The 144,179-nt window shown below is 39.6% G+C and overlaps 2 protein-coding genes across 4 annotated transcripts; one reads left to right on the top strand and one right to left on the bottom strand.

Moving 5' to 3' along the window:
- Positions 1-14,983: 14,983 nt before the first annotated feature.
- On the bottom strand, positions 14,984-19,668 carry LOC134508702 (cryptic protein-like). Its single transcript, XM_063320630.1, has 6 exons — positions 19,370-19,668; positions 18,813-18,862; positions 18,526-18,702; positions 17,521-17,635; positions 17,305-17,414; positions 14,984-15,351 (listed from the first exon to the last, which is right to left on the bottom strand). The coding sequence occupies exons 1-6, from the start codon at positions 19,390-19,392 to the stop codon at positions 15,227-15,229; spliced, it is 600 nt and encodes a 199-aa protein (XP_063176700.1). The 5' UTR covers positions 19,393-19,668; the 3' UTR covers positions 14,984-15,226.
- Positions 19,669-65,746: 46,078 nt separating this feature from the next.
- Positions 65,747-134,706, top strand: LRRC2 (leucine rich repeat containing 2). Of its 3 annotated transcripts, none has more exons than XM_063321024.1 (9): positions 65,747-65,902; positions 75,187-75,332; positions 85,139-85,349; positions 92,824-92,980; positions 104,744-104,880; positions 125,181-125,326; positions 127,494-127,649; positions 129,462-129,598; positions 131,042-134,706. In XM_063321024.1, the coding sequence occupies exons 2-9, from the start codon at positions 75,208-75,210 to the stop codon at positions 131,089-131,091; spliced, it is 1,119 nt and encodes a 372-aa protein (XP_063177094.1). In that variant the 5' UTR covers positions 65,747-65,902; positions 75,187-75,207; the 3' UTR covers positions 131,092-134,706. The 3 variants fall into 3 exon arrangements, with proteins under 3 accessions (XP_063177094.1, XP_063177095.1, XP_063177093.1); XM_063321025.1 differs by having other exon boundaries at positions 65,783-65,898; XM_063321023.1 differs by having other exon boundaries at positions 65,787-65,902; positions 75,249-75,332.
- Positions 134,707-144,179: the final 9,473 nt, after the last annotated feature.

The following is a 144,179-nucleotide window of genomic DNA, read 5'->3' as shown; positions in this document are numbered from 1 at the left end:
TTTCTAGCCCTGCCTGCTGGATGTCACATTGAGTGCTGGATTAAAGTCTATGGGAAAAATTGCTATGACTGAACAACTGAATGGGTCAATTAACTTCACTGAGGTTTTCAAAACCGTTTTTCCCTCTGTTGGGCTGAGCCCTAGATTGGGCAATGAGAAAGCAGCAGGGACTTGTTTAAATATCAGAAAAAAAATCAGGGTTAAGTAGGAACTGGAATTCCACTTTACACATAAGAATACCTTTTATCTGCACTAGATTTTTCCTCTGAGTACATTCTGGGTGGTGCATCATCCATGCCTATGACACACAATTGTTTTCTTTCTAATATCTCTTATAGGACAATCTCAAGGTCAGTAGAGCAGCAGATTGAAGAGCTGACATGTTTTATTGCTGAATGAAACTTCTTATTGACACCACTTACATGATATCTGAAACATTTATAGAGGTCATTTTGTGCTTATTGCAATTGTGATATTGCTTTTGTGACGTAGGCCAGAAAAATTATATATGTAAGATCCACTAGTACCTTTTGGTAATTCTCTTGTTACTTGCCTGCCTGCAGCTTTTTTGTGATTCTATTTTTTCAGGAATGTAAAGTTTTCAAGCAAATTAAATTGCATCAGGCTGAAATTTACCCACTGGAGCTGCTAGATACACAGATGCTTTCCCATGGATGTGTAATTAGCCTGGCTCCTTGCTCTGCAGGGGGAAGCTGTGCTACAAAGGAAGGAAAAGGCTGCTGGCGTCACCTGCTCTCTCTCAGCATTTCCATGTATTTGAAACTACCTTAAATTCCACATCAAATGAACTTCTACAGGGACCTGTCCAGAAAGGCTTCTACGATGATGTGTTAAATTTGCCTGCAAATTTGGCCTTCATGTTTTTCCATCTTACTATGGATGGATGGAGTTAGGAACTCAATTGCTCTAGGCACCCTGAGGAATCAATTAATCACAGCAGGAAAGAGGTTTCTGATCCTCTGTTAAAATCAGCCAATGCAGAAGATGCTTCAGTGTACATGCTGTTTGAGCTGGGTTTGGGGCTGTTCTACCCCCATATAAACCATGGAAAGAACAGTATTTCAGTGGTTTAATGCAGTCTTCTGTGACTTTTTATAGCATCATTTGTCCTATATAGACAAATTTTAGGTGCTTCAGTTAGATAAAGTTAAATGGGATGAACTGGAGCTGTTGAAGACTTCAAACTTGCTGCTGGGAAATTAATGAAGATTCCACAGAGACTTTGCTATTGGTGTTAATTTCCATGGGACAATGTCAGATATTTTGGTGGTAGGGAAGTAGAGAGTTAAGGCAGCATATGAATTGCATGGCTTTTTCTGTTCTTTTAGTATTTACCGGAACTTAAGTGTCCCACCCTTCTGTAGCTGTGACAGAGACAAATACTACTTCACTGTTTTCTTTATGGAGGTTCAAGTCTTCCCCAAGATCATCTTTGGATGAGTTGGAACAATTTTATTTGGGAAGAAGGGTGATTAAGGTCCCTATACATCCTTATTTGCTTTTTAAAATAAAATTCATGGTCATGAATAAATCTGTGGTTGGAGTCCCTGTGTAAATAGCTCAGGGGTGGTGTAGCTGTATCCCTGCTGTACCCTAGCTGAACCCCAGTTCTAACTCAATTAAAACTCAATTTAGCATCGAAGATAGGTGTACTTAGATGTACTCACTTTCCTTCTACCAGTATATCAGAGGGAAGGGATGTGGCTATATTATATCTCAGGGCACCTCTGTGCTGCCCTTCAGTGCTTTACTACGACCAATTAACTGAACTGAGAAGCAGACTGTGTTTCTTGGCTCCTGTTAAGACTGTATCAGTTAGCATTAAAAAGGCAGCCCAGACTTTATTCTGGCTGGCCTGAGACTTAGGAGAACATGAATGTGAGATCTGAGGGCCCATTCTGCCTCTTATGTGTGCTTCCTGTAAGGAAATCTGATTTTAACTCTTACACTCAATTCAGTAACGAAAAGTAATGTCGGATGTGAAAGGTTGTCACCAACATGTTTCTTGTAAACACTGAGACCCAATCTGACCATTAGCTCTTAGAAGCTGCCATTATAAAAGTCTCTGACAAAAACAGTCCTCAGTGACCAAAGATTGCTAGCAAGATTACAAAGGTACCAGGTATGTGTTAAGTAAAATTTAAGTCATGATAGATTAAGATCACCTATTTACAAGACAGCAGGGAGTGGCCCAGGCCATTGCATAGTAGCAGACATCAGCATCCTGAGCACTGGAAAAGCTCTGCTTGTTAAGTTGCAAGACCTGCTATGTGAATAGTTTGGAGACACAGATCTATCAGCTGTGAAACGGCCAAACTTGAAGGACAGATGAAAGCAAATAGAAGTATTTTTGTGTTCCTTTTCCTTTGCACTAGTGCATATAGCAAATGCATATTAGTATAGATAACAAATAATTTTAAGGGTGGGTACTATGGCCAATAAGACCACTTAGACCACTTCCTAAGTATGAATTTAAATGCCTAATATTATGTGACAAGAGTTGACACTTCTGTCCGTAGTTGTTGAAAGAGGACACATTTGAAGATTGACTTCACATAGAATAAAAAAAGGAAATTATATGTTGGATTGGCTAAGAACATTTTTGTGAACAGGAACAGGATAAATTCTTTCCTTGCCTGTTTGTGTACACACGGATTGCTGACGAAATTTTGAAATGTTTAATGTGTCAAGTACGTCAATCAAATTCATGTAAGGAGCCATTATATCCCTAGCAAGTACCAAAAGAACATCCACAAAATGTATTACCCAATGTCTTTAACTTGAAGGCAAATGTTCTTCAGTATGTTTGACCAATGCTAAAGTAGCTCTGGAGATGAATTATCCAGAATATAATCTTAGCTGACCAGGCACTTAAAATCTCTTTTTGCAGGAAATTGTATATAAGATTGAATAGACTCAGAAGTTTCTTCACGACCATGTGGGGGGTTATCTCAAAGCACATCTGTGCACTTGTTTGAGCTTTGCTCCCTGGACTATCGTCTTGTTTCCCTTTCTGTTCATCATATTTCTGCTCAGATATGGCAGAAGGCCACCAGGAGGTGGGCCAAGAATACCTTTGACAGAAGAGACCAGTCTGCCATTTATTACTCTAGATACAAATATGGATGGATCCCACCCCTGATGAACACAAGTGGCAAACTGATAACAATGGATGAAAAGAAGGCTGAAGTACCCAACAAATAGTTTGCCTCAGTCTTCACTGGCAACCTCTCTTACCACACCTCTTGAATGCATGGACTGCAAGGCAGTGACTGGGGGAGTAAAGTCCCTCCCACCATAAGAGAAGATCAGGACCATGTAAGGAATCTGAAGATACAGAATTCTATGGGACCTGATGAGATACATCCCAGAGTCCTGAGGGAACTGGCTGATATAGTTCGCAAGCCACTCTCCGTGGTATTTCAAAAGTCACGGCAGTCAGGTGAAGTCCCTGGTGACTGGAAAAAGGGAAACATTGCACCCATTTTTAAAAAGGGTAGAAAGGAAGATCCTGGGAAATACTGACCTGTCAGCCCACCTCTGTGCCTGGGAAGATCATGTGGAGGACAGGGAGGTGTTTCGAGACAGGCAGCATGGCTTCACCAGGGGCAAGTCCTTCCTAACCAACCATGTGGCCCTCTATGATAGAGTGACTACATCAGTGGACAAAGGAAGAGCTACAGAAGTTGTCTATCTTGACTTCTGTAAGGCCTTTGACACAGTCCCGTCACAACATCCTTCTCTCTAAATTGGACAGATACCGATTTTATGGATGGACTGTTTGGTAGATAAGGAATTGGCTGGATTGTTGCATCCAGAGAGTAGTGGGCAAGGGCTTAATGTGTGGAGATCAGTAACAAGCAGTGTCACTCAGGGGACCATAATGGAACTGGTAATGTTTAATATCTTCATCAATAACAGAGACAGCAGGACTGAGTGCACCCTCAGCAATTTTGCAGATGACACCAAGCTGAGTGGTGCAGTTGACATACCTGAGGAATGGGATGCCATCCAGAGGGACCTGGACAAGCTTGAGAAGCGGGCTCACGTGAACCTCATGAGGTTCAACAAGGGTAAGTGCAAGGTGCTGCACCTGGGCCAGGGCAACCTCTGGTATCAATACAGGCTGTCAGATAAAGGGATTGAGAGCAGCCCTTGTAGAGAAGACATGGGGGTACTGGTGGATGAAAAACTGGATATGAGCCAGCAATGTGTGCTTGCAGCCCAGAAAGTGAACTGTATCCAGGGTTCCATCAAAAGAAGTGTGGCCAGCAGGTCAAGGGAGGTGATGCTTCCCCTCTACTCCACTCTGATGAGACCCCACCTGGAGTACTGCATCCAGTTCTGCAGTCCTCAGCAGAGGAAGGACATGGACCTGTTGGAACAGGTCCAGAGGAGGGCCACAAAAATTATCAGAGAGCTGGAGCACCTCTCTTACGAGGAAAGGCTGAGAGAATTGGGGTTGTTCTGCCTGGAGAAAGGAAGGCTCTAGGGAGACCTTATTGCAGACTTTCAATACTTAAATGGAGCTTGTAAGAAAGATGGGAACACACTTTTCAGTAGGGCCTGTTGCAATAGAACAAGGGGTAATGGTTTTAAACTAAAAGAGCATCGATTTAGACTACATATAAGAAGAATTTTTTTATGATGAGGGTGGTGAACACTGGCACAGGTTGCACAGAGAGTTGGATGAGGACCTGGTTGCCCCGTCCCAGGAAATATTCAAGGTCAGGTTGGACTGGGCTCTGAGCAACCTGGTCTAGCTGAAGATGTCCCTGCGCACTGCAGGGGGTTTGGACTAGATGACCTTTACAGGTTCCTTCCAACAGAAATTGTTATATGATTCCACCTGACAATGGAAGATAAAGACAACCACCTTCTAGGTTTGCAGAAGAAGTAATAACTTCATTAAATGAGCCAAAAAAATTGGAAACTTCCAAGCAGAGAAAGATTATTATGTCTGAAACAAGATATATAAGCAGCAGTAGGCAACGTACGTTTTGCTTTCCACCTGTGTTTAGAAATGTTTTTTCTTGAAGAGAAGATTATTCTTGTCAGTGTTCACGTCATTGTCACTTCCGATCAGGACAACACAGTAGCCACTGGGCTTCACCACTCAGAAAGGAAGTGGTTTCCTGCTCTGGTCTTTTTTTCCCCTCCTCTCTCCAATCCTTTTTATAGACTAACTGCTCGAGGTTTCTGGCCCTCATGTTGTATGTATACATACAAATCTACTGTATCAGTCTCTCTGGGAAGCTACCTATTGCAATGTGACAAGAGAATCTGGCCCTAACGGACTGTATTTTGTATCAGTTTCCTGTTGGCTTTGAATACAATTAATGGTATACATTTTGACTTTCAAGAAGATCTCGGGGATGAATGAGTCTCTGACTTTATTGTCAGGGATGTGCCTCACGGATAAGATCATTGGGTGACTGTGGAAGTTCCTGGTGGAATTGCATTAATTTGAGTGTTTCGGGCTAGTAGGGTGCAGACCTGAAAGTATGAAAGTCTCTGAGAAGCCCATAATTGGGTTGTCCTCCAGTTATCTTGGCCTGAGCATCTGCTCTTTTTTCAAACTGTGACAAGTCATGTAGATATTCTTGGGGCCTTGAGATCAGCAGCCAGAACACACTTTGATGAGTCACGAGTGCTTAGCACCTCTGAAAATGAAAAGCCACATGGACAAAGGAGACTGTTTATGCAGAGAGTGCAAAATCTCCCTCTTACGTGCCAGTGTTAAGGTAACTATGTAAAGCAATGGCCCTATAAAAGAAATAGGCCTGAAATATAACCTCCTTCAATATAATGTAAGCCCCATGAAATCAGTACCAATGGCTCCTCTGATCCTGGCAAGAAGGCTGGCAGCACTGAGAATGCAGCTTGAATCCCTTGTAACTCCCCCATTTGACTTCATATTCACGGCCTTGTGTAGGCAGTTGAGAGACATATGCGATCCTCACCACAAAAATAGAACTTGTTGATGTTCATCCTTTGCAGGTGTCTTGGAGTGATTCTGACACTATTTCTAAATTGACTTTTTGAAGACTTTGAGGGAGTTGACCATTTATTTTCAAGGACATTGAGCCTTTTCGGGGAATTTGGACGTACCTTCCCCTCACTGTTGAGCTCCTACTGTGTTCCTGGAAAGTGACTGCTCTTATATGATCATTTCTTTCTTTTCTGTCATGGTTTCCCCATCAGCTGATGATGAAGGTATCTGCTAACAGCTTGGTGAGTCTGGGTCCTTGAGCTGTTCCTCTAACTAGCTGCACTAGGTGACTGCATGGACCAAGGCAAAACACATAAGGTTATGTGAAATGTGCAAATCTAACACTCATGTTAATGACTGCTTCTTCAATTCAAACGTGCCCTATAACCTATGACTTAACATTTGTCCCCGTGACATATTCCTGTGTGTTTCGTACGTATCTCAGCATTCTTGAACCTCACTAACCAACAGGAAGGGATGCTCCAGGAGTTACTTCACATGTACTGTGGGAATACTGGCCTCTCCTTTCCAGACTGTGCTATTTATACCAATACATGGAAGACTCTTGTCAGAAGAAAAACGTACCTGTGGTTTTTTCCTGCCTTTTGTTTAATGGCAGCACAGGTGTGGTGTTAGTCTAGCTGTACCTGTAAGGATTTTGTATGAATCTGGAAAATGGGTATCCAGCATAGACTTTTCCTCAAGTCATTAAAAGAAGGCAGTTCACTGCCCAGAGCACCATATGATTTTTCATTGTCTTAATGTTTCTGTGATTTGGGGTGCACTGGCGTAACTAAAGTACCAGCCTCTTTTTACACTTAATTCCTGAGATCGTTATCACAGGCAGAGCTGTTTACCTGTAGCTTTTTCTAAGGTTAGAGAAACCTTTTGCCTAGCAGCAACTCCCATCAGTATTCAGGAGCAGAATGATACAGTAAAGGTGGCCAGGCAGTATATACCACAGTACCTGTTTCAATATATCTTGAATTATTAAAGAAATATTTTTATTGTAGCGAAGATAATCACATATGCAAACTATCAAGGTCATTGCATGAGAATGTTAAGTAAAAGCAATAAATGCAGCAGATAACTAATTTATCTCTTGTGAATGTTATTTCATGCACTGACACATTTTCCTCTTTAGCATCAATTTATAAGGCTGACTTCTGTTAAGTGCTTTAATTAACTTACCATCATGTACTTACTTATGGTGTCCTCAAATGATATTATCAAAATACAATAGTGTATTTTCTACCACCACTCTATAAAACGTTCCAAGATGTGAATATTTATATGAAAGTGTTTTTTGAAAACAAATATTTTCAAGCCTATTTTATATGTGTGTCTTGCCACACTGTCAAACTTTAATTGTCAGCAGCCAAGCAAAACATATACTCTTGAAAATTAACAAGTCCCTGTTACTTCTTTTCATCTGGCTATCTGATAAAACTCCTTTAAAATTAGTATTCAGCACCTCAGAATCCATGCACACAGGGCTGGTATAATTTGTCTTTCTGACACGCTTAACCCAGCAAGTGGATTCCTTGGTCTCTTTGATAGAACAGTAAGATTAAAGGTAATTATTTCACTTCCTGTAAGTCTTCACACAGTGATACAAGAATCACTCCTCATCCCTCAGTAGGTCAGATCACGCTTGTCCACTCGCTGCAAGCTTGATTTAACACAAGTGGAATGGTGGAATGAAAACCACTTGAAAAAATAATGTGTTACTGCCCATAACTTTACTTTTTTTATAACTTTTATATAATTGTATGCTCCTTTTACCAGCGTAAGATTTTCTTTGTCTTAATTGCCTAGGAAAAACAGTCTCTCATTCATTCCACAGTAAATGTAAGAACAGTCTTTGCGACGTGCTGACAGTATGCTCAGTATGCAGGGAAATATATGGTTTGTAGCTGAAGTAGCAGATAATAGCAGCTTCATCTTTTAAAAATTACATTTGAAAAACTGATACCTTGCATTCAAATACTTGCTCTGGTTGGCTTTGGGTATGTTAGGTTTTATCAGCAGTGTGAGGGCTCAGGAAGTCATCTGTTAGTGCTATATTCAGTCTCACGCTTGTATCTGACTGCAAAGTTAAGAATCAGTGTTATTAACTTCTAATGATGCCATCTCCTGGTGAGCGGTGCCTGTGCTGGTGTTGTGATCTAGAAGCAGTACAGAGAAGATGGAAAATAAACAGCAAAACCAAGACGGCTGTTAAAAATGTGACTTAAGTAGGAGTGTGTGAGTACTAAGGGTTTTGCCTTGGAGTGTGGAGCTAGACTCTGTGGTGACAGACGTTTTTTTAACTGTCAGAAAATAATTCATCTGTTTTTGTCAGTTGCTGAGGGCAGTTCATTCTTCCTATGTACCTGTACAGTGCTTAGCACAGCAAATCTCAATCTCAGTCAGGGCTTGTAGGCACTCTACTAATATAGCCATATTTTAACACAACGATGTTCTTGCAATTCATGTTCATGGCTTTTAATGTTATTATTGTGTGCAATGAATCAGTGCACAGATTGCTAATAATATGTCATCTTCTTTGCTCCATTTCTTTGGGTTTTCTTTCTTCACTTGTAGCACTTCCAGTGACTGCGGTGTCAAAGCCTGCTCCAGAATTGCCTTAATTCACTGGGCGCATAAATGCATGCAACACTGCCGGTTCATTGGACTCATAGACTTTTAATAAGCAGCCTCTCTGCAAATACTGGATGAATCTAAACTTTTAACACTGGTAATGAATGGCATATTTCCCTCCTGGTGAAATGTACACTGGCTGTACTGGGGCACATGTGTGTATAACAGTGAAAATGGCTCTGTCAGTTCAACAAGGTAATGGGACTGAGTGTCTTCCCATGTGATCCCATGTGATCCTGTTGGGGGTCAAGTTACTGGTTATTCTTGCCTTCATAATGGACTGAGCTTGCTACGCTTTTCATTGTAGTGTATATTTATGCATGTATGGTTTTCTTCCTGGAATTTCTACATTATGACAAAGTGGCATGTAACATTCCATTAATGGGGTCTCTACTACCAAATACTTAATTATATTTTTCTCTTGTTCCCATGGCATGCTGTACTGCTTATACACTGTAATGGGAATTCATGAGCAGATTTTCTGCCCATTGACATTTAGTTTTCTCCATTGTCTCTGCATTCCAGGTTTCTTTCTTCTTTTGAAATCAGGACCTACAACCTTTCTAACTAACCAAGCTATTAGCATTAAAGCAGTGATTATGTAACCAGTTTTGGCTTGTCTAACTGTGCGCTCCCCTTCACCCTTGTTGCATGTCTCTGGCACATCCTTTCGTCAGTAAAGATGGTCCAGCTGGAAACTAGGCCAATAAAATCAGAAAATAAAATTTTGTATGGGTGAGTGGACCTGTCTGACAGCATGTCTGTCCCTGATAGCAGTACAAAGGGGACAGTAGACACACGTCTTTGTGGTTTTGTTATCACCTCAAACTACTTGAGAAAGTTGCAGCATTGGGCATATACTTTGCACCTGGAATTTGCATTTACTACTTGGTTTTATCTGCATAGATGATTCCGTCTTGGAGCTGATGGTCTGGGGGTTGGCCTTCATACACTTTAGCACTGATGTCTTACTGTTGAACTTTTGCAGTTGTTTTTGGTTAGCGTCACTCATGACAGGCATATCACTAAGAGGATGTGCTCAGATAAAAGGAGAACACAGTATAGGAATGTACCAAATTGGCTCTTGTTGCATGTTATTGCAGGAGTGGAGGTCTTGTACTGCACAGCATTTCTGTACAATCTTCTGCACAAGTCTTTTTTTCCACTGAGTTGCTACTCACATCTCCACATGCACAAAGAACAGTGGAAGGGAGAGACATGGACGAGTGAGCACATTCCTGTATTTCTTGTTTCCTCTGAAGGCTGATGTTAAAAGCAGCAGAAAATTTCTAGCCGTGCCACCAATAGGCATTATAAATGTTACTGACTAAATTTAGCAAAGCAATGCCAGCATAGCAGACAAGAAAACAGAGCTCAGTTCATTTTCAGCATCACGTGGCTTTCATAATCTACCCTCAAAGCTAAAGGCAGCATTTACTGATACTTTGTTTTCCAGCTCGGATTCCCTCCTCCTACAAGAAGCAGCTTTGTTACTGGTACTGCATTATACAGGTTTAAGGTGAGGGAACATAATGTTGTGACTGAAAAAATAGGCTGACGTGTAAAGCATGGGACTTGCCAAGTCTGTTAATCTTCCTTCTTTTTAAAAAGGTTCTGGTCCAAGAAACAGTCTTCAGAAGAGTGCATGTACAAAGTCAGCTGGGAACAAAGAACAGGTAGGGACACCTATTCTTTTTGATCCTGTCTCTCTGCTTGTTCTGTTTAAAGCTGCTTTTGCAAAGATTGTAATTCCAGCATTGTACCACTTCTTCATCGTTAATTAAATTTTTCACGGTATCCCTTTCCACACTTTTTGGAAAGATGTAATCCTGGCAATATGGAAACAAGAAGTAGAACTTTCCCCACAAAACTTTCTAGAATTTGGCTAGACAGTTTCTGTCAGTACAGGAGACAGAATTGTCATTTCATTGGTCTATATATGAGATTTCCTCTTAATTAAAACCTTTTGAAATGCTTTATGAGTAGGACAAATCACATAAAGCTTTCTGTTTGGTGGGCAGATACAAGCATCATATTGAAGAGAAAGGGCAAAAACCAAGCTGCTGGTAAGACATACAGGGTATTATGTGGCATGCCTATAAAGGAGGTTAATGTTCAGCACTGTTGAGCTGTCTGATGACAGAAATCTCTGTGTGGATGGGTTGAAAATGTCTCCTATATTCCTGCCAGACCCAGTCTTGTGACCTAGGGCCTTATAGGTTGTATGTCTATTTCTGCTCGCAAGTGTCTGTGCCTAGTGAAAGGTGACCAGGTGTGCCCCAGACAACACGTGAAGCTCAGAGAAGTATCTCGGCTGGCAGAAAAAGAGATCTTCTGAGTCCATAGGGCCAGCTGCCAGGAGACTCAGACATGAAAACGTGCCTATAATTCCAATGCTTTTCTGGCTGTTAGCTTTTCAGCCTTTACCTGTGCTTCTGTCCTGGTGGTACATTCCCAACATTTCATCCAGACACTGTCATACAAATAATATCTGAACTGAAGCCTCACAGGCTGGTTTATAAATTGTGTTTTTGTAAAGATGTAGTTGGTCTGCAGCAGATGAAGACAGCTGCTAATGAAAGCTATTGCTGTACCACCATGTACCTGAAGACAAGTGCTAGACTCAACATGAATAAAGCATCTGGTTTTATTCCAGTGGCATATGGCAGCTTCATGCCCTGAACAAGAAGTCACCCTCACAGCAGCATCAGCCAAAGGCAAGGTCAATCAGCCAAATGTGGAGGGAATTACATGTTTTAATGTCTGCTCTGACAAAGAACGTGCTTTGCAATCACAAGGAGTAGTCATGATGCTTGGGTAATTTTGCAGACTGCAAGAATACAGCTGCTCAGTTGTTGTTAAGTCTCCCATGCTCATACATGACCGTGCTGTAAAAAGGTGAGACAGGCGGTGAATTACAGGCGATAATTGCAGGGTGATTAGGTAGGCCTCCACAAGACATACACCTATAACTTGCAATTCGCAGGGCTGTTTAGTACATGAGCCAGCCTGCTGTACTATATCACTCTTCCAATGAATGGAAACCAAAATATAAAGTTGCTATACACTTGCTCAGGCACATGAAACTGGTGGGTGTAATGATCCAGACACACAGCCTGCTGACACACTGCTGGAGTCAATGAAAGACCGATAATGAAATGTGTGGGAATAGACCTTAGCAATCTTAAATATGCCAATTAAAAAACTCAACTCTGGGTAAACAAGTGTGGGGAATTAATTCTGATTCTGCTTTGGCTGGCTGGAAAAAAGTCTTTTTCACAGTTACAGGTGAGGAAAGCTATTGGCACCAATGGGCACCATTACACTTCTCAGGGACAACAGAAATTCATCTCTCGTTGCTAGGAAAAAGTCACCTTGAGACACAGCCATCAGATACTCAAAGAGCAGTATGAGTGACACTTTCTCAGCATCTGGTGCCTGCATGTTAGTTTTTCATGTTTGTATGAGGAACTCTTGGTGCACTGAATGGCCTTTATACAAAACAAATCACTTTAAATGGGCAGAACATTAATGGCAGCATCCCCCTGCAGACCTGTTCCAGGCTGCAGAGCTCCAGCTCTGGGGGCTCATGGCCACAGAGGAGGCAGCTCCTGCCACCACGCTGCTCCCCTGGTCTGGGGTCCTTATCAGTGGCATGCCCTAAGGAGTGGTGGAGGCTGGAGCGGTTGCAGGGGTGAAGCCGCGGAGGCCAGTCATCGGTCGCACCATTTGTTTCAGTTTTGGAGTTAACTGTGAGGAGTGAAAGGTCTAATGGCTTTGGGGCCTGTGAAGGATTTGATAAATATTTCTCTTTGAGGGTCTTCCCCCTGCCCAAACATGGCTGCATATAGAGAGGGCGCATGCATGAACTTGTGGCGACAGATGTCTGTTTTGCTGGGACATGCCATGTTTGACAGAGTGGCCCATAAATAGTTAGCATGAGGCTGCAGAGCAAGCATCATTGTTAGCTATAAACAAACCTTACCAATGTGCCTGTAATTGCAGTGTTAGAAAGTTGGCCAGGCCTCCATGGTAGCAGGGGAAGAAAATAATGCTTTCTTTTATCTGTTCTTGCAAACAGCTGGAGACAGATAAAAGCGGAGACAGTTTTAACCTAAGCAAAGATTGTGACTGTGTGCTTTCCTTTGTTCCTTAGTGCTTTCTGTTTTCTTCCTTCTTAGTTATATTTTTACTTGAGAATGAGACTACACATGGGACAGTTTCTGAATGCATTTTCTTTTTTTTTTTTCCCTCTTCTTTTTTTCTTTAATTTAAGGAACTTTCTCCTCAAACTCCACTCCTGTAGCTGCCTCTGCTTCATAGGTATGCAAGGACAACAGATTCTGTGCTCCATTCTGCCTACTCACGGCAATTTCCAGAGCCCTGACACAAAGACCAGACAAACATCTCACACAACTAATCGTCACACAGGATATGTTTTGCCACAGCGTGGTATATGTAAAACAGTCCTGAAACAACCATTTTCAGATTTTCCAGTAACACAGAATGCAATGGCATAAGATAAGAGAGAGAAAAAGAACTGTTATCTTAAAAACAAATCTATCACTTCTTCCAGGTACACGGGGGAAAAATTTCAAATCCTAGCATTCAGAGTGAGTAGTGATTTACACTGACATTAATTAGAGTCACTTACCAAGCTATGTTCCCCATGCAATGCTTTGGAACTGTAGATACTGTACCTTGCTCCTTCTAATTAGGTGCCTTTGACTAATGTTTTGGTATAGCAGGAAAATGTTGCTTTGCTAGACTTTTCAATTGCTGTAATTCAAACTGACCCAATAATGTATAGCTCTATCAGGGTGACTCGTGCAGGCAGATAGGCTGATCTACGTAAGGAGTTATTCCAGATCAGCTTTTCCTGATTAAATCTGCTGTGGATGTTGTTGCAATCTGTTGTAAAACTTGTATTAGACCACTCTTTCCTTTTGCTAATTGCAGTCTTTTATGGCTCTTTCTTTTCTGTTGGGATAAAAAATAAGTATTACCTCAGGTATACTTTTACTGTACTTTCCACATGTATTGCTGCTTTCCTTCAAAAAGCAAAGCCTATCGGAAACACATTACAAGCTGTTTTGCCTACAGAATTCTCAAGTATGCTTTACAGCAAGACGTTTTCACATCATTCCTGTAACTTCAACATCTGATAAATGAAGGCATGAGTATTTTCCTCCAGCTATTCTCTCTGATATTTAATTGTCCTAACCTAGTACCTCCTACTCAAAGCCTGTGGAAACACAAGAGTTTGTGGCAAATGAGAAAAGGACCATTTCTAGCCTAGTGTATCTTAAGTGAAGAATGAGAAGCCTTACTCTTTCCACTGAAGTCTAGGGCATGGAAAAGAGCAGTCTGAATCCTTTGCAGTATTTAACATTAATATGTTTTAACACAACGAATCCCTTTAAGTCTGTTAATGAATAGTCATAGACTCAGCGGAAGCCACAATATTATGCCATTTGTTGGCGATGCATCCTTCTCTGCTGAATAGCTGGATTGTTGTCTTGGTTTGTGTCGAAGAAATTCATAAAGAAATTTCAAGAATTAAATATATTGAACTTTTAGAAGTCATTAAGGATTTTATACAGAAATAATGTCTTTTAAGCCAACAAAATTATAAATCTGATTGTTTCTAGGTAGTAGCTCCACATTTAAAGAGTGAAGGTACATTTTAGGATTCTCTTTACAATTATTTTTTTTTAAACAAACATGTTTCTGGTGTTTTATAAACTTGCATTACAAATGCAGTTTCACATTCCAAACATTTATTTTATAGCCCAGAAATACTCATATTTAAATGGTATATAAATCAAGACATGTTTCCTATAGAACAAGTTGTCCTTTTAAAAATAGAAGAGCTCCTATTTATAGGGTGTGACATAAAATAAACCCCCAAAAGACAAAAAAGTATCAGCTATGTGTTCTTAAGAAACGTGCTTCCTGCCTAAGAATACTCATAGATATAATAAACAGTAATAAAGACAAAAAGCCTATATCACCTATAGAGTTCTTCTGTATATTAAGGTTTGAAATATACCTACCCTTAAACCCCTCCTTATCTCTTCAAATTTCAGATTGTTCATTCTACCCTGACCTTTTCTTACTGTTTTGTTACAGGATACAATGTAATGACAAATGGTAGATAAGAATTTGCAAGTTTAAATAAAGCCAAACACAAAAGCTCTTCAGAAATGAAATCAGCTTTATTTGTTAAAGTAGTTGTACTGTGTACAAAAGAAATTACTATAATTTAGTATACTTAAGGCATAGAACATTGCGGGTTTTTTTGCTTCCACTGGAAGAACAGTACTTTAGAACTAAGAATTGTTAGAATCGGACATTGATAGCAGTAATAAAATAATATTATAATAATAAATACTTCACATTCATATAATCTGAATTTATAATAACCCAAGCATTTCAGCGTTAACTAATATATTGTAATCTGCCTCCAACATGTAGGCGGAAGCGTATTCTGTATCTCACAGAAGAAAAAAGTTGTACGACTCGCGGTGAGGGTTACATCAACCCTAAGATATTTCCCTTTGTCCAGTTTCACAACTGCCAGCAGCAGAGCTCCAGGAGTACAGAGAGCAGGCAAGCGAGTGCACACACGGTCTGCTGTAATCTTAGCCCATTGGAATGTAGTCTGGTAATTTCCTCCTTTTCTGATTTAAACTCTAAAAACATATCAAGAAAATAAAATCGTTAATGACTAAAATATGTCAGTTTTAAAGCATAAGGGTTTTCAACATGCTTTGGAAGTCCTCCAACAACTCACAGGTACTTAAGTTAAAGGTATCAGCTGTTAAAGCCAATCAAAGAGGCTATTCTCAGGGGAGAGATGTGAATAGATGTCCCATCAATGATCGTTTGAGGAGCAACTGATAGCACTTATCAGCTCTTGCAGGCATTAATCTCAGAATAATCAAAAGTAAATACCAAGCAAAAGGAAGAGCAGGATCTTCACAAGAGGTATGCACTCAAGGCTGCGTGTAGCCTTTTAACCCTTCCTTTAACAAAAAGGGGCTTCATTTATTGGCACAAGCAGAAAGCCTCATGCATGTGAAAGCCACCGAGTCTCTGCTCAGAGGATGAGCAAATGCTTCTCCATTGCCACCTTTATTGCCTTTGTTAAACTGAGCTCGAGAGTAGTAAGCGGTAGACTGCTATTCCTGAGCCTGGCGAGGCCTGTTAGGTCTTTTGCCCCTGTAATGGGAAACAAACAAGAGAGCTGATTCAAAGGCAAACACCCAAGGGAACTTGAACATTTAACTCTTCAGAAGAGTTTAACAAGCAAGTTGGGTGCCACACTAAATTAGTCAAAGCAGAAGACTTCAAGACAAAAGTGGTTTTGGTGGGGTTTTGGTTTTGTTTGTTGGGGTATTTTGGTTTGGTTTTTTTTTTTCTTCTTTTTTTCCTTGTGGTTGTAAAGATAGGAATGTAACCTTTTTTTTGCATTTCACTTCTTTGGACTTGTGGCACAGTACGACATATCCTGGGGACTAGGAGGCTCAAGGGTTGAAATTTTTATTTGCTTCCGAGTTGGTGGTATAACTCAGGAGTCACAGCTTCAACGCACTGCTACTCAGATTGGAATCTGGTCAGGAAAGGCTGGCAGTTCCTTGGGGTGCAAATGAATCTTGAAGTTATTAAGGTCTGACGTTTTCTTACCCTGCTAACAAGTTATGTTGGCACAACTGAAGGAAAGTATATTACAGCACAGGGTGGGATTGAGACATCAGGGACGGAGAAGGGCAAGAATATTTTGCGCTAACTTTACCACTGGAGATAAAATAATATTAAACTCATATTAGTCATCTCAGAGTACTGAAATACTCTGGACTTCAGTAGCCAGTTCTCCATGGAAAATAATTACCTGTAAATAAATCCTTCATGATTTATGCTTGCTGGTACACTTTTTTCAAAAATACTCAAATCATTTTTACAGGGATTTTCACAGGCTGATGTATAAGACTTGACTTAAAGTAATATAGTGCTTTTGAGGAGACTGGGTGCTACTACTTTGCACTGATCAGGACTACGGCTATGTATTTTTTTGTGGAGTGTACTCAATCTTAGAACTCTGTACAAGAATATTTTGAATATTAAGATACAGATCTTAAGATAAAGTTCAGACTAGTTTTCTTTTCCGCCGTTTATCTGCTACGAAGCTTATGCAAGAACATGCAAGTTTTCCGTATTTGTTCCTCTACTGTAATACTGGTTTTTACTACCACACCAGCTTATGGTACTGTTTTTTCTCTTTCCTCATCTAAGAAAGATTTCTGTGTGCTTGAATGTAGTTTAGTCGTGCAAACTGTCCTGGTTAGGTGACAGGTCATAGACGTGCAGGTTTTGCAGAACAGAGAAACATTTTATCCCTGTAATTTTCAATCAAAATGGGGGGAAGTTTCCTACTGCACAGGATTATAAAGATCTCAAAGTATTTTATGTGATGTGCAATACAGGCAAGAGCAGTTATTATTGACTGTCTCACTAATGCATCTTCTGAAGCAAAGCAGGCCACTGCAGAAGTATAAATAGAGCACATACAACATCCGAGTGCCCCACCTCTGCAGAAGGCAATTCTGTTACAAGATAAAAATGGTTGATTTAACGCCATTCCTTACCACAGTTACCGTGCACTATTTCTGAGAGACAGTTCAGAGTACCATAGCCGCACCGACACAGCCAACAGCCCTTCAGCACCCAGGCGCCGTGAGCAATGCTGCCGCAGTTGCTGTCAAGGACAAGGGAGACATTTGGTACGCCCCTGAGCCCGCCACAGAAGAAAACCATCCAGAGCAGCTCATCAGCACGGTCTCTGTTTTTATTCTGGTTTTTACCTTTGCCGCTCATCATGTTCACAGTATCTGCCAGTGAAATGCTTTAGGCAGGCACAGAAAGCCCCTAGGATACAGGTCCCTCCATTTTGGCAGCAGTGTCTGTTCAGTTTTTTACCTGGAGGGCAATATTAGAGAGGTTACCAAGCATCCCAGGGGCTCAGAACCTCCCCTTTTCCTCACTTGTTCTCTCAGTTCTCTCCGGTTGCCAAAGGATCTTAAGGATACCTAGTTTTATTGTCTGTAGAGACAATAAAATTATCTGCCTGTTAAGAGTGTTTGTTCAGCTAAACCCAGTTTGTTTAGTTAAGGATTAGAAGCAAACTACTAGGGATTACAGGACGGTCAAGAAGAAATGTTTGGCAAGTCCCGTAGCAGCAGCATGCATTCAAGTGAAATATTTCACTTTGACGGAAGCAGGTTTCAGTCACGCTAAGAAACGGGGCATTGCTACCGGGAAGCGGTGCTTATTTTTGAAGAAAGGAAGCTTTGTTACTGGGAAGACTTGCTTAATTTTAAGAGAGGAGGGGGTTGCTCCCTCCTCACTCCTCAAGCCTTTCTCAGAATCCTCGGATTGAGTACCAACACAATAGTTTACATAGGTGGGAAGAAACATGTCTGTCCTTGTTTGGTTCCTCCCCCCCCCCCCCCCCCTTTTTTTTTTCTGTTGGTACTGTTGCGTTCAGACAGATCAAACTTTTTTTTTTTCTTAATTAAATAATTTTTGGTCACGAAATATGGTGAATTTTAAAAAATGAGTTTTCCAAAGACTTTTGCAAATTCCTAGCATCCGTCCCTGTTTTCCGTTTCCACCTTTTGCACGTAAGAGATCGTCGTTCTACCTTAAATTTTTATCACCATTTCCTAAGTGGCCACGGGAATAATTTAAATAAACAGTCACAGAAAAACAACAGGCTGGAATTTTCCAGGACAGCAGTCAAGGCATTACTGTGATCCAATATTTTAAAAAACAGTTTTTATGACATTATTTAAATATATGTTACCTACTCTCTGTAATCCCAGTGAAAGGTACCAATGCCCTGGAATTCTGTTGCTTTCTGCTTTCGTAACTCTGATTCATGTCACTGAGAGCATTTATGATAGTCCCTTCGTTCTTGGGCTGCTGCTTTTGCGCTGTGACATTGAGACTTTTCACATCTTCTTCACGCTCTTCTTTTTCAGGGCCTTGACAAGAAGTGCAAATATGGAGAAGGATAGCTTGTAATGAAGCAATGTATACTGTAAATGTACCTGAGAAACAGGGGAAGGCGGCGTGAAACCGAAATTTTCCTTACCTTTTCTTAAATGAACGGCCTGCCAGACCAGAGTCACAGTGAAAAGAATTCTACAAAAAAAAAAAGAGCTGAAGTAAATTTGTGCCAATAAGACACAAACACCAAAATGAAGACGGGGGCGGGGAGGGGCGAGGGGAAGGGAAAACCTTTTCCCAAGCTTTATCAACCATTGATAATATAAATATTTTATGCCAGCAGTAATTCGAATTAACACATAAAAAATCTCGAATTAATCTTGAAAACGGGGGGAGTGGCGGGCAGAGAACAGGGACATACAGATTAGTCTTGCTTCCAGAAGGTTACAGATTCCATACTTTTCTGGCTGACAACCAGTCAAAAATGTCCCTTCCTGTGCATTTCTTTACCACAACTAGGTTGTTGCCAGGAGTTACGAAAGCAGCAAAGGCAAGAGGAAAACACTAGCGTTCACGTCATCCACAGTTCCAGGTAGATTTCTCCCCTTTCAGCTTCCTGGCCTTTTATCAACAAAAAAAGCACTGCTAAAAGGAAAAGCATCCTCGGCTAGAGAAGGTCCCTGACAGCTTAGGAAGCCTTACCTAATGTGGTTTCTCCAGTGCATTTTCCTGCAGCCCGAAATACCGTGAGATCCTCCAGGAAAGCCTGAGCAGAGGGAAGAGGTCCAAAGCCCGTCACTGAAGGCTGTTGCACGCAGCAGTCCGCACACCACGCACCGCAACAGGAGCAGGAGAAAGGAGGGTGGATGAAACTTTTGTCTTTCTGCCCAGCCTATAACACCGTCGAAAAGACATAGTTCCCAATTGTACCGGTTGCTGAGCCCTCACTGAGGTCCTGACAGGCAGGGACCATCTCTCCACGCTGGAACGCCCTGGCCTGCTCCCGATTTACATGGACTGCTGAAGGGTGGAGCAAAGTCAGGGCACCTACTGCTGGGGGGAGACTTAAGAGCCCATGACCAGAAAAAAACCCAAGCCAGGAAGACCTCAACTCCAGTTTATTTCTCAAGATAAAAAAAAAAACAAAACAAAACAACAGCCTTTCACCACCACATGCTGCACGGGGAAGAAAAAACTGTTCTGCAGAACAGCAATAGCTCTGTAATAAACTGCTGCAGGTATATAATGAAGATTAAAAAGCCTCAGCTCTGCGTGCATGCCTTGTCTCTGCCAGGGTTTTCCACAGGGGGCTGTACTTATGAAATTTTACCACTTTGCAGCACAGATTCGAAGAGTCTGCATTAGGGATTTCCACAAAAAGTACTACAGGAAGCAGTATAAGGTTTGTTCTCTCACAAGACCTGTTAATAAACTCTTTAAATACCTCTTGAAACTTTTTTACTATTAGTAAAATTAGACCCATTAGTGAGTATTCCTAGTCTGAGTACATGCAATATCAGCAGATACCTAGAATTAATTTACCACGTGTACTGAAATGGGCTAAGGACTCCTCACACAACTTTGGCTCAGCAGCGACAGCAAAAGGACCTGCAGCTGGACATTGGTAAAAAAGCAGCTCTGGGCAGTGTTTTCTCAAATGGCTCTACCTGTACCCAGGAGTGCACATGGCCTTTACATAAGTTGTAACAGCGAACTGCAGCAATACAGCTTTGTGTTTTTGGTTTGTTTTGGGTTTTTTGGGTTTTTTTGAAGGAAGAGTGGGGTGGGGGATGGAATGTGGGACGGGGATGCTTTCACTATGCCAGTGCAAATCAAGCTAGTACAAATTGCACCTTGGCTAGATATGTGATCACGTCAGACGCATGGGTCAGACTTTCACTGACGAAATGGCTGTTCTGCCCGAAGACGTTGTCATCTCTTGTTGTTTGTAACTCCCTGTGGCTGACACCAGTCAGCTTTGTCCCATCTAAACTAATGGTTGAACACCCCCCATCCAGTTTGGTACAAAAGATGGCTTAATTTACTAAGAGAGCTGTCTGAACTAAGCCAACCCGCTTTGTGCTGAAGCAGACAGAGAGCATTCTTAGAACATGCTCTTTCATGTCTCCTGTGGGAACACTGATCTCCAACAAGAGGATAGAAGTGCACGGCTGGAGACATGAAATGACTGTTTGTGCAGGCAATTCTTGCAGGGGGTGCTCTGCTGGGCTACATCAATCTCAGTGGATGAGGCATTCCCAGTGCTGGTACAACTATTGACTCCAATTGATCTAAGCTCAACCTTTTTCTTGTAGATGTAGGCTAACTCCTTTAACTTCATGGTAACTTGTTTCATGGTGCATTTTATATTTGTTACTAATTCAAAAAGATTCAGATGAAGTTATTCTTGTTCCAGACGTGTACCAAAGTACCGCGTCTTTTGGAATTGAGAGTCTGCAGTGTACATTTGTGTGTAATTCAGCTAAATCATTGCTGGAAGAACTTACACGGTAACGCTTGTAGGTAAGATATTTAATAGAAAGAATGCTATGATAAAAATCACAACATGTTAATCCGGGAAGGGATTTTGGTTTTCCTATCTCAAATAACAAGAATTTTGAGAGACAGATTACTCTCACCATTATGCTGTCTACCTCTACCTGCTGTGATTCACAAGAACTTCTAAACTAAACACATGCTAAGGTTTAGGTACTTGCTTAAAAGCTATCACATCTGTTCAAGTACTGTCGTGACAACAGATGCTGGTCTGAATTAGGACTGTAATATGTTTCATACAAAATGAAAGAGATATCACTTTTGCATGTATTCACAAAACTTGGTTATTTGTTTTATCAACACATGACAATCCAAACAACTCTTGCTTTCATTTGAGTTCTCTAGCTGTATAATGGAGTTTTTTTGAGTTTAAAAAGAACGCTGTAGTTATGCTTGTTCGCTGTTTTTTTCTTACTATATTAGGAACAAAATATTCATTTTAAATTTGATCTAACTGGTAGTATCACTTTAAGTTACAATATTCAGCTGCTGAAATGCCGTAATTTAACATCTAGTTTGTTGGTTTTCCCCTTCCCATAGACAGAAGGCAGAAAAAATAAACAGAGATAAGTAAACACAGGAAGATCACACTTACTGTTTTTTTTTACTAAATGTAGTGTCAATATAGTTCTCCTAGAGAGCTTTTCTGGGTGTCAGATTCTCAGCCTTATACTGGAGGTAACTTTCAAAATGGGGATACTAGTAAAGAAGTATTGATCAATTTTCACACTCTGTGCCATTTGTTTAAGATCAGAAGTCATCCCTATAACCGCAAGAGATAACCTGGGGAACTCTAAAGCAGTTGGTAAACATTTCTTACCGGGATACCTTGTTTCTTCCTTCCATCTCCCTACTGCCTCACCAGCTAAGGCACACATAGGAATGGGGACAACTTAAATTGCTCAGATGCTGCTATTGCCTGACTGCCCTATAGAGGTGAGATTGGTGTGACACTGTGGAAAACTGCTGCTGTTTGCTGTTGACAGAATCTGCCAGAAAGAGATTGCTTCTTCCCAGGGATTTGTGAGGAGCTGCAGTAAGGGTAGACACACCTCCTTTATCAGCTTCAAGTCAGGTAAGAGTGGAGCCAACTAAAGATCTAGTCCTGAGCATTTCAGTTAAGCCCTGTGTGCACAGGAGATGGTTAACCATTAGTTAGGGGTCTTCAGTGCTGTTAGTTCCAACAGCAGGTTGGATAAGGTTGGTAGGAAAACATCGTCTTACTTTATCAGTCCACATAACCCCTCTTGTGCTCATTCAGGGAATTGTATGTCTGTAGCCTACATCTTCTGGCACTGTTTGCCGATATGCAAGTGGACCACTACACTGAAAGATGAAGTGTGGATAATATGTGCTGTTTTTTGGTATATTAGTGTTTCATACTAACTGTATTCCTTTGCAGATACTCAGTATTTCTGAGAGCTTCAGGATCAATAGATGCCTAAGAAGTGGAGATAGCAACGGAAAAAAAAGAAACAATGGTGAGGATAATGTGGGTGTTCCTGGCTTCCCAGGAGCCTGCTAAGGGGTATGCAAAGGTCAACAATGACCGGTGCAGGCAAAGTGTCTGCTGACTAGAAAGCTTTAGGTTCCCAAATTCCAGTTCAGGGTTAGGATCAGATCTCTGACCAGATTGGGCAATGTTAAATTAGTTATGCAGAATATTATGGAAAAGAATGAAAAACAATTATTCCCCCATGACATTTATTGAAATCTTGGGAATGGAGTCTTCAGTGAAGCAAAGCTCTCAGCCTGGGTGACTTACAGTTCTCTGAGGAAAGGGCAGACCCCAGGCAGTCTAGGCTGGGAGCTCTCAGGGTGTTCTTAACTCATTAAACGGTAAGGATTTGGATGGAAAGACCTAATACTAGCCAGCCTGAGATTTTTATTTTTGTTTCTTTTTTGTTGGCTACCGCTGCCACTAGGACTTCTGACAGCTGGCCAGGCGTCCTTGCTTTCTAAAGGCTGTGTAAAACTTCAACAAAGTCAGACTGAATTATTTTTATGGTGTCATAGAACTTTCTCATCAGGGCTGGTCAGACCAGCTCTTATTACTGTCAGAAATTTCCTGTAGGATTGTGCAGGGGTTGCTGTTGTTGCCTCTTCATCTAGTGTATATACGAAGTGGAGATCGTACACAGGCACAAGTGCTTGCACTGGTTCAAATGGGCAGTATAAATGGCCCGAGCAGCCTTTTTCACTCAAGGTTAAGAATGGCTTACATTGGTTTAGTTGGAATCTGCGACTAATTGGCTTGAGGAAGAAAGAAGCAGGAAAATAAGATAATCCATACACTGACTAGCACCAGTTTAACTAATGCCACAGGTCCATGATCAGCTTAAGCAGGATAAATGGCTGTTGCTGCTGATAAAAGGATGAGTCTCACTCTGTCTTAAACCATGGGCTATTTTTTCATACTGCCTCCCTGACATTGCCATTACTGTTTGTACAGCCATGAGTGAGCTGGAGCAGGGAGTTTATTTGAAAGAAAAGTCAGCTGGCAAAAAAAATGGTTAATTTTCAGCTGGATCAGTTCCCTCATGTGGTTTGTCACATGAGCACTAGCCCTGGCAGAAGTAGGTGGCAGAGATAAGCAGCCATGGACGTGTGATGGGCAGTACCTTTTTGTATCAGAGCTGGTTTATACCGGTTTAAATTTACTGTGGAAATTGTAAGTAAATTTCTATTCATAAATTTAAACTGGTGTTTCCCTCCCTAGGAAATAAAACACAGCCAATATATCCGCATGATAATGGTACCACCTTCTATGCTCTCATCCTATTGGCACTGACTACTACAGAGAAGTAGAGCAGTCATCTCGCACCTCTCTGACAGCATATGGATGAAGGTTAGTACAAACAAGATGGGAGTGATATTATCTAATGAAAGGAAACAGCTACAGCAGTCCCATGGAGAAGGAACCTTATGTAGATGTCATACAAAGATGTAATGCTCTGTCACAGACTGACATAAATTTGTGGAATAAAACCAGCTTCATAACAGAGCATTCTGTAGATTTTCCTTCTACTCAGTCTAACAGTTAGTCATTAGACACTATGGAAAAAAATCAGTATGATAATGAAAGCATTTTGTAATGAAAGTGAATGTTGTTTATGTCTTTTGTGTACAGGAAAAATAAAAAAAAATAAAATAATTCTGCCAGTACACAGGGGAAGCAACTAGAAGTTCCCACTTATCTTCCTCTGTGGGAAAGGTACATTGGCAAATGAACCAACACAAACACGAAGAGACTGCTAGACTGAAACGTCTTTGCTTCTTCTCCTTCTTCTTCAAATAAAAGTTTTAGTATTTTATTGAAGAAAAAGGAAAAACAGAGGAAAAGGCAGTTTTGCACAATTATTTATTTTGAAGTTTGAAAAGATGATGCTTTTAACCACCTCAAGCCCTGCAGAGAGACAGAAACTATTTTTGTAGTTACTGGTGCTGAGCTCTAGCACTTTTTTGGCAGAACACACTTCTCCTCCACATGCTATCAGATGTGTGTCTCTGTCTTGTCCACCATTCAGGGAACTGCATCAACATTTCAGGTTTAAGAATGGGCTCTTTTTGGCTACATAAAGCTTACCAAGTATTGTGCTGTCTTACTAAAGGACCATTTGGGGACACCGTATTAGTGCAGTCATGTACTCAAGCTATATCTCTCTTAAAAAATTACCTTAGGCATCTATCTGAAAATCTATTCTTTCCATATACAAAATGCAATTTCTTGAGTTTAATGGCATATTTTGACCTGGCTCTGCAGTCTTGTTTGGTGCTGTCAGCTGAAACCAAAGTGAAGTTTTCATTCAGTCAGGTGATCCATCCTACTGGTAAAGACAAAAGCAATTCAAAGGTTGAATAGCTGCCAGATGTTTCCTCCACTGTTTTAATTTGGAAGGTATTGCAGTGTGACTTAGACTGATGTTAACAGTGCTGAAGTAGGATGTGACCCCAGAAAGCCTTCTGGATTTATGTGGCATGATACAAACTAGGAATTTCATAGCAGCCTTGAAGGAGTGCCAGATGAAGTGGTGATCCCACATCTTACTTAACGATGGGGATGCATATCTCAGGAGGCCGTGAATGGAAACCCCATGACTACACTTGCTGATAAAAAGTTCCTCCCCGTCTTTCCTGTAGGCCTCCTTTATGCACTGGAAGGCTGCTGTAAGCTCTCTCCTTATAGCTTTCTCTTCTCCAGGCTGAACAACCCCAACTTTCTCAGCCTGTCCTCATGGGAGACGTGCTCCAGCCCTCTCGTCTTCTTCATGGCCCTCCTCTGGACTCGCTCCAACAGGTCCACGTCACTCTTATGTTCGGGGTGCCAGAGCTGGACGCAGTACTCCATGTGGGGTCTCAACGAGAGTGGAGAAGAGAGGTAGAATCGCCTCCCGCAACCTGCTTGCCATACTGCTTTTGGTGCAGCGCAGGATGTGATTGGCCTTTTGGGCTGCAAGAGCACATTGCTGGGTCATGTTGAGCTTCTCGTCCACCAACACCCCCAAGTCCTTCTTCCAAGGGCTGTTCTCAATCTGTTCTCCACCCAGCCTGTATTGTATTTGGCATTGCCCTGACCTGCATGCAGGACCTTGCACTTGGCCTCAATGAACTTCACGAGTTGGTGAACTTCGTAAACTTCTTGCCTTTGACCTTCAAGCTAGCCAAGGATGCTGACATTTCCTTAAGGTGAAGCTACATGTTAAAGCTCAGGCAATGTTAGAAGGCTAGTTCCCAAGTGAAGCATATGCTGAGATTTGCACTGGCTCGAGTGGCCTTGGACCTGTTATGGAGTTGAATCCATTTGTTAACCTGGAACAGACCTATCTACTTTTTTTTCCTCAGCTAGTTTTCTGGCTTATGAATTGAAGCATCTCAGCAAGAGGTTCAGTGACATTGGAGCTGACGTGTGGGGTTGTGTCAGCAAATGTGTGGCTTGGAGCCAGGCATTGCAGGAAAGAGGTGGGCAAGACATCTTTTCAGGTGTTATGAGGTGTTAGATCATCCTAAGCCATAGCATAGAATCATAAAATTGTTAGGGTTGGAAGGGACCTTAAAGACCATCTAGTTCCAACCCCCCTGCCATGGGCAGGGGCACCTTCCACTAGATCAGGTTGCTCAGAGCCCCATCCAGCCTGGCCTTAAAAACTTCCAGGGATGCGGCTTCCACCACCTCTTTGGGCGACCTGTTCCAGTGTCTCACCACCCTCATGGTGAAGAACTTCTTCCTAACGCCCAATCTGAATCATCGCATTTCTAGTTTTAATCCATTCCCTCTAGTCCTACCATTACCCGACATCCTAAAAAGTCCCTCACCAGCTTTCTTGTAGACACTCTTAAGATACCGGTAGGCCACTATAAGGTCTCCTCAGAGCCTTCTTTTCTCCAAACTGAACAACCCCAACTCTCTCAGTCTGTCCTCATAGGAGAGGTGCTCCAGCCCTCTGGTCATCCTTGTGGCCCTTCTCTGGACAAATTCCAGCACGTTCATACGTGTCTTGTAGTAGGGGCTCCAGAATTGGATACAGTACTCCAGGTGAGGTCTCATGAGAGTGGAGTAGAGGGGGAGAATCACCTCCCTCGACCTGCTGGCCACGCTTTTCCTGATGCAGCCCAGGATACGATTGGCTTTCTGGGCTGCTAGTGCACACTGATGGCTCATGTTGAGCCTCTTGTCCACCAGCACCGCCAAGTCCTTTTCTTCAGGGCTGCTCTCAAGCCAGTCACTGCCCAGCCTATATTGGTGCTTGGGATTGTCCTGACCCAGACGGAGGACCTTGCACTTGGTCTTGTTGAACTTCATGAGTTTGGCATGGGCCCACCTCTCCAGCCTGTCAAGGTCCCTCTGGATGGCATCTCTTCCCTCCGGCATGTCAGCTGCCCCACAGAGCTTGGTGTCGTCAGCAAACTTGCGGAAGGTGCACTCTATGCCACTGTCCATGTCGCTGACGAAGATGCTAAACAAGACCAGTCCCAGTACTGATCCTTGAGGGACTCCACTTGTCACTGGCCTCCACTTGGACATGGACCCATTGACAGCCACTCTTTGGGTGCGGCTGTCAACCCAGTTCTTTATCCACTGAATTGTCAGTCCATCAAACCCATATTTTATCAGCTTGGAGACCAGGATGTCATGCAGGACAGTGTCAAAGGCTTTGCTCAGGTCCAGGTAAATGACGTCAGTTGCTCTCCCGTTGTCTATTGATGTTGTGACCTTCTCATAGAAGGCCACCAGGTTTGTCAGGCACAATTTGCCCTTGGTGAAGCCGTGTTGATTGTACCCAATCACCTCTTCGTTATTCTTGTGCCTCAGCAGTGCCTCCGGGAGGATCTGCTCCATAATCTTACCAGGCATGGAGGTGAGACTGACTGGCCTATAGTTCCCTGGTTTACCGTTCACCCTTCTTTCCCTTTTTGAAAATGGGGATTATGTTTCCCCTTTTCTAGTCAGTGAGGACCTCACCAGACTGACATGACTTTTGGAATATAATAAGGTTTAGCAACTTCCTCCACCAGTTCCCTCAGTACCCGTGCGTGTATCCCATCGGGTCCCATGGATTTGTGCACTTTCAAGTTCATCACATGGTCATGAACCTGATCTTCACTTACAATGGGCAGTTCTTTCCAACCCCTGCCATCTTCCTTCATCCTTTTTTTCCCCCTCTTTGAATTCACTGTTTCAAATACAAAGTAGAAAGCAGATTGTATATATATATAAAAGTCACTTTGCAAAACTGGGTTTTGGAGATATGTGTAAAGAACAGGTCTGACGCTTCTCGGAGAGTTATCCTTGTAGGCACCAGAGATGGCAGGCAAAACTGAAAGATGCAGTGTTTATTTTAATCTATGATAATAGCAGTTAAATGTTAGTATCAATTGAAATAGAAACAAACCACTATATCATAATTTATACTGCTGTCAGCAGTCCAGGCCTTCCCTTTGTCTCCAGTCTATTGCCCCACTTGATGGTTCCTGTCCCCTGTGCGAGCACTGTGTTCCAGCTCAGCCCTGGCCCAGCAATTCAAAATGTGCTGCATGTGCCACTGTTTGCAGATGGCTTGTGCTCCAGGTTGCTTTACTGCGGGGAATGTGTTGAACTTCTGCCATTACAATGGCTTCATTTCTCCTCCATAATAACTGGGGAACTGTATGAATTCCTGCATAGGTCGGCATCTCTCAAACACATCTGTGTACCAGAGCTGGCACATATGTAATGATGCTCGGGGAAATCTGCATTTGTCAACAGAGGCCAAATTTTAATATCTTCATCCAGGCACTCAGAATGGATTGCTATATCAAAAGGCCGTTTTGAAAGTTTCTAGCATGTGGGTGTTAGGGACAGTCTGTGAACTGCTTCTGAGAATACAAAAGTCCCATGAAAAAGAACAAACTAGAAAGCCCATGAGTGAAGTCTAGAATATGAGGATTATTTTAAGCAGTTAGATTGCACATGGGGCTACAGAAGGAAAGAAGGCATATCTCTTTCAGCAATGGTTGGCTCCAGTGTGCTGGAGGGCTCTGAGCTAACAGTGGAATTAAAGTGGGGGAAAGCAAAATCAACATCTGTACAGATGGAGTCATGCTCTTAGGGACAGAGCCTGTCTCAACATATGCTTGACTTAAGGATTAACCTTCTGACATCACTCTTCCCCTTTGGTTTGGGAAGAGTGATTACAGATTTAAGGAAAAGTGACTGGTGTCTTTCCATAGTCTGTTACTAAGTGTCTGCAAACAGTAAAACTTTCTCTTTTTTTTAAAGCATGGCTATATGGTGAGGAGAAGATACAGTTGTGAGCGACAAAACTAATTATGACAAACTCTGCTTGATGGCATTTGTTTGTTAAGACTGGAGAGATGCATTGTGAAAACCCAGTTTTCTCATTACTCTGCAGGTTAGGGATGATGTAACATTAGCATGGTAGTTCAGTCATTCTGCCACAGAAACCAGTGGTTATGGCATGAATGTTGTTAGTATAATTCCCTGAAGACAAGAGGGTAGAAATAGTCTGTCACCTAACACGGGCATATTGTGAGCAGTTATATTAATAGTGTGACTGCCTTTTTTTTTTTGGCAGAAAAGCTGATTTTTATGATCTTTCTGCCTTGCTTTTCCTCCCACAAACTTTTGTCCCCTCAGTTGTGGTGCTCAAATCATTCAGGTCATCTTTCACAGCAGAGAAAAGATTAAAGTTTCTAATTATTTCATTTAAATTTGGGCCTTTTACAGATCAAACATAGAGGTCAGTCTCACAGAAAAGCTGAATTGGTATAACTGTATTTAAATGAAACCTTCTCCTGTGTGCTCAGCTCCTCTGAATATGGCACACCTGAATGACCAAAGAAGAAAACTAAACTTCTGTGCATATGATGATTTTTCAGCAGTGTTTGCTTTTAGCCGCCTTTAGGGGTGAAAAAAGATTGAACCAGTTTAATAAATTACCACTATGTCCTGAGTCTCCAAAGGACAGAGAGGCCTTAAAAGAGAACATGGTTTGTGAGCATTTTGTTAATGCAGCTTTGTTTGGCTAAAGATGAAAAAGAAATAGTTTGGGAATTCTAGTGAGCAGTAAACTTCACCCCAGGCAATGACAGCAGAGAAAATATCTTTGAATGTGGGACACCTTTACAGCTCTAGATGAGTATGTGTTTAACATTTACGGTGAAACTTCGCCTAGCTTAATTCATTTCAACTGGTGCTTCATGCTTGCTCTGGGAACACTTATAACCTTCCTCTTTAAGTGAAAATCTACCATTTTTTCTGCTAAATCTTCCTGTTTTACAGGGGCACAGATTTCCAGGGGCCTGTGACAGTTTATAACTTGGAAAACTAACCTTCATTTCCACATAAAAATTGACAGGAAAAAAATGCTTTCTTCTTTTAGTAAATTGTGTTAATGTTTCCCTAGTGGTATAAAATTTCTTCCACAGTCCTTTCTCTAGCTACGTGTGTATTTGTAATGGTTAAATCTATTCAACAGGGCAGATTCTGTTCACAAGAGTGGAACTAGAAACATTTGTAGGAGAGTAACACAACCCCTGATCTAGGTGAAGGAACCATGTCATCATGATGCCCCCTTTAATGTATGGGAGTGCTGTATTAGCTGGGGATAGTGCTTGTGCAGTTGGGGCTAATACCACTGAATCCCACAGTGACAAATCTGCACTTGCACGCACACGTCTTATGTGCTTTTATTAAAATTATGGCTGCTATCTATAAACTATGGCAAAACATCTGGCAAGGTAATTTGAAAATTAGATGGAGTGCTACATTAATGAATATTTAGTCTAGCACTGCTTTGTGAGACATACTTAATCATCCAGATAGCGATCTGATCCAATGCCTGTCTATGCATGCCTGACCTTGAGTCACCACATCACAATAATTTTTATGTGTCTTGTCTTCACTGTGATTTTACTCTGAGAAAACTGTCTCCAGTTAACTTGTGTTTTCCCTAAAAATACCACAAGTAAGTACACACATATCTATTGAGGTGAAGCCACAATGCTATGTTACCACTGTAGGCACTGGCTGGATTTCTGCAGAGCTGGATTTGCCCCTTGAGGATGGACTATACCCCATCTTTAGCCTTGTGTGGGTATCAGAGGCTAGTCTTCACCTTCCTGCACACACTAGCTATCAAAGCAAGCTTGCTTTCCTCCACTTGTGCAAAGAGGGGAAAGAACTATGTTGGGGATCATTTTGCTTTTTTTACCTCTTCCTGCACTGAGTGAGCTGGCAGATCAGCAGGAATTTATCGCAGAGGCTGGAGGATGTGCCAAGGCTAACCTCTCACCAATTGTGTTTTATATTTCTAATGGGCATTACCACTGCTCAGCCTGGTGGCTGTCAGCCAGGGCCTTGTCATTATCTAATACTCCATTGGACAGGTGTAACCAAATATTGACAAGGAAGAAGTCGTCTACTGCATAAAGCTAATGGATCACTTAAGTACTTAGAGTAACTCCTAGCTTCACAGTTTTAAGTTAATGAAGGAGAAAAAGGGGAATGAATAGCTACTTTTCAAAGCACTTATCCACTGACTACTTCTACTACATGTTAAGATTGATCTTCAGTCTAGTGTTTTTTCTTTCTCTAGCATTGAGTGTGTCTGTTCTCTCAAACTGTTAGGCCCAGTGCTAACCCTTTAATGTAATGGTGTGTTCCTCTCATCCTGGTCAGCCTCTCCTGGGCGTTCTCTGTTTCTGCCTTTCATAGGCTTGAGCATGGGAATGCAGATGTCGGTGCATACCTGCACTTGCTGTCCTGCAGGCTATGCAGAGGAGCACAGCCGAGTAGGGACAAGTGGCAGTTCTCAGTGTACAGAGTTACTCTGTGATGTGTCAACTGTTCATTAGTAGCTGACAGTTTTGCGGCATTAGGAGCTTCAGGGAAGCATCTACAGCTGTCTGCAGATCAAAGGGCCAGAACAATATATCTTTTTTTATGAAAAAACCCTTTCAATGAGCCATGCCACATCTGTTCCCTTACATCCACTCTGTCACTTTCCTGCTAACAGGAGACTTTTATGTGTATTTACATTAACAAGACAAAGTACCAAGCATGCTCAAAAAATATTTCGGGGGATTTGGTATTAGAAGGTTATCCTGAAGGGTTTTTCTGCTGCTTTACAGACTTTGCATACCTCCCTTCTCCTTCAACTGTGGAAAGACTCCTTGTGCATAGATTGCCATCTCAGAAAGACTCTGTCTAGAAAGTCTTAGCACTGCGTTGCAATATTAGACAATAAGACTTGTCTTATGAAGAAATTACACTTACCCCCCCCCAAAAAAAATAATCACAGGGACGACTTTAGTGATGCATAGAAAGAAAATGGAAAATAATGTACACCCCCCAAAGACAAGCCTTGAGAAACCAAGGTGACAAAACGTGTAGGCTGTATACAGTACTGTTACATAAGTTAGATATAGTCCATTTGTGTGTTTTAGGTGAGTGATGCTCACCCCACACCGGACAATGCTAGTGTGGGTGGCATTAATACTGCAGGCTTGTTTTCACTACAGGATTCCACTGCACTTCAATGCAGTTCTGAAAAGCTAGATTTGCTGGTGTGATGCTATTGTAGGACAATGGGGACTGAATGTGAACTTTACATTGCCTCTAAAGGAGCAGTCAGACTAAGCATGAAACAACTCCATCCTAGAGATCAGTGGAACTGTGAGCTACAACCTCCTGGTGTCTACTCCAGTTTAACTTTCTGTCTTGTAGAGACCTGCCTGTGAATCTGTAGCAAAAAAAAGGGAGGCAGATGCATAAAACATTTTTGTAGCAGAGCTTATTTTTCAGTCTCCCATCTAGTTTACAGCATAGCCTCTCAAACATTTGAGTAGCATTTCTGAGAGGAAGGTGTACCCTGCTGTGAAGACGGGAGGAAGGAGAAGAGGAAATGGGAATATTGTAAATTGTTATTGCACCCGAAGGGGGAATTGAATCTCTGCTAGGGAGTAGAGAACAGAAAAATCAGAACCACATTGAAAAATAGTCTGTTGTAAAAAAGTCAAATAAAGGGTTGGTTATATTGTTTTAAAAGCAGAGTCCTGCTGTTTGTATAGATTATTCTGTGTTAAGGTTTTACTCTGTCATAAACTGTCTCCATTCCCACATGTCCATTTAGCAAAAAAAAAGACTCATCTTTGGATGCAAAGAAAAAAATAATTAAAATCCTCTGTCATTATGCCAGGTTGAATTTCTGGGCTTGCATAGAGGTAGCCTCAGGCAACCATTCTGTAAGTCTGATAAAGAGGATGCAGTCCTGTAACTATGGCAGGTTGGAAACATTGACAAATTGGAAAAGGCCTGATGTCCAAATGAAATGCTGTGGAAATGTATTGTTTTGACAGAGCATTTTCAGTAACAGGGACTCACCTTCAAAAAAGGGAAATAACCTGACAGTTGTAGCTCTCAGCTGGGGTTTTTGAGACCTATGTTTGAATTCCTACTTTTTCTGCTTTAACCTAAGGAATGGACCTGGGTTTGTGCAACAAACTAATTTTAGTGTCCTAACCAAAAGTCTATTAGCTATTTCGAAGCCTGTCTGTGTTTATCTGTTTCTGCCTTCTCTGTCTTTTGTGTCTTGCAGATTTTCTTTCCTTTTTTTTACTAAAAAAAAGACAAAAAAGAAAGAAAAGCCTTGGATTTGTCCTCATGCAAAACAGGAATATATTTTTGTCTCAACATTTGCAGGACAGGGAATCAATTTTCTGCCCACCTCTGTCTGGAATGCAATTATAGCAATTTTAATATCCTTAGCTTTAATTCTTATTATTGATCCTTTTATTGACCCATGTCTGCTTGTTATTGTGTAAATGCTGGCAAAGAAACTGATAGAAAATAACAGTTATCAGGTGGCACCAATTTATTTTTTTCTTTTCTGAATGCAGAAGGAAAAAAGCTTTTCAATGTTTCTGCTGCAAAAATCCAGACTTCTCCGGTTCTCTTCACAGTCTCCAGTGTATCCTTTGACTTTCATTTGATTACAAACATTTTCTAACTCTCTACTCTCCCATTCACACTGGATGGCTAAAAGATCTGTTGTGGACTAAAATGTGAGAAATGGAGGCAGCATAAAGCCACAAATAGGTTCTATGCCCACTTTGGAATCAGAATGTAGGAAAAAAGCCAGCAAAGGGCACTGCACTGACTGCAATTGTTTACATAATGAGTTTGGTTTTGTTTTCCAAGCTATTCGAGCTAACTGCTTTGCTGAATGGCTGCAGAAATCAGGGGTGGAAAGGGGGTAGGATACAGTCGCTCAGAGTGTGGGCTTACATCTGATGTGAGTTCTTGGCCACATCTAGGCCATTTCTAAGCTTCTTCATTTCTGATGTCAGAGCATGTCTGGCATCCAACACATACGTAACACAGTACTTGGATTCAGTCTGTTTTAGCATGCTTTGTGCATAATTAAATGGGTTATGGATAGATTGTCTTTGTCAAGCACCTTGGTAGATTGTTTCTTCTTCATGTTCAACATGAGGAAAAATGATCACTTCTACTTACTTTACCGTTGTAAAAAAAGGCTGTGATCATGATTGTGCTGTGCCCATGTATGCAGTCATGACAGACATTTGTTTGACGGAAATGCAGAGCTCTTTTGTTGGGTTAGTGAAAGCTAGTTCTTCCCACAGAAGCTAACTGAAACTAAACTGTTGGTATTTGAGCAGATTTTAATTTTTCTTCTCTCATTTTATTCCTACAGAGCTACCTAATGCAGACAAAAGTTAGTATTTCATTAACAGCTAGCAATACCTGCTCATATTCCTGTTGGAAGTGAAGCGCTTTGATGCAAGCAGTGTGTTGCAATCATAACGAACCCAACAGAAGTAGGCCAGGTCACATTCAGGGACAGATTTCAGGAAGGGTCTTTTTTGGTGCCCTTGTTTTGGCGTTGCTGCCACTTCTTTCTTCTGTTTCCCATGTGCAGATGTGTGGAGGTGGAGGGAGGCAAACTGCAGTGTGACATAGCAGTTAAAGAACGTGCAGTTCTATCGTGTAATAGCTGAGCATGAAGAAGATGGCCAAGGCTGTGATTTCTTTGTGATAGGGCTGCATCTGGCCCTCAAGGCCCTCAAACCAAACCCTGGCAGTGGTTTTGGGAAAAGCCAAGAATGATGCCTCAGCTGTGAGCGCTGGAACAGTTCCAGGCCATGGTTCCAATGTGTGGCTGGAGTCAGCGCAGCTCAAGTTTTTACCCACTGTACCAGGACATAACAAATTGTGAAAACAAAAATGGCTCTGAACTTTTTTCTGAAACCACATGATAAAAGGATGAAAAAATAATGAAAAACAACAGAAGCTGTCAGGGGAAACGAGGGATGGTGTTTGGTTGGAAGTTTAGAAAAAAGGCTTAAAGAAAAACCTAGAGGCGATGAAATTAATTCTAATTTGTTTCCTTCTCTGCAGGACCTCTGGACTGGAGTGTAATCTCTGTTATTGTCATATTGCTTTCCAAGGATGGAGTTTTAAAACTAACTCTTGTTAATTAGTTTGTTTATTTTGCAACCACCAGGCTCCTTTGCTCCCATCACTAAAAAATATGTCAGTTGTGCACTTTGGTGTGTGTGCATGCACATATGCTCAGTGAGCTTTACTGTTATTGACAGTAAAACCTCTAAAATTTTGAAATCCACGTTCATCTCATATTTGGATATTTGGAAAAGAGTTGGGGAAAAAAAGTTTAATTGAAGTTAGCACTTTTAATTTCATATTGTTTTCCTTTTGAAAGTGTTTGGACAAAACAATAGATGACAAATACCCTGAGGATGGGGGGAAGAAGGAAATTTAAGTATCTTGTTAGAAATTTGAAAAGCTTGTGTTCGAATCCAGTCATGCAACTTTACTTCCACACTGTATAGATTCTCTATAGATTACTTGGAGGTGCCCAGGGATATTTTTTTTTCCCACCAGGGAAATAAAGAAGTGCAATAGAAGCAAATTGCAAAGCCTTGGGACGTCTTTGAAACCACCCTGTTGTTTTCTAGGCAACTGTATTTTGGACAAGTGAGCACAGACTCCAGGACAAAGTGGGGTGTAGTTTGTAGTGGGCATTTCTCCTTGCCCCTTCAGCTCTGAGGCTACTTCTTGTAAGTGGCAGTCTGAGTTGAGAGGGAGCCCAGCATGAATACAAGGAGAAGAGGAAAGCAGGAGAGGTGCTACCCCTTGCACATGCTGTAAATGCCTTTCTGAGTCCTTGAGCCTGGCCTGTCCTGACAAATCTTATCTGTAGAACTTGTCTTTTATTATAATAATCTTCACACCACGCTTGGGCACTCAGTTTAAAGACCTGAATTCACCAGGCTGTCAGATTCTCCACCCGTGCAGCTCTACACAGGCAATGCATTGTAAAGCATTTTACTCTAAGACATGATTTTCCTGAAAGTGGGGGCACCAGAAATTTCAGGGTTGATTAATAATAGCTTCTTTTCCTAAATGAGTTCAAGTTAAATAGATACAAAATGCACATTGCCTTGGATACCCTAGTATTTACTGTGAGGTACAGACAGGGTTATATGTAAACTATTACCTTATGGAGTTGAAAATGAGTCTTTTTTTTTTACCGGAGGTCAGGGAACTTCATATTCACTGCATAATCAGAACAAGTATCTGTGCAATTACCGTGAAACAACTACCATGTGATTACTTGTTACACTGCTTTTAGGGCTCCTACATCTTGGTGTGGGAAATTACTGCACAAAATATAAGCACAGTGAGTGTAAAATGCCTGGGACAAACTGACCAATCTGTGGTGGGTGCAAGGTATATATAATAAAAGCTCCCTATATCACATACGGGTAAAGGATAATGGATTTTAGTGTGTGCCTTTCAAGGATTTCCATATTTTATGGAATCCTGTCAATGCTATTGCTCCAGCTGGGGTGGTTACAAAGTATTCAACAAAATACCCAAAGCCTGTCACACCAGTTTGTCCCTTCACAGGAAAAGGTTCTGTCTGAATGTCTCTTCTGACAGAACGTCCCCCCCAGCAGCTCCTCTGTTGGGGCTACCGAGGTAGTTCCTGATAGAGCCTGAGCTGCTGCCTTGCCTAGTGAAAGGTTTAAGATTTCCTTGTTGCAGTAAAGAGAGCTGAATAGCTTTCTGTTAACTGATCACAGAAATAACAAAATCTGTGCTAATAATGCAAAAGGATCACCAGATCTCAGATATGCCAGGGCTGCATCAAGGAGAAGGAGCTGTAGCAAGGTTATTAAAAGCCACGGAAAAGCAAAATGTCTGTTTTCAGCTTTTCTTTCTTGCCAGTCTTAAGGCAATGGTTGGTTCCTTTTTGTGTCTAAAAGAATAGGATGAGACAAGGTATGACTATGAAGCAAAAGGACAAATATCTTGCTCTTTTAAATACCAGAGGGTACTGAGGGACTTTTAGTACTTTTCTGCTTTATTTGCTCCTATAAGTGACACACACAGCTTGGGTATTCAAAGTGCTTTCCTAGCATAGCTCTGCTTGTGTCTCATGAGTTGTCAGATTCAACACACTTGATCTGTGTGACTTTTGTGCACCCCCTTTCTGAATATTTTATTGATAAGAGTTATTATACCAGGGTTTTAGACAGTAGGTAGTTGGAGACATGTATTCTAGTCCAAGGCAATTTAAACTCACTTCTCCTAGATCTGGAGAGAATGACCTTACCACCTAACTACAGTCTAAATTCATATCAGAGTGGGTCTAAACTTGTAAACTGCTCTTTTGACGATATACTCTTATGTAGCAAAAATCCCCATGGGCTATAGAGAACAGGAGACATAAATCTGTACTTCTTGCGCAGTGACAAATGTATGCATTTTTATCTCAACAGTCTCTATGTAAATCAGAAGGAAATCTGTTAATGGAGACTGGCAGCCCAGATCTCTGCTTTGAAAATAAGCGCCCTTAACACCAGAGTAAATCAAAAACATAACTCTCAAGTTTCTCTCTAGTCCAGCGCGCTTGTGTGCTGGCACAGCTTCAGTAGCAGCGGTAAAAGAGGCCCTTGCTGATACCTAAGCTTTAACATGGTGCTTACAGCTCTCAGCTTGGGAGTGAGAGAGACGAATGGGAGTTGCTCATGCTGAAAAGCAGATTTTCCATTTCTAGATGAGCAGCTGTTTGAATAAAGATGGGCGTCAGCTCAGAATTAGAAAATAATTTTAATTCAGTTAGCTGAAGAGGTATGATGACTTGATTCCTTAAAGACTGTTGCGCACTTGTGTTAGCTGTACACACAGATGTGGTAGATAGAGACTGAGAATACAATTTTGGCATTGATCTAGGTAGTGCTTGCCTATGAATAATGACAAGGAAGTCAACTGCAGGTAACATACACTATGGATTATAGCTCTTCTTTACATCCGTGTAATTTTTCATATTCACGCTTTATTGACCAGCATGATTCATCCATAATTTCATTGTAGATTAATCTTCCTAGAGAGGAGCCTGTCTTCAACTAGAGAGATTAGCGCTTGTTAAATGACATGTCCCATGGTCTCAGCTCCCTTGGTTCACTTCTGTAGAAGTTACTTGGTCTCAAGTAGTGGGAAAGATGTGGAGTGACTGTTCTTTTACCTAAGCACCTTCTGAAATCTAGCTGAATGCAACTGAAGACATGTGCTGAAACAGCTGTTTTGCCCTTTGGTGTGAAAAATCAACAAAGACCCTTTGCGGAAATCTTTCTCCTCTTTGCTTTAGGTCAAAACCAAATGTTTATTTTTTTTTAAAGGTTTTATTAGTAAATATGCTTTAAAAATGTTCCACTAGCAGCATGAAAATTTTACTTTCTGTATTGTTTTACATACATATACTTATAGTCAAAATCTTGTGTAGCTAGATTATGTTGTCTTTATCCTGTCTCAGAAAACTGAAATTCTGAATTTCTCATTTATTCATTTTGGTGGACTTAAGCTTTGCTTTCTGAAGATAGGTATCAAACTTTTTATGGAATAAGAAAAAACACCATAGAAAGAACTAGAAACACTTGTAAATTCTGTGGGTGTAAGAGTTCAATGTTCCAAAAGGCCAAAGACTTACTATTGTAATCAGTGTAAATTTTGGATGTATAAAGACCAAATTCTGCTTCCTTTTTGTAGATGTACAGCCTGAGTGCTGAAATTAATGGCAAGTGTCTGGATTCTTATGTTGGTGTAATAGCTCGGATCTCTGAAAAAGTAATTTGGAAGGATAAACTAGACAACCAATTTGTTATCTATAACTAGCTTTGTCCTGGTTTCATCTGGGAAAGAGTTAATTTTCTTTCTAGTGATTGCTGTGAAAGAAATGTCAATAATACCTGTTGGTTTTAGTTGTTGCTAAGTGATGTTTACACTATTCAAGGACTTTTTTCAGCTTCCTGTAGAAGCATAGACAAAACTATGGAATGACCAGTGAAATACTCCATACCATAGATGTAATGCTCAGTATATAAATAGGGGTTAACCGGGGGGTGGGAATCCGCAAACGCTGCTTGTGATGGTGCCAGTTCGCTGGGTGGTGAAAGTGTCATTATTATTCCTATTATTATTGTTATTTTCCCTTATCTTTTACAGTTTTTATTATACTGTGTTTATCTCAACCTGCGAGGTTTTTTTGTCTCCTTTTCCCCTCCTTTTTTCCCTCTTCTCCTTACCCTTCTTGAGGGGGTGAGCGAGTGACTGGGCAGTTCTAGTTGCCGGCTGGTGTTAAACCACAATGAGCTTATATTTATAGGTGCTATAGGAAAAGTTTTTAGTTGGAGTAGAATTCAGCATTTGAGTCTTTGCCATTTTCAGTTCATTGCCTATCAGGGAGAGGCACTGAATGAATTATAACAGGATATGTGTCATAGTTGCAAAATTCAGCAGAAACAAAGGAAGAAAAGGCAGATTAAGCTGAAAAAATGTTAGTCTTCAACTCCCAATTACTTTTTGAAATCTTGAGATATGTCACTATGCAGCTGCCATAGTCTTTGAAAGGCATTTAAATAACAATGCAATCATCAGGCATAGTCAACATGGGTTCACAAAGGGAAAATCCTGGTTAACTAATTTGATATCTTTCTACGATAAGGTCACTTGCCTAGTTGATGAAGGGAAGGCAGTGTATGTAGTTTTTCTCGGTTTCAGTAAGGCTTTTGGTACTGTCCCTCATAGCATCTTTCTGGTCAAGTTGTCCAACTGGGAGATGAGCAGGTACATGATGCTTTGGGTGAAGAGCTGGCTGAAAGACAGGGAGGGCTCCAGGGGCTGTTGTGAACGGGACTACATCTGGCTGGTGACCAGTTGCTAGGGGAATTTATCAGGCTCAATTCTAGGGCTAGTTCTGTTCAATATTTTATCAATGATTTGGATGCAGGAGTTGAATACAGCAATAGCAAGCTTGCTGACAATACTCAACACGGAGGTGCTGTTGATTGTCTCAAGGGACAACAGGCCTTGCAGAGGGACCTAGAAGGATTAGAGCAACAATGGCATGAAACTTAACAAGAACAAATGCCAAATTCTGCACCTGGGATGGAGTAATGCCAGGCACAAGTATAAACTGGGAGAAGAGTGGCTGGAGAGCAGCCCTGCAGAAAGGGATCTGGGGGTGCTGGTTGACAGCAGTCTCAATATGGGTCTGCAGGGTGCCCTAGCAGCCAAGAGGGCAAATCACATCCTGGGATGCATCAAACACAGCACAACCAGCCAGTCAAAAGAGGGGATTATCCCATTGTATTTAGCCTTGGTGCAGCCTCACCTTGAGCACTGTGTGCAGTTCTGGGCCCCACAATTTAAGAAGGATGTGAAGGTCCTTGAATACATCCAGAGGAGGGCAACAAAGCTGGTGAAAGACCTGGAAGGCATGTCCTGTGAGGAGCAGCTGAGGACTCTGGGTTTGTGTAAGTTGGAGAAAAGGAAGCTGAGGCGCAATCTCGTTGCTGTCTACGGCTTCCTGAGGATGGGAAGTGGAGAGGGAGGTGCTGATCTCTTCTTCCTGGCGTCCAGTGACAGGACACACGGGAATGATTCAAAACTGCATTAGAGCAGGTTCAGACTTGGCATGCACTCTTCATTAATCCTGACCATCCATGGGATGAAGAGCTGCTGGTCTGGATGCTGGGCTTTCTGTCCAAAACGGCATGGCAACGTTCATCCAATAACTTATCCGTACTGCCATGCAACACTGCAACAGGGCTGCACCTTTGCAGCTGGTCCAGGACAGATGTTTCCATCCGTGGGCTCTTCAGGGCCAGCCTGTGCCCCATCGCTCATCACCCCAGGCCTGGTCTCCTCCTTCTCGCACTGTCTGCCCCCATGTCCCAGGGCTCTGCTCTGCTACCAGCCTGTACTGCCCAGAGAAGCCTTGCTGTGATGGTGATCAAATTCCTTCTCCTGTGCAGAGTTTTGACTTGGTGCTGCTCTCTGCATAACCCCAGGGTTGTAGTCTGACAAGGCAGGAGACCGAAAGAGTTCAGCATGGGGAAATAAAAAGTCCTGCGCCTGTGGAGGGACAATGCAAGGCACCACCCATGCAACAGGCTGCCCATCTGCTGTGTTGGCACCAAGAGCTGCTGCTGTCCCCATTGAAAGACTCAAGTCCCAATACCAGGGCCATGAGTGATCCCGCGTGCCTCAGGCATGCAGCAGGAACCTGGAGAGAAGTGGAGTGGGGTGAGGCTTTACAGGCAGGCAGGCAGAAAGCAGCGAGAGCTGGCCAGGCCCCACTGTGCTGGGGCTGCACAGAGTGCCAGAGGTCTGCCCTGGGAGGAGAACACAGCGGCAAGACACGGTCTCTCTCTGGAGACCATATGATGCAGGAAGTTCAGACTTGATATTAGGAAACATTCCTTTACCGAGAAGGTGGTCAGACACTGGAACGGGCTCCCTAGAAATGTCCCATGCTTGTCAGTGCCTTAAAAAGAGGCATTTGGACAATGGCCTTGAAAATATGCTTTAACTTTTGGTCAGCTCTGAGATGGTCAGGCAGTTGGACTACAGCATTGTTGTAGGTCCCTCACAACTGGAGCTATTCTATTCTATTCTATTCTATTCTATTCTATTCTATTCTATTCTATTCTATTCTATTCTATTCTATTCTATTCTATTCTACTCTACTCTACTCTACTCTACTCTACTCTACACGTACCCCTCCAAGAGATTGGTTCTGCTCAGAGGTGAAGGCCCATTCATTCAAAACCCAATACTCCCGCAGATCTCAAACACAAAAAGGAAGCCTACAGAGGGTGGAAGCAAGGACAGATAGCCTGGGAGGAATACAGAGAAATTGTCTGAGCAGTCAAGGATTAGGTTAGGAAAGACAGAATTAAATCTGGCCAGGATGTGAAGGGCAACAAGATAAGCTTCTACAGGTACATCAGAGATAAAAGAAAGACGAGGGAAAATGTGAGCCCTCTCTGGAAGAAAACGGGAGACCTGATTACCTGGGATATAGAGAAGGATGAAGTACTCAATGATTTTTGCTTCAGTCTTCACCAGCAAGTGCTCTAGCCACACCGCCCAAGTCACGGAAGGCAAAGGCAGGGACTGGGAGAATGAACTGCCCACTGTAGGAGAAGATCAGGTTTGAGACCATCTAAGGAACCTGAAGTTGCACAAGTCCATAGGACTTGGTGAGATTCATCCACAGTCCCCGAAGTAACTGGTGGATGAAGTTCCCAAGCCACTATCCATCATATTTGAGAAGTCGAGGTAGTCTGGTGTAGTTCCTGCTGACTGGATAAATGGAAACATAACGCCCATTTTTAAAAAGGGAAAAAAGGAAGACCTGGGGAACTACAGGCTGGTCAGTCTCACCTCTGTGCCCAGCAAGATCATCCATGGAGCAGATCCTCCTGGAAATTATGCTAAGGCACATGGAAATAAGGAGGTGATCAGTGACAGCTGACATGGCTTCACTAAAGGCAAATCGTGTATGACAAATGTGGGGGCTTTCTATGACAGTATTAGAGCATTGATGGATAAGGGAAGAGCAACTAACACCTACTTGGACTTGTGCAAAGCATTTGACATGGTCCCACATGACATCTTTGTCTCTAAATTGGAGAGACATAGATTTGACAGAGGGACCACTCGGTGGATAAGGAATTGGCTGGGTGGCCGCACTCAAAGAATTGCAGTCAACGACTCGATGTCCAAATGTCGAGCAGTGACAAGTGGCGTTCCTCAGGGGTCAATATTGAGATTAGCACTGTTTAACATCTTGGTGACATGGATGGTGGGATTGAGTGCACCCTCAGCAAGATTGCTGATGGCACGCAGTGTGGTGTGGTTGACACGCTGGAGGGAAGGGAAGCCATCTGGAGGGACCTTGACAGGCTTGAGAGGTGGGCCTGTGCAAACCTCATGAAGTTCAATGAGGCCAAGTGCAAGGTCCTGCATGCAGGTCAGGGCAATGCCAAATACAATACAGGCTGGGTGGAGAACAGATTGAGAACAGCCCTTGGAAGAAGGACTTGGGGGTGTTGGTGGACGAGAAGCTCAACATGACCCAGTAATGTGCTCTTGCAGCCCAAAAGGCCAATCACATCCTGCGCTGCACCAAAAGCAGTATGGCAAGCAGGTTGTGGGAGGCGATTCTACCTCTCTTCTCCACTCTCGTTGAGACCCCACATGGAGTACTGCGTCCAGCTCTGGCACCCTGAACATAAGAGTGACGTGGACCTGTTGGAGCGAGTCCAGAGGAGGGCCATGAAGAAGACGAGAGGGCTGGAGCACGTCTCCCATGAGGACAGGCTGAGAAAGTTGGGGTTGTTCAGCCTGGAGAAGAGAAAGCTATAAGGAGAGAGCTTACAGCAGCCTTCCAGTGCATAAAGGAGGCCTACAGGAAAGACGGGGAGGAACTTTTTATCAGCAAGTGTAGCGATAGGATGAGAGGTAATGGCTTTAAACTGAAAGAAGGTAGATTTAGATTAGATATTAGGAAGAAATTCTTTACTGTGAGGGTGGTGAGGCACTGGAACAGGTTCCCCAGAGAGGTTGTGGATGCCCCATCCCTGGAAGTGTTCAAGGCCAGGCTGGATGGGGCTTTGAGCAACCTGGTCTAGTGGGAGGTGTCCCTGCCCATGGCAGGGGGGTTGGAACTGGATGACCTTTAAGGTCCCTTTCAACCCAAACCATTCTATGATTCTATGATCTATTCTTTCTGTATTGAAAACTGGCACTCAGTTTGGCGTTAGTAAAAGCATAAAACATAAGTCAATTTGACTTGCTGTTTAATTATGTGCCAGTTTTGCAGTTGAGGCACAGAATAACTTCATCTACCTTCCTCCCAAACCTGAGGTGTATGAAAGATCTTAGGGAAAAGAACAATGCACCTTACATCAGCCTCAATGAGTGGGGTGTAGCATTTCCACACTTAGGATGCTACTGCATGGGATAATGCCTGGTGAATCCTAATTCCACTAGATATAACTTCCCAAGAGAAGCCTGCACTCCTTGAGGAAACCTTCCCCCAGAGAAGAAATATATGAGGCATCTCGGCAAGATAAATTTAACTGGCCTAAACTTTTAAGTCTTTTCTTCTTCCAATCACTTTGGCAAGGGGTATGATATCCTGATATAAATCCTTATGTGAATGTGCTCTTGTACTGCAGTAAAGATAATTCATATTACAGAATTGCTCAAGAATAATTATAAACACTTTTTCGCTGCTGTAACTTTATCTGCTTTAATTCATTGGTACTGCTTTAGCCTACCAGACTAGGTAACACAAACATATTAACTATGTAGTTAATATGGCACCTCTTTCAAAACTGGAGGATAAATGATAGTGAGTATCATAAGAAGGACTGCTTTTTTGGAACACCTGAAGCAATCCATAATGAGGTATTTAGAGTGATATAACTTACAAAACCCCAGCATATATCCCTTTTTCTCATTCTGGAAGAATGGGTGAATGGGAAGAGAAGATTTCTCTTTACTCACAAAATAAATACATTGCTATAAGCCTAAAAAAATATAAGATTTTCAGTCTTAAAAAGGTCAAGCAAACAATATATGCTAAGTTTTTACACCAGCATCAGCAGTTCAAGATGATCACTCGGGCTCTTCAAAGAGGTAGTCAACTTGTAAGATGGATGATATTGTCTGTAGGATGATTTTGGAAAAAGTTGCCACTCATTAACAAAAAAAATTGTACATGCCCATTAGAAAGAAAGAAAAATAACCCCACTCAGACAGCAAATTTTTATAGCAGCATGTCATTCACTTACAATGAAAAATTTAAAATGACGAAGCTAGTTGCCAAGGTTTTGCAGGGAGGGGGTTAAGTTTAAACATATGGGAAAAAACAGACCTTGTCACTACCTATCTTGTGAGCTTGCAGCCTGGCACCAGCTCCTGCTGTGCACAGCAGGCATTTCCCCTCCAAACTAGAACATACACTCACAAGACACTAAAGACGATAAGAATTTCTCCTGATCCCTCCTTGAGGAACACATATTACCTCTGGATTTGTCACTAGGCTGTAGATACATCCTGAAATGGGATTGTAAAAAGCCAACAAAAATAAGAAAAAGTCAGGCAGAGATTGAGTATTAAAGATGCTGTTTGTGACTTTTGGTAGCCAAAAACTGTCCCCAAAGCCCCAAAAGAGTACACCAAAACCAATCAAAGCACTGTAAAGATGTTTTCCTCTCTTTCTGTCTTTCTTTCTCTCTTTTTCTCCATGTAAAAGTTCTGCTGATGCACAGATTTTTCATATAAATGTGGAAAAGAGAAAAAGCTACTGTGGGTATAAACACACCAGCAAAATACTCCTTTTTTTCCCCTTAAGGGTCAGCAAAATCCATTCTTGTATTTTCAGCTACCTCTGTAGAGAGATAAAGCAATACAGAATCCATGGTGTGGTCAAAGTTGTAGTGGAAAAGTTGATAGGTATTGCTGAAGGTAATTTTCCACAGGCAAAAAAATGCACAGGTCAGAATAAGAAATGTCTGAAAGAGTTTCTTTCACTAGACCTGTACTACCAAAATGCCTTTAAGATCAACATTGTGCTACTGTTGGATGTCATTGCAGTCACTTATTCATGCTTATAGTGGTGGTGTTAGTGTTTTTTCTTGCTGCTTCTAGGTGTTTGTTGATGTTATCTGTGTCTGTTATACTTTTGGAGAAGAGCAAAGGGGAAAGATTGGCTTTGGCCCACACTTTGGCTCTAAGCCATTTTTGTCCTGTTCAGGTTTGGGACTCACAAAGGTTAGATTTTATGTGAGTTATTAGTTGGAGTTCCTCCAAGTTCTTTTCTAGTTTATCACAGCCTAATGAAGACTCTTATTAGGTGCATCATAGCCTGAACCTCCTGCTACAGCTATGTCTCCCAGAAGGAATTGCTGAAGGAAGGCTTACCGTCATCCTGTCACTGTAAACTGGTTTTGTTTTGGTTTAAGTCAGGGATGCTGTTAATAACTGGGTCATTTCAGACAAGGCTTTCACATCCCTCGGTGTTCAGTGCAAGGTTGCCTGGACAACAGTGCTGCCGTTTTGCTCTTCCACCTGCTATCATTCAACATCTGGAAGCTGAGTCTGAACCTACAGTGGTATTTGAATGCCTTTGTGTCAGTGTGTCTGCTCCTTTTTCAAGGGTGTCCACTGCACAAAAACTTTCTCTAGGAACAACACCTTTATATTTCACATTTTTTGGCCTACTGTATTCTTTGACATAATTGGTGGAGTCACACAAGGGCATTTGCGTCTTACTTTTCCTCCTGAACTGAAGGGGGACCAATGCCTAATCACCAAAGAGTATCTAGACCTAGTTATCCATGTGATGCATAAACAGGCGGTTGAACTTTTCAGTTCACCTCCTGAAAAGATTAGGTCTGCCATTAATTAATTAGCAGTGGTCATTTCTATTTAATACGCCTTTGTTTGAATAGTTGTTTTTCTGTTAGAAACACTTGAACAGCAAGTGAGAAACTCCCATTGTTGGTTGTGTGTGAGGTGAGGTAGCTGAACAGCTCAGAAAGGGGCCACGAAACATAACCCTCTATCCAGTCAGTCCCACCGGGTAAAGGTGCTTAGACCTAACATTTTGATTCAGGCCCCATCTTTAATTTAAAGTTTCATTCGACTGCTTTAAACAGAAGACTGATTGCCTAGAAGGATTTTCAGTGCTCCACAGCAGCAGTCTATTAACCTATTTAGATAGTATCTACAGTAGTAATGAGATTAGAAACTATAAAGGAAACTGGGAGATAAAGAAAAGTCAAGAAACTCAAAAGCAGGTTAAAATTTTAGTACTTTTTTTAATGAAAGCACCAGAAATAAGGGTCATATTGTCCCACAGGTGAGTCCGGCCAGCCGATATGAGGTAATCCTGTAAATACAGTCATGTACTAGCTAGATTCTGAATGAGGCTAATGCCCAGATAATACAAAACGGTTAGAAGATATTCTGCATTTCTCTCCAATGACACTTCCTCACAGACTAACTGTAGCTCTTGGGAGCACTCTGTTTGCAGTAAAGCTAGTTTTTCTGGATTACAAAGACCTGAAAGGTGTACTTTCCAAACTCACTGTTGACATTGAGTGTAAGCCTGCTTCAGCAATTAAATTTCAACCAGGATCCTAATTTGTCAGCCTCTGCTCTAGGGCAGAGGCACTATTCTGGGCCTCAGAAAATATAGTGCTGCTTTCTCCAAAAGTACACTTTGTTCCAGAGCTACTTTGTCTCATCTCAGTTTTACAGCTTTAAAATGGTGATGAATTTTATTTTATCCTTAATTTGTTGCTTTTGCCTGATATAAATTGCCTTCTTCCCAATGGTAGTATCTGTTTCTCTTTATAGTGGACCTATCTTCATGAAATCTTCATGTTGCTTGTGGGACAAGGAGATGTGATTGTAAAGCATATATGTGAAATCTGTAGTTGCTAATTTGCATAGTATCCCTTCAAATCAGCAGTTTAGGACTTTATTCGAATCGGGGGATCAGAGGTCTTCCACAGTAGGTCTTTGTAGCTATATTTTATCATTGTTTCAATTGAAACAAAGAATGGCCATCCTACAGCCCATCAGCAGGAGGGAATTTTTTTTCATGGAAAGCCACAGCCTATTAGCAGTTGTGAGCACAAGGTATTGCCCATTGCAGCCATTCTTAGAAGAGGCTGCCTGTGCATGCACATGGAAAAGTCTGATTCACTGGACTGTGCAAATCAGGAGATGGCCACACTGAGATTAAAATCAACCCTATTTAAAAGTCTGCAGCTCAGCAAAGAGTCCAGCAAGTATTACACTGTAAAAATGCCTTTATATAAAAGATATTCTCAAAGTACGAAGTAGGTACTAACTGTAGAAAAATGTGAAGTTTGAAAATTGTAAATAGTTCAAGGAGTAACAGGGGACATAAGTCTCTGAGGATGATAAAACTTTTTTTAATTAAAAGTGTAAGCTTCTGGTAAGAGGTAAAAGATTTAACATAGACCCTGGGAAAATATTATGGGCTTGCTTTGTTTTGCCATGGTTGAAGTGCAGAAATCGAGGTACCTAAGATAGCAGGTTATAACACAATTAAATTTATAATTCTTCTATTGCATTTGCCTATGTATGGCAGGAATGGTTCTGACCATAGCAGGAGACATGTATACGCAGAAAAGCTTAAAGTAAGGTTAAGTGCTATTCAAATTAAACTTCTTGATGAGACAGAGAAAGGAAAACTTCGAAGGTGTGAGGAATATTCACCTCAGTTATCTGAAGAACAGTCATAAGAAAAGTCACATAGTTGACTAGGAAAAAAGGTTTGATAAATAGTTATTTGAACTATTTAAGTGGGTACTGCATTATTTAATTTGTCATTTTAACTTTCATATCAGTCACTGAAACTGATATATTACACCCCTAGAGTCCTTCCTAAAAAAGATATATTCTTTTCTACCTTGCAGTACCTGGGAGAAAAAAACGCAGCTTAAAAAATTATTTTCTTCTCAAGGAAGATAATTTGTGGAATTAGAGATGTCCCTAGCAGATTTGCCTAGATGTCCGTGCAAAACCTTTAGATATTTAAGGGAACCAATATCTTCTCCATACATTTCTAGAAAACGACATCCTGTGTCAAAATCTTTATTTGTAAATCCCCCCCCACTCCCCCTTCCCCCCCGCCCCAAAAGAGCGTAAAGATCCCAGGATAGTGACTTGAGTTCTGAGAGTCGGCTTGATTTCTGTGTTACATCTTTCACGGTGGCAGAAACAGATCCCTGCAGGTACAGAAAGCCACGGCTTTAGAAGAAATATCTCCTTCCATTTCTCAGGACTTTTAAAAAGGCCAGGAGAAGCTGATATTGCTAGTTAGGGTCTACGAAACGTTTCTGTTAAAAGAACAAAGCTCAACCCTGAAATCTCACTTGTAAACTCAAAGACAAGTGGAAGTGTTCTGGCCTGCTTCCATACTGTAAGGCAGATTACGAGCAGTGTGAAAAAACCACAGATGTTTTCTGCTGGTAACTCTGGAGACATATTTTGAGAATCTCCTCTTCATCCTTACTTTCCTCTGAAAACATAAATCAGAAGGAGGAATTCTTTCAGCAGTGAACATGAACATTTTCTCCTTCTGTTCAAAAAACCTTTTTGAACCATTGGAATGCGTTTCTGGCGGGCACTCAGAAGCACCGGAAACTTGAAAGGAGCTGTGAATAGCTGCGAACAGTTGCATTCAGAAGAGAGAAGACAGTGGAAGCTAGAAAAGCTAGAGCAGCAGTTTGTTCTTTACCTACTAGGCAAAAGTCAGATTCTTGGACTTCCAGGTGACTTACTAAAAACATCTTTTTGTAAACCTAGATTTTTCCTTTTTCGTTGTTTTATTAACACAGACCTTTGATTTAGCATTTCCCCCGTCAACTAGAGAGTTATCTTATGGTATCAGGTTTCTCAGATGTTTTTTAACATGTTTGATGTCCTAGTTGTAATGTTGATGTCAGCTGCCTTCTGCAACCTAGCAGTTTAGGATCCTGCTTAGTGAGAAAATGCACACTATGTATCTGCTATCTCAGCCTCTGAAGCTAATTTACTTACCACAGTCATCTTGAAATATGGGCTATGCTATGCAGAGCCCTACAAACAGACTTGTATACAGAGGAGTTATTTCCTTTCTACCAGGGATAACAGCATCACAGTCTCTGTTAAGCACAGAAAAATACAGTGCTTTTAAAATGAGCCTATTGGTAAACCAGTATAATATAGGCTGCTTTTAAAAATTTCCTTCCCGTTTTTTGTTCATCAGGTTTGGTATTAGCCACAGAAGTGTTTAGGTCATTCACAGAAAACTGTCCAAGACACAAGTTATTCGTTTTTGCTGCAAAGTTTAACAAATTTAACAATTTGCCTGTGAAATTTTGTTAAAAGCAGTGTTATATTCCTAAAACCTACCTTAACATATGCATGTGTTTTTACATCTGCCGTCATCTGGGAGTTATAAATAGTGATGTTCCTTCAACTGTATTGAAGTGCAATGAACTAGGAAAAAAAAGAAAAAGATATTTTAAAACAAAGAAATATTGGAAATGTCAGTTGAACAAGGACTATATTTCTTTTGGGTATTCTTCATCCTGTCCTGGACCACAGGGCAGGATGATAAGGTGACCCCTTCTTGCCTCCCTGTTTTTTGTGGCTCTGTAATTGCTTGATATTCTTTCAGCAGAATCTGAGAAACTGGATTGTCCTTCAGTACTATATTTTCCTCATGTTATTTCCTAACACAGACTGAAGTCAGGGTGAAAGGAGGAAATGGCTCTGTAAAACCATTTTTAGTAAAAAATCATCCCAGTCTGCAGTAGTCAGGGAGCTGTATTAATTTACTGCCAGCATCACTTTGGCAAGGATACAGAGAAAACTTGTGTGTCTTTTTTTCAAGTAAGATTGAACCTAAAAAAATTATTTTGAGAAAAGAAATTTGGGATATTGCCAAAGGTTTAAAATATGATCATGAAAAGGCTAAGTTGATTGCCTCACCCATTACTGGCCTTTCCCTATCAAGACCAAGTCTCTTCTAATATAGAAAACATTATTTTCAAAGCACAACATGTATAGTTAATTTCCTACATGACTTCTCATTTTTAAAAAATATTAGCTTCAAGTGATCAGAAAACAGGGTCTTTGAAACAGCAGCTCTCCCTGGCCTCCACTGTGAAAGACTTTTAATAGCTTCAAGTAGACGCTGGTGAATACATAGCAAGGTTACGCATTTGAATTGTCATAACTGGTGCTCCTCCTTTATTGTAAATTTTCTGAAGTGAGAAAACTTACTAGCAGCAGAAACACTTTCCTATAAGAATAATCCCAGAAATCCCGAGCATTTATGTTAGAAAGATTTTAAAATAAGAGCAAGTCATCTGAATTAGGGACTAGAAACATGCAAAGCAAGTATGGTGGTCAAACAAAACTTTAAAAATTAAATACAGATAGAGAGCTTAGTTGTTTAATAACTAGTTGAAGAGGAATTAAAGCTGCTCACAGATTTAGCACACAATTAGCAAAAGAAGAAGGAGAGGCAAAAGTCACTAAGGTAGTTAGTGTGAATTATTCAGCTATGTTGTCACAACTCCTGTGGCAGAAAGATGGCTCTGGTGCATATTTCTTAATTATAGGATAGCACAGGAACTTACTGTTTGTGAGGCCAAGGACAGGCAGTTGAGGATATACCTTTGAAAATATATTTGTTCCATTAATTGACTCTAAGGAGAATCCAAAATATCTCAGGTATAGGTGTGTCCTAAAGCAACTGTCTGTCTCCAACTGTTCTGTGGATGTCTTCTGTTGTGCTCTAAATTTTAAAAAGTGAAAATACATTATAAAAATAAAAGGGGGGGGGGGGAAATATTTTCAAATCTTCCCTGGCATACTGACGCTGAAAAGGCTCTTACCAGTTACTGGTCCCAGCTTCACTGTGTTAGAGAACAGAAGCAGAACCTAAAGAGATCTAAGACACAAAAGGGGGTTCAGCAGAGGCATGAAGGATGAGTCTAAGTTGCAGCATGGGTGGGGAAGGTGGAGGAATCCCTCAAAACAGGTATACATATGATTTTTAAAAATTTAGTTAGCAAAATTTAATGTTAACTAAATTCAACACATTGGGAAAACAGGGAAATCTTTTCCCTTCAGTTAGTAAAAGAATCAGCCAAGTACACAGACAGAGCTGTAAAGATCTTGACCTTTCTAGCCTAGTAGGGAAGCTCTTACTCATTATCTTTCTGTAGCATTTCAGAACCAAGCAAGAAATAACAGCATATTCTGTCCTCAAGTCCCTCTAGCCATTGCTTACCATCATCTGTTTCACGAACAAATCAGCGTAAGAACCTGATACAGCTTTCCAGGTCGTGCCCTGTAAGACTTAAAAGCTGCTACTTCTGCTTTCCTGCCTAGCAAGTTGGTCAATAAGCAACTGAAAGACAATTATCATCTGTCTACCCCCGACCCCCAGTATGGACATCTCCACTACAGCTCACCAGAATGAACATATGTCACAGCAGATATGCCACAGCAGATATGTCACAGCGTCTTTCTGGCACTTACTGCCCCAGTACTGCACACCTTGTGCAGCAGGTGTCAGAGGCAGATGCGGTTTCACGGATATATGTGGGATAAAAATTTATTTATACCTATGCAGCCTTAATTGCCCCAGGAACACTTTGGAAAGCCAGCAGATAATGTAGAAAGATTTTTGTAAATGAAAAAAAAATCATCTGTAACATATTCAAGGAAATATCTAATTAAAACCTGAAACACGGCAACAATGAGTTGAATGATTTCTCATCTTTAAAAGAAATCCTAATTATGTTAATTCTAGGATGTCTAAATAGGGTTGACTTATGCAGTAGCAGACAATTTTGAAAGTTGTTTGAATCCCTTCCCTCCCAAGCAGGAGCCCTGGCTATTACTTGGTCATGGAACTGGAAGCTGCTACAAACTAGCAAGTCTTTAGTCCTGTTAAAGCCTCATGAAATCACAGTTATCTCTAGTTAGGCTTAAGGATCTGCCAAGCAACTACAAAATGGAAAGCCTTGTATGTGAACCTTGCCTTGAATGCAGATGGGTGCCTGCCTCAAGGAAATCTGCACCTGTAAAGTTTAAATTTGAACAAATCATGAGGTGAATGTCAGGCAGGTCACCAAGGCTCTTTAGGTTTAACACAAGTCAATGGAGCTTTGTGGGCACTGTAAATTATACATAAATTCCCAAGTCAAAGGGCCAGCCCTCTGGGACAAATGGTATGGCGATATGGATTTATGCACTCATTTTGTGACACAAAGGCACAATACAAGGTCAGGGTAATAGAAAATAAAGGGTTAGAAGCCATACCTTCATTAAGGAAATGTTAATGTCATTTCATATGGGGGGTAATGATCAGCCAGTTCCAATACTGTTGAAATTAGTGGGGGCTCCTCGGGTAACCTCTGTTGATGTTTTGAGTTCACTGTCATCTGCAGCTATTTGGGATGGATCTCACAGAATTTGTGCAGTTTCCTGAGTGCACAACAGAATGACTGTACTCTGATCTTTGGAAAAACAAGCATCTCCTTTTCTCATGTGCAAATCTACGTGAGCAAATTGCGAAATGACTTGCTAAGTAGCTTGAGGAAATGGAACTTTAAAGGTCAAATATAAATAAATTATTATTAAAATTTTCCTCCAGGATACCAGAATTCCTTGTATGCTTATACATTTCCCTGGTTTTCATATAAAGCAAAAAGAGAAATCTAGAGTAAGGGAGCAGCAATGTCTCTTCCGGGATGTACTGAGAAATGCCATCAAGTCATAGACTCCCTTGTAGCACTTACGTGGTTTTTTTCCTTACTTTCTTTTACTGGCTTTGTCTTCTTGGTGTTAAATTTAGCTGGCAGTGTTACAGGCCATTTTAAATTGATGCTTGCAGAACTGCAAGAAGTGTGAAGCTGCCAATGAAGAGTCAATGAGGAGGTAGCGATAGCAGTTATCAGCTCCTCCACACAAATGTCCCGAGTTTTCCAGCTGTGTGAACCTTTCCAAGTTTGATTAAAAAGGGATTAATGTTCCTTTTTTTTTTTTTAATATGGATATGTATTTGTTTAAGAACCAGATTGTGTAGGCTTGCAAGTTACAACTCTCCAGACAGGTTTACATTTGAATGCACCCAATTTTCCCAAGATGAACCATGATTTCAAACAGCTAAGTCGGTTTTGGACTGGACGTATTTATACTACCTTGCATGCAGTTCTCACCATTTCACTGTTGTGCCAGAACTGGAAGAAGCTGTGCTTCCAGTGAAGCCAACGTGTTGATGGCAAAATTGTTCATATTGCTCTGAAAATACAGAAGATCCCTGGTGTGTGAGTGAGGTCAGAGATTTTTTTCTTCCCTTGTATTTCTTGCTATTGATGTGATGCAGTTTTTTCTGGATTAGACAGGGAAGGTCATGCTGTTTAATAAGGAATATATGAGCTGCTCCGGTGCAGTGAACTGTTTCTAGTCACTGGCTGATCACTTTCTCCTATCCCTTCAGATAGAAAGCACATTGAACAACAAGAAAAAGTATCTTTTTCTTTCTTCGGCCTGTGACTTGAATTGGCTCAGCTGATACCAGATTGAGTGTTTCTTGGTCAAAAGCAGAGAAGGTGGGAAGGGGAATTGGAAAAGGAAAGAGTGGGAAGCATGGCTCACCAGCAGCTCAGCAATCCCATTGAAATTCACTTTGGGGATAGAGTTGGCTAAATATATAAATATGAAATGTTGGATCCTAAAAGTTGGGTCAGAAGCATCACAGCCTCTCTCATCTGCAATGTGATGATAGTCCACAATTATTAAGACCTCGCAGTGAGTACGCTGGGACAAGGACTGGCCAGCAGGCCAACAGCATGTTTTTATATGGTTCATATCTATAAAGATATATTAGCATTTTACATTAGCCTGATAGTCATTAATAAATGGGTACGTGCTGAGGTCAATGAAACTACATAAAATAAGTTCCTAGCTACGTAAACTGGAATAGAACAAACTATGTTTTTCTCTGCATGTTTTCAGGAAACAGTTTATAGAGGGTGCCATGAATGTATTAAACACAAACTTAGACATCCTGCAAATCTACGTCTTCTCTTAGCTAGAGTTATATTTGCAATTATCAGGATATAAAACCAGGCAAAATAATCTGTGTCAGTAAACGTACTGTGAGTTTTTCCCTTGTCTAACTGTAAATACGTTTAAATCCTAGGGGATGATTTGGACATGGAGTGTTAAATGAGTTAGATAGTGAAGTAATGTGATTCCAGAGGAGAAAGGGAATGCCACCTCTTCCAAGAATGTACCAAGCATTTATAGCTTAAGACAAGACATTCTTTTTCACCTCCCATCCCTCCTGCTTTTTAAAAAAAAATAGTTTCCCATCCTGCTGAACCAAATATAAAAACTTACTGCCTCTGATGGGGGAAATTTCCCTCTGTCTCTCTGGTTATTTTTTCTACTCCCAGCCCAGCAGCCCAGTTATGCTGGTATGTGTTAGATCCAGAAACCCTATACTAAACTCATTTGTCTCTCAGAAAGCTACAGATAGATACATTTTGCTGGAACAATTTTCTTCTGAGTTTATAAGAAGCTCACAGAGAGGAACTGATGATTGCTAGAGCTGGCACAAGGTAAATGGTGGGAGTATCCAGCTTGGAGCAGGGAAGGAATTAGGACTTAAAAAGGGACATGAAGACCTCTCCATTTTAATGAAATTGAGCTTTGGGCCAGTTCACCTTGTCTCATGAAATCTTGTCCTAATCCCTGCATTCAGACTTGAACTACATGCCATTAGAGAGAAATAAGGTCTGCAGACACATGCACATGCTACTCAGTCCTTAGGTCTGCAGGCAGAAACTGCTATGCATACGTTGTTCTCTTCCAGAACAGATCTTTGAAGATATAGGGAAAACTTTGATTTTGGATCCCAAAATCTTAAACCAGCCAATTACTGTCCATGTAGATCAAGCACAAACAGGGAAATAATGGCTCCTAAGAGATGCTATGGATAGACTGATCAGGCATTAATTGAAGCAAAGCAAAGCAAAGATGTGATGCTTTCATTGCCTGGCATTTAGCTGATGATCACTGCAGAGGACAAGCACAGCAGAGTAGGTGGTTCTCATTGGTTTTTACTAGAACTTCAAGATACCGTCATCCACACTTGAGCCAAACATATCAATATTTACAGTTAACAGTCAATATTAAAAATATAAAATTTCAAATACCTATGCAAAGTCTCTTGATAGAGGTCAGAAAGGTCTTTGATGTCCCTGAGACTTTTCTGAAGACCCTTAAGTCTCTTTTAAAATCTGCTCAGTAGCAGCAAGGTCATTAGCTCTCTTGTCGGCAGTCTGAACAGTTGTGGTTGGTTGTCCTAGACTGTGCTGATTATTCAGTTCCCCAAGAGCTGAGCTAAGTTGGCTTTGCTGTGGTCCTACTTACTTAGAGGTGTGCTTGTGTGGGACACCTTCCTTCAGCTGGTGCTCACCTGAGACTGAGGTTTGTCAGGTGGAGACTTAACCAGAAAGAAACAAACACTGCAAAAAGAGATGGATTTTTTCCCCAAATGCTTTAGTTCCCCAAACTTGTTGTTTCTGGACCAATGCAAGTACCAGTGCCAGCAGATGAGAAGGGAGGACGTACATGTCCAGGGCAGAGAAAAAGATAAGATGACTGAAGCAGGGCCGGTAGGTTTTCTTCTTCTTCTGGCAGGTTTTATCTCAGCTTCTTCTTCTGTGTCCTATCAGGGTCTCATGTAGCCCTCCACTATTGAAAAAACAGGCTCTCCAAACTTGAATCAGTCACAAAGTGTCTTTTCACCTTTTAAAAAACGTTTATCTTATTTTCCACGTTTCTTCATTACTTGCTTGTAATGCAGATCTCAAATCTCTGAAATAGTCTTCCAGTTAGCCTTATCAGAGCTAATGAAAAGCTATTTAAAACTTGAACTACCTGAGAATCAATGACTGTCAGAAAACAACCTATTGTCTCCCTTTCTTTTTGGCACTCACTACTTGTGGATACAGAGTAAAGTGCGGCTTAAATTCCTTTTCTTCCCATTTACGGAGAAACTTACGTTTTAATTGCTCTGTTTTCCACACAGTATGTATTTTTCCTAGTTCTTTTAGTCCTGGCATCCTGTGTTATTTTGTAATTATTGCAGAGTAAAAGAATCTGATAAAGATATCTTTATTCAGCTCCTGTGCTGTTGTGGGTCAGTGCTGTGCAAGCCTCTGCGCAGCCCAGCAATCTGTCCCAGCACAAGCTGGCTTTGAGTAATTATGGGCAGGACACAAGGAGAGGGCTCCTCACCTCCAAACAAATGAGATGTGGGAGCTTCTTTTTCAATCGTGCTGCTGGAGTTTGATCAGCTGGTGAAAAACACCAGCCAACTGATGCTTGCAGTAGTAGGGGACCAAATTCAAAATACCCTGGAGCTTAAAGGACCTTCTTAAAAGATGTTTTCATCACAGTCGTTATCTATACAATGCTACTTGAATAATGCGACTTGAACAATGCCTCTTATTTTTGGTGTATTTTGTTACTTCCATTGTAGTACATAAGTACTTCATATGTTTGTTTGAATATCCATGTTAGAAGCCTGTAATTTTCTTGCTACAGATCATAATGTCTTACAGTCCTAGTATAAATGTACATTTATATGTTGTTGGAAATAGTGAAAAACATAGCAAAATATTTACATTAAAATTATTACCAATCTCTCTGATTTTAAACTTTCTGAGAAATTATTACCAGCCCTACTTATAAATTCATTGTATTAGGATTTTTCCACCTCAGACATTCATCTATAAATCTGTAATACAGTTATTAAAGCCGTGCTAAAGGTTGGGCTTATTACAACGTCCCTTCCAAATCAAAATGATGAATTTGGGTCTTAATGGGATAGTTCATTTAAACAAATTAAACACCATTTAAACTGTTTTTAAAAATCATTAAATTCTACTAGGTTAATTATTTTAAAGTTATTGTTCAATCTGTATGAATTGCCCAGACAGAACAAGGGTCCTTCATCCTTTCTTGCAATTGATCATCTGCTGTGATAAACTGCTGTGTCTCCACCTGTAATTACCTTCTGTAATTGCCACTGCCCCTCCTGTAATGTTTGCTCGACTGACTGGAAGGTAACATATATTTAATGATTGTAGCACCTTTAATATTTGCTGTTGTCGACAATACAAAGCTCAACTGCTTAAATCTGTACTGGTAATGGATAAAGCTGTTGCCAGTGAGCTGCTAGTACAGAACTGGCTGGTGTGGAGCTTTTAATCTGCATGGCTGTCAAGATCTTCAAGTGTGTCTTTCATCTTGTGACTATGGCACACAACTGGTGGTGGGTCTGTGTGGGCACAGAAATAAATAATATATCTGACTAGGCAGGGGGACCCAGAAAGTGCTGACAGGACCAGTGACAGTAGTCATTCTCAAACCAAAGCACCTGTCAAACCCCGTCCTGGATCTTCTGCAGCTGAGTGGTGGAAGCCCTGGAACTCAGTGTCACCTCCACCCTCTGTACTATGCCCCGAGCTCCCCAGGCCCTCATCTCTCCATGGCATGGGGGTATGTATCTTGTGGCTTTTGGCCATGTGAAGATTTATAGGCTGTGGTGTCAGCAGACTTGGCAACTCTGTCCTTGCAGAATAGAGTTTCTTTTGCCAGAGACTGTACTCCATTCCTGCTAAATATTTTATTTAGTGGAATCCACCTTCTGTTAACTAGCCCCATGAGTCATGTGTAGAGGAGATGCCTGACTGTTTCTGGGTGAATGACCTTATCAATATTAATGTGTGCTAAGAATGTTCGTAAAATTAAATCTCCTCCTTAGCCGCCTCCAGGACCCCATTCTTATTCTTGGTCTTTGTATCTCTCTCCTCTTAAGTTAAAACCCAGTACTCTATATGAAGGAAAACCATTAACAACCCATCAGACTGACACAGTTAAGTTATTTCTCTTCCTTTCAGGGCTTTTCTTGAAGACTTTACAACTGCAGTGTTAAAATGGTGTCTTTTGAGGCTGAACTTTCATTCAGAGTAATTTCTTTCAACTCCATCTGCAGTATAGAGCAGGAAATTAAGCGCGGAGAGAAGCACTACAAAATTAGCTAAACTCTGATGGCACAAGGGCTACAGTGACCGTAAATTTTTCATTAGTACCCTAAATGGAGCTTTATTGCTCTAAGTTTGAACTAGTTTCTTATGTGTCACTTCAAAACTAGAAATTATCCTTGTCTGATGGCCCTCTCATCTGGGCTGCAAGCATAGGAAATTCACCCAAACTGTTGTCATATTTATTAGGTCATACCAGTGTGATCTAAATTTAATGTATAATCAGTACCATGACACTGAGTTGAGAAGTCATTCAGTAATTTTTTTGCTGTGCTTATCTGAAAGTTGCTTCTGAAAGTTGCTCCTGTTGGAGAAGGTCATGTCCAGATTTCCATTCCCTCTACTCATAGTTTGTAGGTATGGATTAAAAATCCTTTTCCCCATTTCTCTATCTTACCTTATAAATTTATGATAAAAATTTGGCAAATGTTCAAAAATATTGTTCAGGTAGGGGCAGAAGAGGTGACTGGCTGCATATGAGCAATAAATAAGTTTTAAAAACTCTCAAGGCAAATTTTCTATTTAAGCCACCTGAGTTACAACTTTACTGTAATTAACTCTTTTTTCTGGCTCATACGTAGTCCAAGAGTTCACTCCTGAGACAGCAAAACATTAAAACTACCTGGTGTTTTTAGGTAAATCTAAACTGGTGCCCGCCAACCTCAAAACGTTGTCTGCAAATGTGCTTCAGACCCCCTTCATGATCTGCTCTTACATTAGCACAGTTGGTGGGAAGCAGGTGCCATAAGGGTATTTCCTGACCTGGTGGGCCATTTTTGGTCATGAGTTAGAATCCCAAAGTTCACTGTGAACCTTCAGTTCAACTTCCTTTGATTCACAAGGTGGCAGTACGAGGTCAGATTACATCTTTTACTGTCTAAAGAGTCTAAGGGGATCTGACACTCCAGGGCAAATTTGTTTTCTGATGTCACCGTTTTTCCTCACTTGATTTGACCCATGTGACAGCCTAATGAGTTCTCATGAGGAAGATACAATGATCTTTTGTCTTTTTTTTTTTTAAAAATTCCTTGGTGTCTCTTTATTTAATCAAATTCAAGTTCATTGCCCTTGGATTTGAGGCTCTACAAAGGGCATTTCTATTTTGTTACTTGCTTTTGTGTCTTCTTGTGGCAATTAATTCCAAGCAGGAGGTATTTAAGGAATGCTTACAAGGCATGCTGGCTGCAAAAAACCAAGTTAAATATCAAAGGTTGCTTATTGGAGGACTTTTTAGCTTACTAGCAGCAGGTCAGGAATTAAAAATAGAAACATGTTTATGGATTAGAAGACAGAGAAAGCCTCTCTCTCTCTCTCTCTTTCTTTTCTGTCTATACCTAGTACTCATACATACTGGTCCTCCAGGAAAATTACTGCCTGTAGCCTAGTAATAGAGACATAGATTCCTGTGTACTGCACATTGTATACGGGACTACAGTGGGACTACTGGGACAAGGCAGTCACGCCAGAGCATTACATGTTCTAGTAACATATTCTTGCATGTGTTCTGCAAAACAGACTGCCAAAGCAGATTTAGGTCTGAGGCTCCATGTGATACACAGAAATAAAGGAAAAAGCACATATTTCTATTCATGTCTCCTTAGCAGTTTGAAGGCAGAAAAACCTCAAGGTGCAATGCTATAGATATGATGAGCTAGGCGTCCCTGTCATTTGAACAGTAGATGGCACCATTTGTTTCATTCTTAAAAACACCTTCTTTTGCTGTGGTTTTGTAAAGCAGCTGGTCTGCAGGAGGGGGGTGGCAACAGCATGTGTCCTGCTTTGTAGCTGGCTCAGAGTAGGAAAATGTCTTTGATTTTCTCTAGTGTACCACAGCAGAGTGCAACGGGGCATGAGTCATAAGTCTGTTGGGATCTACGGTGCAACATGGTTTTCACAGGACCAGCCAGTCGCCTCATCCTCTCAGACATATTACCTGAATAGGCTGCCATGGCAGGGTGTTGCATTTGATAGCTCAGTGGTCTGTTTGCTCCTGTGCTCTGGGTGGACAAGGGTGACTTACACAGGGAACGGAGCTTTCCTATTTTTCCCTTTCTTCTTCCAGGTTTAACTGTCCTTGGAAAACAATGAGTTTGTGTCCCTTGATAGTGGCCTATTACACCTTGATGAAGATATGCATCCTGGACAGAGCTTGTGCTGCTTCGCTGACTTGGTCAGGGTGGAGGAATAGTTATGGTTCGCTCCCTTTAATGACGCATCTAATGTGGCTGTCTACTGAGCCTGATTCCTACCAAAAAGCCTCCTGTTCTCAGCAATTGCTGGTCAATCAAATGTAACATACATCTCATTTCTGTTCATTCCCACCAGCGGGCTCCGGTGACTTTAATTTGTTGCACAATTAAATCTAATAAGAGAGAGATCAATAGATAACATGACCATTATTTTGCTCAGAAAATGCTTCTTAAATGAGGTCACTCAGTTCAAGTCAGGTACAAGTGTAAGTATCTCTAAAAGAAGCCTGGAGTAAAGCTGTGCTTCCACTTACATCTTTGTGCATCTTTCACATGGAGGGCTGATCATCAAATGCTGATGCTAATATTAGTGCTGCTATGGTCTCATCCTGGGATACCTTACGACCTTGTTAACAGCCTCCTGGGAAGAACTCAACCAGTCACAGCCTTGTCTACGCAGAGATACTGGCAAAGTCTGTGGTGTCTTATCCAACTCTTGATTTTAAGTGCTGTATTTCTTCCTCACAGTGCCTGCAAACTCCTTCAGGAACACTTAGACATTTTTCTGTCATGATTTTAAGGTCCTTGCACATTCATGGGAAGGTGATTTGCCTCTGGACAAACAGCCACAATGAGCTGAAATTATTTTAAAGCCATTTATGACTTACCAGGGACAACTCTAAAGGTATCTTGTGGTTCGTCGAGAGTTGCTTATTCCCAGGTCCCTTGGGAGCTACGACTCTTGACGACTTACCTACTATGTCAACAGGGTGCCTGATCAAGTCCCCAAACAACAGCAGAGGAAGGGTTTGTTTTCAGCAGAGCTATGCAACCTCACCAAAAAACATAATCAGAGCCTGCTGAAGTACTTGTGTGACAGCAGAGGTAAGTCTGTACAAAGGGCTTCATAGCACAGGTAGGACAGAAAAATGGTGTGACTCAGCCCAGAATTACAAACGTTGCCTGAGACTTTCCCCATCACACTAATGCTCTGGGCACATTTCAGAACAGCCACCTCTGGGCTGTAGCTCTGTCAGGAGTTATAAATTGGATCTTTTCCTTGGTGCATACTGAGATTGTATCAGAAAGGGCTGACCCTTCAAGACTGAAAGGTCACAGGCTCTGCCCTGATGAAGTGATTTGTAATGTGACTTATGGATTCTGCAGTATTATTACAGTTGTTCTGCAGCTCTGACAGCTCTAGACTGAAAGCCACATGGATAGCATGAAAACAAAGCAACAAGCAAAAATATTTTGTTTTGCTGAAGAGTTCTGCTCAGGACATGATAAATCAGTATAGCAAGTTCTGTCCCCTCTTCAGCCTGACTTTGCATAAGCCTTCTCAGACATTTTGCTTTGTTGTATGTTTATGGGAAATGTGTCCCTAAAAAGCTGTTAATTGTCATATGTTTCCTTCTAGTAGGGATTTTGATGACAGCTATGCTAGAAGCACTTCTGTTGTCAGTCTTTTTTGTCTGAAGTGTTAGTGTGAAGGTGCCTTGTCTACAGTAAAAGCTTTTCCCACTTCTACCCATGCTGGGTTTTGGCTGGAGCCTGTGTTACCCAGACACTCACCTGAATGTCCAAAGTCTTCTACCGACCTTAATTTAATTGCATATTATTATCCATAGTAGAACAAACAAGGAAGAGATACCAAAAAAATAAGCATATCTATTGCAATTGATTTGCTGTAGCAGTCATTTATAATTTACATGGTAAATTGTGTTGTTAGTATTTTCATTGCCTTTACTTTGTGAGTTTTCTATAAAGTGGCACACCAGAAGAGATTGTTTAAGTAGAAGGACTGTGCTGCGGTTAGAGCAGAAGTGGAAAAAAGAAACATCCCTTAGTTTGTTTGTTAATAGTCAGCTCTCAGTTACCCCAGCTGGATTATCTGAGTTGTGGATTTATCAGTGTCATGATTAGAGGATCTGCTATCTTAGGACAGTAGCAGGGTTAGACAAGCACAGTGATTCATGAGAAAGGCTGTATTGCTTTCAGGGTGAGCTCATCACTGGAAGCATATAGCTGCTGTCTCATGGAGCAGCTGGCTTCACACTGCGACAGCTTGGACATTTTTGCATGTTGTTCCCAAGACTGGGATGCCAGGGATTTCAGTGCAGGCTCCCTGTCCATTTGGCAATAGCTCCAGTTTGGTGAGGCTGCTCCAGCAGTCAAAATGGACCTGCTTCTTTATGAAATGGCTGCTTTGGTACTGCTTCCCAGGCAGTGCTTCTCATCCAGGAAGATAATTCAGTAGACTGCAGTGTCACAGGAGTATGTAGACCCTAGTTGGTCTACTGGATCAGCTGGATGAGGAACACTTCCCAGGAGTGCACTGTGGCAGGTGTGCAGTACTGTGTTTGAGACTCTGCTGAGGACACTTTGGCTCTGGCAGACTGACACTGCCTCTGTCAAACAATCATGCCTTAAATTGGTTCCAAGCCTGCCAATCCAATTTGGTTGGATGCAGACAAGCCTTCTGTCTGTTCACTGGTCTGTGCTGTCTACTTTGTTTGTGGTGTTATCCATATTATCCAAGCTTTTCCTACTATTTGTTGGTGTAGCAGCTCCCCCTTTAGCTCCGAGAGTGGGCTGTAGTTTGACTGGATTTGTGCAGCCTTAGGTGCAAGATACTCTTTGAATGAACCTGGTTTGGGAGACACATTTAGGTATTGACTTAACTTACAATTTTCCTTAATCACTTTATGTAAAGTACACTGACATCCACCACTGAACAATAGTATATATTCTGTCTGTCTCTCTCCCCATCTCTTCAGTCACTTTTTATACCTCCTCTAAATCTCTGACATGCTTCCTCAGTTGTTCTTCATTTGTGTCTTCTCCCTCATAGGAAAGCCTTAAGCCTTTTTTTTTTTTTTTTTAATTGGGTGACATCTGTTTCACCAGCTGATCTTTTTTTCTCATTCCCTTCACAGTACACATCCCCAGTCTCTCCTTCTTATGGATAGGGGATGGTTGTAATTTGAAGACTGGCTGATCTATGACTCTTTATCTAGGGCCAGGGAAGTAACTGCAAGGTCAGCTGTCTTTTGTGGAGACACATCTCAGAATTTCAACATTTAAAGAGCACAAGACCTCTTACCTTCCTCAGCCAAAATCAACACCAGTACAGCAACTGATGGACCCTGAAAAAATCAGATATGGAAGATCACATATCTCTTAATATAATTGCTAATTAGGAATTATTTCATGTTATTGTGTTCTGAACAAAAATATAGGAACATGTTTTTCTAGGCAGCGTACAAGAAAGCAAAAATATGGAGTGTGCTTTTGATCACACAAAGGATGCACTTTCTCTGCTCCAAAGTATTGTTTCCCTCATCGATTTCTTCATCAGCTCCTGCAGCTGAAGGCTGATATGCATCCCTACTACAGGAAACCCAGATGACTATTTGGTAAAAATGTGCATGTTGGTGGCAGGTGTATCAGGTGACAAAAATATCTTAAGCAACTCAGATGTGGTAGAGGTGATCAATACACTATTTATCACCAACGGTTGTGATGAATTAGATGACCAAACAGTAAGGACTTGTGATGCACATCCTTCAGGTGTGTCACCATACCTTGAAGCACACTGCACGGAAAAAGATCAAAGTGAAAGTTGATATTATCTCCTGCAGGCTTGAAGACAAAATCGAATGTTTAAATCCACAGCTCATGGTTTTCCATTATTTTCTCCTTCCATTGGTTCCAATGTGATGTGATTTCAGCAAGGGCACTGAAAATACAGCAGTGAAAAACTAGTATCTGAAGTTTCAGCAAAGCCCAGCTGCTGTAGTTAATTCTTATTATTACCAGCAGTGATGAATAATAAACAGAGACTGCTGAAAAATACCACTTTTTTTTATATATATAAAAAAATATAATTAATTGAAAAGCTGAATTTAAAAGGAAATTAAATCAAAAGCAGTTTTTGGAAATGAATCTGATGAAAAACTTTGTTTTTTTAAAATATCAGACCCCAAATTTTGTCCTAAAAGTGCTTTCTTTATTTCTCTCATTCAGTGTAAATCAGTTATTTTTTGACAAAGAAAGATTTTCCAACCAGGAAAGAATGTGCTTATTTCATCAAAGGTACAATCAGAAAACATCAGCCATTCATGTTGAATTGTCAGGGGCCTGACGTTCCTCCCTATCTCTGCCTGCATCCTCCTTCTGCCCCCCCAGCCCCGACCCCAGGGAGTTCCCCGTCTGCCTACAGCCCAGGACCCCATGTCAGCCCCCCAGGACTACTGGCCACTGCCCCAGTGATGCCAATGCCACAATAGAGATGGTCTCCAGCTCCCCGTAGCCCCACCCTGCTGGGTCATGGGGCAACACTAATGGTGAGCAGGAATACTGCCATCAATACCAAGCAGTGAGCACTAAAAAAGTGAGCCACCATCAGGAGGTAAAAGCAGAATTTTCTGTAAATCAATCACTCATGGCAACTGCACTGAGAGTGAGCGTCTGTGTGCATGTGTGTCTATTTATCTCTCGCACTTGCATAGATGTGGGGTGGAAGACATAGTCTGTACCAGAAGAATACAGACGTAAGTTCTGTTTTTTTTATTCTCCTTGCCCTTTCCCAGGAAAATACATAAGCATGAGCAACATTAGCTCTATCAGACTTTCTTTGGTGCAAATGAGATGCTGCCCTAGAACTGTTGTTTCTCATCCCGTGTTGTGTCATGCAGTGTAGATACTTTATCCTGCCCGTGTCTCTGCTGTAAGACCACAGATCATGTTATCACTTTACAAATATAGCATATTAGTACATCTGGAAGGCTAGTCACGCTGTGGGGTTCAAACAGGTCTGGCTGGCCGTGAGCTATGCTGCTGCTATAAACAACCTCAGTGTCCCAAATTGAATGACTGCAGAGCACACCCAGGAGCTCTGGACACTCGTGTTCTTTAGAAGTAGGTAAGTGACAGTTTTGCTGATTATTGTGTTTCTTCAGATGTGTGGGGTCAAGGTGGGAAATGGCAGGGAAAGTGAAAAATCGTTATCAGGTCTTCGTTGCTGCTACGGTGCTGTGGATTTTTAAATGCTAATATATATGGGAAAAATAGCTGAAACATGGAGTGTTAGTCTAAAGTGGTGTGTTTGCTGGATACCTTTATAGATAGTAAAATTCACCCCATATATAGTTCCTCTAAGTAGATTTACACCTGTGACAAATCTGAACTTTATAATTTAGGAAAGCTTTCAAGACTCACTTCATGACTCAGTTGTAATAAACCCTTGCTATTACATCTCAAGGACATATGCTGGTGTGAGAATGATTTTCAATAAAAAATGGTTGGAGAGGTTGGTCATTTATCTTTGTTGTCTGTCAAAGTTTAGAGTGGAATTTAAAAAGAGTTATACAACTTCAGTTTCTGAAGGCCACTTACAGCTAATCTAACTGGTATAGGAGATCTAGCCTGCTAAATCTTTTGTGGACAAAACCTATTATTTCAAGTCAAATATTGTCATTATTGTTGTTGTTGTTGCTACCATAAGTATTTATGTGCTATCACTGACATATTATTTTCTGTAAGCTAAAAGGTACTGACCAGCTCTCTCCCTCTCAATAGTAGTTAACTGAACACCATTTCAAGGATCAGTGATGGATGATAATGCCCATTAGCCAAAGAGGTAGATCCTACCAAACAGTTTTATCCACTTTGCTCTTCTCAGACACAAGGTGAAGGTGGAGAATTATTCCAAGGGGGATGTCCAGCTGTCCATGCCACTTGTGTTTCCTATCCACAGGCATGTGAAGGTTTTGTGGTAAAGGCTAAAGACACAGCTGTGGTGTGGGAAGAAAGCTGATAAAATACACCTCATAACTGTGTGGTGGGGTTTGGACCATTTGAACTGAAATAACTAGGCTGTTGGAGCAGTTGAAAGCAGCATCTTCTCTTGCTTATCTAAATTGCCTGCTGTATCTTCTTAAATCACAGAATTTGACTGCTTGGGAAGTGGCTATGAGCATTTTAGTCACGATATGACTAAAATGATCTAGTATCTAACATGGGAAATAGGACTAAGAGCCTTGATGTCATAGGTCAGACATAGATTTTTGCTCTCCTTCTGCAGTAGAGGAAGACACAGATGATAGGATTGGATTCTTTGATTAATACATGGAAAATGGGCCCCTGGGAGCAAAAGGAAATGATCAAAATTTTGAGTGTTTTTGGTTTGTCTTAATTAGGACAGTGAGCCTAAAATAACATTTGTGATGCTGTCATCTCCATAGATAACTGCAGAGGCTAGAAGCTGTACATGAAAGGTAACAGTAGTGGCCTCACTTCCTGGGGACAGTCTAGGTCCGATCCATTAAGACAAATGACAATAAGCCAATGAAACATTGTGCAAAAAAACTGTGTGGCATAAAACAGTTCTGAGAAACCTTAGACTGTAATTTTATGCTTAATTAAAATAATCTAATTGTATATGAAAACCTCCATGTTTTGTTCAGTGTCAGTGAGTGCAATTTTATTTGCCATTGGTCTTTGTACGAGTAATTAAGTGGGGTCTCTCTAATCAATTCTTAGCACAACCTCTGCCTTTCCCAGGACTCTGTTAACTACTACCTAAAACAATTATTTTTATCTGCTGACTACAGCTATGTTTGTAGATTCAACCACTTTTAAAAATTTGTAATACACTTTTGAGCTTACTGTTTCTCCTTTGACAAGAAACAACCTTAAAATAGATGCCCCTTTCAAATACGTCAGCCTTCTCTTGATCTTATGAGAATTCAGCAACGTCTCGTGAAAAAAACCCAGTGGATTTATGTCACAGACATCAGTCCAGTGTTTCATTAGCTTCGTTGTCAGTGGAAGAATCACTTTGAATCTTTACTTAGCTCTCCGAAGTGCTAGGGGAATACATCTGTAATAAATCCCCTTGCGTATGTAACATCTATCATGCTTGATGGCAAACATATTAGTGCTACAAGAGCTGAAGAAGTATAAGGAATGTTGGAATTCAGCTGCTAATTAATCCATAATTAAAGACCTAATTAATGAATAACTCTGTTAAAAATTGTCTAAAAATCAAGATGTGAAGACTGCGGTGGTAAAGAGGAGCCTTGTTTGTGAGACTAGTTAATTTACATCTAGAATAGGAACTCATTATTGAAAACTGTCAGTAAAACACTGTGCTGCAGCACTGGACAAAGAGAAATACACACATAAAAATGTGTGTGAACCAAGCTCAGCCTTTGCATATCTATATTCACATATCTTTTAAATTTTATGATGTTCATAGTTATTTCTACCTGAAGTATAAGGAGTAGGTTAAGAAAAGACATATTTGCTGTCTTCGCCATGGTATGTAAACAATGCAAAAGTTATTTATATGTATGTGAAAGAGGCTAATGTCAGATTCTGTTCGTAAATGCCTCTTTTATGAAATAGCTAAAGCAGAAAACTCAAAAAGAACTTGATTCGTTAGAGCATTCAGATTAAGCTCCATGATATGCAAATACACTAATTTCTGAAATTAACTTCGGTGAAAGCTGGACTAATTAATAGCTTGAAAGTGTCACTGTCTGTCTGTGTTTGTTTATGTAGGAGCCATCTGGCTGAGACTGCTCTTGAGAGAGCAGGAGGGAATATTTCAAACTTCCAAAACATCTGGGCTCTTGTCCAGGTGTCAGGACTGCTTTCTCCAGCCCTGGAGCAGCTTGTCCCTATCCGCTTCTATTTATTCCGTGGTGCAGCTGCATTTTCTGGATCTCTGCAGACCCAGGCCTTCAGGGCCACACCGTCTGTGATCCACAGCATTGCACTGCCCACATGCTCCCCAGGACCCAGCCATCACGCGCATGCATACGTGGTCCGAAGCACAATCTAACTTTGATCCTGACCCAAAACTCTGACTGTGAAATATGCACATTCAGCAAGTCTAGACACAGATAAACCAGCCAAACTAGCAGGGACAGTAATTCTCTGCTGGTGTAGAACAACAAGAGATTGTTCGTGGCAGCAAGACTAGGTAGGAAAGAGCAGCTTCCCGCTTTGCAGTCCTCTCCCACTCCCCAAGTGTCACAGGGAAGCAATACCCCACTTACAAACTGTGCACAGTAGCGCAATAAAGTTGTATATTATGAAAATTGTCACCATTTCTATTGCTCTTTCCGTCACAGCAGGTTTCTGTAATTTAATCTTCCCTTGATAACACAAAAAATGTGTTCAGTTGCTATCCAAATGTCAGGTTTCCTTTGAATTATTTAAAGACTCGTAAGATAAATGACTTGATCATTCTGAAACACAGTGTGAGCAAGCTTATTTACTAAGAAATTATTTGAAGGATTGGTAGGAAATATGTTCATCCACATTTTCCCCTATGTAATCCTGCCAGTAATATTCATAAGATTGCAGCAGATCTCCCACAGTGATTATTGGAAAGAAAAAGGACCCGAGTGAACAAGGCTGTTAAACAAATTGAAGAAACCAAAACATTAATAATTTGGTAACTCATGTAAAGCAGCAATGGGAAGTATACACAGTGCTGTTATTGAAGGCAACCAGGCTCCATATGAACTCAGGAAAGCAGTAACAGAGACTAGTATTGACTGTATCTGTAGTATCAAAACTATGTTGGACATATTCCAGCCTCAAGAGAAGACACAGGTCTTGTTCTACAGAATGCACTGTGCATAGGCAAGTTGGCCAGCATTAACACTGATGCCAGCTATGTTCAGAGAAGGTTAGACTGCAGTATGATAACGCCAATATAATTTTGGTTTATGACTGGCTGTATTCAACCCACTCCAAACAAGACAGAGATAATGTTGGTAAATAGGGAGGAGACGTAGAGGGGTAGTACAGTTAGTCCTGGAAGGCCACACAGTCATCATATATTAAGAACACTTTTTCCCCTGTGCTCCGTTACGTTCTTTCCAAAGAAGACCTTGCCTTACCCTTAATTTTTTGTAGTATGCTCCTCAGTGCATCTATACATTGATATATCTCAGAAGCTGATAAGAGTGAAGAAAGGCTGAAAACTGTTCATTCAATGAAGCTGATGATTTGAAGAGTACTTCTCTGTGGAAGGCCTTCTGTCTGGAATTCAGTGTTACTTTTAGCTTATGTATCCTTAAACAGTTTGCTTCTCGAAGATCAGGCAGACTATGCCATCTTGTCATGCAAACACAGGTAACTGAGATGAACCTTCTTCAGCATTAAGCACCAGGAGCTTCCAAAAGGCAGACCCATTTTAAAACCCAGTTGCCTGAGAGTTCCTCCATATGCCAGGTTGGTTACACTTCAGATGTGTTTCAAGTCATCATTTCCCCCCTTTTTACTAAGCCCAAGGGAAAAAAAAAGAGGAAAAAAGAAAAAGGAAAAAAAAAAAAAAGAGTGGGCATGAGATCAGTGGCTGCTGTCAAAATTGACTGTGGGAACACCTGGCACTCCTGTGGCAGAGCTGTAAACAAAAGGTGGAGCTGAAGGGAGCAAGGGCATTTAAGGGGTAGCATAATAAATCACAGAATCATAGAACTGCCTAGGTTGGAAGGGACCTTTCAGATCATCTAGTCCAACCATCAACCTAACTCTGACAAAAAGCATCACTAAACCATATCTCTAAGCACTATATCCACCTGTCTTTTAAATATCTCCAGGGATGATGCCTCGACTGCTTCCCTGGGCAGCCTGTTCCAGTGCTTAATAACCCTTTCAGTGTAAAAATTTTTCCAAATATCCAGTCTAAACCTTCCCTGGCACAACTTGAGGCCGTTTCCTCTTGTCCTATCGCCTGTCACTTGGGAGAAGAGACTCCTTTCTGGTAGTTGTAGAGAGCTCCCCTCTAAGGTCTCCCTAATAAGGTCTCCCCTCAGCCTCTTTTCTCTAGGCTAAACAATCCCAGCTCCCTCAGATGCTCCTCATACAACTTATTCTCCAGACCCATCAAAAACTTTGTTGCCCTTCACTGGACAACATTATCATATAAATGATAAAATAAAAATAATCCATGCAGATGCTTTTACTAGCAATAACATGTTGTATCATTTAAATGAAAACATATGATGAGTATCATCACTAAGATTTTGCTTTTTTGCCACCTAATCCTCCAAATGCTTGAATGTCAATATCCTTATACACATAAGGATTCTGTGTGGTTTTAATAGGCCTATTTATAAATAAAGTTAAATAAATAAAATTTTTGCAAGACTCTAAAGGAACGGTGTTGTCTTCTTTTTAAGATGTGTAGCTGCTTATGTAGGGAAAATCTTGCAATCATTAAAAAAAGAAATGTATCCTGAATGACCAGCTTTGTTTCTGAGCTAACTATGAGAAAGATAAGAAATCAGACTGACTTCCCAGTATGTTGCCTTTTAAGGATATTGATTAAGGCCTTGTAGATTACTTCTTGGGAGGTGTAAATGGCTAGGGATAAGAATATTTGCTTCCATAGACACACAGAGAGAACTATTTTCTCCACAAGTGATTCTCTTGTAAATGACACCTTTGCCTTCTCTTTATGCTCCTGAATCCCTTTTCCCCTGGAAGGCACTGTGTTTTCATTGTCATACATTACTGAAGAACCTTGCTTTTGTGATCTGTCTCACTAGTAATTTGTAAGACTGAATGAATGTTATAACCATGCATCATCTAAGAAAGGTGTGCTGATGATCTACAGCATAATTTAGATGCAGATGTCACCCAAGGAAGGTGGCATAAAGCTGGAAACTCAGTGTAGTTATGAAGTAGGGCCTTGCAGATGCACATGATGGTTGCTTTTGTGGTCAGGACTTGTCCTTAATGAAAGCAAGGTGGCCTGTTTCTTGTGTGAGAAGTAACTTGAGTATGTTCTTTTGTTTTTCACTTACTGCCATACTCGTGGGTTGGGTACCCTCACAAATGTCACCAAAGCTTGTCCTTAATGAACATCTGTAAGTATGGGGTGTGAAAGGAGCAATGCTGAATTACAAAAAGATGGGGAAATTGCAAAAGAAAGGGGGCTGCATTATGTGTAGATTTGGATGAATAACCATGTGACTGCTTTGAGCAGGGCAGTTGGACCAGGTGACTTCCAGAGGCCCTTTCAACCTCACCCGGTTCTTCAATTTCTGACAATGGGTGAAATGCTAATGGTGATTGTCTGTGAAGAGTCTATGTGTGGGAGGCAACACAAGTGTTGAATGCCAGCTGAAGAGAAGTCATTAGAAAGTAGTCTATAATGAGGCATTTCTCTACCCAAATGTGACTACCCACCTGTGACTAACAGATGACAGCTTTGGGTTTTCATGTGGAGGCCCTGATGATTGGAAGAAAGCAACTGCTGTATGTAAACTTGAACAGGTACAGCACTATGCATTTCTAGAAATGGAAATTATTATTGCTTCTTCTGTTGCAAATTCTTGCCATACATGAGTAAGCACCTGGAAGAACTTACTCTTAGGATCAGATTAGTCTAGTTTCTGCCACCTTGCTAGTCTCTCTTTTCTGGGCAACGTATCAACATCAGGAAAATGGTGGCATTTGAACTTTGGGAAATACACATTCTGCCATCACGCTTGATACTTCATGTCTGTTTTTTGGACTAGGATATGGGGTGAAGCAACAGCCCTGTGGAAGTTATTGGGGAACCTTGTTGGAGTTGTAGATAGCAACAAAGTTTCATGTTTGTCCTGATGAAGATTTCTAAAGCTGTAGCCACTCTGTGTTCTCATCAGGTTTGCGGTTTTGCTCCTTCTGAAGAGATTAGTCCTGAGGAGTACGATGGGCACCTCTCACCTCCCATCCACGTTCCTCCTCTGCTTGGTTTTACTGTTGAAGAAAAACCCCAATGCATTGCAACCTAAATGAATATGTGGATAAAAGCTGCACAAACTTTTCCAACCTAATAAATCAGTGTCTCAATAAAGAACAGATGACTTAACCTGGGAGACAGGAAGGTGGGGAACAAATCAAGGAAATAGAGTATTTTCACAGTTTATTCAGACTTTGTGTTGATTAAGGCCATCTAGTTCCAACAGAGGTCAAGTGTCCAGCTTCCACTTCACCGTATCTCATCAATTCAGCTCTGCAAAAGCCCTTCTACCAAAACACACTGCTATGAATTGGTCTATTAAAATGAATTAGATCCTGCAGAGTGACTCCTTGTCTGCAGCTACTGTGAGGGGGAAGTCCTTGTAACTGGATTTCATTTTATTTTATGCAGTAAAGAGTTTCTTGTAAATTATTAGTGAATATGTTTTAGAAGGGTACAGCTGATTATAGATAAACCTTTCCACTGAGAATAAGGTCACCATTCTCATTACATTGCTATTAATGGGGTTTTGACTCAGCTGTTGTCAGCAATTGGTTCCAGATAGGTTGGGAACTATTTTTGCCTGATTTTTAGTGCCCATAAAGATAAACCAGCAATGAGAGCAACTTTATGAACAGCAAAGACAGCAGTTTATATAAACATCCTAAGATACAGGAGACTATGTCATAGAAAAATATTGGCCTCTGGCTGGAGATGTTGACAGGTAGGAACCTTTCCTCTTGGTGTAGCTATGCATAATCCTTTTTAGTCTATGCTGCGCATTTTCCAGAGGACATGAAGGTGTTTTGCTGGCTCAGAAGAAATTATTCCTTTATGCGTTACATATTCCAGAAGTATCTATAGGTGAAAGGGGATGAAAGAGAAAGGGACAGTTACGAAGTTACGCGTGGAAAAATGCAGAGAGGAGAATAATTTCCCCTTCCTCCTCAGTATTATAACAGAAGGACAGATAATAAATAGCCCAGTTGAAGGACGTAGAGCGTAGAGCTTGGAAAAAACGATCACAATAAGGTCTGAGGAAAAAGTAATAGATACAAGCTTGAAAACACCCAGAAAAGGAAGAAGCAGATTGTTTTTAAATGATCGATAGACAGTTCAGTGAGGTTTTCTTTTTAAGCTTATGAATCGTATAATAAATGTGGTATTTAATGAAACCTCAAGCAAAATTTAAATAACTAATTTTCCTTTTCTCTTTTTTTTTATCTTGGTAGAAGCAATTATTTTTAAAAGGCTTCAAACTTCTGTTTTATAAGACTTGTTTGCAGTGGTTCGGCAAACCATTTTACAAAGAAGTAAGCATGACAGAAGTCCTCTGTAGACAATCTATCTGCATTTCATGAAAAACTGTGTTTTGATGATTACACCCTCACAAGTGACTCCAAGCAACAGAGTACTATGTTATCAAGATTTGTATCTGTACTTGTGTCAGTGATTTAATAAGTTGTTCGTTTCCTTTGTTGGTACTCAACCATTGCTACAGTTTAGTAAAGAACACCATGGTGCCAGTCATGCTGCGTTTCATAAGATGTAAATCCGAGGTCTTCATCTCTTGTTATTAAAGATACTACAGCGTAGTCTTTGCGTCAAGTGAAAAAAAGGTAGTATTCATACTGGGTCAAGCTCAAGCATAATTGCTGCTAAAGGGAAAGAGAGCTTTGTCAGGGACCTCAGTAGGGGCAAGGTTCCTGCAAGAAGGTTCTGTGGTTTTAACTGAATATGGAAAACTTGGCAAGTTAGGGTCCAGTTCAGCTCAGTTCTTAACTGCACATTACCAAACCTTCAATTGTTGGAAGGTAATTCTACATATTAATAAATGGGGACCATGTGTTCAAAACCCTTCACTTTATCTCTGACTTAGGTCAGTTTTCATTGTATCTTACAGTGCTGGTCTTTCAATGCCTTTCACAGATAAGCACCTACTTATGCGAACACTGGAAATTCTTATATGCCACTGGAACAGGATAGCTTGGGTGCATAAAAATCAGTACATGACAACACAAGATGAAGGGCTTTTGCATGATTTACAATGAAAAAGTTCTTTGTGACCTCTCATTTTAATATTAGTTACATAATGTGTCAAAATAATTGTTAAAAATACAAAGTCTTTAAAGTTCTTTCCATCAGCGTTACTTCATCAAATTAGTATTCCTTTGCAACTATGTCTTTATCTTGGAAAGGGAAATGTGCAAGGAATACAAAAAATTCAACATTTAGCTGTTGCCATAGATTTTATGTAGAAGTCAATTGTATGCCACATTGATTTCTGCCAGCACAAAACCCTAGACAAATTAGGTAAGATGGAAAACATACTATGTTAATATTTCTTACGACTTCAGCTTTTTTTCCTAGATAATTTTAATGAAACATGATCATTTAGTTCCTCATTTTTCTCATTGTTTCTTTCCTGAAGTGTTCATGATGGCTTGTTCTTGCAGGAGAATCTTAATGTTGACAGTATGGGGCATCAGGTGATAATATTTGACTTTTCTCTCATAAGAGGACTGTGGGAAACTCGAGTTAAGAAGAACAAAGAACGTCAGAGGAAAGAGAAAGAAAGATTAGAAAAAAGCTCATTGGAGAAGTAAGTCAGCTTTTTTTCTGTTCATTTTATATGAATCCTTTATTATTATTCATTAACATTGCCATATACTAAGCATTATCATGTGATTCAAATTTTATTTTTTTTGCATTTGATTTCAATGATTTCTCACCTCCTTTCCTGTAAAGTTTTAAGATGATTGTAAGAGAAATGCAGCACAAACTGTGCTTGTATTTCACTAGTCTGTGCTCTTTCCTATGTAGATTGTGATTTACTAATGGTGTATTTGATTGTCTACTGTGTAGATTTAATTTTAAAAGAAAAATAACATATTTTCTACCTTTTTATTGCTTATATGCTATATAAAAATATGGCTTTTTGTTGTGGAATTCATGAAAACATACTCATAAAATTCAGTACTAAGAAATACTTTAAGTCCTTTGTTGAGTAGACAGGAGAAACAAAAGAAATTAAATAAATGGACACATACAATGGCTTCTGGATAGGACAGAGAGGATAGAATGAACTAATTACCGTGGCATTTTTTTCTTGTTCAATACTAAAGAGAGCCTTGATTATAATACTTACACCCACTAATCATATTATTATTTTTATTATATTTAATTTCTGGTTTCTTTAAGCAATATTTTGGTTTCTTTATGTTCATTCCCATTAGAAACAGTGAAATATTATACTGTGCTGGAAATGTTGGAAACACATGACTTGTCATTTTTCCCCTCTGAGAAGAGAACAAAGCAATAAAAATAACTTTCTGCTTTAAAATATAATGCATGGAGTTAAACAGTGCCCTTGTTAAAGACTATCATTGCATTAAACCTTCTTTGGCCATCTCAGGAGACACCCACTCACAGATTCTCACTGCCACTACAGCTACACTGACAACAGAGCCGCTGGGCTAAGAGGAGATCAGGGTAATACAAAGTCTGACTGCCTTTACTGTGAGATTTTTTTTTTCAAAACATCCATAGTGGCAGTCTTGATTCTCCCGTCTCTACTCAAAGCCTGCATTAAAAACCATAAAAGTAACAAAAAAACCCCAAACAAACAAAAAAAAAAACGAAAAATGAAGCTTGTCCTTCAGACTAAATTTTCTAGCAAGGATAAGATTTTTTTTTTGGTGTGAGCTGAGGGGTAGAAAAATTTTGCTGTTGTGAGTGTTACCCCTATGCTGGAAAACAGAAGTGAAAGGTGTTGGTATAAAACTCAATTAAACCTTATTTCTGTCCTAGATACTTTCTGCTTTTCTAATGCAGATAAAGCAGACAACTCTCTACTTTGCTGTCTGTGTCAGCTAGTAGCTCTTGGGGTATCACTGCATCATTCTTCATAAAAAAAATATTATGACTAGGAATAGACATCTGTAGCTGCTAATGGCACATGCAGTCATCTTCAGAACTGACAAAAGATCAGTCCCAATGTCCTGAGACCTAAATCTCAACATCCCCCTAACACATTTTGTTTCTTTTTAGTTTTCTGTGGTGCAGAGGATAACTTCTGAGTTTGCTAGTACAAATGCAAACCAGAACTTTTTTTGGCATGGGGAACTTTGGTATGGAAGAGGGAAAGAGGCTAACCTTACATGCTCTGGTGTAGCTAATTTCATCTCCCATGTTTTTGTCAGTTGCATATGTTAAGCCTCATTTCTTACTGTGACTTTTATTTTCCGTAAGAACTATACATTCTCCCTGCTGTTTCTGCCTGTAGTTAGTTATCTGTAACAACCTCTCTAGCTGAAAGAGTGGAGCTTGACCGCCTGTTCTGCTGTTTTCCACTAATGAGGTCCAAAGTCATTCTGTTATCTTCCTGCACCAACTGGAGCTGGGGAATTTGGAATCTGATGCAGAGAAGTAGAAGGTTCCAAATGCACTTTCAGCATTCACAAAGGATTTTTGTTTTCTTCCTTTGGCTTGCAATTTGCATACAGTACTTTGTCTTGTTGCATGCCTTCATGCAATCAGATTGCTTTCCAGTTAGTCCTACTTTTTTTAGAGGTCCTGGAAAAAAGGAGGAAATACATCAGCTTTGTTTCCTGAACATGACTGACCAGTATTTCACCTACTGAAATGAATGTCAAAGTTCATGTTCATTCTTATGATGCAGGCCTCATAGAATTGGATAAAGCTGATAGAATAATGGTCAAAGTCATAAAAATATTGGTAACGAAATGCAAAATTCAGTTAAAGAAAAATCCTCTCTGTTTTATGAGGTGTGCAGTGACCACTGGCCTTTAGGTCCTAAAGGTCAGATCTCAAGTTATTTCTTAGATGCTTTTCGGTGCTTCCAAAGGTTGGGCCAAAAATAGGGTGAGATTTTCCTTGTTGTTAGCTTGCAAGTATAGATAAAATTGTACTTATAATTAAATGCTCGATAGAAATAATGTTTCCCTGTAAAAATAAATTTCAGTATTTTAGGGAGTTCTGCGTGTGATGAAATTCTGGTATTCTGCTTAGAGATTAAAATTTTACCACTGTCAGGTAGGCCTACTGAAATCAATGACAGTATTTACTGTCAAGTCACAGTAAGAAACCATTTTGGAAAGGATTGTGACCCATAATTATAACTACAAAAAGACATTCAAAGAAGGCAGTTTCCTGAATTAAGGACTGCATTCTAGCTTTTAAGATTCTAGACATTTACTTTTGCCAGCAGCCCCAGTGAATTCCCAAGTAGGGCTGAAATTAATAGAGTTTCTCTGCAAATATACTTGTGTAACACATGCCTTTGAAATCTTGCCTGCTGAGGCTGCGTAGCTTTTTTTTATTTAAACAAAATCCATTTTTTCTCAAAGTAGTTAAAATTCACTGATGCCCTTGAGATTGTGCAGATCCTTATCAGCGGTGTTGCTATGTAAAATGACCTGATAATACATAGTGAAATAAAGTATGTATTATTTGAGGAAAAACTCCCAATTAACCTCTCGGGAACTTTGCTTGCCTTGGGGCAAGGTAATTTCGTATATGCAGGGTCAGTAAGCGGTTATATGTAAGATATTTCTCTTTTTTGACTGAAGGTTTTCTAAGAGGAAAACCTCACAAACAGACGCAAAGCTTGAACTGTGTTTGCATTAATTGTGAGGTCTTGTAAAGATTTTGGGAATTTACAGGTCTAGAACAGATGTTTAAGCAGGTGGCCAGTGAAATCTGTTTCTGGAGAAGAGTCTATTGAGAATATTGTGAGAGGCTCATATCTGGCTTTCTGAGATACTGGCATCAGATCACTTTGTGTGTAATTAATTCAGTCCTCTGTTTCCTTTCTGATTTTTGTGGGACTGTGGAAGTACACCAGTTTACGGAACCCCTATTTCTGGGTGGCACATATAAACCAGCAACTGAGTATAAAAGAAAAAGAGACAGTACAGAGTTGTGCAGGAGTAATTTCATTTTACTCCATGTCCTTAATCCCATCAGACAAACCCATTCTGAATCTCACATATGAGATATGAAACAAGAACTGTTACAAAAAATGTGCATTGTTCTGTGGTTATCTACATCTTTATGAAAGTCTGTATTATGGAAAGAAGTTTGTGTTTATAGCACATTTTTATATTTCATCTTCTAGATTCTGATAGTGCTGAGCAATTTTATGTTGTACCCTGAAATCCTGAATGCTGTCAGACTAACTTAATGTGGTATGATGAGTTCCTTCATTATTTTTCGCTTTCTACTTGTCATTTTTTTTGGAAAGGGAAAGAGAGTGAGCATTTACAGTTAGGGGTTTTTTTTGAGGATTGCAACATGTTTGTCTTCTGTGTAAAATGCAGGTAAGGTAAAAATTGAAGGCTGACAAATTAAGCAGTCAAGTGAGGAAATGCCAGAGCTGTTTGCCCAGATTAACTATCTAAATCTTTGCTGTGAAATGGTACGGCATCCCCTGTCCGGCAAACAAACATGCAGCAAAGATAACACTTTGCTCAGCCACCCCTTCCAGTGCCTCTCTTCTCCAAAAATTTCCTCTCAAGATCTGGCTAGCTAAATGTGCATATATTACTTTTCTGGGCTATGCACTTCTTTAATATTAAAAGAAAACTTTCACTCTACAGTCAGACAGTGACTTTTTTCCCTGAGAGGTTGTGTGTTTGTTTAATTGAATGGATTTGTCTCTATCTCTCTGCCAAACCTCAGTGTTATAACTCTGTTTGTACCTGAACCAAGATTTTATTTGTGATGCTTATCTTTATTCTCCCACTCATTCCCCAGTGCAGAAATTTTTCTAAGCAAGACTGAAACTCAGGCTGGGAGTCCTGAGCTCCAAACACAAATTATAAGCAATAAATTGGGAGTAGATCTGCAGCACTAATAACGACTTAAGTTATTTGCTTTTGTTCCTAGGCACTTGTGCATACAGACCTTGCATCTAAGATAATGCACGCAAAGGGGTTTGAAGGAGAAAAGCTGCTGTTCAGCCACAATCCTTTACAATGCATGGAAGACCCTGGCAGAGGGATTGAAATTAAATTAATCCAATTGAATTTGAAGCAAATGTTACTTGACCATCAGGAATATTAGTCTGGGCTGAACTCCAGTTTAACCGTACGGCTCTCATAAAAATTCCATAGGATTATTTAATGATCCTGTGTGGCTAGTGATTCTGATTTAGACATCACTCAGGAGTACTAAACCGGTGTCACCATGTAGTGTCTTGGCTATTTCTTCCATCCTGATTTAAAGGAAACAGTGCCATCTAATGAAACTTCCTTTCTTTACCTAAGAAGCATAGCTTTTCCTCAAGACCTCCCGATCAGACATTGAGCAGTGGATAGCTGCAGAAGGAAGAACCACTCAAAGAAACCCAGCTACACCTCCTTTACTGGAACGGCTCTGAAACCTTTACTAATGCAAACTTGTTTTCCAAGCTGGTCGCTCCTTTGAAGGGTCCAATCATTGAATATATTCTACAGTAATTCTTTGTGTCAAGTTAATTAGATTTGTGATTTTGCTGGAGAATCTAAAATGCCAAGCAAGGAATACCCATATCCTCAAAAGGAAATATTTATAATAAAAAATTTTAATTATATGTTGTCAAATATATCTCTGTCTCTGCTGCAGATATACTCCAATAACAAAGTAATGTTTGGGGAATGATTACCTGAATGATTACATTTATTTGTGTGGATTTTTTTCTTTCTGTTTGCCACACTGGTTTAGATACCTTTCCTATCTTTGCTGAAGATTCATGCAATAACCCCCAGATACAATGAATGTGGTGGTAATTCTATTTTATTTGAGGATTTTTGCCAAAGGAAGACTTAAAATGGTCTTTATTTTCATAAAGATCCTTTAGGGGTACCATCATCTCATTTTTTTTGCCAATGACAGAGCTGAGTGACAACCATGTAGCTGAATAGATCTCTTTGGTTTGATCCCAAATCTAACCTGCAAATTACAGCTTTGTAATCTTTGCTTAATGATATGCACCAGCTTGATGTAAGTCACACCTCCAGGCCAGGAAGGCTCATATTGATTCATTTGGTGAATGTATACTCCAAGGGTAAAAGTGGGGGTTGTAAATTGTTAGACCCTTTGCCCTTGGGATATATCATGTTTTCATTCTGAGATGTAGGGTACAAAATTATGCATGTTTGTTGCTCCATTATTAATTCACTTTCCATCTGTTCAATATGTGCTTGTACATAGCATTTAGCCTGATGATCATAAGCGGGCATTCTTTAAAAGCTTAATGAGCATGTTGCCATCATTTAAAGTATGAGTAAAGAAGAAATTTTACACAGGATTTCCACACCACTGTGTGATATCCACGTTGAATTCCTTATCAGGTTTAATTTTTAATGCCCATCTTTCTTCTGAGGTCAATATTTCACTGACTGATTTGATTAACAGCAGTTTTTGTTGTTTGCATTTTGTTTTATTTGTAATGACCTCCTGAGAGTTGTGTTTTGTGCACGTTATCAGCAAAGTGTGAGAGGATAGTTTATTGTTTCATCTTCAATGTAGCTCCCTTCTTCCCGTTTTCTATATTCCTTGTGAGAGAGTACAATTTTAGATCCGAGCCCTCTGTCCTTGTGTTCCTGGGGTCTACCTGACAGAGCCAGCACTGAGGTGTGGCAGAGCGGCTCAGTGCTTTACTTTTTATCCAGAGTTAGACGTTTTTACCTCTTCTTTCTGTTTTTTTAAGTTTCTAACGTTCTTAGAATTTATATTGCAAGGAACAGGTCAGCCACTTTTTGTGCTTAAGTGAAGAGCAATGATGCAAAAAAAGCATCTTGGGGGCAAGATTTTTCAGTGCATTAAATTATGCTCTGAGAAGTTTATGACTTGCTAGAAAATGAAGGAATTCCATGGAAATGAGAGGGCAGTAATGCAGAGTTAAGCTTCACGGAGGGAGAGAAAAGCTGTATGTGGAACACTGGCGGAGGATGTGAGAAACAGCAGTACAGCCGTAGTAAGTAAAGCTAGGATTATTTAGAAGATTTTAGAAAAAAAGGAATGCCAGGGTTTTGGTCCTTTTCAGTTGCTGCCTTTTGTTGTTCACTTCCTTGGGGATTCAATTCAGTTTTCCGCCCCCGCCCCGCCCACTTTACCTCCCACCTGCAGTAGACCAGAGCTTTTATAGCTAATTAGCTATGCTCACTGGTTGATGAGTTTTGGAAAAAGGATGAGTAGGTGGTTTGGGCCTGTTTATTTTTCTTATAGTATATGAAAGTCTTATTTTCTAGCTTTTCCTAGGGATCTCTTGCTGTTGTGTTGTCTGCCTTCTGTTGTGCTGGTGATCTTCTTGGTTTAAATGACAGAATAATTAGGCAAGATCAACACTAAAAATTGAATTGGCTCATGTGTCAAAGCATATGTGAAAGAGGTGTTTCATGTCTGCTGGTATGGAAAATTGTGTTATCTGAGTGCTTCCAGCCTGCAGCTGGAGGGGATACCCTTTGGTAGGGCTAGCGATGAGGTACTCGGGTGCCTCTCCCTCTCTAACCAGAAGTATCAGATGCAGAATGTTGAAAGGGCTAAGGAGCTGTGTCTGCTCTGACCTGTTTTCTTGTCCTTGTTATATCAAGTAGCTTCAGAAAAGATTTTGAGATGATGTGGGGTGGTGGTGCACTCTTCCTTGACTGTACCAGCAGGTTCAATACTCCTCTAGGAACTCCCTGAGCTGAGTGTGTTGCTGGATGTGTTTTCTGTCTGTCCAGTCTTTTTCTTCCTAACTCATTTACATATCACAGCTTGCTGTGGTATAAAGCAGTTCACAATTAGATACTGAGAGAAACTATGAGATTTGCTTCAAATATATATTTTTTTAGTCTCAGTCCTCCTCTATTGACATTTTAAATATCAGAAAGTCCTCCAGATGTCTACTTGTAAAGAGCATGCTGATCTCGCTAATGAAAACTGAAGCCAAGGACAAGTAACTTTTCTGGAGCTCTCAATAACTTCTTTAACTCTTTCCTCACTGCTCCTTTCATACCTTGATAAGTTACTGCTCCCACTGTTTCTCTCAGAGGATTTCTGCTTCTGATATGCAAGAAATCCTTTTCCTATTAATTTGTATGCCTATACAGTAAGTGATTTCACTTTCTTTTTTGTGTTTTTACGTTTAATTTATCAGAGCTTATACTGCCTTCACATTTCCAAATCTCATTTTATCTTTTCCCCCCCCATTTTTGGAAATGAGGGAAGAAAGAGATCCTTACAGTGGCTTCATTAGAATGTATGTACTCTGAGGTTGTGCTATCTTCATGCAGTCTGTCAACACTTTACCCAGTGAGCTGTACTTTTAACCAACTTCACTGTCATATGGAGCTCATCTTCTGAAATATTTGTAGATGTTCTTCCTTATTTTGTCTTTACAAAGACGCTGCATGGGAATACAACATTGTGGCCATTATTACAGAAAGAGCTTTCTGTAATTCTCTGATGACCCATGTATAGTGTGCTGCTCCTTGAAACTAAATCAGGGCCTCTTGTGGTCTCTCAGGCTAGTTACTCTGATAAAGTCATACATAGTTTCCAACCGTGTATATTGTTTGCAGTGTGTCAATGTGCTGCATGTATGCCGATACCTCAAGTCTCCTGCTGTTGCTGTGCTCTCTGCTTTTAAGTCTCTAGCACCCTCTAAGGTTTCAGTAAGTGCCATTGAGGAGCGATTGAAGGAGCTGGGACTGTTTAGTTTGAGGAAGAGGAGGCTGAGGGGAGACCTCATCACTCTCTGCAACTACTTGAAAGGACATTGCAGAGGTTGGTGCTGGTCTCTTCTTACAGGTAATTAGCGATTGAACAAGAGGGAATGGGTTCAAGCTGCAGCAGGGTAGGTTTAGGCTGGACATTAGGAAAAAATTCTTCACAGAAAGACTGGTCAGACACTGGAATAGGCTGCCCAGGGAGGTGGTGGAGTCACCATCCCTGAGTGTGTTTAAGACTTGTTTAGATGTGGTGTTAAGGGATATGGTGTAGGGGAGAACTTTGTAGAGTGGAGATCATGGTTGGACTTGATGATCCCAAGGGTCTTTTCCAACCTAAATGATTCTATGATTCTATAATTTGTGCTGGGCAGTTTAGGGCTGTCTCAGTAATACCTTTCCTACTTAGGCATGCAGTTTTGATGCCTTATGATTTATTTTTATACCATTGAGTCAAATTTGACTTTTAATCTGTGGTATCATATTCCTATAAATATACTCTGCCTTGCAGTTTCAGTCTCTTACCTTGCCCTATGAGTGTCCAAAAATTACTTGTTTTGACACCAAGTTTGGAAGATACTTCTTGTACCTAAGTTTGTAACTCATTTCTTGTATGTGACTTAGAAGCAGACATTCTGTTTCATGTGCCATTGTTTTAATATCTTGGCGTTTTAGAGAAGATTACACACTTGGCTGAGGATATTTGTACAGGTTTTGTTATTTACTACTGGAACTTTACAAACTTGGATCTGAGTCTCTTTCTAGGACATGCCATTTTTGACTTTCTCTAGGGGGCATATTATCCCGAACTTCGTGCCCTTCTTCACCTGTCAGTTTTCTTCAAGTCTTTAGCTTAAAATTTGTGCCAGAGGGTGAAGACCACATAAACCCACAAAAAACTAGCATTCAAAGCATGAGATCAGATTTATGATGCAAGGGCCTCTGCAGTGTCCTGTTTTAGTATAAGGAAGGCTTGCTTCAGTTAATCATCCTGTTCCTTAATTGACTAGGCTGAAATACTTCTCTCTTTTGGCAATGCTTAATTATAACAAATTGAATTTGCACCTGAAGTTATATGGATAAAAGTTTGCCCTGGAGGTGAGCCTAAAGTTACACTGAAATTGAATCTGAAATTAGTTGGGATGTGGTAACTTTGACCCTTACCTGCACCTTCTAAGATGACATTGGAAGATAAAGTGTAAAAGATGAAAAAAAATCATTATACTTGAATAAGAATGGACAGGCAAAAGGGAATGTTTCTAACTTCTTGCTTTCTAAAATGACTTTTTTCCAAATGAAAAATTTTGCATATATTACCAGGTCCTTGTTTTTGTTTATACATATAACTTATTCTGTGAAAATGTATTTCCTATCCTATTGAAATAAAGGGCATCATTCTTCCTGTTTTCTATGACAGCCCACTCAGTCTCCACTTTTCTGTTAGTCCCCGGGTGTCACTGTTTTATAGCCACCAAATGGAACCCTGCTTATCTGAAAACTGTGTGTAAGTCTAGAAAATCTAAGCATGGCTCTAGAAACGTCTTTTTTTTTTGCTCTTTTCTTTGAAAATGGTCAATACATTGGGTGCATAATTATATTTTGTTAAGTACTGTGCAAACAAAGATCGAGCTTTAAGTATTTGTCATATTGTTTCAGCTGATTCACATAAATCCCTTTTTTGGCACTATTTCAGGATAAAGCAGGAATGGAATTTCATACTAGAGTGCCGGAAGAAAGGTATTCCTCAATCAAAATACCTCAAGAATGGTTTTGTAGACACTGATGAGAAGATCTTGGACACTTACGGAAAGAATCCTCAGCCCCAGAAGAGGCATGCTTTGTCAGATGAAGCAAATAAAGAAAAAAACAAGTTTATTTTTCGTCTTTCTGGAGAGCAGTGGACGGTAAATATAATGGAAAATATATTTCTATTGTTAAAGAGGTTGGGTAACTTAGCATTGTAACTTTTAGTCCCCGAAAACTTTTTGTTTTTTTGCCAATGCATATGAAACTGATGCTTTTTCATGATGTTAGAAGGGATGAAAACATTTCCTACCTTACTCTGAATGAGTGGTTTAGTTTTCAAATATGCTTCTTTTAAATTCTCTACTGATACATGTAATTTAGCCCTCTCAAAAAATTTGGTATAAGCAATCATATTGCAATAAGTTATCTTTCTCTAGAATTCCCCAATGGATGGAAAGAGATGAAAATAATATTCAGCTTTGTTGGCTTGTTGATGTGTTCTACTACTCAGAGATCTGTCTTCTTGCTCTAATGGTGTGATAACTTTTTTTCTCATCTCTGTTCAAATCAAAACTGATATTAGCATCAATCCGCAATGGTCTTGCTGAAAAAAGCACTTTTTACTTGCAGTTGTGTTTGATATGAAATATCGGTTTGGAAGTAAGCTCTGATTTAATGCTGTTTTGAAATTCAGCTAAAGGTGGATTAGACTTGGCCTGAAGTTTTCTAGAGCTGTCAAAGCTTTGACTGAAATGTATTTTGGATATGCATTACTTTATTAATTAGAAAGTAAAATGCAAATTTTGAAACACAATTTTGAGATTTTCATTAACGAAAATGCAAATTAAAAAGTAAATCATTAAAGTGGCTAAATTTTACTAAAACCTGAAATGTAACTTTGTCCCAGATTTGATCTTAAATATGAAGACATTTTCTTTTTCAGCTTTTGGTTTTTGTTTTTGGTGTTTTTTTTTTTTTTTTTTTTTTGCTTTAGTTCTTTTCTGAATAAACATAAAATAGACAAAATTTCTGGAAAATAGAAAACCCTGGTTTCCCATCCAGCTCTAGTAAGGAGACTATTTCTTCAACTGATGCTAGTCATTCATGTGGTTAGATTAGTTGCTGGAGGGCTATCATATCTCATCTTTCAAGAACCTTGGATATTGAAAATGTTGTTAAAGTTGTGTAGTCTTATACTGTACACCTACCGGTGTGGTGCTAAATTAGGAGAAAGAGCCATGAGATGTTACAGCTCCTTAGGCCCTGATATAGTAGCAATTGCAAATATTTTCAGTGCATCAGGGAACATTATGCCACCTTGAGCAGTACACTCCTAACCACCATGTGCTTTGATTCTGTCTTCTTATCATATGCTCACTGTGGCCATATCACACAACCACTGTGACTCATTGTCCAGCTCTAGCCTGGTTAAAGTGGGCTTCCTGTTTCAACAAGATACTGTGACATAGTTCAGGTGTATGCACACAAAGATAAAATAAAAGCTGCTTTATTTAGAGAAGACCAATGCTCCTTCAAAATCAGAGAATATTTCCAGACTCTGACAGCTGTTATTATTTAAAAAAAATTAAAAATGGAAACTTTCCACTCAACAAAGTTATGAAAGAACTGTATTTTCCCTTATTGCAGAAATTTTGTAAAAATTACATTGGTTATACAAATCTTACCAGTTATTTTGCTTTTTTGACTCTCAACTGCTCCTTCTAAACCAAGGACAGAATCAGACCTGACACTCTTTGCCCTATTATTCTCTCAGGAAAAGGTGCACTAAGGCAAAACGAATTTACAGACTATGCAACCAAAGCTGCACAGACTGGCAATTTGCATGTGAAAAGATTCGTGAACGTGTGACAGTTTTCTCAGAGAAACCTGTAGGTTATGTAGCTGAAAGCTGTGTTATTAATTGTGGTTTAGTTTCTGTAGAGTGTTTTGCACACACATACATCTACGAGTTGAAAGTTTAGAAGATTAAGCACTCGGACACCAGGAGAAGTCAGAGCTAGGATTGCCTGTGCAGTTTCACAGGCACAAAACCGGCTTGGTTTGCTGTTGGCTGGCCACTTACTGTTGGCAGCAGCAAACAGCACAGCCCTATAAAGTGTCCATTTGGGAGCTAGCTGCTGAATCCTGTCTCACTGGCTTTTAGCTGATAAGTGTTTCCATTATGTTTCCCCTTTCCTCTCATCAATGAGGCAGTAATATATCCTCTAGACAGTTGATAGCTAAATCCAAGTAGGTTGCTGGTATGACTTACAGATTTAATTTTGGGAACTGGGCTTGCTTCTGGGCTGTGTCAGTTCTTTTTCTGGGTATTGTGAAGTTAAGTCTCACAGAGAAGTAATCCCCAGCATAAGGATTTTTCAAGATCAAAGCAAGTAGCTTTACCACATTGCTCCCATAGGTCTCAGTGTAAGGGCTCTCGTTGGAAACTTTGCAGCAAGTGAGCTGAGTCCACAAATCAACTAATGGTGTTATTTGCAATGTTGCAGTCAATTAGAATGGTAGCCTGTGTTGGGCACTAAGCAGTGCCCAGGCTGTCTGTTGTCTCATGCTCCATATCCATTCAGCATAACAGTGAATCTGTTCCAATGATTCTGCATTTTTAAATATGAGGTTAAAAATGGACTTTGTAAAACAGTCCATCATATACTGGGATAGCTTGGACAATTATTTTGAAACTCACCTGGATAGTTATTTTTTGGAAATCATCTCATATCCCCTTCTGAGAACCTTTGTAAGGGAGAAAAACAGAGCAGATCACACATTTTGCGTTCCTAATATGAATTTCTTCCTTTAGGATCTCTGTGCCACTTTTTTCCCACCTCTCAAATGTCACTGAAATGATAATGTATTTTCATTAGGTGGAGACCCCCTGTTTCTTGTACTTGTAAAGTAATTATTCTAACATATCTGAGGAAAGAAAAAGCTCATGCATGCCATATGTAGGTAAATAGGCACAGAGTACTAACTGAAGAGAGTAGGGCTTGATTTTACAGTATATGAATTCTGAGGAATTCAATTCTGTTTATGCAGATCCATAGTTATCTTTCAGTTTTAAGCTAATTTTTTGAGACATGCAGTTTGAGCACATCTCAAGTCACGATGGTTTTCTAACCGCATGGTCACACTAACTTAGTGGAAATCTGAACTACAATGCTGTAAATAGGATTAGTATCAAGACTTTATGTTTGAAGAACATATACTCAGTGAATCCCTCTGAATCTGAAAGTCATCCTGTAACTTGGGTACTGGTTTGGCCGTATCTGTCCAGGATGGTTAGCTTCTGGCTGTGGACAGTGGCTGATAACTGCAGTGATGAGATAGTTTTACCCTTGTCTGTCAGACCTCCACTGGAAGAAGCTGTGTGACAACATCCTTAAGCTTCAGTGGTCCTTGATTCCTCTTTTACATACCAACTAAACATTTATGACTCAAGTGTCTACATACCCGTGTGATGTATTTCTGCTAGCTGGGAACAGTAATGAATTAATACTTGTATTAAGGAAAGAAAAGGTCTTACAATATCAAATGGGCTAGTCTCATAATCCGATGTTGTAAATGAAATCAGACAGGCTTTTTTCTTCTCTTTGTGAAAAATGTGCAGAACGTAGTTGTATTACCCCAGCAGTGAGTGTCTTAAATTCTCCTGTGTTTGCAAAACCCTCGGGACTTGACAGCCTGAGAATGGTGTACTCTGCCACAAGTAATTTGAGGTTCTCAAGCCATGTTTCAGAAAAATTTCTTATTTATCTGAGAGTTTTCCAGGCAAACCCACCAGGAAAATGAGCTGTATAAGGACTTTGGGCCCTTGAATTGTGTGTTCAAATCAGTTGTCTAGGAGAGAATGATGGAGAGTTGATGAAACACTTAACTGAGATCCTTTGTACATGTAAACATGTATCTACTGAATTAAATCAGTTCTTCAGAGAAATAGCACTGCTATTAGAGCAGAATGAAAACTGTGGCAAAATAATGCCATGAATATTCATATGAATTTTTCAATGAATTTACTTTAGTTCTGTTTTTCCTCTCTGAGTGTTTACTTCCTGCTCGTAACTAATGAATGTTTATTCTCTAGGGGATCAATGAGTTTTAAACAACCTTCAGAAAATATCCAGGAAAGACAAATTTTTTAATTTGTGATATTAATATTGGTAAAGGAAAGGTGATGGTGTTCACTCAAATTCAGAGCAGGACTGCTTTTGGCTGTGCTGCTTACAGAAGCAGAGGATCTGGATGCACACCAGCTTCAAAAACTTTAATGTCAAATGTGCACAACAAGTAAATGAATAACTGATGGTCAAATTCTTTATTTGTAAATTATGACCTTCTTGCATGTCATTTCTTCACAGAAAAAGGCAGCAAATTAATCACTACATTTGTATTTATTCTCTCTTCTAACATGCCGCATATTTTCACAGAGAACAAAGAGTTTCCATTTGTTATTTTCAGCTGTTAGTGAGGTATTTTCTTGCCACAAAGGGTCAAGTAGAATTGCTGTATTGTGTATTGTACTTATTTACTTTCAGAGATTTTTTTTTTCCACCAAAAAAATATAAAATTCCTTACCCAGATAGGTAATACACATGGCCCTGAGACATACCAGTTTTGGAACTAGCTTCGGAACTAGCTTCAAACTTTCTCAAAGATGAGGGAGATTTGGATCCAGGGTTTTGGGTTGGCCCATGACAGATAAAACTACAGAGCTGTAAAAGAAACAAAATTGAAACTTCTCAGAGCTTTGATCGCGCTTTTGGTTCAGGCTCATGTCTAGCAGGTAAATTCTCTCCTAATTAGAAGTAGTATTCTCAGCAATGGTTTTAGGTTTGCTATTTATTTCCTTTTAATACTTCCCCCCCCAAAAAAAAAAAATAATCAAAGGAGTTTGAGGCATTGTTTTGCTGTTAAAGGCAAAAGACTGGCTATCTTCCAAGCGTCAGTCTTTGTGGAGCAATTTATCAGCAGACTGTCAGCTTTAGCATGGCAGTAGAAGATTACAAAAGAACACAAGGGAACCAGAGAGTAAAGCAAATGTAAAGCTTGTGCAAATTTCAGTTCCCACCCCTATCTAGTTTGTAAATGAAGTAAAATATCATGTCAATTTATGTTTCAGCAACAAAAATGAATGTATTCTAAGATGGAGAATGCTAAAAAAACACATTATAGCAAAAAATTTGTAAACTTACATTTGCAAATTGTAAATATGATTATAAGATACAAAGAAATAATCTCAAGAAAGAAAAGTCAATCAGGGCAATTGGTAGAAGAATTGAACCTCCTTCCATTCTTTTGAAGTCCTGTTTGAATTTATTTCAGTTGATGCACAAGAATATCTCGGTGTTTTAAACTACCCTTAATACAAAAGTAAAGATTTTTAAATCTTTTTTTTTTTTTCACTTTAACAATAATAAATAATTTTTAAAAATTTTTGGCTTAATTATTCTAAAATTATGAAGGAGTTTGATCTTAATCTGAGAGAGTGCTTTGTGTGCTGCACAGTTTTCAATGTATCAAGGAGAAGTTTGTGGGATACCCCCTTTGGTTTGGGGGAACAGCAAGGCTGTTGGCTCCAGAGGGGCAACTGCTCCCCCTTGCTCCCTGTTCCATCTGCCAGTAAGGAGCTGGAGATGGTCTGTTGTTACAACAAGGAGCAAAACACCAGTAAGTCAGTAGAAAGACAAAGACAGACCAGGGCTGTGGAGAAATAGAGTGGCAAATGGTACCTGTTACCTAGACCTCTTTTTCCCTCCAGTATGACTATTCTGCATCTGCTTCTCTGTGAATCGGGGTTCTTCCCTATGGTGACATTTATGACACTCCAGCTAAATGCTATCCCCTGTGTGCTGCATTGTCAATTCTGTACAGGTGGAAAGACAATACTAATTGAATTTGCAGTTGGTATTTATTCTTTTATTTTGCTGCAGAAAAATGTGCGGCACTGAAGGTGGAGGAGTGGAAACCCACTCCAGAAAGCTGGAGAGATTTCTCATTACCAGCCTTGAGGCATTTCGGGCATTTTATTTTTTAACCACCATAAACTGACAAATATAGGAGATGGATGACAATGCAATACACATTGGGTGGGAAAATAAAGCAAGAAATGACACAATCCATATCAAATATGGAAGGGCAGGTAGCAAGGCAGAACTACATATACAGGCTAAGTGTCTGCATGTGTAAATTTGAAAAGAACTGAAATGAGAGGCAGCAACAACCAAACAAAGAACGGTTTATGATCAAAAGTCCAGTATATCTTTAACTACAATTAGATTAGGTGTTTTAATTTAGCTAAGAGTTAAGTAGCACTATTCGTAGTTGAAAAGTTCAGAATTAATAAAAAACAATTATAATGCATCACTTTTGTTTATGTCTTTGGGGACTTATGAAATCTAGAAAGAAAAAAAAAAAGTGGACAATGTCCTCTGTATAAAAACCGGTAATTCCTACCGTGTCCTATTCTTCTTGCACAGGAACCAAATTTGGTAGTTATGAAGGAATTAAAGGCTGAAACTCTTACATCTCTTCTTATGAAGCACAGTTAGTAATAGCACCTCATCCAGATTATTTATTCCAGATGTTACCAATGCACAGTGGTATAAAACCCAGGACAGACCAGTAAATTACGTGCTGCTTTAGAAAGTGGAGTTTAAATGATCTGACCTTCGACTTAATGAATTGGTTTTTGTCTGTTTCAAGTTCAAGGAATTTGGTGTCATAATTCAAACAAAGATGTGTACATCTGAACTGAAAGCTAATCAACTAAAGTAATTTTGTAAGAATTAAAGGCTTTGATAACTTTTAGTTTCAGTAACTGTTATACATTGGAGACTTTGGACAAAGAGAATAGTCTGAAAATTACTGAGAAGCAAATATATTTGCTGTGTATTTGGAACAATACTAGAATTCCTAAAGAAAAAGATTCTGTATGGCTAAAGCAAGAATTATTTGTAATTATGGACTGATTTAAAATGACTATTTTTATTCTTCCTAAAGAAGTTTGGTAAAAATTTGCAAACACTGCTGAAATACGTTAGGAAGTTAAGTCACTTATTTGAAAAAAGACTTTGAAAAGGTGATATGTGTACATCCTATCTGAAATGTTTCTATTGCTTGGACTGTGTTTCATCTTGGCAAACAAATTTTGAAACATTGATAGGTATTAAGAACGTAGTCACACTTTTTTTTTTTTTTTTTGCAAACCCTATTTAGATATTCCCCATACACCCACTCTTCTGTACCATGTTGCATTTTACTACATCCTGATGTGTGAATTAAAGCACTGAAATGTGTTTTAAAAAGAAATCCTCCATCTGGAAAAAGGAGATAATATGGGAGACACTGAACAGGTTGAGTGCTTCAGATAGGTTTCAGCTTTAGAGCAAAATGATTGCGTTAACAGTTAAAAAACGAATATGTGGTGACAGACAGCTGCAACGTTCTTCAAAAGCAAACAGCTCCTATGAGGGTTTGGCAAACTGCTGTTCTACGTCAAGATAATTAAGGCAAAATGATGAGGTTTGGCTGTGGAACTTTCCCCCTGCTGTATTTAGAATCATGGTAGAACAAAATTCTATCTTGATGCTTTCTGTTTACCTGTTTTTATTTCATTTACAGGAATTCCCAGATTCTCTGAAAGAACAGATCTATCTGAAAGAATGGCATGTGTACAATACGTTGATACAAACCATTCCAGCCTACATTGCATTATTTCAAGATCTGAGAGTACTGGAGTTGTCAAAAAATCAAATAAGCTATCTCCCAGTGGAAATTGGTAAGTAGGTTCAAGATATTCAGCTATTAATACTTATGCCTTTTAACTATATTGCAAGGAAATGAACATCCATGGATATACTTATTCATTTGCTGGTAACTGTCTTCTCGCTTGTTTTCAGTGAACAGTCCCCTCTAAATTTTTACAGCTCTCTTGCTGTAATTGTACTTGCTGAATTGTATGCAATACCACATGTGGAGTATGGCTCAAACATGGGAAAAAACTGACACATTTTTGTTATCTGACTATAAGGCAGTTATTGCTGGTATTCAAGTAGATGGAGAGTTCTTTCTGACAACAGGTGGTGTTTTATGTTCCTTACGGGTTAATAAAAATAGAAGTATTGCAGAATTGTAAACCTCAAACAAGAAGAATTGAAACATAAGATTGTGGTAAAAAGGAATGAGAAATAGAATGCTGGATAAAATCCATCTTTAGAATTTTATAATGAGTTTAGTAATGATCCCCATTTAATAAAGTGGTATATCCAACATGACATCAGAGTTTTTAAAGAAACAAATTCTTAATGCTTACGTACTTCAGTTTTTGCTATTTTAAGCTACATAATAACAAGAATCTTAGTGTTTGGCTCTCCTGTGTTTTCTGATCTTACAATATAAAAAGCTTGTTTGAAAGACTGTAATGGTTTGAGAGGGATTTACTGCTCTGAGAAGGAAGAGTATTGCTGTAACCAGGGGTATCTTTGAAAGGTGAAGAAGCTGGGTTCACTATGAGGCACCTGTAGTTCAGTCCACGCATCCAGGTGTACTAATACCTCAGCCTTTGTTTTTAAGTACAGTAGTCCTAAGCTTCCCCCATGACTGGTATTCATGTTCGCTAAAAGCTAGCAACTTTCGAAAAAAAGGTAAAGACTAAAACCTGCATGTCTGTAGTTACCATAGGTTTAACTAAGAAAACCAGGAAGAGGGAGAGCATCCCGAAACACAGAAATCAGTGCTAGACTTTTCTACTCTTTTTCTATTCTATTAGTAATGCTTTTGATTTATTTACTATCATCGTATTTTACACACAGAATTTCCCACTGACATCGAGATATAATTTATAGTTTCAACCTGGCAGCTAAATACGCTAATAAATTATAAACAAGACACGAGCAGGAGATAATGGAGACAAAATAAACACTAATGGTTTTGTCAGCACTTTGTCCGTGGAACTCTGATGGGTCATAGAGTTTAATAGACAAACACCTTCTACCAGGTGGTGTGGAAGAAAGGGGAAATGACATAGTTCTCTTCTAGAGGCTACCCTAAGCCATTAGACATAAGTTTTTAAGAGGTTGCTGCTTAACAGTTGAGTGATTATAAATGCTAATGAAGTCTGTTTCCTGAATAAAGGCACAAACCCAAATGATTACATAACCAGTTCTCTGTAGAACGTAATGTAGAAGCCATATCAGACCTTTCTTGGGAAACAAGGAAGAAAGATTCAAGTGCTTCTAGTAGCAATCACTGTTCTTTCAACTGCATTTTAAATGATGTGATTTCTGCTTCTCAGTAGCTTTCATGTTATTTGCATTTATTCACTTTCCCTCCAGTATACTCAGCCCTCCAGCATATACCCAAGGTGTTGCTTTCTTCCTTTCGCTGTTTTTGTTGCTGCTTTTTTGTGTAAATGTTTGATTGAGAGGCATAGTGATTATTAGAAAACTGTTTGCTGGAGGTCCTGCCTCAGACACAATGTTATAGTACTCACCATCCTCCTCTTAACAGTAAACTCCTGTTCAGAATTTTTTTTGAGAGCAGATATGACTGTACTAAATGCTCATCTGGGGAAACCTGGGACACTGCGTAACAAAATTAGCAAATTTGGTTAGCCGTTTATGCTATTTATACAGTAATTCTACATCACAACAGTCATTTCTAGCCTATCGAAAGACACAGATTCACTGATGTAGTTTAAAAACAAATAATACAAAAAAACCCACGCCAGGACTGTGAAACTGAACTGTTAAGCACTTTTTTTGCCAAAGCTGCCTAATGATTTTCAGTCTTAGTGAATGTCCTTTGTTGATAGACCACCTATTAGTAACGCAATGGAGCTCCCCTTGTTGTTATGGCATAAATTACAGAGAAGTTTTGATCTCAATTTGTATAATACTCCCTTTGTTGACAAGTAAGGTGGTATGCTTGCAAATGGCTGTGCTTTTATTTCATGTAGTATATATGCGCACAGACATAAAAAGTAGTATGTATTGGAAATGTTCATTATCTTAATAAGACATTATGAAGGTCTTGGATATTTTGAAGTTTTTGAATTCTATTTCAAAATGAAACCTCTCATACTTTAGTTGTCTAGCTGCTAAATCATCACAGCAAAAATAATCTATGTGGGTTTGGTCTGGGGGCTCTATCTAAGCAAGGAGTGAGGACTGGGTATTAACCTTTCCAGAGACCTTACCTTCTGATTTAAGTGCTAAGGTATTCATCATTTTGTGTTTTGTTTGCAAAACAGCAGCTAGTAGGTAGATATCACAGCGGAAAGATACTTAAGAATAATGACAGAGGGTTGAAGTTGGCAGTGACACACATGCTACTGAGTCTTTAATCTTCACATAGAATTGAAGCCAAGTGTAGACCAACAAATCATCCAGCAGAAGCTAAACTGGTGCACCATCTTTGGCCTACTTTTGATTCTCACAAGAGGGCTTTAAGAGAGAACAGTGAGAGAACAGGAAATGCTAAGAATGTTTTCATTGAAAAAAAAGCATGGCTGCAGTAGCAGTCTCTGGACTAAAATGTCTGCAGGAACTGAAGTTCATGTTCCTGTTTTACCTGATTTAGGATGGAATGCTCGACTCTCAATCAGAGAGAAGAAAGACTTGAATCTATTCTCAGATATTTCAAATTACACTCTTAGCTATAATCACCTATGCACCTGAACAGATCAAATTTGGATCAGAAGACAGATGAGAATACTTTTGATTTGATTATTTTTGTGGAATAGGAAATATTTTCACAGAAAGAAAGTAAATAAAAATGGAGAAAACTGCAAAATGGATTTGTTTTCTGTCACAAAGTTGTCAGGTCTGTTTTTCCCAGGAATAACAGAAAAAATCATGAGCAGGGGTGTAGCCAGGGGTTTTTCTTTGGCAATGGCTTCTGGGTGAGATGGCAGTTCTGCCTCTGACTGCATGGCTGCAGTGCAGTCATTGTATACCAGTTACTGCTAGTATGTTAGCAATTGCTATAATTGAAAATATCCAATATATTCCCATAGGAAGTAGTGAACTGCATTTTCATGGGATACCAAAGATTTTGGCTGGGATGGGATAGTGATATCAGGATTTTTTTGTCCCACAAATTATTCATGAAACATCTCAGAAAGCTGTTAGTAAAATCTTTGTACCTCATTATGTTCTCTCACATTTTTTTATATGACAAATATTTAAGAGGAAAAATTGAGACATATTTTAATAAGAAACCACAGGGATTTTTTTGTCTCCTCCCTACCTCACATTATAAAATTTCTTTTGTGTATACCATTAATCCAATTTCCTAGAACTCAGAGGGGAAAACTATAACTAATACAGTTTTAAATGACTTCTGGATACCTAAAATAGCTTTTTCTATTAATAAGATTCACAGTGTGCTGATGTGTGAGTTTCCAAGAAGAAAATACATATTCTCAGTTTAAATGTGGTTTAGTTCTGAGGAGTTGCAGTTTCATCTCTTACCCTTGCCATTTATTCAGTTTTGAATATTATCTGTCCAGCAGCTCCGTCTTGTATACAATTGAGGAAAATTTTGTTTATATTCCCCATTTGAAGGGGAAGTATTAAACACCTTTGTTGCAAGTTGACTGATTTTTGCAGGATGCCAGTTGCTTTAAGGCTAGTGGCTCAAATGGTGGCTTGCTCCTACTGGAACAGCTGGTAAGCTCCCCAAAATTTAACCCTTGGTTAGTGTATCACAAAAGTACAAAATTTTACTTTTTATTGGACCAACTAGAGAGGAAATTTTTTATTCATCTGCTTAAGCCATCAAAAATGGGAATATTGTACTAAAATGTAATACAAACATGCTACTTTAACAGATTTCAACATCATTGGATCTTGCAAAGGCCAGTACTTTACTAAGCTGAATTTCTTGAAAGGATTTTAAATAGTGCCAATAGGTACTGAGCTCAAACTGTAAACACTGCCATGGAAACCACTCATTACATAAATTATTTTTGCCAAAAGCTACCTATATATTTACTTTGACATATTGCTTTATGTAACTACATTATATATAACAATCTTAGAACAGGCTCCTTCTACACACAGCAGATTGGTATTAACAACCTATGGTTTATTCCTCTGTCTTCACTTGGGTCACAACGGGAATGTTGAAGGCTGTGCACACCACATATGATGGAAAAGTTTTATCCAAAAAGTAGATTTTTCAGTTTCCAAAGTGATCAAAATGTGTTGTTCTACCCTTCCCAAACAGCTTACTCTGTGTCTATTTTTGATGCTCAGAAAGTGTTTTCCAGCCCAGGCACTGAACTTATACTCTACTTTGCCCTTGGGACATAGAGCTTTTTTTGGGGACCCCCATGGAGTTCAGAGTCCGTGTTTCAGCTTATCTGCTCACATGAAAAAAGGAAGTCACATACTTTTCTATAGAATTTCTGATCTACCAAAATATCTTCAGTTCAATGCATTGCATTTTTTTTTTTGTTAATTTCCTTTTCAGCCCTTTCAGTAGACCCTCACCCTACATTTTTTCCCCCAAAGGTCTCTCAATCTACCATTCAGCCCACAGGAACTTCTTCATGTTTTTCTAACTCTTATTTTGCTACAAGAAAACCTTCTCTTTTTTTTTTTCTCCTTATATTGTACTAATATTCTTCTGACCACAGACCAAGATCCCAAGCTTTATCCTTTTTATTTTTTGTTTGTAGTAGTCACTCACAATTTCTCTCAGCATGCTTAAATGTTTTTAATTGAACACATGAAGGTTGGTTAAAGAATGAAATTTTACTAGCCCACTGTCAACCTGTTACTGTGCTACAGCTTTTATAAGCCCTAGTGGCAAAAAAAGCTTTTGCAACTTTGTTATGCAAAAGGAGGTCAGGAATTCTTCATTCCTCCTTTGCTTGGATGTTTTGAGCAGAGGTTTAAAAAATTAAAAACTGATGTTTTAACTACTACCTGTAAGCTTGAACATCAATATCTCCTTTCAGACAAAGGCAATATTGCCGATTCAGCATAGAAGACTGGAAATAGGAGACTATTTGTCTTGGCCTATAGGAAGCTGCTATCAGATCATTGCAGATCAATGCAAAAATTTGCTTTGCATTTTACTCCAGATTGTACAAGTGGATTTGCATTTGCATTGAATGGGTTTCTTAGATAATAAAGGCCCTCTGTAGCCTCATCTGTATTTTGCCTCTGACACCTTGTCAAGAGCACTAATGTGGGCTTATCTAAATGGTGAAGTTGCATTACCATTATTACTATGCTGCATTGTTCATCAGAAATCATAGAGTTTAATTACTGGTTTAATTTTTTTCATATAATGAATTAAAAATTTAAAGTGGGAATAAACACTATCTTAGACAACTACGGCATTTTAACTCCCACTTAAAAATAAAATATTCTTAATTGTGAAACTACCATGGAAGCGATGGATTTCATTACTGCTTTTACTGCCTCTCCTTGGAAAACACAGAGATTTCAGCTGTTTAACTCCCTAATATGCGTATTTTATAGAACTGAAAATTCAGTGCCATTAAGCATAATTAACAAGAGCGGTGTATCAGCAGCGATTTTATTATTACTACTTTTAATGGAGAAGTTGAGCTTGAGTATTATTTGAATGTATAGGTGGCAGGTGTGGTGTTCAAATCCTGCTCTACATTTGTGGAGTTGTGAAGAGGGTGTCGCTTCCTCTGTCCCCTCCTAAGGCTGCCTCAGTGGCTGTACTGCATGCTCATTAAGCCTGCTGGTCGCTGGGGACCATACCTAAGAGAGTGGAGAACTTCTACACTAAGAAGTTACAAATAAACCCATAATTACAGATTACAGGGTAGCGAAGGTCTGTCATACTGCTTTACCACCCCCTTCAGCCCCGCCTAATCTCCCAGCTGTTATTTCAAGAAACTCCAAATGTGTGTGAGAATGTCTGGAATCTTACTGACAATTCCTATAGCATTTGAAGGTTACTTATGGACTCATTGCTCCCCAATTTTGCACTCCTTCAGCCAAGATACCTGCATTTGAGAATCTTGAATTGTCTTAGGTGTTATCTTATAGTTGTACATTTGCGGTCTTTCTCTCACAAAAATAGCCTAGCAAACTTGTTTAACAGGTCTAGGGGAAAAGGAGAGTGACAGTCTTACTCCTTTTGTCTGAGAAAGGAAAAGATTTCCATCTGTAACCTGGATTACCATTCAGGCAACCTAATTCTGTCCCTGGGTAGATAGTTGCTTGTAAGAATTTTAAACAATTTTTTAGAGGAAGGAATAATTAGATACGTGGAGCTGAATGGAAAACAGGTTGAAATTAAAAATTTATAAAGGAAAGGCAAGTATTGCCCAACTCATTTGGTTTCTGTCTTTCTTTTGAGAAAAAGATTGAGCTTCAAGTACTAGATCTTGTCTATCTGGCATCCCATAAAGTATTTGATACAGTGAATTATGGAAAATGAATGTTTGAATCTAAGAAACTGGACTTTGATGCAACAATGATAAAAATGAACAAGGAAGTTGTTAAAGCAGAGGCAACAAAGCACTCATTTGCAAAGAGAAGCTAGTGGTCAGGAGGAAGATCACTTGTGGAGTTTCTGAAGGATTAGTCTTGAGTTTATTTCTTAATTCTTTTGAGGAACTGGGCTACTGAAATTTTCTGCTGACACAATTTGGGTGTTATTGTCACTGCACAAACAGGAGGAAATATGAAAAGCTGGATGTGCAGGTGGGCTTTCAAATAAGTAGATTAAATTAATGATTGCAGAGTTCAAGGTCATGTACTCAGGAGACAGTAATTTGTGCAGCAAGTCATGAGCTCATTAAATGCAAATAGTTGAAGAAACGAATTTTCTAATCTAACAGTCACAGAAGGGCAATCCAGTATGATACATACATAAAGTTGTGGTCACCCAGATTCAAGAAAAGTTATTTCAGATGGGAAGAGATGCAAAATAAGTCTATTAGGACCGTTCAGGGAGGGGAATTTTTGTTTTGTGAGAAGATTAGGAGAATTGACTTATTCAGGCTAGTAAAATAAATTCTGATATAGCTACTACCTATGAAAATAGGTACGTATCAGAGAAATAAATACCAGGGAAGGAAAAGAGCTATGTAAAGATAAAATTAGCAAAATAATTAACAGTTATAAAACTTCTATGAACAAATTCAGACTGGCAATCTGAAGACAATTCCAGATCATGAAAAGGATGAAACTCAGTAAGTTAGTTTTTCCAGAAGAGCAGTGGATGTAGAAAAAGAAACTACTTTTAAGGCGGCAAGTGATAAATCAAAAAATGGGATTATGTAAAGCGGGGCTGTAAAGGTTTTATCCAGGAGGTCCTGGTGAGTCCTATGTGTGTCTTATGGTCCTAGAGGGAGGGTTAATTCTTGACTCAGAATTCTTGACTCAGCTGTCAGGTGGCATAACTTAACCCACTGGAGACCCCAAAGATGAAAAAACAGCCATTATACAGAATTCCAAGAGATTGCTCCTGGCAGGCAGGTCTTGGTGAACACTCATCTATGCTGTCCTGAGTTTGTTCTCAGAATTAAATCCAGTGCTAAGACTCATGGCTTTTTTCCAGTAAATTTCATAGTCTTAGCCACAGCAATTACTGGCAATTGAGTGTAGGTTCTGTAGTGTGCTTTTGTCAAGTTAGAGAAAGATTACATATAACAAGAAAGAATGTGATGCATCTTCTATTTCCTTGCTTTCTCATACCTGCAAACTAAGACAAACCATATTATGAATATTGACATACATGTTGGAAATTGTGAAAGGAGAAAAAAATCTTGAAAAGCCATGGTTTCAGAAGGCAGGAAAGTCAGAAAGGGAAGCTGTGTTTGACTCCATCACTCTGCCCAGAAAGGCTGTTGAATTTTTGTGATTTTTTTTTTGTAAGCAATTCTGCTACATGCCTCCTAGTTATGCACCAGAAATGCATCATCTGAGCAGTTAGACAAGAGGATGACGAGGATGTTGGTGATAGATGCCTTCTTTGCGTTAGTTCTCCAGCTACTAATGGAACTGAGAGGTAGAAATTTCAGTATCTGAAAAGTTAGCAAATACATCTGTTGTGGGTTAATACTCATAGGCATCTAAGCCTCACACAGCTTGCTCAGCGCTCCGCAGCTGCTTGTTCAGTCTCCCACAGCAGGATGGGGAGAGAATTGGAAGGGCAAAAGTGAGCATCAGCATAAAGACAGTTTAATAAGTGAAGAAAAGCAAACAAGCAAACAAACATACAAGTGATGCAAAAGCAATCACTCACCACCAGCTAAGCAATGCCCAGCCAGTCCCTGAGCAATAGCCACCTTGGACCCCCCCACAGTTCCTTCCCCACTCCCAACTTTTACTGCTGAATGTGACGTTACATGCTGCAGTATATTCCTTTGGTCAATTTGGGTCCAGTGTCTTGGCCCGGTCCCCTCCTAAGCTTTTGCCCACCCCTAGCTGACTCACTGGGGCAGCAGAGTGAGAAGCAAGAGAAGACCTTCATGCTGTTTAAAAACTGTTCAGCAATAGTGAAAACATTGGTGTGTTATCACCACTGTTTTGTCACAAATCCAAAACAGAGCAATACATGGTCTGCTATATAGAAAATTAACTCCATTCCAGACAGACCCAGTACAACATGCCATTGCTAAAAGAAAAGACAAAACATTCCAGTGCTACTGAGTGAGTAGCTTGTTTTTTGTTACAATGGGATTTGTTCTCCTTCACTGAGGGATTAATTGGATGAGGAATTATTTTGTGATTCTCTGATTCTCTATTTATTTTAAGGCATTTCTGCTTTAGTGATTATTTTGTTGCAATGAGGTGGTAAGTTGATGTTTATGTAGCTTAGCATTACATACATTAAGATGTAATATCTTAATTTGTCTGCATTGTGGTATTAAACCTGGTGAGGCTTCATCATAGGTAGGCTAAACTTTTACCACTTTTATGTGCTTAAAAATCCAGAAATAAGGCGGTTCATGTGTTTAAGCATTAAGTTACTTTTATTACTCTCTTGCGCCATCCCCAGTGATCCTCGCGGGGCAGTAATGTACTGCCAAAACAATGCCTGTTGTAGTCTTACAGAAAATTTTTCTTCTGCTATTTTAACTAAAAGAGCACTTCACAGCGAATAGCAAAGACAAGGTTACCTTCCTAAAAGGACACTGCATTTTGAAATGCCATCGCAGTTTCTATTTCTAGCAGAGCCAAAACTGGGAGGAAGCTGAGTGGAAACTTCTATATTTTTCTCTCTTGCAAGCTGTAGAGGTTATTATAATGGAGTTCTAACCATATACGGTTTGTCTGCCACCTGTAAGAAAGATTTGAGTGGTCCAGCCATCAAATGAAGACAATGTTTTGTACAAGGGAAACTTGTGTTTGTGTAAAATGCTTAAAATGCTGTGAGATTTGGTGGCTCCTAGTATTGGTCATCAAACTGCATGCCTCTTCCTCTAACAGAAATTTCTCAGGGGAAAAACGTGGAGCTTTCAATTCTCTATGTTTCTTCTTTGCCCTTTTCTGTGGAAGCACCATCTGACTTCTGTTAAGGATTTCCACATGTTGCAAAAGCTGAGAAGCTCTAAAACAACTTTTGCTTTGGAGAGAGTTTAGCTAAGCGTTGGTGCCTTGAGGATAAGCTCATTATTATGACACTGGAACTCTTGAGATGTACTGTAGAGAGAGTCTCTCCAGTGTCATCCAAATCCCATGAAACACTAGATTATTTTTAAAAATTAGATTATAAATAGAAGAATGATGTAACATAAAATTATGACTCTTGTGTATGTCTTGTCTTTGTTTGCCAATGTAAGTTTTTGTTTGCTCTGAGAACCTATTGACACAAGATACTGTTGTTTCCTGATTTCCAGCTGCTGAATTGAATTTAATTTTCTTACTGCTGCTTTTCCTTGGGAATGCTCTATCACTGATTTGAAGGGAATACTGCAGATTATATGAAGTTGAGTGGTGTGGTTGATACACTTGTGGGAAGGGATGCATGCTATCCAGGGGGGCCTTGACAGGCTTGAGGAGTGGGACAATGTGAACTTCATAAATGTCAGCAAGGCCAAATGCAAGGTCCCGCACCTGAGCTGGGGCAATTTCCAATGTCAATACAGACTTGGGGATGAATGGATTGAGAGCAGCCCCACAGGGAAGGACTTTGGGATACTGGTGGAAAAGAAAATGGATATGAGCTGGCAACATGCACTTGCAGCCAACTGTGTTCTGGGCTGCATCAAAAGAAGCACGGCCAGCAGGTTGAAGGAATTGATTCTCCCCTTATATTCCATGCCTGTTAGATTACAACAGGAATACTGCAACCAGTTCTGGGGTCCCCAGTACAACAAAGACATGGACCTGTTAGAATGGGTTCAGCGGAGGGTAGTGAAAATGGTCAGAGGGCTGGAACATCTCTCCTATGAGGACAGGCTGAGAGAGTTGGGGTTGTTCAGCCTGGAGAAGAGAAGGCTCTGGGAGCACCTTATTGGAACCTTGCAATATATGAAGGGGGCTTATGAGAAAGATGGAGAGAGACTTTTTACCAGGGCCTGTTGTGACAGGACAAGAAGTAACAGTTTTAAACTGAAAGAGGATAGATTTAGATTGCACATAAGGAAGTAATTTTTTACGATGAGGATGGTTAGACATTGGAGTAGGTTTCCTAGAAAAGTTGTGGATGCCTTATAATGGGAAGTGTTCAAAGTTAGGTTGAATGGGGCTTTGCACTAAGATGATCTTCGAAGGTCCCTTCCAACAGAAATAATTTTGTGATTCTGTGGTTCTATCATCACCCAGGTAATACAACAGCACAGCTGTCCATAGAAAGTTCTTGTTTTGTTATGTATGTATTTAAGGACTCCTTTGCTAACACATCAGCTATGTGATACATTCAAATTCCTTACTTCCTTCCCCTTTAATTATATCACAATATAATTTGCATTTTTTCAGTATAATACGCTTTGCATTGTAATGATATTTCTAAACCTGTTTTTGTGTAGATTATGTAATTCTATAAGCTGAAGAAACAGAAAGTAGAATGTGACTATATGTAGCCTAGAATATTACAAGGGCCTTAAAATTAGGCTGACAAAGATAATAAATTGCAATAAAGAGAATAGTGAAGCAAATGGACATGTCCATTATATTTTATAATCAAAAGTATGCAATGCTGGATACGAAAGACAATTCTTGATGTAATAAGTTTAACAGAAGTGATTGTTCACAATGAAAAAGTCCTATAAAAAATACTAAGATGCTTTTCAGTTAGCAGGCAGTTTTCTACAGTGGCCAAACCAAAAGCCAACTTTTCTAGTTTCAACTGAGGTCAATAGGCATCTCATGCCCGGTAGAATGAAGATTTTTGCAAGTCTTTGCTCCCTCCTTTCAAACTCTTGTCAAAACCATTGCTGATTAAGGGAAGTCCATACGAGTGCCACACAGCACTGTTGCACTCACACAATGTTAGTGATCTTTGCTAAACTAAGTATGCCTTTTATTTTTACTTTCTCCTTTCTGTTTTTTTTTTTTTCCCTTCAAATGCACTGATTTTAATTACCTTTCCTTCACAGGCTGTTTAAAAAACCTCAAAGTGCTCAATGTGAGTTTCAATAATTTGAAGTCAATCCCTCCAGAATTGGGTGATTGTGAGAATCTGGAAAAACTGGATTTGTCTGGAAATATGGAAATAACAGAACTCCCATTTGAAGTAAGATAACAAAATGTCTTTTTTATTTTGCTTACAAGGTATCTTATCATAGTCTTAAAATCTTTTCTTAACAGAGTAAATCACATTCCTTGCAGTTTTTAGCAATAATGTTTTAGTAGTAATATCACTGGAAATGCCTTAGCAGCAGTTAAACAGGACCAAGCTTCTTTGTTTTGGTTTTCAAGTGACTAAATTTTGCTTGTATTTATTCTGATATATGAAGGAGGACATGATCCCAAAGGGAATTTGGCCAGTGGTGATAAGGAGAAGCCTGCAAATAGCTATTTTCTGTGAAAGTGAAGTGCATCTTGACAGTCAAATTGATATACTAACCTTCATTTGTTCCCACTGTTTTCCTTTAAAAAGAACAGGGAGAGTTCTATAAACAACACTGCATGTTGCTGTGAGCATAAATACCTTTCTGAAAGGGATATTACTTGTGAGGCACAGCATGAATATATAATAAAGACTGAGAAAAGGACTGCCAGGCATGAACCAACATTATTTCTTGTGTTGGATGCATAACTGTTCTCTGCCTCAGCTGCTCTGAGACTTACTGTTCACGGAGGCTGGTACCTAACCACTGTTTCAGATGTCACCTGTATTTTTCAGTTCTTAATATCCTGATTCCTAGAGGATGAGTTGGGGAGCTTTAGGGAGATGTGTCAGGCTGTTCTTTACTGATTCCTACTTTTTCTCTAAACATCTGTTACCGATGCGATGTTGGAGTGGATTAAATTTATGTGAGATCTGGTTAGACCATGCTTATGTTCTGTTCTGAGAAAATGTGAACAGCAATTAAATTTTCCCTCTGACTTTTCACTGTAAGGTAGTTTATCTGAAAAGAATTGTTAAAAAATGATGTGAAGGAAACAGAAACAAAGGATGAACATTAGCTTCACATCATAACTGAACACTGTATGGAAATGCTAGCAACAGCACAAACAGCGCAGGTCTCCTTTCCTCTTCTCCTACTCCTTCAGATATCAAAGATAGGGGATAAACCACATGAAACTTAACTGGTTAAAAAAAACACATAATGGAATCAGAAAAAAATATATCCTGAACAGGCAAAGGAATTAAATATAAGCATCTAGGAGAAGTAAGTATATTCAAACCTGTGGACTAGAATGGTGAAATTAGCCTCAATTGTTGGTATGCTAAAATCAATTAATATTTTCCCAGTTGCTTCTAAAGGCCTATGTCTATGCATTATGGGTAGCCTTTGCAAGTAAACCTAACTGTGCATGGAAGTCTTTTGAGGGCTGAGAAACACTGAGACAATTTTCTCCTGGAAAGCTCAAAAATATTGTTCCCTTCTGGCAGTGTCCTATTCAATGGGATTGAAAGCCACTAAAACTGAGCGTAGGCTACTGCGTAATGGTTCACTTACAATCTATGGAAAAAATTTGGAGGTGTGCAAATGACCTTTATATAGCAGCAAAAACTGGAAGAACATCATGTCAGTATGGTATAAAAGGTCAAGAAGAAAAAAAATTGTCATTGTCTATTGTGTTTCCTTGTTTCTCTGGAGGCTGGCACTTAATTTATACTTGCAGTGACATGGGAGGTAGGCTACACAAACTCTTCTGATTCAGTTTATAAAATTAGTTTTCAAGAATCAACATTTCAAGGGCAGCTTTGGAAGCCAAACATACAATTAAAGGAGCACTTTTCTCAAATAATTTAAAATGCTGCAAAGTGTTTGGCCTTCGGTGTACTCAGTGTGGCTGATGTTACTCAGAGCAATTGCATCAGTATCTTTTCTAATGTAATAGGTGTCTGATGTTTGATTCTCAGATGGACAAAAGCTGGTACTCACTGGCAGGTAACTATTTAATGAATTAAAATATTGAATTAGTCTGAACAGTCTTAAAAGGGAAAACAGAAAGACACTGTGAAATGTTGTGGTGGGCTAGCCTTGGCTAATAGCCAAACACCCACTCAGCTGCTCACTTCCTCCCCCTCTTCAGCGTGACACTGGGAGAAAATAGGATAAGAAAGCTCATGGGTAGAGATAAAATATGGGGAAATTGTTTACCATTTACTATTGTGGGCAAAACAGACTGTACTTGGGGAAGATTAATTTAATATTTGCCAATATATATTTGGCTAGTGAGAAACAAAGACTTTGAAACATCTTTTCTCCCCCCTCTCCCACGGTCAGCTTCACTCCTTCACTCCAGATCCATCTCCCAGCCCTGAGAGGTGCAGGGAGGCAGGCGGAGTTATAGCCAGTACACAATGGTTTCTAGCTACTTCTCCTTCCTTGTCGCACTTTTCCTTTGCTCCAGGGTGGGGATTGCCATGGGCTGCACTTTCTTCAGGAATATACATCTGCAGCAGCATGAGTCTTTCACAAGTCGTGGTGTGGAGATCTGATCCACCATGGAGCACCTCCCCCTCCTCCTGTTCGGACCTTAGTGTTCCCTCTGCTCTTTCTCACTCTTTTTATTCTCTCCCCCTTTCTCCAGCATTTTTTTCCCTTTCTTAAATAATTTTTTAGAGTGACACCACACATGTGGCTGAGGGGCTCAGCTTTTTCCTGTGGCAGGTCAGTTGGAGCCAGCTGGAACTGTCTGAGTCCAGCATGGGGAAGCTGCCAGAACCTTGCCATGGACACCCAATAAAAGTATTTATGAACCCAAGTTAGACATATTAGATCAATTATTAGCTAATACAATTGTTGCTAACATCTATTAATACAGTGAAATGCTCACAAAAGTTGGTCATCGTTCTCTCCTGTGGTGTGAGTACTGGAAACTGGAGAGTGTAAATGAACAAGTACATGCAAGCTGTGTTTTGGTAGGTGAATGAGTTCCCTTTAAAAACCTGGCAACTGATACACAGAATAAGGTAGAGAATTGCTAAAAATGTTCCCTGTTCGATTTTTAGGAAGTTCAATTTTTATTTGACTTTCAAGTCCTTAAAAGTTTCTTCTGGGAAGGTTAAAGAAAAGCATGAGAACAGCAACAGTATTCTCCAGTGCAAAACTTACTCAAAAGAAATAAAAGCAAACTTCAGCCCAGCGGAAATGATCAAAGTCTAATTTTACCTTGATTTTGTACATAGAATAATGGCCAGGGAGACGCTGATAACAAATACGAAAATGGATTCAAAGAGATTGATAACATGCCCATAATTCAGTCAAGAATTTTTGACAGACCCATAAAGGTTTATGAGATCATCAGAACTCTGAGACTGAATTACATCGTCAGTAATCAGTTTCCCTGTTCCCTTTCTATCCATTTTCTTTATGACAGGTGCAAAAAATAGAGAAGTCTTGAAGCTTGTAGTTTATTTCGTTATTTATTTGTTTGCTTTTTTAGGAAAAGGGTTCAATTGAGTTTGTTTTTTTTTTTTTTTTTAAATAGACACAAAATATTACGCAATGAGCTAATTTAGTAGGAGAAATCTGAAAGAGGTATATGGTATAATACATGACAGTTATAGAACTGGTAGAGGGTGAACGTTGGTTATTACACAAAACCAAATACCCAATTTGAACTGAAGTTCCTAATTTGTGAAGATGGCTACCATATATGTGTATAAATTTTTGCTGGCATATCAGTTGTTTCTGTGCCTGAATTTGTCAGTCAGCCCGGTAAGAAATTCACAGACTGTTATGATGTCTGTTAAGTCTGTTAATTTGTTTTGTAAACAGGGAAACTTCAGGAAAGACAAGATACTAAGCACCTTATCTTGTACTACTTTTCAGGTAAACTAAAGTTGTTAAGGAGGTTTCCAGCTTGTATACCGACTATATTTCTTGCCTTTTTAATCTGAAACTTATTTTTTTATTTTTATTTTTCTGAAAGCAGTTTCAATTTTCAATGCAGCTGTGTTAAGATGAGGTATGCTAGGACTGAGATGCCCTAGCATAGCCAAAATCTTGTGAATCTTCATTCTCTGTTAATAGATTCAATATCTGGTAGTGATACATCCACCTTTTTCAGAGTGTGTGGAAAAAACCCCACTCCGAACCTTAGCATTCAGCTTGGCCTAATGAAAAGCGTTCCAATTTATGTTTCTCTCTTCTACTGGTGGATGTCTAACATTTTTAGATGTTAATATTTCTATTTATCTTCAATATTAGATTAGTACTAGTTGCAAAGTAGGTCCTTTGGCAGAAAAGATTTATGGATCTGCAGTTGAATTAAAATCAGTTTTGGCCACATTTGTAAATTAAGAATGCCTTTCTCTGGACATGAGTGAAAATATAAATTGAAATCAAATGTATATGTCAGAAAAGGCAACCTACATGCCATATTTATGCAGCCAGTTTGTAATAGATATTTCAAGACCTCAGTAAGCAGGCTCAGGAGGGGAAGATGCACTATGAAGTTTAGGGCACATTCTTCCCTGAGATGACACATAGCAGATAAGACTCCTCTGCGGAGGTGAATTTGTTCCTCCAGCTAAGATGCTCAGGAGCCACATGCCCTGTATATTATCCTGTCCTTCTCCTAGCATAGTGGGATTATACTGGGTACCATACTCTGTAGCTGCACAGAGAAGGGGAGGCATAGATAAACTTGTTTCTAAGTTTCTGGTACCTTCTGTGTGTGAATTTAAGAATTGGTTTCACACTGGTATTTGTATTTTCAGCGTTAGATAGAGTTCCTATTGCTATTTTCATACGCATTATGCAACTGATTTGTTTTTTAGGAATAAAAATGTTATTATAAATAATGTGTTTTCTGATATAGGTTTGTAGAAAAACTGCTCTGACCCTATTTTGAGCTGTGCTTCCTTCAGAAAGTATTGCTTTTTACAGTTATTTACTGAATCACTCAATTAACATTTCCTGTGCATGGCAGAATACCTGCTTTGTGCTGATTTTTCAGAGACAGCTTTGCTGTGTTGAAGGGACAGTTCTTCCTCCATACTATAAAATTCTGCTAATAATGCTACATCAGCCAAGAGCATCTATCGATGGGGTCTGAAGGAACTTAATTGAGAATAGAGGAAAGATGAAGAAATGTTCATTTCCTCCATCTATCTCCACCATTCTGTGTGGCACATATTGTCAGTCACAGGACAGGCAAGTCACTCAACAATACAGAAATGCTTACAGATAGATGTTATGATATTGAGAATAAATTAAAAACTGGCTTTGCAAAGTTCTTCTGCTTTGAACAGTGTTCAGTACCACATCTGAGCAGTGCCAGCAAGTGATCTGAAGTGTTTTCTGTATCCTTTGTGAGATCTGGGTAATGCAAAGTGAAAGAATGAGACAGAGACTGTTACAGCATACAAATACTTTGTCAAAGAAAGAGCATATGTATGTATGCCTACATTTCCATGTCAATCCTGCATAAACTGATCTTTGAAGTTCAGAGAAATGGCAAGGTTATGCTACCTGGCTGTTTTAGCACACTGTGTTTTCAACAGATTAAATAAAATCTTGTTTTGTATTTCTGATGCAGGGAAGGTTTCAGCTAAGTCCTGATTCAAGCAAGTACAGACTTGGGGAGCTTTCAAAATCATAGAATCATAGAATAATTTGGGTTGGAAGGGACCTTTAAAGGTCATCTAGTCCAACCTTCCCTGCAATGAACAGGGACATCTTCGACTAGATCAGGTTTCTCAGGTTGCCCATCCATGACCTTGAATGTTTCCAGGGATGGGACATTTACCACCTCTCTGGGCAACCTGTTCCAGTTTTTCACCACCCTCATCATAACAAATTCCTTCCCTATGTATAGTCTGAATGTAATCTCCTTTAGTTTAAAACCATTACCCCTCGTCCTATCACTAGACGCCCTACTAAATGTGTATCCTTGTCTTTCTTATAAGCCCCCTTTAAGTACTGAAAGTATGCAGTAAGGTCTCCCCAAAGCCTTCTCTTCTCCAGGTTTCCAGGAGACCTTATTGCAGGTCCCTCCTCTGGACCTGCTCCAACAGGTCCATGTCTTTTCTCTGCTGAGGACTCCAGAGCTGGACGCGGTACTCCAGGTGGGGTCTCACCAGAGCAGAGTAGAGGGGGAGAATCACTTCCCTCAACATGCTGGCCATGCTTCTTTTGATGGAACCCTGGATATGGTTGGCTTTCTAGGCTGCAAGAGCACATTGTCGGCTCATGTCCAGCTTTTTGTCTGCCAGTACCCCCAAGTCCTTCTGCTCCCAATTCCTTCATCCGCCAGCCTGTATTGATGCTGGAGGTTATCCTGAACCACATGCAGGACCCTGCACTTGGCCTTCTTGAACCTCATGAGGTTCACGTGGGCCCACTCGTCAAGCTTGTCCATGTCCCTCTGGATGGCATCCCATCCCTCAGACGTGTCAACTGCACCACTCAGCTTGGTGTCATCTTGCAAATTTGCTGAGGGTGCACTCAATCCCACTGTCTATGTCAGTGAAGAAGATACTAAACAGTACTGGTTCCAATATGGTCCCCTAAGGGACACCACTTGTCACTGATCTCCATCCGGACATTGAGCCCTTGCCCACTAATCTCTGGATGTGATCACCCAAGGAATCCACCCAGGTGGAATCTTTATCCACCAAACTGTCCATTCATCAAATCCATATCTGTTAGTTTAGACAGAACGATGTTGTGGGGGCACCATGTCAAAGGCCTTACAGAAGTCCAGATAGACAACTTCCATAGCTCTTCCCTTGTCAACTACAGTAGTCACTCCATCACAGAAGGCCACTAGGTTGGTCAGGCAGGACTGGCCCTTGGTGAAGCCATGCTGTCTGACTCAAATCACCTCCCTGTGCTCCACATGGCTTAGCGTAGCTTCTAGGAGGATCTGTTCCATGGTCATCTTCCCAGGCACAGAGGTGAGGCTGACAGGTTAGTAGTTTCCAGGATCCTCCTTTTTACCCTTTTTTAAAAATGGGTGCAGTGTTTCCCTTTTTCCAGTCACTGTGGACTTCACCTGACTGCCATGACATTTCAAATATCATGGAGAGTGGCTTGGCAACTCCATCGGCCAGTTCTCTCTGGACTCTGGGATTCATCTTGTCAGGTTTCTCTATCTTCAGATTCCTCAGGTGGTCACAAACCTGATCTTCTCTTACAGTGGGAGGGAATTTGCTCCCCTGATCCTTGCCTTGTGATTCATCCACTTGAGAGGTGTGGGAAGAGAGGAAAAGAAGTTGTTGAGTACCTCAGCCACCTTCTTGTCTGTTGTTACCAGTTTGCCAGTTGTGTCCATCAGGGAGTATACACTTTCTTTGACCTTCCTTTTCTGGCTGACATACCTGTAGACGCCCTTTTTATTATTCTTTGTGTCCCTTGCCAGCTTCAGCTGCAGCTGTGCCTTGGTCTTCCTGACCCCATTCCTACACAACTGGGCAACGTCCCTATACTCTTCCCAGCATACCTGTCCCTGTTTCTACTGCCTGTGCATTTCCTCCTTGCCCTTTAGTTTGACCAGCAGGTCTCGACTCAGCCATGTTGGTCTCTTGCCTTCCTTTCCTGACACGTTACACCTGGGGACCGGGAGTTCTGGAACTGTGTGTAAATCGTCCTTAAAGATCTGCCAGCTCTGTTCTGCTCCCATGTCCCTGGGGTCCTATTGACCAACTCCTTGAAAAGCTGAAATTTTCCTTACCTAAAATTCAGGGTCCTGACTCTTTGACTGAACCCATATCCCTCAGGACTTTGAACTCCACCACTGCATGATCACTGCAACCCAGGCTGCCTCCAACCTTGATGTCATCGATTAGCTCACTTGCATCGGTGATCACCAGCTCCAGTATTGCATCCCCTCTGGTAGGGCTGTCTAGAGACATAGGAATTATAGCTGGTGCAATTTCTCTGCTGTGTTTACCTGAAAAAAAATTATTATAATTACTTGTCTCTTGCATCTTTCAACAGTGCTAACATGTGTGACGCTAAAAAGAAAAAGCAGATGTGATTAAAGATTCATTAAGCGCTAACATTAGTCTCCTAAGATTTTCAATCACAGCATTATCCAGAAGAGACATAATAACCTTTGTTACATTAATACAATTTCAAAAGATATTTTAACAATGAAGTTTAACACCTGGAAAGTTTTTGGTCTCTTTTGGTCTTGTTCTGTTTCTCTGACTAGTCCTATTTAGCAAAGGAAAACATTTAGCAGGAAGAGCAGGCACAAGCTGTATGCAAGTGTGGGGAGACTTCAAATTAATCCCCACTGGGCATTTCCATGTAACTTCTTGTCTTTGTGATCTGTGACTCACACCTCCAAAAGCCATACCCTGGTTATGCAGGCAGGACACCAGCAGTCTCAATAGAAACGTAAAATGACAGGTTGGTTTACCAGCACATTATTCTTCAAAGCTTCCAACTGTTGGAAGCTTCCAAACCTGTTTCTTTCCTCTGCCATTTGTTTTTTATGTGTGTAACAATTACAAAATGAAAAACACAGTCAGGGGGATGTACAGAACATTAATTTCCTGGGGGTTTCACTATCCAGTCAGGCACTGGAAGAACTCACCCTCCACTCCTTCCTCTCTCGTGCAATGGGATTATAAGGGACCTGTAAAATCTTCACATTTGTAGAATCTTTAGAAAGACACAAAGGAGTCATGTATTGGATTTGTTAAAAACTAATTTTTTTGGTGGTTTTTTTCAGGACCACAAAGCAGAGAGAAGTGATGTAATAAAGTGCTTAACTTGATACTGCGAAGCCAACAACATTAAGCCAACCAACTAACCTCTGGTGAAATTCTTCATTTTAAATTACTGGCAAAAGTCTGGTTGACTTTAATCAAACCAGCATTTCTACATGTACATTTTGCAGTCTCAGAAATGTTTTCCCAGTTGCTTGGCTTGCATGCATTTCTGTTAGACAGGTTGTCATCTTACCCTTCTTTGCTCAGTGCTTTGAATTTGTGTAAAGCTCACGACGAGTTCCTTCCCGATACAGTTGGCCAAAGTGCTGTCAATCCATGCAGAGCAACAGCTGCTTTATGGAACTGGTGTAAGACGTAACACCAAATATTAGCAGGAGGGGTGTGAAACTCAAAAGAGCAGGTGCAAAGGTGTTAGGTGTCAGAGGAGATTCATGGAGGCCTTACTGTTGCAGGAGCTCTCATAAATGTTTTAATAGACAAGGGGCTAAAGCAGGGCATGTGTCTATGTTAGGAAACAGGATTGTGCAGTTAGGCTCAGGAAAGTGTGTCAGTTGATCCTGTTCTTTACACTGTGCTTCCAAAATCTACTAATTAATATAGCATCGCTTCAAAATCACTCCACTATCAGAGCAAATCAACAGCTAATAATAACAGCCCACTTCATTGGAGAACCAACCCATGCTTGCCTCCATGCTGGTGTGCCAGTGACCTTTCCTTTACCTTTCACGAGTCCAATAAATGTAACATCACCTTGCACAGTCTGAAATGACAGAGAAGTAGTTTTACAGCATAAGGGAAGACTTAACAATGAGCAAAGAGCCATAATATGAACACTCCAACATGCCTATGTTGTTACAAAAAGCATGAATCTCATTGTAAAAGAATTCTGTGGTAGCAAAGAGTGCTACTCTTCTAGCTCTGCTTTCTCTGAAAACAGGTCAAAACCTTACTGAGTGCAATAGCAAAATAGGCTTTCAAAATCATGATTGTATATCCTCCATTCATTAGTGGCATAATCTGAGGCAGTTTTTATATAACTACTGAAGAGAAGCAGAGAGGAGAACAAATACATAGCACTATCACACTTGCATATTTTAGTTTAAAAAAAATATCTCTGGTGCTCACATATATGGATTGATGAGAATCAGAAGAGGGTTGTAGGTGAAGGGAGAAAAGCATGTTATTTGTTATTATGAGAGGTATTGTTTATTCTGTAAAGAGAATAAAGTTGGAGAGTCTAACTGGAGTTAATACATTTATTACTGAATACATTCCTATCATTGTTAACTAACTATAGGTAGTTACATGATTGATCAGCACTTCACACTGTAAACAACACCTGATAAGGCTGATTGATTTTTATTCATCATCATTGATCAGTGGGAAAGGCATAAAGACAAGAAACAGCCCTATCAGTTGAAAGCAGATAACATCTTATGTTTTTGTTTCATACAGAGCTCATCCAGGTAAGATCTCTGCTCTACTAGTGCTGGGCAAAAGAGTGTAAAATTATACCCAATGTGAAGTGGAAGTGATACTGAAATTGCAAGGGAGTTCAATGGAGGATATAGCCCAGTGGTTCCTGCTTTTCTTATTGAAGAGATGCCAGCTCACATACCTGGGCCTCTGTCACGCTTCTGAGCTGCAGTGCAAAGCATGATGAGTTTCAGATTAAGAAATTAATGGCTGGAAAACTCGAAAGAAATATAAAAAAAGAGGCATCTTTTCACCTGCTGTTTAAGACTATCCATCTAATTCACTATTGTGGCTTGTGACTGATGGATTTTAGAAGGAGGTGGATAATGTTATGAACAATAAAAACACAAATAACAAGGGTTATGGTAAGGTTAAAGTAACTTCATGCTTTATGGCGTAAATGCAATTTTGCAGGAATAAGATTTCCCAGACCTCCCTTATCTTTTATTTTGCAAAATCAATCTCGGTAATTTTTCTGTTTCTATATATTTTTAATTGACTTACCTTTTGTTTGCTTCCCCATCACCTGCGTTACTCTAGCCACATCAGCCAATTTCTTTGTGGACTAATCTGAGGCGATACCATTAATCCTAGTTTGCCAAATTCCTTGAACCAAAACTGGAGACTCCATGTATGGGTTTACATGGACAGTATGGATGCTGGGTATATGCGGCCAATGCTTGCCTCTACATAGAGTTTGCGTGAAGAATGTGTGTGACTATGCAACAGAACTTCCCCTAACTGGGGAATGTGTCTGGTTATATGATAAGTGGTTATATGGCAGTATGATTGGGTAGAGTGCATCACTAGACTGCTGAAGAGGGCTATGACTCCTAATTTCAATCTTGTTAGGTGGAGTATGCTGGCTGCCAAGCTGTCTTGAGGCTATTTTGTCTCATCTTAAAATACAGAGCTTGTCAGTTAAAAGTTGTGTCTGACCCACATGATTGTGGCGACAGAGGGGCTGCAATGAATTAGAAGATACATGTGTCAAGATCACATGTGGGCGTCACCATTTCGTGATTCATTGTTCTTTTCTGCCTTTGTTGCTGGTGTTAGGTTTTTTGTTTATTTGTTTTTGTTATTGATGTGGTTTTTTGGGGGGGTGGGTGGTGTTTTCTCTTTGAATACACTCCTTGCAGGGCAGGGAGATGATTAAGAAGAGGCCAGGTTACCCCAAACTTCTTTTAATATAGTTGAAATATTTTTTATTCTCAGAAGCTGGCTTTAAATCTTCAGGTTACTAATACAAAATGCTCTTTGAAATGCCAATTAGAGGCAATAAAAGGTTGACTAGACTCAAGGACCTAATATGATGCTTCAGCATTGTAGAATACTGGAGTATATTTTTTTAAAAAAGGAAAGAAATCAGGATGTTATAAAAAATATAGAGCCTCTTAATCCCCACTAGTTTCATAATCAAAGAAAGTCTTGATAGGTGCCTGAGACTTTTCATAATACATACCTGGATTCGTCCTTACTATCTCAAGACTAGAAATCAGGAAGCCTGTGTTGTACTTTCTCTGATGTATTTCTTGACCTTGGTAAGTGACTTCTTGCCACTGTGTTTCTGTTCAGTTTCTCCCATTTCCTTGTTATAGGTATTAATGATATTAATTATTAAAACTGCACGGTAGAGATCTCTCAATGTGTTTTTACAGCATAGCATCACAGAGCTTTATCTGCAGTTCTATGTGTTCTGGTAGCAATGATGCTAGTATTACTAGCTAGTATTACTATTACTAGTATTACTGCTACTAAACAAGCTGAATATAGAGTGTTCAGTATTATTCTACTAGACCATCAGTGCGGCGTTTGTGCCATATTCTGAGGCTGAAAAAATCTGAACTCTGCTTGTTTGAGCTGGGACATAGAAATGGAGGTTTTAATTATTTGTGTGAATGTCAGCTTCCCCTGAATCCTGCAAAGTTCTTGAACTGAAAAACATGCTGTTGCAAATTCTATAACCTAATTGTATAGAAGTTTGATTTTATCAGGAAGTGCAATGCTTTTTGGTTAGGTTGCTCTTGTATTGTGAAAGAAGAATGCACCATGCATTTACCATTTCTTGCTCAACAGTTTGATTTTTTACAGTCTTTCCTAGTCTTTCTAGGAAGACATAGATGTAGGCCTTTCAGAACTACCGCAAACCAAAAAATTAACAAAAATAATAAAGTCTTTCCATTCTGTTAATGACTGTTGCTCATTTTTGATTCCCATCTGCTGTTGTATTTTTTCTTGATAAAAACTGACAAGAAGTATGGTGTTTTGTATATACGTGTACGATTGTTTTATCTAGTGGCAAGTAATTTTGGGGTTAATTACTGGTTTCGTACTACATATATATCCAACTATTTATCTGCCCTTTTTGACCACTAGTGCATGTTGAACACAAGACTTTCACTGAGTTATATGCAGTTACTTTTTTCATCTTTCCATATTCTCCCAGGTTTCAGTCAGTTTAAGAAATGTGTGCAGTTCACTGTTCTTATATTAGCTTGTACTTCTCCATATTAGATTTTATTTGCAGTTGTGAAAATCTTGGCAGTTTTAGATTCATGTGTTAATAATAAATGTTACTCCTAAGTGTTTGTTCCGTAGTCACAGTTTCCTTTGTTATATTAATGTTTTTATATGCTCAAAGAATTAATAGGCGTTTGTAAGATGTCGTATTCACAGAAAATATTATCTGGCATTGCACATGATATACATAAAAATGCAGAAATTTTTTGTTGTTTACTATTAAAAAAATAGTACAGGAATATATGTCTCCGGCACCAATGTGTAGCTAAGCAAAGATGAGTTGCTTGGACACAATCTGAAGGGTACTGGATAGCAAAACACTTCTTTGGAAGCTTCTGATTTTGATATAGGACATAAAAGTGTAAAATGTATCTGAGCTTATACTTGAATCTACACAATTTATCTTCTGAGTAACTATGCTGGCACAGATGAGATGACTGATTTTATTAGTCATCTTTTCCCTGTTATTTAAGAGACACAGAACAAAATTTAGCAATCCAAGAAGCATTATGGACTGAGCTTTCAGTTACATTTGCGACTATCTCTTCCTGAGGTACTCAGACTTGGTGGAAGAGTTCTGGATGTAATGTAGACCTAGAAGCCTGCCTGAAATATAGGAGCCTCTTGGCTGAACTGGGGACCTGGCCAGATATTTTATATGCAGGTTTTTTTTTTTTTTTTCCTTTTAAAAAGGCAATTTGAACCAGTGCTTCACTAGTGTATAACAAAGAGAGAGAGAAAGAGAGAAAGAAAGAGAGAAAGAAAGAGAGAAAGAAAGAGAGAAAGAAAGAGAGAAAGAAAGAGAGAAAGAGAGAAAGAAAGAAAGAAAGAAAGAGAGAAAGAAAGAAAGAGAGAAAGAAAGAGAGAAAGAAAGAGAGAAAGAAAGAGAGAAAGAAAGAAAGAAAGAAAGAAAGAAAGAAAGAAAGAAAGAAAGAAAGAAAGAAAGAAAGAAAGAAAGAAAGAAAGAAAGAAAGAAAGAAAGAAAGAAAGAAAAAAGAAAGGAAGGAAGGAAGGAAGGAAGGAAGGAAGGAAGGAAGGAAGGAAGGAAGGAAGGAAGGAAGGAAGGAAGGAAGGAAAGAAAAGAAACTTTAAAGGATTTCCAGTAAAAAACAGATGAGATTTGTAGGCTTGCTATGTTCTCATCTGTGGGGCAGTATCAAAGATCACATGGCTGGGTGGTAACACTGGAGGGCTGCAATGTGTCCAGTGCCTGCACCAGGTCTCTGTAAACTCCATGGTAGGGGAATTCTTCCTGTAAAATGAGTCTTGAAAGTCCAGCTTCATTATAAGCTTTCATAAGTAAGTATAAGTTTTCAGTTATATTTTTACTAGGAGACACTTAATAAGAACAATAATAATTTAATACCCTAATTGACTTGGACACACCCTGGCTACTTGGACACAGCCTGGATGGAGTAGCGCAAAATAACAATGAAGCACTAAAAACCTACAAGAAGTCATAACCTTATGCTCTTAATTGCACCATCCGTTTCTTAACAAGCAGCCAAATGTCTATTTGTGCAAAAAGCCCACCCACTGTGTGTACAGAATATGTGCAAATCCTCAGCTTTCTTGTCCAGGTCAGGAAAAGATCTCTCCGATATCTGCGTCTTTTACTATTAGCTGTATTTCCAGTTTTTACATTTTTGTACCAGAGCAAGACATAAAGCATCCTAGAAATACTATTACAATATAGAAAGAAAAGAATCTTTTGGAAAGAGATTAACTTATATTTTTTCCCGTTAGGTTTATCACCACCTCAGAGAAAGTATATAAAAAAACCCCACATGTATCTAACAGCACTATGAGAAAGGAAAGAAGAGGAGGGCAAGAAAATTTGCTACAATCCTGACAAGCCACAAAGCTGTGAACTGTAGTGTTCAATTGTTGACGGTGTTTTCCACTGTGGGTTTGTGTACTATCTGTGTCGCGCACATATATTTTGTGGCATTAAAAGAAAAACAATCTTGATGATAGATATTTTGCAACAGTTTGCTCAGCTAGATAAGGTCTAATTCCAGACCAGATATGTCACAGGGTGCAAAACAGACTTATCTCCATTGTGACCTCCCTGAATTTGAGGATTTTCTTTAAGAAACCTTTGCTTCAAGAACAGATAAATGCAGTTCCAAGTTGCACGGTTGTCCTGCTTGTGAGCCAATTAGTTGTATTAATCAAACTGCTCTGCTGCCCAGCACCACAGCAGGTGAGAAACTTGTGCATTTTAGTGAAGCTACTCTGTGCCAAGGTGAAAAGTTCTACCATTCCTCTTTGTAAAGCAAAAAACCATGCAGATGCTTATTCCTGGTACGCTAGAAGGCCCTCCACTGCTGAAGTCAGAATGTCTTTTCCCCCTTAATATTCTGTCTTCCACTTACCTTTTTAAGCAAGTTGATTTCTGTCTAACATTCCACGAAAGCCTTGTTTCCAGGTTTATCAGACTGTATCTGTTCAATCTGGTGTAGAAAGCTGTTGTCATTGCCCAGCATCAATGTATATAAGGTGAAATGATTTCATCATCACTCATCAAAATGATGCTACTGTAATAAGTTAGAGCAATAAGAGCAAATTCTTACTTTCACTTTAATGTTTTTCTCATGTAATTTCATTATTTATTTTATTTCTGTCAATATTACACCATTACCTGCTTCTCTTCTACTGATGTCTCTTCAAATATCCTTGATATTTTTTTTTAATTTTAAGTCAATGGTTCCTGTTTTATCAATGCAAAACAAAACCATCAACCACTGTGTTATAATTCTTTATTTTTACTACCATCTTTGTTTATAATATCATTTTTTAATTGCTACAGAATAAAATTTCCCTCTCTTTTGGGTTTTTCCCCCTTGCCCCACTTTGGCAAATAATGATTTGCTGTGGGTTTCAGAATGAGCTCAAATGAACATACTCAGTTTTTAAAATCAGAAGAGTAACTTCACAGGCCACTGTGTATAGTCATGGCAAAACAGAATTGTTGTATGTGTTGAAATGATAATTATGATGGCACCATTTGAATAGTATCTCTTCAATTACTGTTGCATCTTGGAGCAGAAATGAAGAAAGTTTCTGGCTTTGTCTCTGTTCTGTTGTGAAAGGGAGCAATTTTGGTCATCTCTTGGTGAAAGAACTTGTAATGGACTTTTGGTAGAGCCTAGTTTTCCTTCTAATATGTGCCCCTAAATTACAAGTTTTGGAGATCTGAAGATGAGGTGACTTTATGATGGCAAAGTGCAGACTGTGTATTTGCAGGAGTAATACTATGAAAACTTAATGTAACTAATCAACATAAATTTATTTTTAGAGACAGTAGACTTGTTTTGGCTTCAGCCCAGAAAATCATTTATTGTGTGCTTAATTTCACGCCCGTGACTCATCTGTTGGCTTGGAAAAACTCCTATACTCAAATTTAAACACATGATCCACATTCTTAGGGATTTTAACTGTATGAAGACAGTCCTGCTCTTGTTGCTATGTGGTTCTTCAATCACTTTGAATGATCAATACCTGTGAATGTAATATTTTTGCGAATATTGCAGCCAGCTTTCTTATTCTTTGCAGACTGGATGAAATATTTATATTTCATAATGCTCTAATAAAAAGCAAAGTCCCTGTCTATGAACTTTTAATACTTGATCATCATAGCTGTAATTACTCTATTAGACTTTAAACTTTAGGTATTTGAATGAAGGTAATGCTCCAAAGATGAAAGGGGATAATGTTAAACTTCCAGGGAGACAGTTTGTCATCAAAATAACAGTGTCTATTTGTGGATTAACTGTGCAAAAGATTTAGCATTTCAGCATTGCAAAATGAGAATAATGTAATTTGGGTGAAGACTTGCTTCCACATATATTTCTTGGATTTAGCTTATCACGTTACCACCAGACCAAGTGCTGTTTGAAGTCATGTTTTTTTATGCTTCAGAGGGTTTTGTCACAAAATACGTGAGTGAGTACCCTGTTACTAAGGGGTGGGTCTGACTGTTAAATACCTTTGCCTTCTCAAGTTTAAGAGCCCAGTTTGGAAGTCCAATGGTGGACTGGGCTATAAATGTACAAGTATATCTTCATGAAAGATACCTTCTACCTCTAAAGGTGCTTGTCCACTGTTTCTTTAATTGATGCTTTTCTCTAGAAATGTCAATGAGATTATAGAAGAGCTTAAATTTACAGCTCTGTGAAAGAAAAGCTGGGGATTTGGTTTGAATGCATGAGATCTAAGCGGGCAACTGTGCAGTTGGCACCTAGGGTGCCCCTTTGTCATATATACTGTACTGCTTTCAGCAAGCTAATGAGATGCTGAGTGCCAATCTACGTGTTTTGGGAGACAGCATAGGTGATAACCTGATCCTACTGAAGTGGTACAAATTTTCTTTGAATTCATGGAGTCTGAAATCTCTGAGAAAATGCATGTTTGTAATGCAACAGTAGACATTTCTGGGTTAATCCTTTGTATGTCTTGTCATACATTGACTTTGATGGGATGCTGTTTCTGTCACTGAATGTTTACATGTAATTGAAAAATACAGCATATTTTGTGGTAAGGCTTAACATGTCTTTACACCTCTTCATTTGTTGGTGCTAAATAGTAGGCAACTCATGATAAAGTTACATGCAACCTTATCAGTAAATCCCTTTCAGGACAAAAAGCAGATCAGAAATAAAACCACGCCCATTAATCAAATAACTTGTTCAGCCCTTTTCATGTCAGAGAGAAAGGGAAGCAGTGGAGTCCTACAATGTTATCATCTGGGCTATTTCTATGAACAAAATTATTAAGATAAGCAAAATGGGGCAGTTTGTAAAATAAACATGACTATAGTGATTGAACATAAGGACCACAATTAGCGGGTCCAGGTACCTGGACTGTCAAATATAGCTGTTTTTAAAAATGGAACTTGCATAATGCCTATATACTGATTGATTCAAAGTCACATTATAGAGCAAAATAGCAAAAAATAACATCAAGCAACAATAACGTAAAAATGATAAGGTAGCCATGCTTGTTTGAAAATGAAGTGTTATAAAAGGTGCAAAAATCCATTAGTCTTTCAAGAAGAAATAAAATGCACAGGATTTTCTTCAGAAAGTATAATGCACAGCTGCCATAATTTCCAATGCATTGTATATCATAGGTGTTTGTTGGTGACATATCAGAGACAGATTAAATAAAAACTCCATTAGATTTCAACATATTATAGAAAATGGACAGATTTTGTTAAATATTAGCCTAAAAGAACAAGCACAGAGGGCTTGCAGCTTACACAATATAACCATGGCTCCATACATTCTGCAGTATGCTGAACCAAACTTTATATCGTATGAGTCTATGGCCTTATATTTTGTTAGTACATTTTTATGGGAGTATAAACTCCTGAAAAATGTATGTTTTCATCTAATCAACTATTAAAACAATCTATTTTCCATACTATATGAAAAATGGCAGAAACAGTTCTGTTTATTAAAAAAATAATACTGCTATATTAATGTTACTTTTAATATTTAACCCAATAAAGCAATTTCAGGTGAACACATAAAACTAGTTACTGCTGTTGACGATATTTACTACCTAGTGTTAAAGTTACCACATTGTTTCAGCATGACAGGTGACTGCATGTGAAAGCAAAGTGTTTAGAAACTTGGGTGAACAGTGATGTCAGTTTATTTTAAAATACTCTGCTGCTTGGTGTTTAGAGACTGTGGTTTTTCTTCTTTGGGGATGGTTTGAGAACATTTTGGGTGACATTTAAGCCTGTAGGACTTTATTCTAATTCTGTGCCTGCGAAATTCCTTTTGGGAGAGTTTGTTGAAAGAAATATGTCAGCAGTTTTAGCAAATTGTTCTGAGTGCAGAGAAACTTGAAATATTGCTTAGGATTTGGAATTGTGACAATAATTTGAAACAACAAAATAAATGCATTGTAAAGATGGTGCCAATTATTTTTTCTATTCTCTCATTGCTACAGTCTAGAAGAGTGACTCTGCTTTCCTTGTTCAAAGGGAAGTTCTGTTTTCTTGGAAAAAAGATTCAGTATTTGAAAAATTTACAGTATAGGAGTGAGTGTTCATTGCTAGTAGTCAGTCCTCAAAATGACAAAATGGTTTGGAAGTGAGAAGTGTCAGAACAATAGGAGTGCTTGCCTGTTCTGAAACAGAAGTGAGACATTTTCATGGTAATGCCTCACCAAGGCTGTTTTAATGCAGTGGTCGGCAGATTTAGAAATCATATCTTTGGCTTGAGAAACTCTGAACCTTTTTTTTTTTATAATTTTGAAAGGTAAATTTAATTGTGTAGTCAGTTGTAATATGATAACTTCAGTAAATCTCCCTAAAAAAATTTCCCCAAATTTTAGGGTCTGGCTGCAATATAAAGTTAAATCTAGAAAAAACAAAACAAAACAAAACAAAACAAAACAAATCAAAAAACCAACCTACCAAACCCCCAAATCCTACAAACCCCCAAAAAATCACCACAAAACCCAAACCAAACTGTCTTTGACACAGCACCATGCTATGAATGTGAGCACTTTAAATAACAAGGGTCAAATTAAGAGGGAATTCTGATAGTATTGAGGTAAGAAGAAGTTTAGCCATAAAATGTAACAAAATAGGACTTGATTCTTAATAAATAAGAATAAAAAAATCCTTCTCAAGGATTTTTCAATGTATTTTATCACTTTCTAGTTTTTTTATAATTTGTGCCGTTGCTTGCATTTTGCTTACTTTGCGAATGGAAAATATATGGGGTTTGGGGTTTTTGTTTCCTGATTATTTTCTACATTCTAAGAAACCTTCAGGCAAAGACCAATAAAAAATTTTGGCTACTTTCTCGTCTGTATCAGAATTTATAGAGCTAGATGGTGATGGTGACATATGATTAGAAGCTCAGATGTATAATTTCCATTCTAAAGTACTTTTTTGGTTAACAGTTACACTCCTTTGACATTCACTTTAGCTAGCTGCATGGTTTTATGAACACTGGTATTGTGAATAATTGATTCAGTACACTGAGAGCTTTATTTAACACATTTATTTCTTTAACAGGTGTATTTTACATTTGTGGTTAACTTTCATGGCAGTAAAGATTTTTAACTTAAAAATGTAATTCCTTTGAAAAGTATTCAAGTAAAAAGCTCTAGTGCACCTTATTATGCATTCAGTTTGCAATTTGGATTATGTATTTTTAAAGATCTTTGAAAAATATTGGACCAAATTTTCTGTTGGCTTATGTTGGCGGTTTCATTGTCTAAGGGTCTCCTAGCAATATACTCTCAGTGCATAACAGAGTTATAGCAAAGGAAATCTACATATTTTTGGTGGGAGTTATAAAATCTCTGATTTTGAGAAAGATAACCTGGCATCTTTTAATTACCAAAACTGTGTTTTATCACCTCTGAGCTTAGTTTATATGTAACCTAGCAAGGAACCAAGTCATTGTCTTGTTCCAGCCTTGGTGTTATCTAAAACTATAGTTTTTTTTAGAGTGAAAATTTCATTCAATACCATAACAGTTGTACAAACATGATGAACAGTTTGGGAGGTAGTTATTTCTGAAATCGTTTTTCCTATGAAATGATGAGTAAAAGATAAGGCTGCCAAAAAGTTGAGTAAAAAAATAGTGCAATTCATATTTTTCTAAGTGCTTTGAGAGGAATAAGAATGTTTGAAGAATGGAATGTCTTCTTGTGCTTGCAAAATGTAACTAAAATAAAGCACTGCTTCTTTCTAGCTAAGTAACCTGAAACAAGTCACAGTTGTGGATGTGTCAGCAAACAAGTTCCATTCTATTCCAATTTGTGTACTCCGGATGTCTAACTTGCAGTGGTTGGATATTAGCAGCAACAACCTGAAAGATCTCCCAGAAGACATAGACAGGTAGTTTATTTTTTAATTCATTGACAGGCTTGTGAACTATAAAGCAAATCTAGAAATAACAAGCTTCAAAGGGATACCATTAATGAAAAATCACATGAAAAAGTCACAGAAACTACATTTTCTATCTTGTTGATGGCAGATTGCACAGTCAGCACCTTTCCTGTTCAGTTAACCAATTACATTTTCTGCCACATTCACAATAATTTGTCATTATATTCAGGCATTGTTATTTGGGAACTTCATGGGGCATAGTCTGCCCCAGTTCCAGCAAAGAGAATGCCCCAGTTCCATCAAAGAGAACTCCCCAGTTCCAGCAAAGGGGACTCACCATATGGAATTGTCAGCAATATCTCTCTGGAGGACAGATAGGGTGAAGGGAAAAATGAACTAAAGCATATCTAAGTTACTGAAAGCACTTGATAAACTTTGGCAGTAAAGCAGAAAAATATCGGTAAGATTAAAAAAAACCACTGACAATCCTCCTCTTCTACTCTGAAGTATATATGCAAGTGCACGTATATACTCAATCTCTCAGTTTAGGGATACACTACAACTAGTTTTAAAAAAACTCATGCTGATCCCTCTAATGGGACTTACTAGCCTGAGAAAGCACTTTTCTTATCTCTGGGCCTATTTATTCACTCTGGAGTCCTGTTGTAACTTGGTTTACAAAACTTTGCATAGCCATAAATAAACCGAAACACATATTAACTAAAGTTTAGTAAAAAAAATATGGATTGTTTATTGATCTGGGAATAGAGATCCCTGAGACACAAGAGACTTCACAGAAAACTCATTCAGCCTTAACTTTTGCAAGAGCTTTGCTGCTGGGCAAAAAGAATTTTCTGAGACATTGTGTAATCACAGATTTCTCTGACAGCAGAGCTGAAGACTTAATTTGATTTAGTAATTCACGTACTCTATCCACAACAGCATAAACCTGCCATTTTTTTCCAGGGGATCTGAGCAGAGATTTGATTAACTTCAAAGAGCTTCTAAGAGGGTATTTTCACTTTATGGAAGGATACCTGCTCAACTTAAGGATCATTTTTTTCCCCTGTAATATATCTGTATTTCTCTATCTCCAAAATATTCCTTTTCTACATTTCATCTTCTTGATTTTGTACTGAGTTGCCAGGATCTATACTAAAGCATCATAATCAGACACCACAAAATAATGTTTTCTTTGTTTGACTTTGGATTTTGAATTTCAAGATCACTTGGGCTCATATGCATTCTGAAGACTAGAATATTTCAGGATATCCCCCACCCTCCCAGTAAACTGATACTCTTATTCAGACTCATGATTTCAATGCCTGCAGTGTTGAAGAACGTCAATGAACTACCAAGAAGTCTGTGATTAAAAAAGATGAGTTGTCAGTAAACTGAAACCTTACTTAACATCTTTCCCTGAATTCAAACAAACCACATAGGCCTGAAAAGCAATAGCTTGCAACACTGTTTTAGGAATGGAGGCTTCCAGTCGAATGATACAAACTTGTTTCATCAGTTTGCTATGCTTTTCATCTTCTATCTACTCCAAAGAATAAATGCTCAGCCAGAAATTACCATTGCATTAAGAAAAGCCAGGGGAAATAAAGGAAAAGAAGCCCAATGCATTCCTCCACAAAACATTGTCATTAAATTGATTTCAGTGGGACAACTTGCAAGAGCCATATGACCAGGAGCTGGTCTTTCTCTTGCTCCCCACAGTACTAATTACTAGTGAAAAACAGTAGATGGGAATACACTGCCTTGCATGGATGTATCTCATTCACAGAAACCAGCATATGGGCAAAGGTATGGGCTGGTGACCCGTATTTTTCATTAGTTCTGGGATACACGTGACGAGGCTTTGTATCATATTATGTCTAGATCTTCCGTATGAAAGCACAGTAATTTTTGTAACCTTTTATCTTGGGCATGCTTCTGAGTACTTGTCAGAGGTATGCTATTAATATCTGTAATGTTGAGCCACGACTGGATATTTCCACTAAAGTTGATTACAATTTCTGAAAGTGTGGTATGAGTAATTTTTGAGAAGCCAAAGACGATGCATGTAATTGTTATTCTTTTACACAAGATTAATTCTGTATTGCTATTTTAGATAGATGCACCTCTCTGAAACAAATATTTTAAGTTATCTTTAGTTTTTACATTTTTACAGGTTAGATCAACTTCAGACGCTTCTCCTACAGAAAAACAAGTTGACTTATCTTCCACGATCTCTGGTCAATATGCCAAAGCTCAGTTTGCTAATTGTCAGTGGTGATGACCTGGTTGAGATACCCACAGCCATCTGTGAATCAACTACAGGTTTAAAGTAAGTAAAAGTGAGAGAGAAAGGAATCTGTTCTTAAGAAGGTAAGGTAGATGCACCCAGGGGAAATACTGTCACAAACATCAGTTTCTACCATACCCGCTGGTCAAATTCTGGCCCAATTTATATGAGACCCCTTAAGGAAGTACTAGAGAGATTGGAAACTGCAGAGGAGCTGAGCTTTCTGATTTTCATCTGACAGTTGTGCATCCGTATGCCTAAACTGCTATTCCTCTATATCCTCCTCTAACTCTGCAGTCACAAAGCCATGCTGCAGTGTGGCACCAGTAGTCTGGCAGTTAGCTGTTGATAAGCTCAGCGCTGTCAAAAGTATGCTGCTGGGAGTAAGAGACATGGCTAGTTAAAAGGCTAAATAGTGTCCCATGAGATTAGTAGGCCATACATTCTTTGTTGTGAAACAGCACCTTGTTGCTGCATGCAGGGTAAGACTAAAAGGCCTTTTAGTCTGCAGTTACAATGATCTTGCATTTCTGTAGGCGATGCTCAGGTTTTTGATTATGAAACCATTTGACACAATACTGGGTCTGTCTGATATGGAGTTAACTTTCCCCATAGCAGCCCTCATAGTGCTGGGCTTTGTATTTGTAGTTAGAATGCTGCTGGTAACACACCAAGTTTTTTGACTACTGTTGAGCAGTGCTCCCACAGCATCAAGGCTGTCTCTTTAACCCTCCCCCATAAAGGCCAGTAGGCTGAGGATGAGAAGAAGGTGGAGGGGACATAGCTGGGATGGCTGACTCAAACTGACCAAAGGGATATTGCATACCATATGGTGTCTGTTCAGCAATAAAAGCTAAGAGAAAAGAAAAGGGAGGTGGGTCATTCGTTATTAAGGTGTTTGTTTCCAAAGCAACCACTACACGTACTGAGCTCCTGCTTCCCAGAAGTGGCTGGACATCACCTGTTGATGAGAAATAGAGGATAATTTTTTTTGCTTTGCCCTCATGGCTTTTGCTTTTCTTCATTAAGATGTCTTTATCTCAGCCTATGATTTTGTCATCTTATACTCTTCCCCTGTCCCACTGAGGAGGGGGAGTGAGTGAGGTGCTCGGTGGGCACCAGGCCAGTCAAGGTCAACCCGCCACAGACTCACAGCAATTTATGAGATTTTAAAAAGCCATATGATTTGTTGTAACATTTGTTCTTTTGCAAGTAACAATTCTACTAGTTTGCTTTTTTTTTTCCTTCTTGGAGTGGTAATATCATCAGAGATTTTCAGAATACTGTGCACTGTATGCACAACATTGCACGTTATGTAAGTTGCTTATGTAAATGTCTAATTTTTCACCGGCAATGTGTAGCTTTAGGAAATTTGCAAATACAACATAATCCACATGCAGACATGCATTGTGAAAGAGAAGTTACATAACAACCCAAAAATGGAGATACATATTGTCAGCTTCGTGTTACTGGCAATATTCCAGATTAATAGGAAATATTGTTAGGATGGAGTTCATACTGCTCATTAACAGATGTGAAATTACAGTGAAGTCTGTCAGAAGTTCCGTAACAAAGAAATATATCTGTTATTCCAAAGAATTATTTATGTAGATAGGCAAAAAGAAAGAGATAAATATGATCATTTTTATATGGAAAGTGGAGTATAGAGAAGGTGCCATTTGAAATCTTTATTTCTAATAATAACAATCCTAACAATGCCATAATGCAAAAATTAGGCAAATGTTCTTTATGTTTACCCTTTTGGCTATAGTAGCAACTTCTAAAATGTCATTCATATTGGCCAATGATATTCAGAAGCCTGTTGCATGTATTCTTGTTTTAATATCTCTCTAGATTCATAAGTCTCAAGGACAGCCCAGTTGAGACTATTGTATGTGAAGACACTGAAGAAATCATAGAAAGTGAACGTGATAGGGAGCAGTTTGAGAAAGAATTTATGAAAGCATACATTGAAGACCTAAAGGAAAGGGGTATGTGTAACTTGCAGCAAACTTCCTTCTCTCTTGGGTATAAACGTAGACATACATTAGGAACACTAATTTTTAAGAGTACAAGCAATAAACCCTTAAACTGTAATTGTCTGTTATGGTGTTAAATAAGACTAAAAATTAAAATGTTGAATGTGTTTTGTTAAAAGTTTAGGCCCCAAATAAAACACTTGATATTGAAAAAATTCATACAAAATTAATGGTGTGTTTGTATATGCATTATCCTTAATCGAGTGATAATGTATGCAATGACTACTGTCATTCTCCAGATTTATTTACCTCTCTTGGGGTTGGCATTAGCGATTTTGAATTCCTGCAGAAATGTTTCTCCTTCTCAAAATGAAACAGACCGTATATATGAAATGCTCTTTGGATTGATAGAACGTTCTTTAACAGTGCATCTATATCAATGTTCTAATTGTTTAACCACTCTAAAATTAATGTAGTAAAATCACTGCTTTTGCCTTTATTGCACAGCACCTGAAAGTTTAAATATTACTTTATTTTGCTATTCCAACCTATATTTACTGGCAACCTCTTGAGTCCTCTTTAGTAAAATGTGTTAGGAAACAAAGGCAAAATTTCCTGTGAGCCAAAATACCCTATAGGCTCTGTTTAAATCTCCATGAGAATTTGTGTGTAGAAATGAATTTTTGTGGAATGAATCTTATGGTATCTTCCTTTCTTGCATTTCAGGTAAGTAGTCTGTACAGTGGTCCTACAAGACCTGGTGAAAAAGAAATGTAAAGAAAGGCCACAGGATGTGGCTGCAGAATACTTTTCATGTTCTGATAATGGGCATTTGTTCCTTAATGTCCATAAGTTGCACGCTTGAGTATTCAAGACTCTCCTTGTAAAGTGAAGTCTGCTATAAAAGTCCCAGATTCTGATAATGGTAGAAATAGCAGTTTAAATGGAGAGAAGGAATGGAGGAAAAATTGAAATCATAATTTGGCTTTAGAGATACTCATGAAATAAGTAGTGATGGAGTTGTATTTACATACTTGTGAAATGTGGAGTCTAAGGTAATGGCTGCCAGGCTGCCTGAAAACTGCATTTGGCCCTGTCAAGCACAGGCGAACTTTATACTCCTTGGGCGCAAAGCAGCTCAGGGATACACTTTTCTGCCTTCCTAGACAAAACTTATGTCCATGCTTTTTATGATGAGGTTGGATCATGAATCACTCTTGCACTTCCTGCTTCTGAATTCTTGTGCTATAGATTATGCCAGTACCTGCTTTTGAAAAGTGGACTGGAGAAGGAACAACCTCTGTATAATACAAGCCAGCAGAATTTCTGAAAGACAGCACAGAGATCACTTTGAAATAAAATGAAACCTAGCTTTTTCTAGCTAAGGGCTCCATTTATTTGTGCTGGGTTACATAGCTGAAATCTGAGATGTATTTCTTTTTTCTCTTTTCACAGATTTGACCCCTTCCTACACTACAAAAGTATTACTCAGTCTTCAGCTCTGAAGATCAAAAATCTCTAAATCACAAGTGAATATCAGAATAATTCTATTTTTATCCACCTGAATAGGAAACACTGGAAAACATAGATGGCCAGAAGCACTTAAAAATCATCACAATTTTTTTTATTTGTTACTGTAGCTGCTCCCAGTAACTTCAGATAAAAGAAGGAACAGAAGAGCCTTCATAAAATGCTGTTTCACCTTTTAAATCAACATATTTATTTTCAAGTCCACAGCAACAGCCACTAATTTACGTATGTTCCTTCCAAAAGTAACCATTCATTGTAATAAAGTATGGATAGATGCCCTCAGGATGAAGACATTATACATTGTAGTGGAAACAGTGGAACATAAATCATCATCTTAAAAAGATATTTTATTTTACAAAAGGGGAAGGATTAATTTAGAAAACAAATGTCATCTGTTGCATTCTTAAGACCAAATAGCACATTAAATTCTTTACAATATTTAAAGTACAAACACATACATAGTTGTTTGCATTTACTTTCTGCTCTTCAAGGAAATTGTCCTCCTCAGGATTTTCAGTTTAAATAAGTATCAACAATTTTATATATAGAAACTGTAGCAATTCTGCTGGTTTTTTTTCAGGCATATTATAAGCTTTTACCTGTTTGTGAATTCAAGTACCAACGTGACTGAAACTTCTGCGCTAAACAGTCTTATAACATAGCAGTGTATTAAATAAGATTTTAAGGACTGAGCAGTGTGAACGAATACCATCAGCAAAATGATGATAAAGGTCTTCTACTAATGGTTTCAGATTACAGGATTTTGTGGATATTTATTGAAATTTTCCAAGTTGTGTAGCAACGAGTTTGCTGAAGTTATGTTGCTTGCTATTTCATAATATGTTTACGTATAATTACATAATTGTATATACTGTAGAGTTTCAGAAATCAGACTATTTTTTGTTTAATAAAACAATACTTTTTAATCTAAAAAGACTTGAGACTTTGAGAATTTAGACTCAAATTAGACTGAAAGTAGAGAATTTTAATAGTCCTAAACTTATGAGTTTTGTGCAGTAGACTGCCAATTAAGTGAGTCATATTTAAAAAGTAAAGCAACAAAGGATGTTTTCCTCCAGATTTCCATATAAAAAATACTACTTTCGACATTTTATTTACTTTTTAACCTTTTAGTATTCATTCTTTTGAAAGAAGAGAATTTGTAAATACTAGATGTGTTATTTATTCCAGTCACAAACTCCTGCAGTCGTATTACTATCCTAATTGAAACCCTCTTGAGTTGGTCTCTAGGTGTTAATGTTGATTTTAAGCAAGTCTTGGAACAAAGAGAAAGTTTCAAAAAGTCGTAACTTTAAGAAAAACTAGGGGTGCAAATGTAATTAACTAAATAAAAGTTCCCAGTGCAAATTCTAGTGTCAAAATTGTTGGATATATAAACAGAAGGTACTTGAATAGAGAAGTTGTATTAGCTGCTAGTCTTACTTGAAAGATTTCTGCTGTTCACAAATAACAGTGATAAACTGGGGAACATTCAGCAGCAAACCATTAGCATAAATAGAAAACATGCATTTTTAAGTTCATTGAACAGTGAACAAATCCATTTGCTTGTCAATGTTTATCAATGAAAAATCACAGTCTCGAAACAGGATTTTTTACTGCACCAGACAAACATAAGGCAGAAGACTAAAACTTGAATTCACAGATTTGAACTAGAAAAAAAAGGCCTGTGTTTCAGTAAGAGCAACCATGGGATAACTCACAAAACACTGATAAATTATTTAAGTCCAGGTTAACATTTTCATTTAAAAATTGCTGTAACAATTAAGCCACAGAAAATGCAAGGTCAATGGTATACAGGAGATCAAACTGGTGTTCCCCAACTTGGCTTTGAACCTCTGTGAATCTAATTTTCATAGAATCCTGGAGTGGTTTCGGTTGAAAGGGACCTTCAAACATCATCTAGTCCAACCCTCTGCCACAGGCAGGGACATCTTTTACTAGGTCAGGTTTCTGTAGGCCCCATCCAACCTGACCTTGAATACTTCCCGTGATGGGGCATCCACAGCTTCTCTAGGAAACCTTCCAGTGTCTCAACATCCTTATCATAAAGGATTTCTTTGTGAAATTGAACCTAAATCTATCCTATTTCAGTTTAAAACTGCTACTCCTTGTCCTGTCATTATGGGCCCTGGTGAAAAAATCTTTCTCCATCTTTCTCATAAACCCCCCCTATACATTGAAAAGCTGCAATAGAGTCTCCCCAGAGCCTTTTATTCTCCAGGCTGAACAAACTTAACTCTCTCAGCCTTTTCTCATAGGACAGGTGTTGCAGCCCTCTGACCATTTTCATAGTCCTGCTCTAACAGGTCCATGTCTTTCTTGTACTGGGGACTCTAGATGTGGATGCAGTATTCCAGGTGGGGTCTCACAAGAGGACAGTAGAGGGCAAGAGTCACTTCCCTTGACCTGCTGGTCATGCTCCTTTTAATGCAGGATACAGTTGGCCTTCTGAGCTGCAAATGCATGTTCCTGGCTCACGTCCAACTTCTCATCCACCAGTATCCCCAAGTACTTCCCTGCAGGGCTAAGAGATTTTATTCCTGGCTCTTGTAGAGCATTACTTCCTAAAATTTTACCCGCAGAAAGAATGGATTATTTTTGTGACGGAATTTGTCCAGTACCTCTGTTTAAGGGGAAGATGGTGTACACATACAACTGTCTCCATTACACCTAAGATGTCCAGTGGGTAATGTCAGCTATAACTGAAATTCCTAATTTCAGCATAACTGCATTTGAGTTCTACTTCTATGTCCTATAATCCATTGCAGTACAAAATCTGTGTGCCAAAAGACGCTTCATTTCGAATTTGATCTAATTTTATTGGTTTTCTACCCAACTTGTTTTACTGGTAGTTCTACTTAAAAGTATTATCTTTTAATAAAAAAAACCCCAAACTTCCAGATAAGAGAATTCTGTTATTGACCTGTTGCATATGTTCTTTTTCAATTTTTGGAAGTGAATCATTTTATGAATGAAAGGAGTTATGTGTACTAATGGCAATTTATGCTGTTTTCAAGCTTTTTATGACAGACACTTAGATACCTAAAGGAAAACAACGTGTTTTTAATTCTGAACTGCAAAATGAACATGCACGTGTTCTGTACCGCCTTTTTATTGGCTGTGACAAGCTGCCAAATATGACAGTCACTAAACCTCAACCATTTCCTTCTGCTTCGCAAGTAGCTGCTATTCAAACGCAGAAAGACTGAGAGCAATTGAAATGTGTGTTATAGAATACTCACTGGCTCAATGTGTAAAAGTAAATCAGATAATTACTTTCCATTGTGTTCCTTTTCCTTGTGCTGCATTGTTTTGGCCTTGTTTTTAAGTATAGCAAAGTATAAGGTAGGAAGATAAACTTATAATGAAAGCAAATAACCTGAAATTTAATTAGTGAGTACCTAGGAATAACATAGTCTTGTATTAGATATTGCCTTAAAATTTACAGTTAACATTGGACAACATTTTCTTTCTTTTCCCCTCAAACATTTACACACCATTGGAACTGTTTTACTGTGTTTATTTTCTGCAAAGGAAGCAATGAGCAAAATAATAAACAGGGAATGCTCTTTTCTTGATGATGTGACTTGATTTCAGTATCTGCTAGATCCTGATCTGTGGATAATTTCAGTACAGAGTAGCTCCTGCTTCATAGAGGATGGGAGCAGATTGGAAAGCAGGGTGGTTTTTTTCCTCATTTTGAGGCCTCATTTGAACTAGCCTTAATAAATAGAAGAACTGTAACTCTGTTTATCTACCTCTTGGGTAATCTTTCTATATGTTGAGCAGTTCAGGAAAAGCTTCCTCTCTGTTCAATAGCTGAATCTGTTACTTGGGCTGATTGCAGCTGTGACTATATTCTATCCTACAGCTTGCTCTCTTATTCACTTTACTGGTCCATTAACAGCTGTGGGTGTTGCTTAGTGTAAACAGGGGATCTACATGGTGTTTTCATTATGTGCTGACAGGCATTAATATGAAAGGATCTTTAATCTCTCTTACCTCTCCCTGGAACTTTCTGTTTTCTCGTTGCCAAATCCTAAAAAAACTATTTGAGGTTCAGCAAAATCTTAGTAAAGATGCATTTTATATCTAAAAAGAAATTACATCTTAAACTGTATTGCCTCTGCTATGTTCAGAGCTTCTACTTTCCACTAATGCTTCCAGCCTTTTCCTGAAATCAACAGTGACATTTATGAAGTAATTAAATTAGCTGTCAAAACATGGTGAGTAGATCTGTAAGGATGGATATCAGCTCAGATAGGCTATACAAGAGCAACACTTGAATCCAGATTTACATATACAACACTACATTTTCTTTTTCATTTGTTACCCAGGTCCGGACAATTTGAGGCTGAGTCAGCCTTTGGCCATCTGTATTGTGTAATGACATAATGTGTTACACTGCAGGGCCTTAAGCTGATAAATACATGTGGTACTCCTCTGAGCTACTGGAGCTGCTGTCTGTGCCTGGGACATGTCAGCTTTTTCATGTGTACACTAGTTGCAGTGTTTTGCACAGAGGAACACCACAACATATTTCTTTGGCTCCCTACAGGTTTATGAATGGCATGAAAGGTTATTCAATGTTTCATTCTTATTCTGTGTTTCCTGGTTTAAAAACCGTAATGGTATGTCAACCCGTGGTATTTGTATTACTTTCTATCAAGATAACTATTTGAAAATATGTTGGTCAAAAAGTTTGTTGTGGTCTGCCCTGGCCCCAGGGAGGTAGAGGAGGTCACCTGTCTGCTCAGAGTGCATTCAGAGAAGGTGAGTTCCGTGGTTAGACATTGGCAACTGCAGGAACCACGAGTGGCAACACTTGATGCAACCAGGTAGCTAAAGGAGATAGAGCTTTTCATTTTTTTTTCTGGTTTTGGTTTTACATTTAAAAAATGTATTTAAAAGTCCATATCACCAGGGTTCCTTTCTCTGTAGCTATGGGACCTGTACATCAAAGCACAGGTTGGCATTTCAAGGTAGCACATGATTTAAGGAATGGGGGTTTAAAGAAAGCAGTAGTATTTTAGTTGCAGTAAAGTGACCATTGACAACACTATGATATGGCTGACAATGATTAGCATATATCTGCTTTTATGCTATAAGTAAGTTTTACATATGTTGGAAGGTCTTGCTATAGGAAAGCTCCTGCCCAGAAGATGTCCTGTAGCTCCTTTTCCTCTTACTTTGGACTACTGTAAGGTTATAATGTATTAAGCCAGACTATCTGGAGCTTTCAGGCTCAGGGAAGATGGGGAAAGAATTCAGGACTCTGATCCACCCATCTTTTCCTTTCCTGCTCTTTCTTTTTCTTTCACTCTCTTATTTGCCCAGAGAAGCTGTGGATGCCCCTTCCCTGGAAGAGTGCAAGGCGAGGCTGGATGGGGCTTTGAGCCACCTGGTCTAGTGGGAGGTGTCCCTGCCCATGGCAGGGGGGTTGGAACTAGATGATCCTTAAGGTCCTTTCCAACCCAAACCATTCTATGGTTCTATGAGATTCTATGATTCTATGATTCTAGAATCTATATGATTTATCTAACAATTAAAAAAATCAGAAGTTCATATCAGAAATCTCTCCTACAAATTAAAAAGAAAAATCAGCATGTAATTTTCAAGAGCTTGTTGACTACCTCGTACCAACAAACTGGGTTGTCCCTGAATCAGTCACAGTAATTAGCATTTGGCCCATGCTATGTGTATAACAGGTGTTGGCACAGAATCATAGAATGGCATGCTGGTTAGAAGTTCTTAACAGAGAAATACCATATCCTGGCTGAGGGGATTCATTTATATCTGTTTTCTCACCTGCTTGTGTGTCACATAATGTTCTAGGTAAGATACCAAATTAACAGTCTGATGTTTGCTACTTAACCATTCCCTGGTTTGTTAAAAACACGTTGCATGTTTCATCCCAGGGCACATCACAAACTATTAGGAAGGCTCCTGCTCCACCTGAAGTCTCGCAATGTGGGACAGGTTTATTGCCTCAAAGCTGAGAGGAGATGGGTGCGCTTTCAGGCGAAACAACCAGGACAACTAACTCTGAACCATGCAGGATAACCTGGAGGAAGTGGCCAGTGATAGTGGTGGGCAGCTTTCTTCTGCAGGGGATTAAGGCACTCACCTGCCAGCCTGACCTGTTGTCCAAAGACTTCTGCTGCTTCCTGGGGGCATAGATCTAGGATGTTGTGGAGAGACTGCTAAAGCTTATCCCACCCTCTATTACCCCCACTCTTATCCCATATGGGTATGAGTAATACTAGCAGGGATATCCTCAAGAGTATCAAAAGTAACTACAGAATTCTGGGGGTGATAGTCAGGGTTGTGGGACCCAGGTGGGATCCTCAGTCCTGCTGGTGAGGGAAAATGGATGACTACATGGTAACAATTGGTTGCAGAGCTGTCATTGCCAGCTGAGTTTGGTTTCTATGACCATGGCACCCCTTTTGATGATCAACATCTGCTTGGGAGAGATGGGATCCACCTAACTGAGTGAGGCAAAGGTATCTTTGCCAGCTCATTGGTTAGCCTGGTAAGAAGAGCTTTAAACTGAGAATGACAGGAGAGGGAGAGAGTTACCAGCAGCACTGTGGAGTGATGGATGACATTGAAGTACAAAGGACTGGAGCTGTGTGAGTGAAAGGGAACAAAATTCACAAAACAGGGCTGAAGTATTTGCATATAAGCAAAGAAATGCCTAAAAGACACCACTATGGGGAAACCTCCCAGACTGTTTCTGGGAAATCAGCATGCTGATTTGAAATGCCTACACACTAATACACACAGCATGGGGAATAAATATAAGTAATTAGAGAACTGTGTGCGTTTGCAGGGCTGTGATCTTGGTTGCATCAAGGAGATGTGGTGGGGTGTTTTGTGTGACTGGAGTGCTGCAATGGAAGAATTCTGGCATTTTAGGAAGGACAGTCTGGAAAATGAGGAAGTGTGGCTGCCCCTTATGTGAGAGAATAGCTGCAATGCATGAACATCTCCCTGGGGATGGACGAGGAGCAAAAAGAGAGTTTATGGGTAAGGATTAACAAGTAGACTACTATGGGTAACACTGTAGTGGGTGTCTGCTATAGGCCATCTGATCAGGAAGAACAAGGGGATGAGCCCTTCTACAAACAACTAGAAGCAGCCTCATGTTAGCAGGCCCTGGTCCTTGTGGAGGACTTCAGCTACCCCAATTTCTGCTGGATGGACAAGACGTCAGGGCATAAGCAATCCAGGAGTTCCCTGGAGAAAATCAACAAAAACTTCCTGATGGAAATGATAGAAGATACAGCTAGGAGAGGTGTTCTGCTGGACCTCATACTCACAAACAAGCAAGGGCTTGCTGGGAATGTGAAGCTCGAAGGCAGCCTTGGCTGCAATGACTATGAGATAATGGAGTTTGTGATTCTAAGAGGGAAGGGAGTAGAATAAAAAGCCAGCTCAAAACTTTGGACTTCAGGAAATTAGACTTTGGCCTCTTCAAGAATGTGCTTGAAAGTGTCCCATGGGATAAGGCCTTGGAAGAAATAAAGGGCTAAGAAAGCTGGTTGATCTCCAAGAATCACCTCCTGTAATCTCGAGAGCAGTTCATGCCAGTAAGTGAGAGGTCAAGTAAAAATGCCAGGAGGCCTGTGTGGATGAACAATGAGCTCCTGGCAAAACTCAAAGATGAAAAACTACACAGAAGGTGGAAGGAGAGGCAGGTAACCTGGGATGAATAGTGAGACACTATCCAAGCATGTAGAATAAAGCATGGCTAGGAAAGCCAAAGCCGACCTGGAGTTGAAATTGGCAGGGAATGTCAAGGGTAACAGGAAGGGCTTCTATAAATATATAAATGGCAAAGGAAAGACTAGAGAATATGTAGGCCCATTGCTGAATGGGGTGGGGACCTTTACACAGGACATGGAAAAGGCTGAGATACTGAATGCCTTCCTTGCCTCAGTTTTTACTAGCAAGACTGGCCTTCAGGTATCCCAAGTCCCAGAGACCAGGGGGAAAAGCTGGAGCAAAGCTTTGGTGGATGAGGATCAGGTCAGGGAATAATTCAGCAAACTGGACATACCTAGGTCCATGGGCACTGATGGGATGCACCCATGAGTGCTGAGGGATCTGGTTAATGTCATTGCAAGGCCACTCTCAATAATCTCTGATCAATCATGTGACTGTGAGAAGTGCCTGAAGAATGGCGGAAAACACATGTCATTCTAATCTTCAAGACGGGCAAGAAGGAGGGCCAGGGAACTACAGGTCAGTCAGCCTCACCTTGATCTCTGGAAACATGATGGAGCAGCTCATCCTGGAAACAATTTCTAGGCGTATTAAGAACAAGAAAATCATCAGGAACTGCCTTGATAAACTTCTACATTGAAATGACTGACCTGGTAGATGATGGGAGGGGAGTGGATACTGTCTACCTGAACTTCAGTAGGGTCTTTGACATTGTCTCCCATATGATCCTCATAGTCAAGCTGTTGACATGTGGCCTGGATGAACAGTGAGGTGGTCTGAAAACTGGCTGAATGGCCAGGCCCAGAGGGTGGTGATCAGTGGTGCAAAGTCTAATTGGAGGCCAGTAACAAGTGGTTCAGCCCAGGGGTCAATACTGGGTTTTATCCTGTTTTAACATCTTCATCAGAGAGTACCCTCAGCAAGTTTGCTGATGACACAAATCTGTGAGGAGTTGTTGATACACTAGAGGGTTGTGCTGCCATCCACAGGGACCTAAATGAGCTGGAGAAATGGGCTGGAGAAATGGGCTGACAATAACTCCATGAAGTTCAACAAGGAGAATTGCAAAGTTCTGCACCTGGGGAGAACCAACCCCATGCACCACTACAGGCTGTGGGCTGCCAAGCTGGAAAGAAGCATTGCAGAAACTGCCCTGAGGGTACTGATAGACACCAAGTTGAACTTAAGTTAATGTCCCCTTGCCACAGGAAGGTGAGGGCTAATGGTATCCTGGGCTGCATTAAGAGGACTGTCGTGGTTTAGCCTCAGATGGCAACAAAGAACCACGTGCCGCTCGCACGTGCCTTCCTAATACAGGAAGGATCGTAAGAAAAGGCAAGACTCTTGGGTTGGGACAAAGGCAGTTTAACAGAACAGCAAAGGGAACAGGCAAACAACAACAACACCAACACGGATAGGGGAATATACAAACGCGATTACGGAACCGCCGCTCCCCGCCGCTCCGCTCGCCGACCGGCCGGACCCGGGACGCCCCAGCCCGCTTTTAAGCAGCAACTTCCTGCCCCCTCCCCCGGCAGCTCAGGGTGGGCGTGGCTCACATGGCATGGAATACCAGGGAAAATTAACCCTATCCCCACCGGAACCAGGACAAGGAGTCTTACCAGCAGGTCAAGGGAGGTGAGCCTTCCCCTGTCTTTGGCACTGATGAGGTCACACCTGGAGTCCTGTGTCCAGGTCTGGGTTTCCCATTACAAGAGAGGTATGGACATGCTGGAAATAGCCCAATGAAGGGCCACTAAAATGATTAAGGGACTGGAGCACCTCTCCTATGAGGAAAGGCTGAGAAAGCTGACTGTTCACCCTGGAGAAGAAAAAGCTCGGGGGGATCTTATCAATGTATATAAATATCTGAAGGGAGGGTGCAAAGAAGATGGAGACAGGCTCTTTTCAGTAGTGCCCAGTGACAGGACAAGAGGCAGTGGGCACAAATGGAAACACAGGAGATTCTTCCTGAACATTAGGAAACACTCTTTTACTATGAGGGTTACTGAGCACTGGCACGGGTTGCCCAGGGAGATGCTAGACTGTCAATGCTTGGGAGATGTTCAAAAGCTCTCTGGACATAGTCCAGGGCCATCTACTCCAGATGACCCTGCCTGAGTACAAGTGTTGTAGCAGGTGATGTCTAGATGTCCCTGCCCTCTTTAACCATTCTGTGACCCAGCAACAGAATGGATGCCCTCCAAGCTGCTTTGCCTCATGTGGCTAATTCCAGCTGTAATGTTTCAGCACTCCTGGAAGTTTGTTTGTATGGCCTGGGTGTAGGTTCAGTATGGCAGATTTAATGGAAGAGTGTTATCTGCTATGTTGTCAACTCCAACACCCTGAATATAAATCCTGACTGAATATTTCTATAATGCACTAGTGTTCAGGAAAACTGGACTGAAATAATATCTTAAGCCACGAGTGAATACTACCTGACATTCATCATCATTTGTACATATTACAAGCTACTTCAATAAACAGAGCAATTTCCTCTGTGCTAGAACTGCTTCCCTCTATATCTGCGAAAACCAGTATGGCTGTACTGTGCATCAGATTTTTGGATTAATACATGTGAGTATCATAAGGAAATTCAGCAGAAGTTTGCTATGATGCTGTCATTTTGCACCCTTATGGGAATATTTCAGGCCTCTGTTGGGTACCCCTTGGTGCTGCACGGTGAGAAGGCCTGCATAGCCCTGGATTTCCTGCTAATGCATGACCTCTGGACTACATCTTATTTGCTATTGGCCTAGACTGTTGGAAACTGCACAGTAAATGGCCAAATGTCCTGTATTTTACAGTACTCCCTTCTTCATTGTTAGTACTACAGGGCTTTCAGGAAAAGGTAGCGAACAAGTGTCTAACTGGACAATTGGTTTGGTGTGCTTGGATGCTATGCTTTTATTAGAGGTTGTTCTTTTGGTATTAAAAATAAAAATATTAAAACCCAGTCTGAAATATGAGGAGCTTTTAGATCATGGTTCAATGTGTTACTGCAATCCAAAGTGCAATGGTTGCTTTTTTTAATATCTTCCAGTTTTATGGTATTTTTCTCCTGTTTGATTTTCTAAATCTCTGGGAGGCAATATGAGGTATTTGCAGGACAAATGATTGGAGGGGGGAAGCTTGAGACTTTGGGAGAGGGAAAGTCCAAATAGGTTACAATAGAGTAAGCTTCTAGTGTTTGGAAGGTATGACTGTACGTTTCAGTATTTTGGAAACATTTTAATTTATATTGATATATTACATCGGTCTGAGGCTTCAAAGTTTTCACTTGTTTTTTGGGCAACTGTTCTTTTAGGTGGCTGTAATTGTTAGACAAATAATTGGTGCATGATACCCGAGAAAGAAGTTTCAAAAAGTATCAGAAATTTATATCTTTATCCAGGATGACTTTTCCATTTCGAAGTGCATTGCAATTTCTAGCAACTGTAGTTGGAACTGTTTTACAGTCTCTGGATATAGTTTCCTTGGGAAAGTGGGAAAAATGGTCCACTCTTTATTTTGATACAAGAGTGTAAGTTTTTGCTGGGATCTATTCCTTGAAAAATGCTGTAAGGCTCATGAACCTATGACCTGCCATTCTTATTAATGTTGCAATACCTAAACAGGTGTGTTCTTCCAAGTCCAAAGGGTTCTCAGTACATATTGGAATACCTCAAAAAGCTTTTTTATTTAAAAGATGCACTGGAATTTGGATATAAGTTATGTACTTCTTTCCTCCCTATAATTGCTCTGGCTAAATTGTCAAATTTCTATTTAGAAATGGATTATTTTTCTAGCTCTCCAGCTCCATGTCTTATGTAGGTCTTTACAAATGCGAGCACAGTTTTTATTCCTCTAACCTACCGACAGAGGTATTTTTTATGAAAACTGAACCAAATGATAGAGGAACCAAAACAACAGCTTAACGGAGGCTGGATGAGCTACTGTACTTTGAAGCTGTGTTGGCTATTTCAGTCCAGTTTAGTCCTTATCAAACACCTTTATCAGATATGGTTTTTATGTTTTTTCCTTGTTTTACCTTTTCATCATGCCTCACCCTACATTGCACCCTTACTATTTTATTCCTTGTGTATTATATAGCTTTAAAATACACTTCAATTTAAGAAAAAAAAAAATTTAAAAAAAAATTATTTTATTTGCTTAATGTTTTTAATGTCTAGCCTGAAACATTAGCTACATTTCAAAAACAAAACCAGGGATAAAACTATTTCTTAAACAACTCCCTGGAAAAATGTTTTTTGTTCATTATGACCAAAAGAAGCGTCCTGGAAGCCTGTGCCCAGATGCAGCAACAACTGTGGCAAAACGTAATGTGCAGCCAGATAGTTAGAATTTGGTTTTATCTGGCTATTTCTCTAGGTAACATTTCAGCATCTGTTGGCAAATAACAAGGACTGACTAGCTAGCAGAAGCACTGCAATGTAGGGACAGTAGAGGCTGTAGGATCTGTGCAGTTTTGAGAACGGTGCCAAGTTTCACAGTCGCATAGGTTGTCGCTTTCTTGTAAAAAAGACTGTCTGCCATCTGTTCTAGGCAGGGTAGCTTAAATTCTACATTCAGCACAAAAGGCTTTTATTAACTTACCATTTATCAGTGGTCTATAAAAAAATAGCATGCCTCCAAACTTATATGAGCTTTGTTTTCTGAGGTTTCAGACAGATTTTTAGCCCAGAAGACTTACTTTCTCCTTCTTGTTTCTGTCACTTTGAGATACAATTTAGGCAGCTATCTTTCAACAAATCTTTATATTAAGGCATAGTACACACTGGGCATCAGAAAGGAAATTTATCCTGAATCTCTGTGCACCCACCTTTGTGGGAAAGAGATTTCCATTTTAATTTTGCAGCAGGCTGTACTTGTACATAAAAAGTGTGGCAACCACCTCTGTTGGTAGAAATTTCCGTGACTTAGTATAGTTCTCCTGTCTTTTGTAATGTGATGAGGATATTTACTGCTGTAGCCATGTCACACGCACAGATGCAGAATGAGGAGTGCTAAGAGTGAACACAGGACCACTTCCAGCTCAGCTGGACGCAGGCTACACACGATTTGTAGGAAACATGGGTGGGAAGCATAGAGGCTGACTGTAAAGGCAGGTAGTGAGAGAAGTGATGTATCTGGATGACTTCTGTGGTGACAATAAAACTAGCTGCTCTCCTGTCTTCTGCCTGAAAACAGAGCACTGAGGAAATGACAGTAGAGTGCAGGGGAGACTTGCTTTCCGGTCTGGTTCAGAGATTCCTAAATGTGACATATTTAGGCACGACTCGCAGCATGAACAAAGAAGCGGCTCAAGGAG

This window comes from Chroicocephalus ridibundus, chromosome Z (assembly GCF_963924245.1).
Source record: "Chroicocephalus ridibundus chromosome Z, bChrRid1.1, whole genome shotgun sequence".
NCBI classification, from domain to species: Eukaryota; Metazoa; Chordata; class Aves; order Charadriiformes; family Laridae; genus Chroicocephalus; species Chroicocephalus ridibundus.
Note: the sequence above shows the minus strand (reverse complement) of the source record. Positions and strands in the feature narration are given on the sequence as shown.

Bases quoted from the DNA above. Each gene is read 5' to 3' on its own strand.
- LOC134508702 (XM_063320630.1), bottom strand. From the start codon at position 19,392: ATGCACTGGAGAAACCACATTAG. The intron at 18,863-19,369 runs GTAAGGCTTCCT...TTTTTTTTGTAG, and splicing joins CACTGGAGAAACCACATTAG to AATTCTTTTCACTGTGACTC. The intron at 17,636-18,525 runs GTAGGTAACATA...ATTGCCCTCCAG, and splicing joins TTTCACTGGGATTACAGAGA to GTAAAAAACTGAACAGACAC.
- LRRC2 (XM_063321023.1), top strand. From the start codon at position 65,850: ATGACTGCAGAGCACACCCAGGAGCTCTGGACACTCGTGTTCTTTAGA. The intron at 104,881-125,180 runs GTAAGATAACAA...GCTTCTTTCTAG, and splicing joins TAACAGAACTCCCATTTGAA to CTAAGTAACCTGAAACAAGT. The intron at 127,650-129,461 runs GTAAGTAAAAGT...ATATCTCTCTAG, and splicing joins GAATCAACTACAGGTTTAAA to ATTCATAAGTCTCAAGGACA.